The sequence below is a fragment of the Accipiter gentilis genome, chromosome 30 (genome assembly GCF_929443795.1).
Source record: "Accipiter gentilis chromosome 30, bAccGen1.1, whole genome shotgun sequence".
Classification (NCBI taxonomy): Eukaryota; Metazoa; Chordata; class Aves; order Accipitriformes; family Accipitridae; genus Astur; species Astur gentilis.
In genome coordinates this window covers 17,860,567-18,004,745 of record NC_064909.1, presented here as the reverse complement: position 1 = coordinate 18,004,745, position 144,179 = coordinate 17,860,567, and the positions used below count along the sequence as shown (strand labels likewise).

Sequence of the window (144,179 nt, the reverse complement as noted above, 5' to 3'; positions counted from 1 at the left end):
TTCTTTATCCTAGATACGCTTTTTTTTTTTTTTGGATGTCAATCTCTTATTCCCCACAGTGCAAGCTCTTCGATCCAGCAATGCATATGTTACAGTAACTGAAATCTTCTGACCTCTGAAAGTCCCACTTGTGAAATATAATATCATGAACTTGCGATGATATTTTCATTATTTGGATAAAAATCCCACTGGTCCAGTAAGATTTCTGCCTCAGTAAGAACCAAAGAAGTGCCCATTAGCTCCCACCAGCACATAGTATATCTGAAGGAGGAGTAAAGGCACGGTCAGTGTCTGTACTAATGCTGTAACTTCTCATAAGCACACCACCTCCAGGGTCACAGCTGGGCTCATCTCTCCTCCTCCTTCTAGCCCAGAATAAGAAAGGAATGCATCAGTGGGAAAACAGGAAAAAAACTAAAGGGAAAGGAGAGGAAGGAAACAGGATTGATCAGATGGGAGGCAACTTCACGGATCACATCTTTGTGGCAAAACTGAGCCTTCCCAAGATTAGCAGCCGGTGCCCACTGCTAGTCACACCTGCACTTGCCTGTGTGTTGCTCAGGCTTCCATGGCTTGTTGTGGTTTTAGGTAGCAAAGACACTTTAGAAACTTCTCGATGCATTCTGGAAGGAGGGCTTTAGCCAGCAGAAGGCTTGATTGTGAGAGGCACTCAATAAAGTGTGCTCACTGCAAAGTAGTTAGGTTAGTAGATTGATATTAAAGGCTGGTTTGGGTGAAACATAGTCGTGCCTGGTGGATGAAGAGCGCTGCTTATTGACATTGTTTATGTCTAAACAGGGGTTGATGGGGCTAGGTCATATTAGAAAGTCTGTATTGCTTGGCACCTTAGCGGACATGAAAAAAGTAGATTCCTGGAACAGTCAACTCCTCCATTTTCTGTTGCCCATAACCTACCAAGACTTGCTGAATTGGTAAGTTTGAGACTGAACCTCAAAGTTTCCAGAGCCACTGAAGCCTCTCTAATTTCACCACAGCAACTGCACCAAAAGAATATCAGACTTTTAGTAAACCAGTGCTTACCCTCTATTACTAAAATATTCTCTGAAGTGGATAATTCAGGAGACAGCTGCACTGCTTGATATAAAAGCAGCAATGTAAGTGTCTCTTGAATGATGTTCTTGCATTTTTAGTAATAAAGAAACTGGCCTAGGAGAGAGGATGGAAAAGAGGGAATGCTGCTGAAGTTTATATGCAGACATCTAAGTTTCATTAGCACCATCAATTTCAGACAAAGCTTGTCAAATATCCTGAAAATTCACCAACTCTGTGAGCAGCTTCACTGAAACCCAAACTGTAGATGCAGTTTTGATTTGAGCTTTTTTCATTCATGCACGCTTCAGACAGATTAAAACTCACCCATGTCAAACAAACATGAACAGACTATGACAACAAAATCTTGCACCTTTCAGAAATAAAGCCAGGTTTCTTTCAGCTGTACTTTGAACATCTCTGTATAAATGCAGAAGACTGTTGAAAACATCATAACAAACCTGGCATGCAAAGACAGCTTTTAACGCCCTAGACATTGTTTTTGAAAGGTCTTCATCTCAAGTTATATGGCTTAAGGAGGCAAATGTAATGATATATCGATAGAAGATATGGAAAAAAAGTTTTAAAAAAGCTTTTGTTAATGCTCTGTGTAGCGTGCGTATCTGTGGTACTTGTTTGCTCTTAGATGTTAAGACAACTGTGTAGTTAAATCACTCAATGGGTCAAGTCATTGGTGAAAGCTATTCCTCTAGGAGAAAAGTGCATGTATTGGTTTGCTCAGTTCAAGAGACCAGACAACCAAACAAGAAAAGGGTACAGAGAGCCTGTCCCGAAGTGTGATGAGTGAAGGCTAACAAGGAGGAGCAGACTGGAATGCGGAGAGTGAGCTGAGTTTGTGTTTGTGTATATTAGGATACCTAACGGATTATAATAGCCGGTAAATGTAACGTAAATGTGGATTCGTTGGGGTTTTATGATGTACTTTTTCCTTTAACTCTTTGTAACACAGAATAACACCGATCTTTCTGAAAGCTAATGAGTGTCCAGCTTTCCCCCATTGTTGCCCCTAAGAGAGAACACGAAGGCAAGTACTTGTGCTAAGGTTAGCTCCTTGGGGGCAATCACAGCAAATCACCGTGGCCTTGGAAGCCCAAAATTATAGTCCTGGGGCGAAAGGAGAGATGTGATCCTGGCAAGAGAGGGGTGGGTTTATACCTGGAGGCACTAATAGGAGGGAGGCAAAGATTTTAACCATAAATTATGGGACTGAGGTTTTCTTTTAAAACCATAGTGAGCTGCAGTTTTACTCTGAAATCAAAGATTATGAAACGAGGTCTATAATAATAATTAGTTTGACCCAAAGCATGGTAATTTATGCAAAGTGAACATAAAATTTAGACATTGAATCACACCTACAATTCAGTAGGAGAGAATGTTTCATTAAGTCAGGGTAACTCCATGCAAAAGTTGATAGGGCCCAAAAATATTCCTCTTGAAGAATGTATCTCATTCTTTTCAATGGCACAACAGCACACATTTATCGAAGAACAAAAGTTGGTCTCAGAGGTGGCACATCTTCATCTGATACTTCATCCTCCAGAGGTAGATCTCTACATATAATTAACACTTCTCTGGTGTATAAATCATAGCAACACAAGTGTAGGGTGAAGCATTTAGTTTCTTGCAGCTAATCTTATTATCACTCTCGCGGAGCATCTAAGCAATGTAAAAAGCAAGGAGACGACATTGCCTGTGGTGAAGTGTTTTACTGCAGATGGACTTCACAGCCCCTGGACTCACGTTGTCAGAAACAAAGCGGCACAAAATTACCGTAACTTCTTCGCTTCTGCAACTCGGGATGAACTGACTAAAACAACTCTCACTAGTTTGGTGAGCCTAGTTCCTATATAAATAGGCCTCTCAGCTGAATGTTTCACATTTTGGTGCCTGATTCATGGAGTGTGATCCTTCATTGAAAGCTGTGTACAGATCAGAACAAGCATCATCAAATCAGCAGATGACATTTACAGTTTAAATTCAAACATGTCACATTCAGATTATCTTTGATTTTGAGATTTTTTTTTTTAATCATGTGATCACCTGCCACTTTAAATACTGTTATCAGCTAAGGACTACTATAAAAATCCTCTTATTCTTTCTTCAGCATCCTTGTTTTGAATCAGCTGCAAGGACACAAAAAAACTGAAGAACAAAACATGAATAGAAATTTAGTGTCCTCAACTAGGGAACACACAGTACAAAACTGAAAGAGAATTTAGAACAGAATAAATATTGGAAGGCAAATTCTTTTCTGCACCTTAATAAAGCTAAAATAGATTAAATATATAGACTGTTTATGAAGTAAATGCAAATATATGTTAAGAAGACTTTTACTTACCTACTGAAAAGCATGTGTTTAAACGAAAGGTGTGTTACGTTGCTTCTACCCCACTTCTGTAAAGCATCTTGTTTTTTACTCGGCCAACTTAGCGCCATCCTGACTTCCATCACTTTTCAACAGATGAGGTTCTGACATGTTACGCATAATTCTATTAATTCCTCAAAGGAATTAGTCTCAAAGTAAAATGCAAAAAACCTAATCAAGAAAAAGTGTGAAAGCAGCCAAATTTATCTAGCCAAAATGTGTCGGCAGAAGGACCCCATCTCATCTGTGACCAGAAACATGGGTGATGCTTTGTTGTTGTATACTTGAATGTAGAAAAAAATGTTACAGTGGAAAAGAACGGCCTGTCCTCAAAACCAAAAGTAATTAGGAAAATTGCAGATTTTGCCCTTGCTCCTGGTAAAGTGCTGCATTTAAGTACCTGAAACACTAAGAAGCGTAAAAAGTTGGGAATTTCAGGACCTCCACTAATGCTATCATTTTATCATTTCTCTGCAGATAGAAAATCATGATTGTCCTCTTAGTGGGACTCAAAGTTTCCATCTGAAAAGAATCAGAATCTGATTCTATTCTCTTCTGGTTGTGGGTTCTGGCTGCCAATCTCTTATAAAAATGCTTTGCCTAATTTGAGGTTTCAGTACAAGGCTCTTGCCAACTAGTCTGGTCTAATTAGCCTTTTCTAAAAGCCTAATCAAAACAAGGCAGGTGGCTTTTTGTGTGTTGAACTGGTTGATTTAAAGCCTTGTAAAGAGGGTACAGTCATCTTCAACCAACTCTACTATATGGTAAAATTGTACATTTTCCTCAGTGAAAGCAAAACTTTTCAGTAGATGTCCAAGCTAACAGCTCTCTCTTCAGACCATCTTTGGCTGGAGTGCATTTGTCTTGGGGCATGGGCTGATGTGATATAGCCAATATGTCTCACATAACTCACTGACAAGTCCTAGAGAGTACAAGTCACTATTGTTTTTAACAAGAAGACAGCTGGATGAGATGAGTCGCAAGGACACTTCACTTCATCTTTCAATCTCCAGGTAGAGCTACAAGATACTCCATTACCATTAGGATTTTATGGAGGTAGCCAAGATGCACTTGTGTTGGAGAGAGCAAGCTGCCTCTTCTGCAGTGAAAGCCCAAGCATCGCTGTGCCTGTCTGCTAGGGGAGGAATGCATACAACTTAGTTTTGCCATTCCGTTTTGCCATTCTGCACTTGTTCTGCTAAATGGGGAGACAAAGTCAAAGTCTCAATTTTGTATCTTCCTTATTCTAAGGGGGTGACCCCAACCCAGCGAGCACTGCAAGTCTCTTTGCGTGAGGGGACTTGCCAGACCCTGAGGAAGGAGAACTGCAAGAGTCTGACCTTCCTTTGCACACCGAGACCGGGCTCCCTCACCCAGTCTTAGCTTACCTGGTGTTAGTTCCTCAGCTTACAAGTTTGTCACCTTGGGAGGATTTCTGTGTCCATCTCTGCCCACTGATAGCAAGTCGAAACTCAGCTGACAGACACCCAGGGAAGCTATGTCTGATAGATTGGTAGCAACTCAATAAACTGCCAAGTATGTTTGCCTGTCCACAGAAGCAAGACAGAGTCGTTTAAATGGCTAAAGACCTCTGTCTGGAGATGATGTTCTTTCTCTTCAAGAGCATCTGACTCTCTCTGAGAACAAGCTGAGTTTAACAATAGAGAAGAGTTGCCCACGGATGCAAGTTCGTTTGTGTTTCTTCTGTTTCTCAGCTATGTCACTGAATTTCCTTGCAGGGCTGGCACACTACTCGTGCTCCGTGGATGCTTGAATGCCCTCTGAAATGCCTACAACAATTGTTTTTCAGTTCCTCAGCCCAACCTTTCCCGATGCTTCCTCAGCTCCTTCCTGTGCTGGCATGTTTGGAAAGATCTTCCAGGCCAGACCGCGTACTAGCTGGTTCAGCCACCACATCTAGCAAGCCTCCTAATTCTAGCTGCTTCCACTTGCTGGACCCTCCTGTGAGCCAGAGCTCTCCTGGAGATATAGCAAACCGGCAGGTTTTCTCTTCTCTTGGCCAGCAACCTTCTCTCTCTTTACTTGCTGAAAGTCAGTACTGATGATACCCTACAGGGAGGGATTGGTTTGCACCTTGAGTGTAGTGATGTGTGCTGTGGCTTTTGTATGTCAGGGAATTTGGGAGACAATTTCCACCAATGTTGCAACGTTTAATTCACATATGGATAGAAGCCGATGATACGTTGTCAACAAGAGGTCCTTCCCAAGAGCCAGTTAGCACTGATCAGAAATGCAAATCTGATGCTTCAAAGCAAAGACCAAGAAAGGATAGATCTTTTTGCCTGGTTTTGTGACAAATTGTGTATGTCCACCATGTGAACTGAATTTTGCTCTACCAACGCACATCATCATACTCTTCTCTGGTGAGAGGTACATGCCTTTAACCAAACTGAGTGTTGGCTCAGGGGTCTGAAAATCAAGGCACCCTGATTCTATGACCAAAGATTTCTGCCCAGTAATACTACATCAAGCCAGTATTTTTTTTCAGGAGTTTTGGCTTTTCCTGCTGAGGTCTCTGTTGAGTGGTACAGGAAGGACATGTACTATTTCTGCTGCTGCTGCCAAGTAAAACACTGAATAAATGTCAAAATATTTGCATCCTAAATAAGCTGCCCATTCTTATTTTTTCCTGTAGGGCATAATCATCTTTATTCCAGACAGGTTCTCTCACTCCATCAAGATCAACCTGGCCTACTTTATATGTAAACTTTGGTTTGCCTAGCTAGATGCTAATATCTTTTTATTTTAAAACCAAATTGGAAAACCTGTGAACATCTAGGTAGAGTGAATGTTGCAGTGTCTGATTCTCATCTTCTCCTCTCTTGTATGCTTACTTGATCCTGTACAGAGAAGGCTTGAGTTTTGCTAGTCTGATCTGAGAGCATTTACAGCTACAGGGGCAAATGATCACAGCAGTTACAGGCAAAACAAGCTGTGTTTTTAGCGAGAAATTGCTAGTGTGCTTTAATCCCCAAAGAATGTTGCTCCCCCCCCATCCCCCCCGGATATGATCAATCCACCCTCTGTTAATTGTTAAATGCAACCATGTCTGTTATTGTGCTCTGAATCATTTCTTTATTTTCATTATTTTGCTGTTTGTACTAATGCAGATTAATTGGATCCTGTGGAATTGCTCTTGGTCTCTATGCAAATACCTGTCATCTTTATGTCTCAATCAATCTCATTGGAAGGAGTAGCTAAAAAAAGCCAACCACGAAACCATACTTTTTTTTTTTTTTTTTTTTTTTTTTGACAAGCAGATGTTACATTTCAGCTAATGTTCTTTGGTAACTAAATGTTATAAAAATGATCAAAGAGATGGTGAAATATTAAGTAGTTACTTTCAATGCCTCAAGGACAAACCCAATGAAGCTTTAGTGAGCTACTGGAGTGAGTTATGCTACTTGATATGCAGTTTAGCGTTTACCAGTTCCTATTCAATCAGATATCTTTATGAGATTTAGCCTGCAACCCTTAAAAGGATTGCTGGGTCGAAATGAATGCTAGCATGACATCACACAATAATTTTCCTTGGACTCTTTGCCAGATGAGGAGAAATATGAAACAAGACCAGCTGACGAAATAAGCCAAGAGTGGGGATTTAGATTTATGGTAATCAGGTGCAGGTGGGATGTGATGAATTCTGCAATTCTTCAGCATTAGGAGAAGAAAGCAGAAGACTCTTCTTCGAGAGGATGTATATGATGTTTATTTGTGCAAATTGACCTTGTGATCCAAAAGCCATTAATTTGATAGCGCAGGACATGATCGCCACCCTGTGGTTGCTGGTAGAATTAGGCTAATGTAATGTGTTCCCTAATTAAAAAGTAATTAATCCTTCCTGCTGTCTGCAGCAAAGGTTTTTGCATGCGCTTTTTGGGTGCAGCTGGGAGCTCGGAGGGGATGGAATAACGGTTGCTCCCTTGGGAATGGAGGTTGGGAGCTGAGGTTCTAGCGTGACTGGGGAGAGAGGATTTATTTTGGAGATGTTTAGCTTCTAAAAATGAGAGTCTTACCTCTGTGTCTAAGCTATACATTTTACAGGTTCCCTAGTTGTTGGAATTTTACTTGATTTTCACAGGATGATGAAAGACACATCCCAAACGAAAGCCATACTTGAAAAGTCTATTTTTCTGTAATTCTACATTAGAAATTGCCCAAACATTTTTCTTGACATTTCTTATGAAAAAATCAGCATGCTATAAATGCCTAGAGGGGACTATCCACAATATTAGTCATAGTTTAATAAGAAAATAGCCTTACACTTCCTTAGCAGTTTTCTGAGAGAAAGTCCTGCCTCCCAAAAGCAATTTTATGCAGGAGGCTATCTGTATGGAGGCTAATTCAGCTGAGATGTCTTTCTCCTTTCGCAGAGGAAGACTGAGAAGATTAAGCCCCTTACTCTTAAACTATCTTATATATACATCTTCTTATCTGAAAACATCAGCTCAGTTAAACAAAATTATGAGCAACGTAAAATAGAAGATGCCAGTGGGAAGTGTCAGGTGATGTTTTTAATAAGCCTGGCTTCCAATACTACCTGTATTTTTGTGAATGCTTAAGATGCCCACTATTGTAGGCTAGTACAGGCAGGTAGAATGCAGCCAGGTACAGCAGAAGAAACCTTCCGCAGAGCAGCGGTGCTGTAGCCCGCTCCACGGGTAGCTTGAGCTGCACGTGGGACAGTCTGGGGCTGGGGACGGTCTCCAGGTCTCGTAGTCCGAATGTGCGAGAAATATCCGAAGTGCAGACTGTGCCTTCAATCAGGAAGAAGGTTTTGCAGAGCTTAAAGCAAGACCTGGTTGATTCTGCTTGGTTGGTTTTCTGCATCTTTGTGTTGGACGATAAATCTCTTATGTCTCGGTGGAGTTGGAGCTGGTGACTTCTCCGAATACCTCTCTAGTGCCATACTGTTTCTAAGCTGTTCAGAGAGGCAATCCAAGGGTGACCAGCACAAACTTTTCTCACCTGTAGTTTAATTTAATTTAGAACTTAAAGACCTGAGAAGTTAAGTGAATGCATATAACCCACAGCACACTTAACCTTCAGCACAAATTAGCCAGTATGGACTGGCGCCCACCTTACAGTGGGAGCTTATGCTAACATTTTTCTTCTACCAAATGCTTTTCCATCACAGTGAGATCCTGTAAAGGACAGGAATAAATATAACCAGTCACCTCAAAATCAAGATTGGAGGTGAAGAAATATAACAGCAGCGCAGTGTTACCATAGTAACAAAAGCTCTAAAGTGATCTAATCTACTGTTAAATTCCAGCTCAGAGCTGAACAAAATCAACATAACAGAATAAATGTTACATTAAAAAGGGAACGAAGATATTTTGAGAGTGCTATTGTGTTTCTGTCCCAAAATATAGTATAAAAACCAAATTTGAAAAAAAAAAGAGGGAATTTTTAAGTGTTTGAGTTGCACATTTATCCTATTTTTTTTCTAATTTGGACTCTAATTAGTATCTGGTGAGGTTAGCTGTCAGGTGACTTTTTAACATACTGCCTGAGTTTACTCACACAGATGTATTGCTTTTCAGAATATTCCCCTACTGTCGCTCTGGTTGTGCAGATGGAGAATGGTGGCCCGTACGCTCTATGTTCCAGATTTTTCAAGTCATTAAAGCCTCACACTCCTTGCTGTTGCAGGATCTAAATGAGTTGAAATGCTGAACCTCTTCTGAAAATCGGGTTAGACCATGAGGAGCCTCTGAAGGGCCTTGCATCGCTAGGCAGAGCTGTTTTCAGTGCGTGTTTCTCTTCCTGGTGAACATTGATATGTCGATAACTATTTTTATTCTGTTTCAAAAAAGAAGCAAATCGTTAAAATTTCCCATGAAGTTCATTCCCCAAAAAATGTTAGTTTTGAGAAAAATTGAAGTCCTGAAGTATGGAAGTTTCTCACATCACTTCATGACATATCACTCTGAGTATGGACACCATGCATTACCTGGATAGGCAGAAAGTACCAATTTTCTTTCGAGTTTTGTTTTAATATCATTAAGGATGCTGGAGGTTCAGCTACCATTGATTGGTTTGGGGGATTGGAGGTTGGGGTTTTTTATGTTTAGTAGTCTCTGCTTGTGCTATAAGTTTTAGATTTTAAATACCTGCTATTTAAGCATTTCTAAAGTAGATAAGATGAGAAATTCATATTAGTAGCGGAGCTAAGTTCCGTATAATTTTGACGTATGCGTAATATCATAAAAGTAAAAAGAAAATATCTGAGCTAGCCCCAATACATTTGAAATTATTTCCAAAGGAATTTGATAACAGATATTTAAAATTGTTCGATATAAATAAAATGTAGTTTAGTGGCAGAGTTTGACAAAAAAACCCCTCAGTCCCTCTGAATCTAAGCATCTGGCATATATTTCATAACGAGATATGTCTTCATGATCAAAGACACCCCAGAATTTCTCTCTCCTTCATACTGAAGAATAAATTAACTTTGTGTGTGTTTTAAAAGTAGGTCTTTGGCTGTATTTCATCAGCAAGAAACAGGTGAAAATAGAATTTGCAGAGCATGTATTTTGGTTTACCTTAATAGCTTATAAACAGCATATGAACAGCATGCTTTAGAGTTAAGTTTTCTTTTTCCAATGGAAGGAGATGTGTTCTTAGAAAATGACAACTCATTTGCATGCAATTTACACACTGCATTTTTGCAGGAATACATTTGACTTCTTGCACTTTAGTAGTTGCATTTAATTTTCTCAGTGCAGACTGGAAGCGTTAAGATCAGATTTTAAAAGACAGATCCTACATTCTTTGCACATGTAGGCTTAAGAGTGTAATTTGCAAAGAGAGGCCCCTCTTTCTAGCTCTCTTTTGCACACTGTGTAAAATCTAATAATTTTTTCCTGGTATCAAATCACGTATGTGTTTCTTTCTCCTTTATACCATTCTGATCACTGTGGTATCTTCCATAAAGTTCTTGCCTCATTATTGAAAGGTAGGGAAAGCAGAGCTATTTCTGAGGCAATAATCCTTGCTTTTATGGTCTATTCTCCTTCACATTGATTGCTTGAATTTGAAACTCTCATGACATTTTGCAGGCAATAAAAACCAGAGGAAGAATGTGTTTCTTTTTGCCAGTGAATACTTATTAAGCCAGACAGAGCTGCTTACAAACTTGGTGCCGTCACTGTCACCAAATTCAGGTAAATGGGGAAAAAGAGCAATTTCCGTGAAGGGTGGAGCTGGAGCTTTCTTCAGCTGCTTTACATGTATCCTTTGCTTTTTCAGCTCAATTTGTCCTCATTCTGTTTGAGCCTTAGCTGAACTTGAATGGATGAAGTTCTCTGGGGAAGAAAAATTACCATCAAACTAGGCACTAAACCAATATTCTAGATTGCAGTGCAGTTTTCAAAGGGACTGGGATAACTGAAGATTATCTGCTCCCCCCCCCCCCCCATGTACATTAGGGTGTGTTACACTGTAATGGACATTTTTGGGGTCCTGCTGGACCTACGTGGTTTCTTCACGTTAATGTAGTCGAGTAAAGAGTGCAAGATGATATATATTGATACAGAGGAACAGAGTCAAACTTAGGATTCAATTTTCAGGCATATCTCGTCACCAGGGTTAAGAACCTTGTTGCTTGTGGAAGACACCAAAGGATGCAAAAGAATATTTATTCTGTTTCTTTTCATACTTTATATATATATTTTATGGGTAGCTTCAGGTAAATATAGCAACATGCAGAGAAACTTGTAGGTGAGTACCACTTCGATATCTTCTTCTCGTCAAACTTGAATTATGATTTTAGTTACATTTAGAGGTTCCAGTCAGGGTTTCAATCCCTATACTTCTTGCATTGTGCAATCGTAATTTGAAGAGACTGGGCAGCTCATAATATAGTCTTTGATAACTGGGAAAGGAAAGATCTAAGCGAGAGCAAAGTGGTTCAGGCTTATTACAGAGGAATCAGGTGTTTTACAATGCTATGGTAGGATGGGAATGTCAGAAATTTCAGAACCCAAGTCCTCACCAAACTCTGAGTAATTTTGAGTAGATTTCTGTAATCCTGAGAGATGGCCCATTAAAAACTCTAGTTACTAGGGCACCTTTTTCCTCAAGACTGTATCCAGCTGCCCAGAGCATACTCAGCCAAATTCAGACTTAGCATAAGAAGCTGCAACTTCTCAGAAGTATGAAGTCTAAATACAACAGGAAAGCCATCACAACATGGATGAAAGTGGCAAAGTACAGTGTTATATTTTATAGATCCAGAGTATAAAATAAAAGAAATATAAATGTCTCAATAGACAGGAGACAAAACCAAGCAAAGTTAGTAGAAAGAAAATAAAGTTCCAAGACCCAGGACCCAATTACTCTTTTAGTAAGTCCATGTCTGTTCCTTTGGTGTTTCTCATTGCCAACCACTTTGCAGACAAGGAACACAAGAATGTCTCCTATTGGGAGTGATCAGTGGTCCATGTAGCCCTGTGTCTTGTTTCTGATCCTGGCCAGGAGCAGATACGTGTGAAAAGAACATAAAAGCAGAGCAAGTACATGATTATACTTCTTGCAGCACTTCCCAAACTTCTGGTGGTCTGTGGCTATTGACTTACAGATCAAGCCTGCTATTGCAGTCACACCTTTCTGGCTGTTACAGGTCATTCCTTCCATTAATTTCTCTATTGTTTACATGTTGGGGTTGGTTTTTTTAGACCTGTTTATACAGCTGGCTTCCACAACGTCCTTGGCAATGAGTTTTGACATTTTAGTTATAGATTGTGGTCAAAAAGATAAACCTGTTTTCTTTTCCTAGTTTTAAAACTGCTGCCTGATAATATAGAAATTAAGAAGCATCAAATCAAACTGGGCCATAATGAATAACTTGTTCTCTAAACTCCTTTGCAAAGACATTCCTTATTTTTACATGATTCCATCTTATCTTTCCTTGGTTGTTGTTTTCCAAGTTAGTCTGCACACTCTTTCTTTGTATGGGTGCTGTATTGTTCCTTGGATCATTTGGTTGTCTTTATCTGTTTTCTTCTGTTGCCCTACCCTTTTGGAGGTGGGGTGCCTAGAAAGTCATGCACTATTCAAGCTGTGGGAACACCATGGGTTTATAAAGTGGCATAACGGTGGTTTTGCTGTTGTTTTTCATCCTCCTTTAACGATTCTTACCATTCTGTTTTCCTTGCTCACTGCCCTTGAGCCGTGAACTGATGTTTTCAAAGAACTATCCATAATGAATCCCAGATCTTTTCTGAGTGTTGAGAGATAATTTAGAGTACATTAATAAATCTATATATATTTAGACCGTTTTCCCCCAAATGCTATGCTTTAAATTTCATCTGACATTGATTGATTGTCTCATCATTGAGTATTGTGAGATCATTCTGCTACTTGTCACAGTTTTCATTTTTAGTACCCTGAATAATTTTGAATCATGAAGAAACTTTGTCACCTCACTATTCATTCCTTTCTTGAGCTTTAAATATGTTGAAGAGGATTCATATGGACCCACAGTTTAACTTCCCTATGTTATGAAAAATTACTATTTACTCTTATGCTTTACATTCTACCTTCTAGTAAGTCATTTATCCTGTAAAGGACCTTCCTTGTAGTTCCATACCGTTTAATTTTTTTAAGAGCCTTTGGTGAGAAACCTTGTCAAAACCTTATTGGAAATCCAAGTATAGAAGATCAATTGGAACAGCCTCATCCCCATTTATCATCTCTTTCAGAAAGCCTGAATACCCTCATGAGACACGACTTTGTGTCTTGGCTTTTCCATGTTATATTTATTTGTTTGTCTGCTACTTCTTTCTTTATTACAGTTTTTATCAATTCACTTGGTATAAAAAGTCAGATTTGCTGGTCTGAACTTTCCCCAATTTTCCATTAATCCCTTAAAGAAAAAACTCAGAAATCCGTGTGTCTCTACTGAAGCCTGTTTAAGTGAGGAGTACTTTCCATGTGTGATTTCTTTTAGGACTTTTACTGGAATGTTACTACTTACTCTTTTCTGATCTTAAACGTTCCTTGTTTACATTTAGGTTTGAGGCAGTCGCTCTGATTTTTCTCCTGTAAAGAAATGATGTGCTACCTCTCTTAATTATTTCCTAACAAACCCCGACCTGAATGACTTCAGTTCCCTAATAAAGCACAATCCTTTTGACCAATTGTTGCTTCTAGAAACTCTTTAGCAGACACACTACTATTGAAATATTATCTCGAAAAAACATAATCTTTGCTTTTTGTGAATTGATCCTTAAAATCTTTTTTTTGCCTGTCCATATTATGATTTTCAGATTTGCCTTCCTAACTTGCCCTTTCTCATTTTCTTCAGCTGAATGTAGCTTCCAGTTCTTGATTTGTTGAGTTTGCTGGAAGCTTGAATGTAGCTTCCAATGTGATTTTTTTATCCTCCTTCCCTTCTTTCACAAGAAAAAATGAAATAGTTAACAATATTGACATATGAATTATCTCCGCAAGGCACTCGAATCAATCCCGTGCTGAGGGATTTCACCTCTCCCACCACTCTCTGGAGACTTGATGAAACGTGAGGATAAATGAAGACACAGCAGCGTGGGCTTTGGTATGTTGCTAATGCGTTGCTGGCTGAAGTCAGTGCTGCTGTATCTTCGGTGCTAGCACTACTGGAGATGGGTAGGTTGAAGCTTGGTAGCTTTGCTGCCTCCTCTCCTGCCTGCAGTGCAGGCATTACTCAGGCATTGCCTGCAACAGAGCATTTTGCTACCTCAGGTGGCCTATGTCACCTTAGATGGATGTTAATTTCAAACGCAGACACAGTATTTGTCGTTCACTTTGTGTGCCTGTACGTGGTTTCTACCAAACATCCGTGTATGTTCTGAAATCAGTATGCCATGAAAGCAGCCCTGGGAAGGCACACGTTATTAATGTGCCTCATCTGCGTTGCTATTAATATGCCCAGTGCTGCTACTGACATCAGTAAAGCATCTTGTGAAGAAAATGCCTCTTTAAAAGGAGACTCTGCACGCTGGTTCACCGTCTTGGAAATAATGAGAGGGAAAGCTGTAGGTACATGCCGTCTGACTGTACAGATGGCTTGTTCTTCAGTCTTGAGAAGGGGAGCCTTTACGAATATCTTGGTCAGAGCGTGCAAGGGTAATGACAGGTGGTTGAAGGGAGGAAGGGTAACGTTTCCATAGCAAAAGGTTTTGTTGGCAGGAAGCGGATTTAAGTTTGGACCTACAGTCAGTTTATGAAAAAAACCAACAAAAAAACCCCTCCTCCCCAAACCAGATTTCATCAGGAAAATATTTACGAGTAGGCCACGTATTGGGCTTCTCTACATGGGATACTCTCTGTTCATGTATTTAAGGTTTGCTTCGTCTATTGTAAGAGCTAGCAACTGCTTTTTAGATAGGATATCCTAGTGAATGTCATAACATCTTTCTGATGAGGTACCCTGCTGCCTGCCAAGTCAGTCCAAACCTGGGCCTCCCAGCATTTAAACTTCAGGTTTAAACTTCAGTTGCATATACTAAATACAGGGACTGTGTCTGCATAGCTAAATGTGCCTCAGGGTCAGTAAACACAGGAGCTGCTAAGTTCATGAAGAAATATATAGGATGTTATTCATGCAAACTAAACTTTGTGGAAAAAGCCTTTCCATGAAGACATCTAGTTTCAGAATCTTGCAATGTTGAACAAGGTATTTAGGCCACAATTTTGTAAAACTTGTAAGAGCATGCAGTCTGACTGAATTAGGACTTTCTGCTAATGAAATCATACGTAACTGCCATGATGCTAATAAGTGTAGCATTTCAGTTTTCAAGATCTTTTTTCTGTGAAAATACTCAATATTTAATGACTGTGAATTTGGAGTTTTCCAAAGCTTTTCAGGGGTTTAACTTGTACTTTGTCCAACACGAATATTAATTGCTTTTAAAAGCAATGGTTAAATGATCCTGACTAAATAAGTACGGTTTCTGTAGTCTTGGTTTTGCATTGGCATTGATATCTTTCCATTTTATAGTCATGATATTTGTTAGGCTATGTACCAGTCTTTATCAGTTCTTCCTATTCGCTTCAGTTTCACTTTTACATGTGAAAGACTATTAGGGTTGGGAGAAATCTCTAACAGGTTATTGAATCTCCTTTTAACTGTAATAAAAGTAATTTACCTACTGTAGACCATCTCTAATTCATGGATATGCCAGTCTAGGTTATTACTAGGGTATTATTAATATGCATGATACCTTATCCCTAATGTTGTGTGTTGCTGTCATTATTTCACTGTAACTTTTCATTAATTTGATTACAAAGTGGGTATGGGTGCTTACACGACTGGTCTTACATTTTCTCCTGAACAAGCGGGGTGTAATTTAATATTTTCTGTAGTGTTTTAAACACTTTTTTTTTTTTTTTTTTTGGCTACATCAGCCACTTCTAATCTAGTCTTTGGACTGGAACACTGATTTTTGTTTGCTGTTGACTTTGAAGATAACTTTTATTATTTATAAGCTACTGTATCCGACTTGCACCTTCAAAATTTGGTCTACCTATTTGCAAAATGCATTCATTTCTCATAGTTTTAAGATTTGTAGGCCAAACTTTGAGTATGGAGTAAAGGGGGGAAGGGAATTATTCTTACTTTTAATATTCTTTTCAAATGTCTTTCTTTTAAACTCCAGTTCTGTAGGTCTTTTACATATTTATATACAATAATCAAATATGGTTTTGAAATGTAAAAGATTCTTGCAAAACTTTGAAAGTATTTCCTTTTACATTAAAGTATCTGGGACAGCCACCACTTGTGTTTTAGTCAGCCAGGGTCGTTCTCAGGTCTGAAAGGCAGAACAGCGATACTCTTGTCTCGCTACATCTAAAGTGGCTCTCTGTCCATGTGCCAGTAGATCAGTAGAAGAATATCAATGTTGAGATCTGTGATGTAAATGTCAGAGAAAAATTTGCACGAAAAGCTAGTACAAAAGCTACTGAAGCTCTAGAAAGTTGCCATCAATTTGTATTAATAACCTACCTTTGTGGGTAATTAAGCTGTTAACCTGTCAGCTTAATATGAAACATTTTTAGCAATTTGCATCTTGTCCCTTGTCCATAAAAAATATAACACAAATAATGATTTAAAGGCTTTTCTTAAGACTATACCACCACAATGTTTTCTAGTACTGTACTCTTTTCCATAAAGTTAACAGGCACTTTTATGAATCTGGAGTTCTCCACAATTAATTATAATACAAATAAGTGTAGGATTCACCTCCATTCAGGGAGAGAAAATCAGACAGCTTATGCTTACACATGTTCCTCTATTGGGAATATAGAGCAGGTTGGTTGCACTTCTTTTTTTTAAAATAAGCCCAAATTTCTGTTTAACACTGAATTCAAGGGTTGCTCATAGCATTCACATACCACAGAACAAGCACTGTGTGTTTCACCCAGCTGTAAATCCTAGCGCTGGACTGAAAAGCAGCCCATGGGAACGTAGCCCTGGCTGGCAGTGCCTCTTTGGGCTGACAGTTCCTCTTCTCGGAGGGAAGGAACGAGCAACTTCCAGTGTTTCTCCTCTGGTTGTAAACTGTGGGGTTAGTTAGTATGCTGCAGCTGTGCAGATTTTCATTTCTGATAAAACTTAGCCTGAGAGGTATTTGTTGATGATTGTCAACAATCAAATGAATTATAGATGATGTTGGTAAACAAAATGCCGCCTTGATGAATGATGAGTTGGCTATACTATGACATGACTGCTAAGTCATTCAAAGTACTGATTAAACCCATTACAGTAAAATAATCACCATCCATTACCTTTAATGTCGTGAACTGACAACCTAGTTAAGGCAGCTGATGGTGTCAGCAAAATGATTTGTTGATCCTCGTGTCCAATGACAATAAATCACTTCGATAAATCAATGAACAGTAGCAATAAAACAATATATTTTCATTTTTCTTGACATTCAATTACAGAGTGTGTATATGGACTTATTCTTAAACATTCAGTGATATGGCAGGATTCAGCATCCACCAGCAACTAATACATACAGTTGTTGAGATCTTGTTTTGTCCAATCATGTTTTTCCCGTAGTTTTATTTTCTGCTGCATCTGCTGTTGCGATACATCACTTGTCTTACAGAGCCAGATTCATTCTCAGTTATAAAAGGTAGAATTTTTATCTTCTTTTTGACTACGTCTGAAGAAGTTTCTTCTTCTAAATAAGTTTCTATAGGTGTTGTATTTTTTCAAAACTTCAGGGGTAGTGGTAGCATTCCTGGTTGTTCTCCTTGCTATTAATGCCTCTAGGCTAATAAAGTCTATAATTTGGCTTGCAGGTCAAAGAAAAAGTCAACTTAAGCATTTGATGAATCAGAACTGAGTTCAGGCTCCTGGGCTGCTCACGAATAAGTGATCAATGACACTGCTAAAACCCAACTCAGCTGGCAGCCATCGTCTTCTCACTGTTCTGCCATCATCGACGCTGTGCTGAACACCAGTCCTGGCAGGCAAAAACAAAGTGTTTTGGGAGCATCGGATTTTATTTTAGAAGTATACATCTGTATCTACCTATTTCTATCTCTTGTCATAGATATGTTCACGTGTGTGCTAAACAAATTTTGGGCATGCATCGAAGTACCAATCCCTGAAAGTCAATTATACACTTGGAAATTGTGAAAGGCAAGACGCCTCCAAAAGACTTGAAATTATCATGTATTTTTAATTGACAAGGCCAAAATCCTCTTTTTTTTTTTTTTTTTTTTTTTTTTTTTTTCTTCTTTTTGGCTAAAGAAAAGGTTTAGAGCACTGGATTCTTTCCTCTCCCACACCCATCCACACACACTCCACAAGACTCTTAAAATACCCTGAGGAATTCATGGGTCATAATTTTTTAACATAGTTCAGGTAACATATTACCCAGGTGGGTATTAAGAAGACAGAGCTGGAAAACCAGATGGCTGTGGATCCTCTGTACCGAACCTTCTTACCATTCATGTGCCCCAAGTCTCTACTTGGTTGGACTTGATTTGTTTGTGTCACGCTTGCGTTGTAGGAAGTTTGCTGTCAGCAGGACCAGGTCTTTTCCACATACATGCAAAGAGAAGAAGAGGGACCTGTGGTGGTTTTTCCCAGTATAGTCCCAGAGGTTAAAAGGAAGACCTCTGGCTGAGGAAGCAGGTAACACATATATCTACGCTGACTAATGCTTAGCAGTACAGCTTAAGTTACTTCAACATACAGGTCCTTGCCTTTAACTGCTGTGTTAAGCAGAATAGGAAGTTCTAAAGATATACGTCAACTGTTACGTTGCTAATCTTTCTTTCGCTGATAGAAGTTTGAAAATCATGGCCAGTGTGTGCTTTTCTGCACCACTAATCTGGAGAGGTCACCCAGCTGGGCACATGGGGTTGTAGGGGTTCCCAGTGTCAGCTCCTGTGCAGTACACCAAGGCTCCCCCGAAAATAAGATTCAGTTTTGATTTGCTTCTGGACCCAGCTCAGTCCAAGGTAGTGATTTAACATGGGATCCGTTTCCTTGAGCACTTGCCTGCTGAAGACGGAAAGATCGTCGTGGAGACGAAACTTTTTCGATGTGGCTGGTATCGCTTGGCATATGAAAGATTTTCTCATTTCTTTCTAAAAATGGATCTGTCACTAGAGAATGATTGGTCTCACTGGACATATGGGCAGTTAGAACTAGAAAAGCTGAATGTCACTAAGGGATGGTAGAAATGAAATGCTTGACTACAAATTCTTTTTTATGTCATATTTAGATTAGAATATAGAAAATGCAAGCGGTCAATATGAGTTATGTAGCAGACACCAGAATGTGTCGAGAAATGCTCCTTTTTTTGCTGAAAGTGAACTATGATAGAGACCCTGCACTGACTTTGCAGGAGGCATAAACTGTTGATACTTATTCCAAAAGCTATATCTGGAGCAAAAGCTTCTGAAATGATGACTTTCGGAACATTGGGGGATATTTGTTGTGTAAGGGTTATTAAGAGATCGTTTGAGATAAAAATCTTCAATTTGGTTCTGGAAAACCTCAGCAATTGCTCAGAAAACAGGCAGTAAAGCAAACTACTGTCCGGTATCGAATCATCTGCCTGTGAGATCCGTACAAGCAGTTAAAGTTTGCAAAAGGTAGAATTCAGATCTTTTGCGAAAAAGTTGAGTGTTCTCGGAGTTTGGATTCAAAGCAAGGGATTATTTGTGTTATCATCAGTGAGAACAGGTTTCTTTCCTATAACACCTGTTCATTTAGCTGATTATATCGCCGCCCTCCAAACTCTGCACGCGTCTGTACGTTCAACCTCATGGCCTTTTCCAGGAACTTCTGGGCACACTGGTGCCTCGCCTTGCAAAGCAGAGCGTGTGCCTTTTATCACCGGGCATGCTCTCACCTAGAAATTTGCATCTTTGGGCCCTGTTTTGGCCGGTTCATACTTCTTCTGAGTTTATCGAGGCAGCTTCAAGAGGGTCGGAACGGGGACGGGAGCATGGCCTGGAGACTGAGCCTCCTTCCCTGCCGGCATCGTGCATCAGTTGATGCTCCCTCCTTGTGTCATGCTGCTCTCGCTCCTGCTTTTAAAGGAGAGAAGGGACCAGCCCTCTCTTCCGTTGCCTTAAACTTGGACCAAAACCTGCGGGAGAGCAGGCTCAGTTGTTCCCTCATCCCAGCCTTACCTGAAATGCAATCCCGATGGCCTCTGGCAAGGTAGTTCATTTTCAAGTCAATTCTGCAAGTGTTGAGGTGAGCACAGCGCTTCAGAGTCCTCACCAGAGACTGACAAATGTCATTCGGTTTCCTCTGCTCCGGAGCAAAGTTAAGATGGAATTTAATTTTAATCTGAATCGGTCTGGCCATCTCTAAGTTTGGCTAGGCTGTGTGGTTCTTCAGTCGGTAGAGACACAGACTGTCTAATAGACAGTCTGCCTGTGGGGAACAAGAGAATCTCTAGAGCATTTTTCAGGATATGCTGTTCCATACCTTGCTCAAACTGCACAGAATAATAAGAAAATGGGTGATGCATGGTAGATAAACTTTAAAAATAACATTCAGCTGATAATTCTTTATAGGCTCCTAACTCTGCCTGAGGGATTGTGTATTGCTTTTTTTAAAAGTGAAGCAATCACTTTTTGCACTTTCAATAGCTAAATTATGGGATCGTACTATAATAGTACTTAGGTACTGTACCGTTGGAAAGCATTCATCACTATGTGCTGTGTGTGTCTGTGAACACCTACTTGAAAGAATTGCTTGAATGAGGCAAAGAGGCAAGTTGCTAGGAAATTTGCTTTCCTACTCTTCATTCTAAAACTTCTAGAGATCACACTTCAATATTCCTGTTATCATCGCCTTAAGATAAACAAGAATATGACACAACTTATTGATTTAAAATGTGTGGTTTACATAGGTGTTAACATTTTAAATAGTTTTAAAGTTGTCTGTCAAAATTAGTTTCTTTCAGTATATATGAGGAGACCCCATTACATGATAGTCCGTAGTCCTCCCTGACTCAGGAAAGGATGAATATATTAACCTTTTTAAAATGTCATCTATAAAATCCGTGCAGTGAAATAGTTAAGTACATAAACTCCATCCCAATCAATATTTATTTCTTGGTACAACTGGCTCTGCAGCATATCTTTGCCATCTCTATAAACATTTCTACAGCAACCTGTTTCCTTTCAAAGCTGCTGTAGAATTTTTGAAGGTGTCCTAATTTGTTAATAGCACAAATATTGGAAGTCAACCCCAAAGTCTGCTTCCCAAAGTCCTTCTAGCCTGGCTTATGGCTGCAGGAAACAAAAAATGAAAGACTGAGACTGCACAGTTCCTGTCATCCAGCTTGAAAACTGTAACACACACTGGCGATACCTGCAATGCATCATTCAATATTGCTGCATGTGGCTCAGAGAAAACCAGGCAGATTTGGCTCATTGTGGCAAGTACAATTAGAAGGCATGCTCTAAAATGGGGGGGGGGGGGGGGGGGGGGGGGGGGGGGGGGGGAGAAAAAAACAAAAGCACCATCAGCAGGTGGATAGAGGATTTTTTTTTAAAGGGGGGGAGGCAGTGGACAGCATCTGACATTTAGCTAGAATTAGGTTTTTGGTCACATTTTACCTCCTCGAGGGCCACTGCCACCATGAGCGCAGCAGTGCGCGGAGTGACTTGTGACACAGCAGACAGTCAGCAGCGCCTCGGGGCTTGGGCCAGCAGGGATGCTGCCTACTGAAGCATCCTCTGCTCCTCGGAGAAAGCACGTCTCCACGGACTAGGACGAAGATCTGCGTAAGGGCAGTGAGGGGAGAAGAAGCTGGGAGAGGAAGAGTACAAGCACATCCAATTTTTATGACTCACACAAGCACTTTTCTTTTGTCTTTGACGCCTGCCCTAGAGGACACGCAGCACATTGCTAAATAACATCTTCTCACAAAGTCTAAAGCAATGCTTACACTGACTAGGTTATTTATTATTACACTTTGGTTGTTGTTATTATTAACCAAATTATTACTAGGTTATTCTTACACTGACTAGCCCTTCTAGACCTGTTGTTTGTGAATAGAGAAGGACTTGCAGGTGATGTGATGGTTGGAGGCTGTCTTGGGCGTAACGATCACAAAATGATAAGACTTTTCGATTCTCAGATAAGTACAGAGATCACTTAGCTGAACTGCTACCCTGGACTTCTGGAGGGCAGACTTTGGTCTGTGTAGGAGCCTGGTTGACAGAGTCCCTTGGAAAGCAGTTCTGAAGGGCAAAGGAGTCCAGGAGGCCACGAGGCTCTGCTTACAACCTGCAGTTACAGAAAGCATTTCACCCGGCGTTAATTTGCCGAAAGAACCAGACTGACAACTATTTTGTTGTCCCCAGGAAGGGAACTGATTTCTCATCCGATAAAAGGTTGTGATCGGTAGAAGGCTCTGTCAATATAAAGAAATGCATCAGTATATTATCTGTCTTTGCATTAACCAGAAAACAAAAATACTTGTTTTCTTCTTTTTTTTCTGACATCTGATTTTTCAGTGTGGTTTTTTCCTAAATAGTCAGCATGAATTACAGTATTTGTGTTATTATGTCATTCCTTGCATAGCCTTGTCCTGTTGAAACATTTACAAGTCTTATAAAACACAGGGGCCCTCATGCCAAATGTTTATTTATACAGGGAGCCACATTATCTGTCTCAATTCATCCAGGTTATGTTTTCTTTTTCCTCGTGGCCATTTTGTCACACCACTCCAACAGCAGGGAGTAGCAAACAGTCAAAACAAAAGGCTCACAGATCAACCACAATTCCTCTTCTAATATATCTTTTTCTAAGGTACCTGCCAACTATTTGCAAACACAGTGAAGGACAAGCAGGCTTGATTAGGAAAACTAGTCATGTCCAGACTGTGACATGCTGTGGTTGTGGGTTGGGAAATGCAATGCAGATGTGGCCCAGATGTCCAACAGGTTGGTTTGATGACAAAAACCTTTAGCGCTTTTTTTTAATGATCATGAGTTGCATTAGCGCAAAGGAAAGTTGATTGTAACCCCTTCGTTCCATCCGACCCTGTTCCCATTTCTGTAATAAGAGAAGTTTTCAGATAAACAATTAAATGCGTTCATGGCAGGAAAGAAGCATAATGGTTGAGGAAAGTCAAAGAGTTTGATTTTTTTGTTTTAATTGATAACATGGATTATTCTTTCCCTACTTTCCTCTAATTGTTAACGAGACATATTCAGCTCCAGGGAACAGCACGAGAGTAAATGGATTTGTCAATGACATCCTTAGTACTCATGACTCGGGAGAAGTCCATGCATTTCCATGCAGAACACCTCCACGGGTAATAGAATATAATTTGTTTTCACATATATTTGTTTCACATTGTTGTTTCATACTTATTTGAATTCTGCATTGTGCTAATGCTCAGTTATTGGGGGTTGCTATGTTCAGCTAGGAAGGATAGCTCTTGGGAACCGAATTTTAAAGATGTTTCTGTTGTAACTACTAGAAACAAGTTACTGCATGGTAATGAGAACCGCATGTTACACCATGAGGAGGAGTTCAAAGTTAGTGCAGAGTTAAAAGCAGATTTCTGCAAGACTCTCGGCTTCACGTTTCTCTGAAATCTCTCCTGTCACACAAAAGAGATGGCGTGATACCCACCCAGCACCGCTTCATTGCGATGATGTAATGATTAAGTACAGGAGTCTGCGATTTGGTAAACTTGTTAAAACAAATCTGTAGTGTGCAAACATAAAATGTGATGTAAAGCCGAAGTAAAAAGGATTTTAATTCAAACACATATATTCACAAAGAAAACTCGTGAGTATTCTGATTGAAGGTGCTTATCTGGCTACCTCGAAAGACACCTGCAAGTTTATGAACTATCCCAATAGCGAAACCAGAATGGGCTGAATACTTAAGAAATTGCAAAGATGCTGTAGCAAACTGGTATCATTATTTATGCTTGTACTAAGCATAAATATGGTTATGGTTTATGGTTTCACACACTGTCTTTATTGTTATTTTTAGGTTTTGCGTCCTCTTTAACCTAAGTAAATCAGTGAAGTACTTTCACCATCCTTCTATGCCTCCATACAAGGACCCATGTGCATTTGTGATTTAATTAATGGTTCCCTTATTATTAATCATTCTGTGAAAGACCTGAAGTTTATTTGTTTCTAATGCATGTGGTCCCTGTGGTTATTAATCAACTAAGAAATGAATCTGAAAATAACTTTATAAAATGAAAAGAACAAAAAATTTCTGCAATTATAATGTAAAAGTGAGGCAGTCAAAAAGCCAATAAATGCTAGAAGACGCTTTATTATGAATTGTCAATAAAGATAACAATAAAACTTCTAAATCTCTGGAATCCTACTAAGATTACATCCTCTTCCATTATAAAAGGGATTTAGTACCAGTGAAAGATACGGTGCAAAATGATGCCGCCCTCATGCAAGATGGATATGCAGTATCAGCAGTGAGCACTCCCACACTATTTAGGTGTCAAATGGTCTGTAGGCTTGTAAAACTAAACGGGTTGTTTGTGAAGAAATCTGTTTGTAAAGGTGCCGCAATTGTAGTAAGTCAGCCTAGGAACTGGCTCTGATGCCTTTCCTGGTGCCACCAGGAAACTCTTCTGCAGCAAAAAGCTCTAAGATTCTCTTTACTGTGCTATACCTTTTTTCCCCATAGAAATCTTTGTAAATTTGGGGGGAGTTGTTCCCTGCCTAGTCCTTCTGCAGTGTCTTGTTGGCCCTCTGGATTCACGTCCTTTCGTAGTAATTCCTATACCCAAGCTAAATTTCTCCCATGTTTTCCTGCCACTGGTGACATTCACTTAAATATTCGGCCAAGGGAGACTAGCGACCTAAAGTCTCCACTGCTGCCCAGAGTCCATAGCTGCCTCATATAGACCGGTCCCATTGTAGTTTACCTTTTGCCACTGTTTCGAGCACCTATTTGGACCAGACCTGAGCTCTGCGCACAGTGTCTCCCAGTCGTTGACACCTCTGTAGCAAGCTGCTTGCTTTATACAATACTTCTGTAAGCTAATGTAAACTCTAAACAAGATCGTATTTTATTTTGTGCAGTGCTCAGCCACAGCCTGCTCCTGCCAGCTGGCCTCAGAAGACTTATTTTCCATCACCTGCAGTTGGTCACACTTGCCCAGTCTAAGATTGCTGCTTATCATTGTTGTTTTAATGATACTGCATCTGGCACCACAATCTAGCTGGAATCAAAGCAGTCATTCATTTAATAGTATAGCCGCAAATACGGCGGCTGAATGATAGGTGACTGACTTTGGCTGTGCATACGCTTTGAGAGTCCTTGCTTTTACTGAAATTGCGCTGCAGACATCATCCTCTGAACTAAAGCCCTCTACATCCTTGGTCTGCTTATGCACTGCTCGCTCCTTTCTTCCCGAAATAGCTGCGGCATTGGGGATTACAGATGGCTCCATTTCACATCCTCCTTGCACCTCTCCCTCTCTCATTCTCCATGGTTGTCTTTAGCTTAAACCTATTTCTTTGTGTGGGGATTGGTTTTTGTGTTGGTTTTTTCCCCCCCAAACTGTGGTTTTGCTGTTTTCTCTAATCACTTGGGTGGCCCAAGTAGGGTGGCAGTATTTGGAGGCATCTCTCTGGAGGGAAAGCTTTGCTCTCTCAGCAAACCCTCCTGTAGCTGGGGTCCTAGGTTGCTAGGGAGTCATCTCCAAAACCACAGGTAAATGAGAAAGTTTTGATTTCTGCAGTTTAAAATTCTTGCTACTTATTTTCGTGTAAGTACGTGGTAGGTCTCTTCTGGCTTAATTTGTTTGGGATCACAATGCTTATTCAACACTTCCATTGGGCGTCTGGTGTTTCAGTTATTGTTTCTGGCAACGGTGTTTACCTTACTTTTCCTTTTTTCTTCCCAATGCGATGGCTAGACCTCCCCGCCCCACCCCCTGCCTTTCAGTTCTTTCTCTTTCAGCAGCCATCACTAGTTCAGTATACAGACTTTGTTTTCCCTGAATGTATGTTTGTGCCAGATTCTTTGTTAGAAATTCAGTATGGCCAATGGTCTGAGTCACTCTATGCTAATCACCTTCTCTGCCTTGCTGTGTATCTCACTAGACTGCCTCCGCCACATTTCGCATACCACATGTTGGCTCATAAAACAAGAGGGGTTTCATGCTGGTAAATCTAAGTCGCTCTTTATTTAGCAGCTTACTTCAGAGGTGCTGCAAATGCAGCATAGACTCCACCTACGATATATAGGTTGATGTCATGGTTCTTCCCTCACATTCTTTCTTCCTCCTTTTTGCATTTTGTGCGCTTCAGGTCTTAACAGGGAGAATATCTCTAGGGCAGAGACGGTAGCTGAAGCTCTATTTTCCATGAGTATTTAGTACTTTTGCAAACAGCATGCTTACTCTTTCTAGGAAAGGCTGTTCACTCTGCTCCCGGACAACAGTCTGAGTCTATGCCAGACAGACAGTCATCCTGATGAATATCCCACCAGTGCAAGTGTGCTCCTAGAGTTGTATGACTGTTATGTATCATTTTTCTCTTCTGGGAAAATGTTCCCTTTCTCTTCCCACCCACTGAAGAAACCCCCACCACCACCTTTCTAAGAGGAATAGGATTTAAAAATCTGTTCGGTGAGAGGGAGACTGGATGCTGGACTGGGATGTAGGAAGCCTGAGTTCAGTCTTTAGAGCTGCTGCAGAACTTCAGTGACCTAGTCCAAGACATGGACACCCACTTCTTACTTGGTCTCCTCCATAAGGTGATTCCTCGACATCATTGTCTGCTTTACCTATTGTACCTAGTTTGGATTAGGTGGTGGCATTCTTTGGCAGCTAGAGTAAAGTCTCAATGCTGGCACCTCCAGCTTTGTATAAAATGTGCCCAGACTGAAAAAAAGTCAGCCCAGACTGAGGAGGGAACATGTTTTTTGGATGGGGTTGGAGCTTGATTGAACTCAGGGGACTGAGCTTGCCCCATGGAGACATTTTGCTGCGCACACAGGTTGTGTAAAAAAATGACTGCTCGTTTGACCTTGTTTCTTTTGTGCACATCAGTACTGCTCTCCACAGCTTCAGAGGTGAATGCCGAAAGTCTAAAACAGTATTTTTAAAATGCACTTTTGATATACCGGAGAATGTAACAAAGCTTGTTAGATCCACAAACCCAAAAATGTTCAAAGAACTTTGACTTTTTGAACTTGTAAGCCACAAGTTTCAAGGAAGCAGATAACACACAACTATAATATTTATGTTATGTATGCAATGCAATACTCATTGATCTCAGGGCCTCAGTAAATGAGTGCCACACAAACAAAAAAATGGGTTTTGCACTAATCCTGTAAATGAGAAGTACTTTTCTCCCCATTTTAAGGCATGGAAGTTAAGATGCACACGGTATGGGAGTTATGCAGAAGGTCTGTGACAGATTTATTATTCTGCATCTTACTCAGAAACCTAAGCCAAACAGGAGGGAAAGGGAGAAACAAAAACACAGTATGATGGTGTGAGCACTGTTAAAAGAAACCAAATATTTAAGAATTTTAACTTTTTTTTTTTTACTAAATGGTGAATTTGGTTATACCACACATAAGGGGTTTTTTTCATTGCAGTTGTAGAGTTTATGTATATCTTAAAATGAGAACTTTAAAGACAGTCAACAAAAATGGCAGCGTTCATGTTGACTTTTTAACTATAGTTATATATATTGTGTTCAGTTAAGTTGTCTGTGTTTAGTTATTTGCAACTTTTTTTTTGATTGCCTGGAGAATTCTCATATCTTATTCAACCTTTTACTCTGTTTTTTTTGGTTTTGACTATTAAAAAAAACTTTTGAAAAAACTGCAATCACAGAAATAGATGTAATATAGCAATCTACAAAAATATAAGTTGTTGTGACAAAGTAGCGCAAACTGTCAGACCTGGAAACAGGTCTGACAAAAAACAGGGGGGTGGGTGTAGCCGTATGTAGAGAGCTGCTTGGGATTCATCATCTTCAACAATTCAAATCATTATTCCTCATTGTGGATAATCAACGGGGGGAAAAATTAAATATGCGGTTTTATTTAACAGAAATGTTTTGAAGACATATAGAATTCTTTGTGAATAATTCATGCTCTTTAAGATCAGAAGCATTGAAACAAAAAAAAAGGTGGGGAATTCTACTGGGACATGCCAGTTTAGAAACAAAGCAGCACTCTTGCCACATGTAAAAGCAGCTGAAACAGGATGGCTGTAACATCAGGAAAAAAAAATTCTTTGCTAAAAAGTCTGTAGCAATATAGATGATCTCTTCTTCAGAAAGTAAATTATTCATTTTGTCCTTGATCAATTCCAGTTAACACGTATTTGTGGCTCACAACTGTTTCTCTAGAACATGAAAGTGACTCACGGAGGAAAAGAAAAGTCAGGCTTGGGGAAAAGACCATCAAGAAAACTCTGCCACATTGTAGCCTTCTCCATCTTATGCCCCTAACAGGCATCTCTGATTAAACAACCCTTTCAATGACTTTGGCACTAACAAGTTATTTAAATTTTCCTTGCCTCTCTCAGTACATTGCTCTACTTATTTTTCTACCAGATTAGACACAAAATTGAAATGAAAAGGGAAAAGAAATATAGGAATATGCTTTCAATTTGGGGCATTTGAACAGCAGCGGGTGTAGTGTGGACTGTAGGGTGAAGCCTGGGAGGGATGGGTGACAGTTCTGTCACCTCATGCAAACTTCCATACGCTCCCTTCTGTAAGCCCGTACCAGCAGAGTAATGTAGGCATTAATTAATTTTTTTTTGCTTTATCTGAAGATAGAGTCCTTAGTCTTGCGGTCCAAACTGAAGTCAGTGGGAACCTGCTGGTGCTTAAAAGTCAATTCTTCTTGTTTGAAGAACCATGACTTGGTGGCACCCGCAAATTGCCCCCCAGCTGCTTACTGCAGGGTATGCCGAGAAGCTTGTCAGTACTGGGGAAGCCCCATCAATGGACAGCCTTTCAGCTTTCTTCTGTTTGTCACGTCCTAGCAATACTTTCTGTTCTCCTCATTAGAGGAAATGCATGAAGCAAAGCGTTCTCCGGAATTGATGTCCCTGTCTGTTTTTCACGGTGATTTGGTGACTGCTGGATCACTTGTAGATCCCTTTCATCCAACATTTTTAACTTCTCTGAAAACTTGATGCATTCGGCATCTAGAAGCTGAAATACTTCTGTAAATGGTCCTATATACAGGCAGAGTCCTTCCTCCCATGTGTGCGTTGGCTATTAGCATATCTCCTCTTGTTCTTAGGGACGAACACCTTTGAACACCCAGGACAGGACACCTTTGGCTACATAGGTGACTCATAGACACGGGGTAGAATCATGATGTTACACCCTAATGCCTGGACGTTTTTGCTACCTAGTTTATAAAATGACACTTGGCTGAGAAGCCAAACGGAACAGAAATGTGTCATTCTTTTAAAATACTGCTTTACCACCTGTTTGTTACTTTTTTCCAAACATAGATAAATAAAACTATAGTTTGGTGGTGAAGTTGATCCAAATCAAACTGTCTGAACACTAAGCCATTTCTGGAACCACCGCAGCGTGCCCTGCACCACTTCTTTTCCATTTTCTGTGCATACAGAGAAGGTCAAGCAGTGAATTAGCAGACAGCTTTGATGGTGCCAAAGACAACAACCTGCTTCAATACATTATCAAATAATAGACTATAAATTATGTAAGCACCGAAATGCCAAGCAGCAAACAGCATTTCCACTGCTAAATAGAATCACCGAATTCATTAGAAACTGCTAACCCTGATGATGTATTTATTTTGAGGAGTCGGAACATTAACTCTTTGCCACCATCCTTCCTTTTCTTTCTGCCTCTCTATCAAACGTGGTCCTTTTTTGATCACATTCCCCTATTATGTGATTCTCCATCAAGCCCTGCCTCCAACATGCAGAAACTGTGTTTTGATTCCTGTTCAGACCAAGTCCGTAAACTGACAGATGTCTAAGGAAGCTCTGGAGGGGCAACCACATAGGAGCAAAATGTTGACTATGCAAAGCTCAGGAGTAAAATGCCCCAGAATGGAGCTGGCAACATGGAGCTCTGATCCTTTTTGTGCTGCTTAACTCCAGACTTTCCCTAAGCAGATGACGGAGAGGTGACAAAGGCAGAGGCTGTGCATGCATCAGTGTATTACCTCCTGACACAGAGATCCTGCAGCCTCTGGGAGGTGGGAACCCCAGCTGGCCAGGGCTTTGAGCATCTCTGGTAATGAGAAGGACTCAAAGGAGTTGGAAACAAAACAAATTGAAGATGTAAAAGGAAGATTTTGTTATAAATTAAACTATGGGTTTGGGGGTTTTTTTAAACAGAGAAACATCAAAGTAAATACGGTAGACAGAAATGTATAAAGTTTTATACATAGTTCTTCCATACTATATGCCCTTACAAATCGATCTGTATTTCTAGGCTTGGTTTCTGTTACTTTATAAATGGCAGCAAACTCCCCCCAGCCTCTTCTGTTTCCTGGGGGTCTTTCTGTCCCCTCCGGAGGTGGACTGGTTGCTTCCCATCTCCTGCTGCAAGCCTCCAGCCCTGGGCTCTGCTGCTGCTCTGCTGCTGCCGCCTTACCCTGCGTGGTCGCAGCCTTCGCTCCTGGAGCACACCCAGATCTTCCTCAGGGAAGACATCATCTCCCCTCCCTTCAAAAGCCTCTTCAAGTCCTGTCTCCTTACAAGATCATAAAACATTACTGAAAACAACAAGACAGATGCTTACCAAGCAACCTATTGCGTGGTCTGCACCAGCTTTTTTGCCAATATCTCCCATCAGCAGTGATATAGTTGTGGTATCTGGCATGCTTTAATGAAAGCGAGCCAGGTTGTGGTAGTGGGCACTACAGTCCTAGGAAAAATAAGTGTAATCTTACACAAAACGATTTATTGCAGTACTTTCAGGAGGATGTACAGCTGCACTCAATTGGAACTTCTCATTCCCAAGGGCAAGTTTTGAGCACCTTGGTTTCAGGGAATGAAACCACCTTGTTAGTAAAAGCTTAATGTATCCAAGTCAAGGGACTCTTCTAGAAGTTGAAACATCCTAAGAAAGGGTAGGATTTTATATGCAAACTTGTTTTCACAGAGTTTCCCAGAGCCTGAGGACAGATAGCGTTCTGCTAATACAGTCGTTAGACACACAAGGGCAAGGAGTGCCACGTATGCAAAATGCTGTCATCATCTATTGACAAAATGTCTCACAGACTCAATGGACTAAGTAAAAATTAGGCTAAAACAAAACCAAAAAAACCCAGGGTAAATATTACTGTACAAAAAATCCATAGCCTAGCACAGTAGTTGGTCCCTGTTTAGGCTTCGCAAATGGCATGGACATTAGGTACATAGCAGGACTCAGAGGCAATTGCAGAGCTCTATAGGGAAATGTAGTAGTTCATATACTGTTTCTATACAGACTGCTATCAGTGCATTATTTTGCAGAACCACTAAAATTCACTGAATGATTATCAAAGGATAAAAAGCATAAAGTTGAAGTACATCAGAAGTTCCAAATCGAGGCATTTGCCTCTGAACATTTTACTTGCTAAGCTTTTTTCTTTCAGGGAACTCTGCAGTTCCAAAAAACATCTCTCTCCTTTTCATGACTACATATAGCTTTTAGGACAAACTAGTTCTGCCAAAAAAAAAGCTTGCCTTTTTTTTTTTCTTTTTTTTTTTCTGCATTTTATCTCAATATTTCACTGAACAGAGAAATTTTGTTAAAGCCTTCGAAGCAAAGACAATTTGCAAATTAATTCCTCTACCAGTCTGAAAAAAGAAACCATCAAATGAGTATGCCATGTCCTATGGCACTGTGTTTCTGTGAGAGAACCTAGGGCAGGGGACACATATAATGATGTGTTTCATAGCTGAAGTTTGCTCTGATGATTTCTATGCTCGTGATAATTTTTAGTAATATTGCTTAAGGCAGGGCTGTAGTTGTTCCACGTCTTGGTTCAGGTGGTCTTGCTTCCTTCTTCTGCAAGCAAACTTGAAGCGAATGATCAGAGAAACATCTTTTTTCCCTTGTTTACTCCATGCACCAAGAGACCAGATGTGGTCTTTCAGTTACAGGTGCTCAGAAGTAGATCAGCTTAACAAAGGAGAAAGAAAAAGATATTACTTTGATGCATTTCTTCAAAATAGGGGAAGCCATCCCTTGCCAGTGGAAGCCCCTAAACAAGGAATATTCTCAAGTGTCCAAGTTTAAGCATGAGTTGTCATTTTGGTATGCATGAAACAATTCAAATGCACAAAATTAGACATGTACTTGGCAAGCAATGATTTCATCTCTTAGTAATGAACCACTGTCCTTACATGAATCTGGAGGCAGTAGGGATATATGACTCAAGAGCTAAGTACTAGAAAGTTTCTCCCATTTCTAGAATTATCAGTACCAGCTTATTTCAGTGCTATAACTTCTATACAAGACAGTGAGCATGTCAGGGAGAAAACTTAAGAGATCAGCGTAAAGAAGTATTCCAATTATTGTAGTAGAAGGTCCTCAGCTATTGTAGAAAGGTAATTCTCTTTAAGTCAGGATTGGCCAGTGTAGGGTCTCACATGCCTAAAACTGGTGACAATGTTCACACCAAGGATCCTCTATTCTGCCTTCAGGAGTGGTCATAAATGGACACCTAAAGAAAAGGAAGAGCAGGCAAACTTATGTGATAACTTTCCCTAATATTCTCTCAGCCCCCAACTTCATACAGCTCTGGGGATTTCCTAAGTTTCTTGTTGCTTGTTTATTTAGCAACCCTAAATCCTCTCTCTTCCAGGTAATCATCCAATCTTTCCTTGAATCAGTGTCCACTCTTGCACCCACAATATGCTTTAAGAAGGAATCACACAGGTCTGTTATCTGTTGTGTTAAAAATCAACCTGGCTTTGTGCGATGCCCCTTAGTTCTTGAAATGAAAGAAATGGTGAAAAAATTGATTCTCGTCCACCACTTCCATGCCGCTCCTTATTTTGTAGACTTGTACCAAATTCTTCTAAATCAGCTCTTTTTTCCAGCCTCTTCACTTTGACCTCTGTGTCCTAGCTAGTTTCTTGTCCAGGTCAGAATTGTCGTGTTTTTCCCACAGCTCTTCAGCTTCCTTAGGAGCCTTCGGTGAAGGGTTTTGTCAAAAGCCTTTTGGAAATACAAATAGACTATATCAACTAGATCCCCCTTTTCTGCATGGATCTGTGAGGCAGGATTTCCCTTTGCAGTTCCTCACAACTCTGGCATTTTTCCATGCTCTGTAGCTGCATCCTTTGTTACAGCTTCTGCTAATTTCCCCAGTGTTGCCATCATGATTACAGGACTGCGACTCCCCAGGTCTCCCTGGGACCCTTTCTTATGGATTGACATGACACCCATTCTTTAGATTGGAGGACATTTTAAGTGGTTAATATGCTTATATATTGCCATTAGTAACTCAACTACCTGATTTTAAAGTTCTCTTAGACCTCCTGCGTGACTGCTATTTGGTTTTTGCAATAAGTTACTGCACGTCTGGAGCTGAGGTTAACCAGTGCAATTGTATTATCTGCCCTCACTGCCTCTCTGATTCCTCCCAGCACAGAGCAGTCAATGTCACCGGCCTTGTAGGGCAGTCAGTACGAGATGCTTCCTAAGGGATATCCTTATCGCTAGAGGGTCCGTGGAAGTGGCCCAGTGTGATCATTTCCCCCTCTGCCTGTTCTAATGATGTTCTGGGAGCTAATCATCCTCTACTAGCCTCTCCCCATCCTCTTCATGGGAAGAAGCACTTAAAAATAAATGGAAGAAAAGTTGAATGCTGGACCTTTGCATAGTTGGTTCCCTTTGAAGGCGGCATTTGGCTTCAGAATTAGGTTGAGCTGAGAAGCCAAATACAGTCGAGACTGTGGCATCTATTGTTTCAAGCTTTTTGCAGAATGGGGTGGATTCAGAGTTTTATATCTGAGAAATGCTTGATTTTTTTATTTTTTTTTTTTTAATGAATCTGGTGCTCTAATCTCATCGTGGGATCTGAAGACTAAGCAGGAGCAAACAGTATTTACTCCTCTGCCTTGTCCTGCTGCCAGAAATGTGCCACGTTGCCCTCTGACAGATCAGATGGAGACAAAGAAGAAGAAAAGGGAGGAAACAGAAGCTATTTACAGATGCAAGGTTTAACTTTGGTGCTGTCACCTTCATACATGGCAGAAATGTCACCTTCTCCTACACATGTTGGAGACTGCTCCTGACAACAGCTGTGGTCTGTCAGTGACAAAAGCCAGAGTTTGTAGTAGGATGTGGAAGTGTGAATATTGGCCATGATCAGCCTTGGGAACTTTTTCCTGCTGGAGCTGGCATACTTTCTGCCCAGAAGCTGGATGACTTTCTGGTGCTCTGTCAGCTGATGTTACCTTTAGATTTGGCCAAGTATCCTATCTGAGGGGTACATTTGGGCTGGGTTTCTCTTTCCCCCAAAACTTTATAGACCTTTATAGTGGCTCATGTGCCTTGATTGTTATTCGTCTGTTTTTTCTTTAGGCATAGATGCGTCTGCTGTTGGGCCAGTATGGCTGGGTGGCATAACAACCAAGCAGAGGCTAAAGATTTTAACTTCTTAAAGTGGATTTTTTTCCCCAGAGAGCCTTTTTTAGTCATTTTTCTTCCTCATTCAAAATTCAGTCCTCTTCCCACAGTTCAGTGTCAGTGCTAGCATTTGGTAAAATCACTCTTATAATGAATTTGAATTGAGATATATTAAGGTGACCAGTGGCTTAATGGCTCGACTGTAACTACTCCTTGAATCGGCTCCTGGGTAATAAGCGAGGTAAGAATAGCTGCTCATCTTGTGTGCTGCACTACCTGAGGTTCCTGTAGGTGCTCGTTATTACGTGCTACTTCATACACTGTTTGGCCAGATAATGCCTTGCAATTAGGCCTTAAGAGCAAACGATGGAAAGCTCTCCATAAAAGCTGATTATATTAGAGCCGAGCAGCACATCCGTACCACCCTTCTCTGAGATTTGTTGCCTTTTTGATGTCTCGCTGTTGCTGCTCTGATCCAGAGGCAAGCTGTTTATCCAAACTGCTGCAGGCCAAATCTTCAGCAGTGGTGCTCTGGAATAGCTGCACTGAAGTCAAGGGAAATATGGCCTGGCTCCTTCTCGCTTATATTCCTTCATATTCTATAATGTTAGTTGTATCTTACTGGAACTCTTCTGTTTCTTTTAAAGTCACATTCATCTTCAGCTGGTATAAATAGCGCGTCAACATTAACTCAATGGATCGTTGTTGGAATCGGGTTTGCTCCATGTTTTTTGCATAGACGGTGAAATGTTTATAGGGGCTGTGGGAGACGGCACAAAAATAGAAAACCTTGAGAGTTTGGTGGATGTCATACAGTTTGGGAATAAATCTTCACTGACCCTTATGGTTCCATGGCCATGCGTGGAAGGGATGGACAGCTTAAATTGGTCCCAACGGTAGTCCCATATCCTGAGTAGACAGAAACTGCTTTGCTCATGCAGAGTAGCAAATAGGCATAACCGGCTCCTGAGGACAGCACTGCAAGCCCAAGTTTAACAGATTATGCTGGGGTGGGGAATCTATAAGGAAATTTTCAGCCTTCCTGCATTCCGTAAGAGGGCATCCACGTGCGGCCAGGAGCCTTCCTTCCGCTTCCCAAAGCTGCTGTGGTTTGGGAGGGTGCAAAGCAATTTTCTTTTGCAACAGTAATCTCCCTGAGGCTGGCAACGCGGTGCTCTCTCTCCAAGGACACACCACAGGTTATTTTGCAAGCAAAAGCAAGGTCACTTTACCCACATACCAGGCCAATCGGGAGTACGATCGGTTAGTACCGAGTGTGAACTAATGAGTCCTAATAAGATTTCTCCTCAGTTTGGAGCGTGTGCAGAACAGGCTTGTAAAATACCACATAGATACTTTTAAGTACAAAACCTCACTTGTGAGCCCTTTGGTCTCCAGGCATTTTGAATTTCATCTGGGCTAGCAATAATTAGGCAAGGTGTGGTCTTCATCACTTGGTTTGGCAGCGTTTAATAGATTGTGCTTCGCCTTTGCGGTCCATCTTAAAAACAGCAGAGAAAGGTGATCATGAAAGGTAAAATAATCTTGCAGCCTTCCACAGGCAGTTTGGGGTTGGGTTGCTGTGCCTAAATTATTGTCAGCTGAGTCCAAAAGGTACTTGTTTTTCTCCATCTCAGACATAAGTAACACAATAGGATGTGTTGTTTGATAAATTATATCATGCTAAATAAAACATGTCACGTGGATAAGGTCAAAAGGATAAGGAAAATTGTAGTAGAGGTAAGAAAAATGAAATATGTTGGTGGAGTACGGCCTTTCTTTCTGCTTTGAGTTTACAGCATTCAATAAATTTAAATCTTTTCTGGATGTCTAACGCTTTTCTCCTCTAACCCGTCAGTGAAGCATATACCAGCATTGTCACAAGGGTGGCAGGAGCCAGAAGAGCCTTTGTGAGTGGAAGACATGTAGCCTGTCAGGGTGTGCAGGTGGGCAGACTATCACAAATCTATTAGCGCTTTTTTTTCCTACACAGGTCAGGATATTCCAGTACACTGGCCAGGTTTCTATTTGGGTAGCTCTACATCTGTTGGGATTTCAACTGTGGCTTGTAAAATTTGTTTGAATACTTTGAATAGCAAGTAAGCCCTATAGAAGTGTCAGGTGTGATGGAGTTTTAGGGGCAATGGGAAGCTGAGGTATCAATTGGGATGCGAGGGGGAACCTCAGTGCATCCCTCTCCTTCACCAGCCTTCCCCCGATGGATGCTAGCGAGTTCCCCAGGGTGCAGGCAGCAGCATTGCTTCTCCATTGCCACGTCGCAGCTGGATGTGTCCAGATGCCAAAATTGGCTGCGGGTGGGCTGGAGGGAGGTCAGGAGTCCTACGTGTGCGCAGACCTGGGATCCGCCTCCGGGGATCTCGGCTCTGCACCTTGCTGGATCCCCCCACCACCACACTGTGGAGGCACCGTTAGTTTCCCCGACGCTTAACCAGCATCATCTGTAAAATGATGCTAAAGGTCTTTCTGTGCTGTAGAAGTGGGGACAAAAATGGGCTTTAGAATTGTGAGGCGCTTTGATAACATGGTAATGAGGACTATGAAGTACCTGAGAGAGATGGAGAAGCTTCTTTTTCATCATCTGCAGAATTTCATTAGTCTACCTGCCATTTCTTTCTTTGCCTTAAGAGCAATGGCAGGACCTTATTCCCCTCCTTTTGCAAAGAGCTATGACTGACCTGCTCCCTGCGCCCCAAGAGCACCTGCAGGCAGATCGAGAATCGGAGGCTCTTCTCTGTCACTTTCCATGCAATAACCTGCTTCCTGGCAGAAAAAGTGTCAAAAGAAAACTATTCCAAGGAGGAATATATCACTGGACAGTCTTATAGCACCAATTCAAGCTTGCTGAAGCAGCTGGAAACTGCTCCTCTCTTATTTTGCCAGGACTCCAGTTGCATAAAGACTTAGGCATGCCCAGCTTTCCTTTCAATGCTCATTTGCTTACATTTAAGCGCATGTGTCATTTTTCATTATTTTATACGCTAAGGGGCAGATTCTGAATTTTTTAGTCATGTTTGGCAGAACCTTGTTCCATAAATAATCTTATTAACTTCAGTGGATATATTTGTGGAAAATGGTACTGTGCAGCAGCAGCTGAGGAGTCCCAGCGGGAAGAGCAGGGAAGAGTGGAAGAGGAAAATGGCTGCCAGACATAGGATCAATATTTAGGTTTTAATGTAGCTCCACATCAGTCACTGAATGCAGTAAAATATTTTTTTTTTTATTTGCTGTGAAAGCTTCAGCAAGAGTAGGAAAAACCTTGGATGCCCTTCTAGGGATGCTTTAAAACAAAGGTGCAATATTAATTCTCACTGTATAGTGTTAAAAAAAGACTTGGTGACTCTTTGGCTCCTAATTATCACCTCAGGCAGCTTATTTAGCCTACCTGTCATGAAGGTAAGAAGCATACAACACGCTGTAACTCTTGCAAAATAATCGAGTCACTTTTTTAGCTTTCCTCTATCAATATTAATAACGTACACTAATTGCACAATGCTTTCTTTTTTTTTCCCTCCTTTTTCTTCAATCTGCTACAGGGATTAGTTAGTCATTTGCATCTTCTTTAGAGGCCTTAACAAATGTTAATTTGTCATTCTTACCTCTCCTTTTTTTTTTTTTTTTTTTTTTTTTTTTTTATTAAGTGTCAGAATGAAATGAATTTCCCGGAAGGATATTTAGTGTCTTTCATGTATCAATCAGGGCTGAGCTCTTCCTTTTCTCATGCAGAGTTGGTTTCTCCTAAGCTGTACGAGGTCAAGAAAAGAGAAGATATAGTTTTATGCATTGCAGAGTGCCTTGAAAATAAAGACATAAGAAGTAGAAAGTTAAGTGACCTATGGTATGCTGTAAAGATATTTCCATTTCAGACCTCTTTAATGTATTTCAATGCCTGAAATGCTCATCCAGTCTGAACGAATTTTGGCAAACTTAGTTGCTCTGGCCAAACAACAGGTTGCTAGCACTGTCTGCGGGCAGCTTGTAAGTACTAGAGGAGTTAAGCAAGTTTTCTTTTTACAGATATCTCTGTACTTCAATCCTTGAAATTCCTCATGCATGCTCTGTCAGGCTGCTCTCTTTCTTTAATAGGAGACGATAATTACGTGACGTGTTGTGGAGGCATCATTAGGGCAAAGTTTCTTTAATTCATTTTATTTCATAATAAATTGTACTTGAAAGTACTATGGCCTCTTGAATTTCAGTGATTAAGAGGTTTAGGTTTGCTGCTAAACTGCATAGCTTCCTGTATGGCAGGCTCATGCACTTGGAAATGGTGGACATGAAGAGTTGCCTATTTTTTCATGCTGATGAACATTTCTCCTTTATTTATGGATTAAAGGCTAATAGCTGAGTAGTATATTGTAACCATGCTCAAAAGCAACCGACAGTGTAGACTTGAAGAAAGGCATGAATAGTCAGTCTCTATTTTAAACATCCTAGGGAGATTTTTTTTCTGAGCCATAAGTAGAATCACGAAAGAATTCAGGTAGAAAAGGGACCTGGGGAGGTCTCTGGTCCCACCTCCTGCCCAAAGTGAGGTCAGCTGTGAGGTCAGACTGGGTTGCTCAGCGGCTTATTCATTCTGGTCTTTTAAACTTCCATGGAATGAGACAGCACAACCTCTCTAGCAACTTGTGCCACTGCTTGACTGATCTCAAGATGAAAAACTTTCTCCTTGTAGCCAATCTGAATGTCTCTTGTTTCAACGCATGCCTGTTGCCTCTTGTTCTCCCACCCCACACCTCTGCAGTAAGCCTGGGTCCACCTCTTGATCGCCTCCTCGTGGGCGCTGGGCACTGCTGTTAGGTCTCCATCCCTTCCCCAGGCTGAACAAGCCCTGGTCTCGCAGCGTCAGCTCACGGGGCAGGAGCTTCTGCCCTGACTATCTTGGTGGCCTTCCCTGAACTCCCCCCAGTTACATGATGTCACTCTTCTACTGGGTGTCCCAGACTGGATGCAGTCCCGTTGATGTGGTCTAACAAGTGCTCAGTAAAGGGGAATAATCACTTCCCTCAATCTACTGGCAGAGCTGCTGCCCAGCCAAGCAGTGCCCAGCCTGTATCGCTGCAGTGGGCTCGTCCTCCTCAGGTTTGGGGCTTTGCATTTGTCCCTGTTGGATTTCATGAGGTTCTACTGGTGCCGGCGTGAACGATGTATGGTTATTGTTGTCTGTAGGCTGGTCTACTTGACGCTGCAGTCAGGCAAGGTTTCTCTTGCCTCACATCTCTGGTCTTCAGATACACTTTGCTGGCTGGGAAAGGCGTCGGGGAAGAATATATGATGCAAAGTGCAATTCTAGGCAGGCTTCGGTGTCTCTTGTGCATCGTTTTGGTCTAGTCAAACCCACTCATGGACAGTGCAAAGAAAAAGTACTTGTATAACTGTGCTTCTACAGACATGTGATAGAAACCTAGCAGATGGGCTGCGTCTTTTATTATCGACTGGGGATGAACAGACCCAAACCTGGGGAGCAGTACTAGATGGGGTGGCAAAGACTATTCTCTGACTTCAGTGTTGTCTCTTGCATATGTCTCCAGTAGTCCAAAAATACATGAGGTGCTCATATCCTCAGATTGCCTCTGAAAAATTATATAGATGAAGGGCTGGGTGGGAGCTTGTCAGTCATCAAACCCACAAAAGTATTGGGGCAGAGTGAAATAAAATAAGTCATAATTCCCCTGCTCCCCCAGATCGTAACACATGCTCACTGCTGAGAAGTGTCAGCAAAAATGTTAGAAGTGTCTGAGGCCCCTCCGCACTGGGCAGTGTCCTTCCCTAGTCAAACAGAGAGGCAGGGCCATTTACATCAGATGCTAATTAGGTTTTAAGGAGCGGGGGATGGATAACAGGAGGGATGCAAGAGACGCGGTGCGGTCGGTTATTGCTGCATTAAGCGCAATGCCATGTGGCGTGCTGCTCTGCGGTCTGCAGAGGTGCTGTTTAATAAGGGAACTAATCACGGCCGAGTTTTGAAGTCAAAAGCCAGACAGTCAGAGGAAATCTGCGTGAGCATAATTCCATACAGTTTCTAATCCTTTCCTTATACTAGCGTGTTTTCTCGAGTGAATGCGCTCCCTCTGGTGGCTAATTTACTATCTCCACTTTTTTTTAGGGTTAAGGTTGCATGCGAGCAGCTGGCTAAAAGAACTGAAAGAGCAATAAGCTACTGCTTTTATTAGGCTAGTTTAATGTTTTATGTTCTTAACACTGAGGGCACAGATAAAGTCTCCCCATTCAAATGTATTTAAAAAATAATCCCCATTCATGAAAAAAGATGATGCTAAAAAACCCCAACCTGTTCACAAAGACTATTTCTGGAAAGAAGCCTAAAACATCATATTTTTATCAGGTAAATGGTCTGTTGGCCTCAGTGATCTGCTGTTTTAAAACCCAAGCTGGTCATTCATAAAAGGTAAATCAGTGATGTGTCAAACTCCCTTTTATTAATTTCCTCTTAGGTGTCTGTCTCTGATGTCTCACGTTGCAAGCTTTGGATAGAAAACACCTTTTTCTGATCAGAGCATGGTAGTCAGGGCAATAGATGCTATGGCTGCCTGTAAACCCGTAAGGAGAACTTATGTGCTGGAAAACATCAAAAGAGTGAGAAATCTCCACTCTTTGAAGGACAAACTTCATTTAGGTGTGGTTTGTACGTCATCTGTTCATACAGGCGATTTATTTGCCTACACGCTTTTATAGAATGCTTAATGGTTAAGCAAAGCCAGTGTTACAGTGGCATTCGGTAATGAAACACTATTCTGAGGCTGGGAAACATCAGCAGAAAGCGTATTTACTTAATTAGGTGTCATGTTGTGTTTCAAAAGAGAGAAACACAAGCAGAAACTGCTGCAAACTTGCTTGCCTGTAGGTTGATACACTTCAACACCCAGAAAGCTTCCTGCCTTATGGAAAAGAGCTGTTCCCGCACCTCTGACAGCTGGATTTAGATGCTGAGCTGACCACGTCTGCACCGTGGTGGAAGGACTTAGAGTCGTTTCAGTCTATTTGGAGCAAGTTTAGCGAGGGCAGGAGGGAGAGAGCTGGGGTGGCTTATTTTTGCTTCCCGCTGTCTCCTCATCAACCCGGGAGACAGCACCACATCAAAACAGGCACCACTGCATGGTCAGAGGGTGGGATCTGCAAAACCCCTTGGTTCCTCTGGCTCAGTGCTTGCAGAATTAGACCGATGCTAATTTTAGAGGCCAATGCTGACGTCAGAGGCCGGTCCTATCAACCAGACTCCTTTACTACTGTCTTAAAAAAAGATCCCTTGGTGACCATATAACCTTGAATTAATTGTCTGTCCCAGAAGCCATCTAATTTCATAATCTATATCATCATCATTGAGTTTCTGTCATAATTCACTTAATTGCATGTCTGTTGCTACAGTGCTTCAATTTGGGGAAATTTCTGTTTCCTTACTCAGGAAAACAGTTTACACTCTCAAGACCAATTTGCCAGCTGGAGCATTGTTCTTCTGCAAATGAATGCAAAGATAAGGCTCTTATAAATATCTGAAAGCACCATCATTTCTGCATTTATACTTTCAACAGTATGTATCTGAATGACAGCGCACTGCAGTCAGCCATCTCCACAAGATAGGTCCTTGTTCTTAGCAGATGATTCTCTGAAGGTGGCAGAGTGTGTACCTGGGGCCAGTCTGTGGAGGCATGAGTTTGTCCCCTGCATTGCTTTGAGCAAGGTACCGAGGAAAAAGTATGAAACCCTGTGATGGCACAAAGATGTGGGGTGTATTTATGACTAGCTTTAAGTAGCTGTCCCGGATCCCCTGCAACGGGTCCTTTGGGTTTTCAGGCATGGCTGTAGCTCCAACCTAGTGCTCAGGAGGGACTCGTGAGTTCAAGCTCCCCAGAAAGAGACCAGGAGGTATCTGTCTTGGCATTTTTTTCCTTCACGTGGATTTTCTTCCTGAGAGAAGGCAATTGTGCTCCTTGAACTGGTAGAGAGAGGATCACCAGCTGATTAATCCATCCAGGGGACGGTCGCGATGCAGCCGTCTGTCATTTGACAGTCATGAACAGAAATCAAGACAGAGATGTCCAGTTCAAAAAATTAATAGACATCAGAGTCTATTCTTCAAGACCTTGGATCATATGTATAAAACAACTTGGAAATCCTTCTGAATCTTCATTTATCCTCAGATAGTTTTAGCGTGGTCCTGAATTAACGCTTGCTCTCATATGAATGAAATGTAAGTTCCATTTTGCATACTAGTATGATTTTATTGAATTTAATGATAACTGGATATTTCCCTCAAAGTCTTGTCACCATGGTATTTCAAGAGAATCTTGGGGTTTGGGGTTTTTTAAACTATTTAATAATCATCAGCTCACTCTTAACTGTTGTAAATGAAAGTGGAGCAATGTGTACTATACTCATAAAATGGCCTCCAGAACAAAACAGGCAGGAGCCAACGTCCCTCCAATTTTTCTTCATTATGCTCACTGGATTTGCTGCTGGACCTGACTTGATGTTTTAAAATGTCTGTGTTTTACTAGTCATGTTAAAATAAAGCACACTTGCTCTAGTTTTGAAAGTCACTAATAATTGGAAAGATCTCTTGTAGCCCTAGTGATATTTTTTCATCTCCTGACTTTTGCATATAGAATTCTTACTATTATCTGAAACAAATTTTGTGGTTTGATATATGAAACCCAAAGTTAATCAAATTGCAATGTCTTCCTATCTGTGCAAATTATTTTGACATTCAGAGAATGTTACCGCTTTTTAAACTATGTCATAAATATTATTATCCATTTCATCAGTATAACACGACCATTTATATTGATGTATTTCAGGATGAAGAGATATGGCTTACATTCATTTGTAACCAAATTCTCTTGTGCCCTATATATTTCTCAAGCTTCACCTTTTGGGTTTGGTTTTTTTTTGGGGGGTGGCAGGTCAGCCTACTTTCAATCTACAGCTGTAGAAACTAGAGACATGCTACTGAAAAGACAAAACCAGAAAACTGTCTTCCCAGCATTTGTTTAAATCCTGAAGTGTCCACTTAGTCTAACTTGCAGTGGGCTACAGTAATCTTTTACTAAATGGGAATTTGTTTGACTGTAGGATGGACTTCTGCAGTTTTCATCTGTACTCATTTCAGAAGATCTTGTAGGTCTAAGATCTTTCAGAGGAAAGGAGATACAGATAGATTAGATAGACAGAGACATATATAGATATATGAGGAAAAAGTCACTACTGTTTTAGAATTTTTTTTTTTCCTGGCAGTCACTGTCATTCTCATGAAACTGATTCAGACAACTTAGCAAAATGGACTCTGTTTTACACATACAGCTAAATGAGCACTCTTACGATTCATTACAAGCCTACTGCTGTTAGGAAGAGGTTGTCACTGGGTTTTTTACCCTTTTTGTGTAAATATCACTGTTCTCATCTTGAGTGGGCTTAAATGAGTGGGGAAAAAGTAACAACTATTTGATATATCTGCTAAAATTAGGGTAACACTTAGGGTAACTTAAAGGATTAGTTAAATTAATTTTAAATTGTAACTAGCTCCCTTCAGAAGCATCTACAGTTTGAGGGTTATTTTAAAGGTGAGAATGGTGGAATCTTTCGGCCAGTACACTTCAGAGAAAAGATGCTGTCTTGTGTCTCACTACATTTGCTTATGCTTTTTGATTATGGGAGAAGAAAAAAAAATATTAAAAAAAACAACAACAAACAAACAAAAAAACCCACACAAAAACCAGAAAAACAACCTAACAGCTAACTTGTAACAAGATTAAAATCCTTCCGAGCAATGTGAAGGATTGAATGTGAGTCAGGTTCAGCAGAATTACCCATGGCAATCCAGCTTCAGCACTCACTTAAAATGCACGTGATTTAAAAGCTCTGTGTGTCTGAAACAGCTACTTACAGTTTAAAAGAAAAGCAAACAAACAAAAAAACCTCAAAAACCAACAAAACCCCCCACCTATGTATCTTAAAATTCTCATTTTGGCTGTCTTGTAGCCAAAACCTGTTACCAGATGATATCCTGGTGTAGGATGACTCAGTGACAGGAAAGTGTTCACAAGTACCTTCCTCAAGCATTAATATTTGTAAGAAGAAAAATATTTTAGCTCAGTCAAAAAGCAAATAAAACACATAAGAACTCAAAGACTGGATTCAGCATCCAGGCCTTATGATGATATTCTTGAAGCTGTTTTCTCCTTGTTGTGTCACAAATAGTCATTCTGTATATTTCTGGGTTTGGTTTTTTTTCCAGATGATGAAATTAGTTTACCGGTCCACAGGGACTATTGGGATTGTGGCATTTTCTCCCGTTTAGGTTCCTATAAAGGTGCCAAGGAAAAGAGGAGATGAATCAGCAAGTGCACAAAGACTAATCATAGTTGAAAATAAAGACATGTTATTTAGCTCTGGCCTTAGGACTGTATAGCTTTTAACCTATCAAATAGAGTCCATACCCTACAAAAAAATAACACATTTATTTTGCCTAGGAGCAACACAAAAGCAGGGGCTCTTGGATCCATGAAGGGGAGCATAAATAGTGCCTCTCCTTCAGGGACAAAAGTGCCTGGGCTGTAAAAGGTAAAAGTGTTTTGTTGTCCCTTGGTCTTACCAAACAAGACATGCAAACCAGCGCAGCTGAGAAGGAAGGACTTTTTCCCAGCGCAGGTACCCAGTGCATTAAAAGCACCCTGCTTAGTTCAGCTGGGGCCCATGATTTCAACACCACTTTAAACATAAAATACTTTTGTCACGGTAAGTCAGCATTGCTCGTCTCCATCCCTACTCTAGGGCCATAAAGGGTCTGAGGCCATGAACCGAAACTTGCTGAGAAGTCATCCCTCAAGAGCCACGTGGCTCGTCCCAGCTTTTGGGGCGGATCCTCCCTTCAGGGAGTTGGCCTGGGAGGTCCCTGCATTCCTGCCTTTGAGATGAAGGAGACGGGCACAGATGGGAAGGCAGAGATGTCTCCGCTCCTCACCTGTTTGCTGGTTTTCCTGGTGGGCTGCTCAGGATGCCAGCACCATGCCTGCCGCTGCATGGGCAGGGTCTTCATCTGTCAGGAGAGCAAAGTGGTCCAGGTTCCCCGGGACATCCCCGCCAACGCCACCGAACTGTGAGTAAGGAGAGGGAACGGTTGCGAGCAGCAGCCTTGCTGCTGGGTCTCAAAAAAAACCCAAACTCCTGCTTGGCAAGCCAAGGGTCGGGTTTGTAGGGAGTCGCTCGGGAGACTTACGCCAGCTGTTTGGAAAGCACAGCCCTTCCTCCGACACTTGCTTAATTACATCTTGAAGCTCCTCTCCGTTACGCTGATTGTGCTCGTTTTAAGATCTCTGTTAAGAAAAGATATGGTACGTCATAATGCAAAGCGCAGACTAAATTTTAAACAAGCTTCCTTGGTGCTATGACAGTAATTTGAAGCATAAAGTCTAAGCCTTCTTTACAGCTTGCTTTAGCATTGCCGAAACGTGTAGTGCAACTTGTCTGCCCCAAACAACTTGATGGTGAGCGTTTGTGTCTGTACTGAGGGAGCTTTCCAAAGGTTTGTGCTTGTTTGCCAAGAAGCAACTTAATGTTTTCTTTTTGAAATCACAAAGGCATTACAGAAAAGACTCTGATAAACGTTCAGAGAGTGATCCTCCTCTATCAGAGGAGAAGCACAACTGCAGTTGGAGAGAGTGAACAACGTAAAGATACCGTACTGCGTTAATCGAGGAAGGGTTTTATCTATTTTAAAGCTTCTTTTTGTTTTCCATAAAGTAGCGTGAGCAATACTGTATGACAGCTGTTTTCTGTCAGTAGCACAGGCGAGCAAAAAAGCTTACGCAATGGCAAGTATGTAAATGTGCAAGCGATTGTTTTCATTTTAATATTTTTAAAGCAAATTATATCACCCCTTGCCTACACCAACAGCCGTCTGACATCCTTATGACCTAAAGCAAAACCAAAAGGAGTAGCCCTGGATAAACCCTTAAATTAATGAGTGGCAAGTTTGGAGGGAGGATACAGTGAAGAATGATATGTCACTAGTTGGAAAAATATGCCCCTATCTTGATTTTACACACCACAATATATCCGTGGTTACTGTCCCACAGTTTTCCTAGGGCAGAAGTTCTGTTTCGTTCAGAAGGAAGAGTTGTTATGCTCACTGAATAACTAGACCGTGGTGAAAACTTGAGAAAAATGTCTGAATTAACCACAGAAGGTCAGTAAAAGTTTAAATCATTCTCGCAACTAGAGGGAAAAATAATCCATCTGTGATTCAGGTCATCTAAATCCTGAGTGAACTGTGCTCCAGGCATATACTGCTAATTTTGTTTAATTTTGCTTTGATTGTTTCTTTAGATTACACAGTTAAGGTCTGCCTTCTAGGGATTAAGCAAAAGCATTTTATAATTATTTCCGCAAAGAAGTAGAGTTTTATATCACCAAAAAGCACCTGTTAGTAAAATGGGATTTGTTCACAGAAGATCCTTGTTAACTTCTCAAGGGTTTGTTGAGGATGGTAATTTGCGGGTTCCTCAGCACGAGAGTGTATTCTCTGAAACAGGCAAACTGCAACATTGGTGCGACTGAAAACAGCAAACAAATCCTTTCTTCTGGCAGCGCTGTGCAAATGTTGGAGTTAGAATCTCTTGGCTCTCTTCTTGCTTATACCTACTTTTGATTCCTCCAGGAGGTAATTCTGGTCCCGTTCAATTGTATAGCCCTGGGACTAATTTCAGCATGGCTTAAACATTTGTCCATGAAAACCATTTAGAGTTGCTTTGAATATACCAAATGTTACCGTTACGAAAGCCAGATACATTAGCTGAAGAGCATTAAGATAAACCTTAGATTTTTCCTTCAAGGTCAAAGGGGGGCTCTAGAAAGGTGCCTTCCTATGCATCTCTCCACTGAGTGCTCAGTGGGGTGATTCAGGTGACTGAAATAGAATTTACTGCTTGAGGTGCTGTTGCAAATGCACTCTTGGTAACAGAAAAAGCTTGCTTTATGTTTCTTCAAAAAGCCTCAATGAGTCAAAAGGGTTCTAAAATCTGTGTAGCAACTTGAGTGTAGATGGCTATGGTGTCTAAGGACCCCGTATAGGATGCAAGAAGAGACTTCTTGCTAAGTACAGCTCCTGCAAGGTACTTTTTTCACTTAAGAGCTCATTCTGGGAGTGCTGGATGCGGTCTAATTTTGTTTGATGTAAGGGAGGGGGGTTTCTTCAGTACACTTAGAGCTCTTCACCTTCTCTTATGTGGTCTTAATAGCTTTCCTAAGTGATCCTAGAGCCCTTCCCTAGTGCTTTTTAGATCACAGAATCATAGAATAGTTTGGGTTAGAAGGGACATCAAAGATCATCTAGTTCCAACCCCCCTGCCATGGGCAGGGACACCTTCCACTAGACCAGGTTGCTCCAAGCCCCATCCAGCCTGGCCTTGAACACTGCCAGGGATGGGGCAGCCACAGCCTCTCTGGGCAACCTGTTCCACCCTCACGGTAAAGAATTTCTTCTTAATATCTAATCTAAATCTACCTTCTCTCAGTTTAAAACCGTTACACCTTGTCCTGTGTTGAATAACATGCCCATGAAAGCTTGGGAGAGAGAACAGGAGCCTGATAAGCCTCAAGCACTTCTCCTGTTGCTGTGTGTTTCTGTTCCACTACGGCTGTTTCTTAAGACATAGCATGTGGCAGCCAGCTCTGTTACTTGGTAAGAAAGCTCAGAATAAAGGTTAAAAAAAAAATTGCCCTTGACAACCATTATCTCTGCTCTTCGCCATGTCTGATTTTTTTTTTTTTTTTTTTTTTGTGGGTTGGCCACTGTCACATGCTGCCGTGATGGGTTTCTTTGTGGTTGGTTTCCCGACAGTGAGAGCTTACACTCCACAGTGAAGGTGAGCTCTGCGGGCATGGTGCGAGAGCCGGGATTTTGCTCCTGGTTGGACTAGCGTCTGCTTTAGCAAGGGTGTTTTAAAGGGGAAGTCTGGCAGCCTCTTACAGTGAGGAATTTTAGTTTGTACTTACCATGCAGAAACAGAGCGGGGATCAGAAACCAAGGGTTTTCATTACTTTTCTTGTTGCCACATCTGCTTTTTCTCTTACAGGCCAAAATCTCATGAGAGGGTAGTTACAGCTTGGTTCGTACGTTGCTTCTTGAAGATTTGCAAACACTCTGCAGCTGGCATGCTCTGAGTGTTTGCAGGGGAGACTGTGGTTATTAACTGTTTTGCTTTGTAATCTTTGCCTGGAAGAGGAGTTGGATAGAAGAATTTTTGGCATTTTTTTATTAGATATCAAAACACCTGTGAGAAATGTAGACAGCTCTGAATTACAACTCTGGAGGTAATCTGTGAGAAACCAGAGGCCAAAAGTTCAGATGGGAAACATAAGTTCATCTGTGTCAAACTTTTAACTATTAATTGCCTCGCAGAGTGAGAGAGGGGGAGCAACTCAGTAGGCACCCGAGGCAGTTTAGTCCTTGAAGATTTAAAGCAGTATTAAAATTCAGTGTCAAGCCTTGTAATCCATCGTTAGTATTCCCTAAGACTTCATTTAGCTGTTACAGGTCTTGCTTTGAGAAAGTAATGCAAACAAAAATAACTTGTTCTCAGAATAGAAGAGATCCTTCTTAAGATTTAGCAAACTACTTTAAGCAGAAACATATGAATATCAACTGGGAATACAACTTGAAGTGCTAGGAAAAGCTCACTTATTCTCTAACAGCACCCTTCCTTGCTTTTGGGTTTCTCGTCTCAGCAGTGCTTGAAATCACTCTTAGGTATCCCAGGGAAATAGAGAGCTTTAGCCCAGCAGCTTGGTGCAACCATTTGAGCAGTAGACTATACCTCTGATTTGACAAAGTAAAGCAACAGTACAAGGCAGCTTAAAAAGGGGGGGTAAAAAGGCTGCTTGGTCCAATTCTGCTTGCAATCCTGCAGAGTTCTGTGAGAGAAATGTTAATATCAATGTTTTACCTGCATCCTGAAACTGATACTGTGATAAAAAGGTACCAGGAAATCAAATTTGGTCGTGCTGTGTTTGTTATAAAGAGAAACCGCCTCCAACTCTGTTACTTTCCTAATTTTCTCCTGCTCCTAAACTTTACTCCCTTGATGTATAGACCTTCTTAGCTGGCAGACGAGTGCAGCAGCCGTCAGCAGCACGTAGGTGTTGACCAGTTGGTCCCTTCTGCCTGACTTTCTATACCATGGAGATGATATAAGAAACATCTCTCGAGAATGGAAGTTTCTCAAAGAATGCTTGCAAACTTAGATAGGTGACTCAGCTGATTAAAAGGAATTGTTTAACATGTTAGCACGCCGGAGGCTTCAGTGGGAGAGTGGTGCCAGTTTTAGAAAGAAGCGACTGAGACGACTGAAATAATTGACGACAGAGATGGTCCATCCTTTGGCACCCATCTGTTAAAGTGCTACCTAAGAGGAAACTGCAGGTAAAATAAATAAGGCCTAGGGCTTTTTCATGTGTTGTTTGTATTTTAAAAAACATTCTCTGGCTTCACTAGCCAGTTCAGACGTTGTCAGTGCAGTTTAGAAGTATGTTATATAGAGTGTTTTCTTCCAAGCATCTGCAAACTATAAACAGTGGGATTTTTTACCTGCTCTCTGCATAGGTGATTTTGTACAAGTTCCTAAAGGATATTTATTTCAGACTATCAAGTCAAGGCTGAGTAGATGTCTGACCACTAAAATGGTGGCTGCCTTGAAACAGCAAGTTCTGTGTTACGTACTGAGTCAGATGTGTTTCCCTGCGACAGAAGCTGCAAATGATGTGAACAGTAGCTGCAACGCTGTTATAGACAGCTGTAATTAGGATCTTTTTTTTAATTATTTTTTTCACACTTAAAGTTGAAATTACATTGAAACCTGCAAACAATTACAGTTCTTGCTTAGGTATTTATACTGGTGGACTGACCTTAACCTAAGAAAGACAGGGTGTGGAGGGGATAAAGTAAGCTAACAAAATGAAGACCCATGAAGCTTTCAAGTCCCTGTGTTATGATGGTTAATCATATAGTTAATCAGTAAACCCACATATTATCAGAAGGGGATGAGAATATTTTCACAGCAGAGCATATTGAGAAAGTTATGTGCTATTGAAAGCTTTTTTTTTTTTTTTTTTTTTTTCTCTTTTTTTTTAATTTAAACCTGCTTTGCTTCTGTTAGGGTAGAAAAAAGTCTGCAGTTAGTGCTACATTCTTCTCTTCCTGCATTTATCATCAGTTCATACTTTGAAGCAGAAAGCTATAGAGGTTGCTGTACGATCACTGGCTGTATATCGGTGGAGTGGTCCAACATGTATGCTGGATTCTGTATTTGACATTTTCATTGGGAGGATAAAAAGAAATAGGCAGAGCATAAGAGAGAAAAAAGAACAGGAAGAAAGTGACACTAAAGGATAATAAACTCTGCGGGGCAGATCCTCAGCTAGTATAGATTACCAAGAATATATCTCTATAGAAACATCCAGTTTCCAAAGCTTCCAGAGCTTTTCAACACGAGGAGGTATGCTGCGCACAATAGGAGTTGTTTTGCAGCGCAGTACTCTCTGCTGGCTTACTCGTGATACTATGGCAGTAAATACATAGACATGACTTTCACCTGACTGCAGCTCCATGCCCCTATGAGAGACGTATGATCGAGTCTGAAGATGTATAGATGTGTGCGTATCTATCTAACGTATCTTTGAAATGACAGTGCTTTTACTTAAAATTTAATGACAAATATACGACTTCTTCAATCACTAAGCTTTTTGCAGGGAAACACAGTGAAAGCCAAGGCTTGATTTTGTTCGCATGCAGCATTGCGAGGGTACCAAGGTCTACGCCAGCTGATGCGCTTCGCTGGGGTCAGCCACAGAGATTGTCCCCACGGACAACTTGTGGCTTTTCTGGCAGCCTCTGTCTCGCACACAGACAAAACCAGAGGGGCCGTGTCCCATCCCCGCACCTCTGATACCAGGCAGAATGGATCCCTGGGGCCGGTCAGCTCCGCATCCTGAAATAAAGCCTCCCTGATAGACATTTTTGGTATATTCTGCTTCAGTTCCTCCAAAGAATCAAAACTTGCCTATTGAATGAGATTATCATCAATGTTTTTCTAAAGTGTTTGGAAGATTAAACTAGTCATTTGTAGGTGTTACATTTTCTTGTCTCGAATATGGTGTCTTCATCTTGGGTGTCTCCCCATTCAAATCTTGTTTCATATAATTATAACCTAGGAGAGTTTGACAGTAATGTTATTCATGAGATGCGAGCTGGTAAATACCAAGGTTTAGCACAGAGGCACAGCAAGAGAGAAAAGCCCTAGTAAGATCAGAAATAAGTAGTTTTAAACTAAAATGTGCTTAAAATGAAGAAGTTGGTAAGCCTAGAGGATGTTACAAAGTAGGATAGTGGTCTGTCTTTCACTTCTCCAACAAGAACGCGAATCACAAAACAGATTTGAGGAATCACGCATTCACTGGTGTCATGCAGCAGTTAATTTCCTTTGCTCTGAATGGTGTGCCACGCTAAACTCTTCAACAGTATGGATGATTTCCTAGCTTCATTTACTCCCCTTAGTACAGCTTCTCACAACTCATCAGTTTTCACTGCACAGAATTAAAATGCTGTATTTTAGACTTCATTGTCTCCTCTTTTCTAATATTAAAATGTATTAACTTCATCTCTCATCCCACCCAGGGAGGCCAAGGCGCTTTAGCACAGCGAACCCTATTGATACTCAAGGGTGACTGTCGTTAGCCGGGAAAGCAGAGCGTAGTCAGAGCTCTAGGGAAAAGTTTTGAAGGGTGCTTTTATGAGTTTGAAAGACATTAAAGTGCTTATGTGTTTCTGTCTCAGCTTTGCTGAGTTGCCCTCCCATCCCTTACGTAGGGAGCTCAACGTATTTACACAGAGGGGGATGCAGAAAGGTGTACGTATGCCCATGCCCTCGTGCTCTGACCCAGCAGGGTACAAGCTGCTGTACTGTAAGAGCCGCCAAGCCGCGATGGCTCATCTGTTATCTCTGTATCTGCATTTGTCCATGCAATATGCTTTCAGCTCCTCACTCAGGTTTATAAATGACAGCTTGGGAATTTGAGTTAATCGTTTTCTGGATCTGGCCCTTAGCAAAGTCATATCAGCATTGCAGTCCTGAAGAATAAAGCTTATTATCTCCCTCAAAACCCAGGCCATGCCTCTTGAAATTAAAAAAATATATATATAAATAAATAAAAATTGAAAACAGCTTCTCAAATACTTGATCTTCCCAGCAGCATTTCTGAGGTGTAACGGAGAAGAGATCTCCAATGGAAGGTGTCTTTAAAAGCTTGAAATTCAATTCCTCTGGAATAGTATCGCACACCAAATGTGTCGCCTGATAAGGCAGCAGGAGAAAGTCTGTTGTGCAGCTCGAGGGTTTCCTTTGCAGATGCCAAGGGGGTCACTGAAAATACTGGGTATGTGGAGAGCTTAACGAGGGTGAAAGAAAAGAGTGGAATTTTGAGGAATGCCACAAGAACCGAGAGAACACTTGCACAGAAGAGAGATGCCAAGTGAATATACATCCCAAAGGGGATAGCTGCTCTAACTGCCAGCAGTGTGTATGCAGGAGGGGGTCCTGCAAAGCCAAACCGAATTATCTACCAAAAAGAATTAAACAAACTCGTTAGACACCCGACTGAGGAGCAAAAGAAATCCATGCAAAGTTCAACATGCCTCACTCCTCTAACTTGATGGCATTTTAGTTAGTTCTGCTTTAACTTTCCTGAGTGTCCTTGCGCAGGCAAGCTAAAAGATAATTGGGGTAGGTTCACAGCTAATTTAAATTGTCATAGCTTCATTAACTTCAGTGGAAAGAACGAAGTTCATTTTCACTGTCTGGCGATGGGGACCTCTGTCAGCCATGTGTTGTTCATTTTGGCAGCAGCTGATTGGTAATTACTCTGTGTGTGTGTGTGTGTGTGCGGTAAACAAGATGCTTTGGGCACAAAAGACAGGCATTATTTTTCATAGCAGTCTATTAGTTTTACACAGCGAGGGGCAAGCACTTTGGTAGGAAAAGTCACTTTTCTTTGTTTAAGACCTTGACCTTTTCAGACAAAACCTGTAAATTATTTCACACTCTTTGCCTGTAGTTTGATTGGACTGCTCTTATTAGCAGTGAAATTTAAGTCATTAAAATGAAGCTTATTTCAAATTATAGGTCAGAGTCAAGCCTGGATTTCATATAAGAGTATAGAAAATGATTTCTTCTAATTGTCTTGCGTACACTGTAATAAGGAGCCCAATTTCTGCCTTTACTCAGGTAAAAGCAGAAATTTGCTTCCTTGATTTTGGGGGTCCAGGGTCAGAAAAGCTTGTGATTTGTTTGCTTTTGCTTAATGTTTTCCTCCAAGTATCCTTAGGTGTTTCAGGAGCTCAGCCTGGAAGGAATGGATGCCTTACCTTATCAAGCCACTCAGACGCATTTGCTCCTGGTTAGCTAGAGGAGAATTTACAGACTGCTATTACACGCAGAGGGAGCTATGTTTCTGAATGAAATGAAAACAGCCTTCAACCCAACTCAGATGAACCAGTCTTTGTTTTTCATAAGCATATTGAGCTTTCTGAGCCTCTGTCTTTGCCTGGACTAGCTAAATAATGTTATATCCTTGACTGTAACATATTCAGAACTTGCTATAGACCAAGCAGCCTCAATTTTAAACACATGCCCTCTGGGTGAACTGCGGACTGAAGCTTTCACCTCTGTCTGCTCTCTTATCTACTCAGGAATGCGGTTACTAGTCAGCATTTTGACGTATTTGCCTGGAAATCCTGGTTTGTGAACGCCTGTGGAGCATTGCTCTGGTAACAGTTCCACTGACATAGAGTTTCCCCATAAGGCACATGAGGCTGTACTTTCTGATATGAATCCTTGTCCAAATACAGTCAGTTAATTGGAATTAATTTGTAAATATTTGTTTGTAAGAAATCTGTGAATCTTCAGTGGTTTTCAAAAAACACTACATGCATAAATATGCAGTGGGGAAAACTTCCAAGTTTTCAATGTTTGATTCATCTTTTGTTGAGAGTGGAGCAAGGAGGGAATATACTTTCAGATGCTGGTCAGTAGATTTTTGTTTAAGTTGAAAGAGTAGTGTGCAATTAAGAGCTGGATTGACTGTGTGAAGACCGGGAGACAAGGTGGTGCTTGTTTTCTCAGGAGAGTTTCTGGTGTCCTGTATTTGTATTCTGAACATAAAACTGTGGGATGCAGTGGGATACTCCCAAAGCAACTCCCCCTCCCCCTTACCCCAAAAGCAGATCTCACCCAAAGAAGTACAGGGAATAGCGTGCATGTGCACAGGGTATCTGTGTGTTTAACCTCTTCCTCTATCGGTTTGACTCTGGGCAAAGAAGACGAGAAAACAGTAGCACGTATATGTAGCTGTAACTGATGAAATGGCCACGGCTCAGGTGGGAGAGAGCAGCAATGGAAGGAGGGTGTATTGGATCTGTCTGTCCCTTTTTCCCACCACCAGGAGCACGGGATGGAAAGAAGTGATACGTATTTATTTGGAGTTGGTCGTCTTCACTGGAAAGGGTTGTCACATGGGCAGGCTAAGGATTATAATGGTTTTCTTTTACACACCTTCTGAAAGCCTTTTAACGGCTTCATATTCTGTGCTGTGCCTCGTGCTTAGAAACGATCCCTGGTGTAACACTCTTGCCCACCCTTGGCTTTGAGAGGTTTAGGTTTCAGCGCTAACTTCAGGGTAAGCTTGCATTTCTTTTTTCACTTCTACCATCACGCGATCTACATATATTAGGCTATCGCCTTCAGTAGCCCGATAAGCATTTTCGAGGAAGGAGCCTTTATCGAAGGGCACCCTATTCAACGGGAAGCACTCGTGTCTGTGAGAGCCACGGGTATGTGCGGAGGTAAGAAAGCAAACCTGTCTCCAGCAGTGGAAGCACTGCCCCTGCTACTTTCTCTGGCGTCTCCAGTCTGTCCACAGCTGCAGAAAAGGAGCACGGATCAGCCAAATCCATTTTTTCCTTCTTGTTAACTACTGGGAAGTGATCAATTCTGAAGAGGCTTTCCTCAGAGTCCAGTCTCCCAACAGGAATATTTAGAGACAGACAGGAATTTCTGAACAAGTAAGGTGTAAGAAAAGGAGCTATAAACCCCGCTGCTATGAGAGGACAGCAGGTTGATGCTGAAAACCCTGCCTTGTCCCCAAAGTTTTCTTTGGCCAACAGAGCTGGTGCTACGGAAATTTTTGCTTTTCTTTTCTTGGCAAGGGGAGAGTCATAAAAGAAGTACAGACTCTGTCAGAATATGACAGCAAAACAAGAAATGCCCCAGCAGAATAACAACTCTCTCTAGGTGGAATTACTGGTTTGGGGAAATACTCACTGTATCCGATCCCAGGAGCTGTAATTTCCTATCTGCAGTATATTGTTGCCATGGCAGATGAAGCCCAGACCTCATTCTTCAGTCCTTTGAAATCGGCGTTAGTGGCCCCTGTGAGGGAATACCCTACAAGAAAATCTAGGGTTTGATTCTGCAGGCATTCGTACACATCCTAATTGCTTGCCCAAGCAGTTCTGCTGCCTTCCAGTGGGACGAATCGCAGGTGTGAAACTACCCATCTGTACGTATTTGCAGATTCAGGACTTTGTGCTATTGCGGTAGACAGGAAACCACTCCAGGGAAAAATAAAACGGGTGTTGAAAGCACAAATGAAATAGGAAACCAACTGTTTAAATTTATTTTAAATTATTAGGGGAGATTTTAATTGTTTTAATAGGCCATATGGAAATGATGAGATTTTTCTTAGGGCTCACAAAGTTTTCTATAAATATTAACAGATTTCACAACATTCCTGCTAAGTATGTAAACATAATTTTATCCATTACAGAAACAGCAAAGCTATAGCTTGTAAAGGACAAGCAATTTCCCAAGACTACAGGGTAACAAATCAGTGGTTTAGCTGGGACTATAGCCCCTTCAGGACCTTATTCACCAGCCTGTACTCCTATGGCAATATATTTCCTTGTTCAAATTAAAAAAAAAAAAAAAAAAAAAAAAAAAATTACTCCTTGCACATTCATATTCCTTTCTAATAACTATTTCTCATCACAGGAAGGGTTTATGCTCAGCGGCATGAAATGCATGCCTGCTGCTTTGAGTCTCCTATATAAGGCAGTACAAAGTCATAGCTCTACTATTTTTTAACGTTCAAGTGATGCGTATACAGTTTCAGGGGGTTTTCCCTCAAATATATTTTTACTGACATGGTACCTCTGCACCATCACCTTTTCCGCTTTCTTCATTTCTGTATTTTTCTTGTATCAGTTTCTGTCGCTGTATTAGAAGAGCAGCATTTCACAGTAGTCTTACAGTCAGTAATTTAAAGAGAGCTGAGGTGGAGATTTTTGTCAGCATTTCAGTTATGGCTAACTGTTGGCTCTGTTATGGTCAGGAGGGCTGCAAATGGAGCACTAATTGGCAGGTTTTCACCTCTCTATGGGTTTAACTGCTATCTGTATATGTCTCCTTAGCTAGAGCCCTTCACGAATACATGAATGATGCATCTACAGGATTTTATATATATATATATATACACACAGTATTCATGTAGCAAACAATATTACTTTGGCTTCCTTCATTTCCGTACATATTATTGTCATGTTGTATCGGTGCGGCTGAGCGTACTACATGGACCTACACCCCAGAAATTGGGTTGTTTTTTGAGCACTTTACCCTAGAAGTTGGAGCACATCCATGCAGGGCTTTAGAGGAGCACTGCGTGGGCTGGACACGGAGGTGTGAGTCTCCACGATGTGCCCGTCGAGGAGGGCTTGCCCTTGGACGTACCGATGCCCTGCTCTGATGGGGACAGCCTCGTAGCTTCAGGGCTGTGGACCACGAGCAGCATCCAGGGCTTTGCCATTTTGTTTGTCTGTCAGAGGCACGAATGCTGTCTGGAAGAAACTCTCCAGCGGCGCTAGAAAACAGAGAGAGTGGCTCTTTGTTCAAGGCTTTGAAAGAATTTTTTATTTTTTTTTTCCCCCCCTCTACGTCAGGCTGCCAAGAGGTGGCCTTGGTTCTAGGTGTGGATTCATCTCTTTAGTGTCCTCCAGGCTGAATGCATGTAGTGGTGGTTATCAGCTAAAATAGGGAATGAGGCAGGGGGTGCTTCAGGAGTTCCTGCTTGTGTCTCCTTGAAGATTTTCTGCATTCCACAGAAAGCTTGTTAACCTCTGATTTGAAGGGCTAGCAGGCTGCTATTTTTATTAGCAGTGCCTGACTTGCCAGCTAGAGTACATCTTTACAGTGTTCATCGTATAAGAGCGTATACGTTTCTGTAAAACACCTTACACAAGTATGCTACTTTTATGGACAAAAGCTTTGGGCTTCAGCCTACGTTGCATAGAAATACTCAGGGTTTTGTTAGTCTGAACTCAACTGATTCAGGTTGGCTCTCGAGCCTAGAAGCTCACAAGTCCCAGAAGCCTTAATCTTCAATATGAGGTCAACTGCTCTTCTTAAGATGCTCCAAAGAAGGAAAAAGGTGCACCTAGACTATATTGAGGTCTAAATTTCACCCTTACGATCAAGTATAGCATCAGTGTAGGAGTTTCCATGGCGTTGAATTCCTGCAGTTGGAAAGTCCTTTTCCAACATCAGTATCTGTATTTCAGCAGCTGCTGTAACAGAACCCAGTGACCATGCTTCCACTGCTAGCCAGCCTAACAGCATGCTTCCAAATTATGCTTAGCTTGCACGGTCATCTGAATGTTGTTCTCTCTTGTTGATCTTACTGAAGAGGTGATGGCAGAAAACTTTCCGGAAAAAAAATGGTGTCAAACTGATCACTAACCATTCCCTGCTATCTCAATGCTGAAATAGCGATACTCACCGATAGATAAAGGGATAATCAGCTGCAACATCTGTGTGTTACAGAGGATTACCCTTGAGTGAAGGAGGTAGGAAAATCAAAAAAGCATACACAAAGGCAGACAATATGTTGGTTGTGGCTTTCTATACTTTCATTACATGGTGTTTGCTCTTCTGTAACTCAATATAGGGGCCCTAAATATTGTTTTGGTGAACGACAATAACAGTAGCACTTACACAAACTGCAACTTTTGTCAAAAGCAGCATAAAATAATCTTTTAAACACCGTAGTCTTATAAACAAAGCCTTAGGAAATAATCATCCTTTACAACTGTCAAATTCAGAGCAAACGTGCATTTTCTCATTGCCAAAAGCGTGCCATAATCTAAGAAAGTGAGAGAGAATGACCACTATCATTCCTACTCTTTGAACAATCTATTTGCAAGAATAGATATGGATGTTACATTAAAAAAAAAAAAAAAAGTGGTTGGCTAGTGAGATGAAATAATCAAAAGGGCTGAAATAACAAGCCCTTCATCCAACCCAACAGATCAAGGGGTATAAATTAGTGGCGCATTTTCTCGACAAAGTAATGAACTACAAAATTCATGCATTCTCTCTTTTTCGCAAGGCCAACTCATCTTTAAAACTTAAGAGACCTTTTACTATGCAAAACAGAGAGAGAAAAAAAAAAAAAAAAAAAAGGAGATCCTGCAAGGAAGCTGCAATTAGAGTAATGTAAAGTAATGATGCAGACCTTTGAAATAAATCTGAGGGAAAACTTAATGATTCTGGAAGGTATGTGTGAAACTTTGCAGTAACATTTCAGGTTCAGTGGTTATGCTGACTGTCATTTTTGCTGGCCCTAAAGCAAAACCAAACAAGGTTAATCAAGCCTCTTGCAGCGAATTCTATCAGCTAGATAAGACGTGCAGCACTTAACGTACAGTACGTTGGCTGATTTTGGATGTCGCCAGAGAAGAATGTGAGGCCAATTCATTTTTTTGTTACAAACTCTGATCAGGATGATACCATCTCCACATACAGAGATTATCATTGCATCGCTGATTAGTTAACCTCTGTTCCCATTATTCAGGCTTATGCATGTAATGAAAGGTCTATCCAATACATGTTGAAAAATCAGTGGAAGACTTCTTATTGATTTCCATTAGATAGTGCCGTAATATTGGCCCTGGTCTTTTATTGCATTGCTTTAGCACTTGGTCATCAGTACTGAAGTGTCAGCTAACAAAAGCCAAGGAGCCGTGGCAACGTTTTTCTAATATGACTCATGAATAGATGTGATATAAAATGAGAGCATTAGACAAAGCCAAGTTCTTACACAATTTATACCCCTTTAATTATCTTCTGTCACAGCAAGTTATCATTGTTTTTAATTAAGCAAATGTCGTTAGACTGGCAAGATGTGCCGCTTCATGCTTTACCCCTGCTGGAAATGTTTATTTCTGTTTTGAAATTTTAATACGAAATATCAGGGAGGTGGAAGGAGAGCAGAGGTTTCAAGCACCCTGACATCCAGTACTGTATATTATGTTTCCCTAACCCTCTCTTCAAGGTGAGCAGTCAAGATAAGCCAATGATCTGCAGCCCATCTAATTTGTTTTTCCATCATTTTCTTAAGTTGTCTTACGTGCAATAATCATTACAGTGTAAGTGACACTGCTGGGAAAATCAATTCCTACTCTCCGAATAGAAAATAACTTACACTACACTTGAATCATAATTGGTATTTTGTTTATTTTGTCGTACTTGCATTTAACCACTGACTACTTTGGCCAAGAAAGTTCTATGTCTTCTGGCAAAGGCGCCGCTTGCTATAAAACATTATAAACTCTACTTCCGATTGAAATGTAATAAAAACCGCTTATGGATCTAGGCTGAATTTTCTGTCAGGTGTTCGATATTATGTCCTTGAAGATTAAAAAGTGTCTGAATATTTATTAGCAAGATGGAAGGCTATTCCAAATAGGCTTTGAACCATGCTCATTACTGGAGCATGTGAATGACTTTCAGTAGTACATCTGTCATATATTCTATTATTATAAGATTATTACTCCCCTTTTGCTGTTTATCTGTAATTCAACCACAACAATGAAAAAGACTCTTATGTGCTATATGTGGGCACAAAGCCCATGTAACTGATGCCAGCTTTTCAACCTGAGGATGAATGGGAGTCAGCAGAGGTTATCAGCACCGTGCATTGTTCTCCCACCTCTAGGGTGTCATGTGGTGTGCCAAAAACCTCTTTGGTTATGCTGTATTTGATGAAATAAATTCAGGGCTGGTAGTTTGTATTTGGCTTAGTTTCAATAAGAAAGTTACACTGGAAGGGGGGGGGGGGAAAGGCTTTTTAAAGTGCTCTGGTTTCCTGTGCGGCACTTGCGCTCCAGAGCTGGTGCTTGGAGTGTTTGGGATAAAACCCCCATGATACGAAGGGGACCTTGTGGTGGCGTCCTGGCGATGAATAGTATAAACTGTCCACATCCACACCCTGGGCTGGCGACCCGGGGTCCCGCTGCAACGTGGGAAGCTGTTTGGAGCTGCAATATGCTTTATTGGAGGAGGCGGCCACTATTAATCAAAAGCAGCTTATCTGAAGTAGGGTCATGCCCCTATTACCCTGAGTAAGGAGGCAGCCGGGATTCTCCATTTTTCCCTACCCTTGTAGGCGGTGTGTCGTGTAGCAGGAGCGTCCGCGTGTTGTACCCTGACGTTGTCACAAGGGATCTGGAGACCAGTTCTTGCGGTGAGCAGCGCCGGCGCAGAGCTGCGTGCCCAGGTGAAGGCACCTCGTGCGGAGCGGGGACCCCGCTGCTGGCACCTTCTTGCTTGGCCCCTCGAGCAAAGTCCCTCTGGGAAAAATAAAACAAAACAAAACAAACAAACACAAAGAGGAAAACAAGGTGCCTGTGTGCAAATGCTCCCTCTGGTTGCCAAGAACCTGACCCTCGCTCCCCACTGGTGGATAATCCTTGGCTGACTGTTTGGGGGAGAGAGAACTCCTGAACGCTCTCCGACACCCCTTCCTAACCTCATATGTGGAAAGGTACTTTTCCAGTGATTTGACCAAGAATCTCTTCACCTGAGCATTACATCTCATATAGAATGCAGGATACTTTGTGCTTGCTTGGCTATTTAGTTCTGTCCTCCCTGTAAATTCCTGCGTTTATCTTCAGGACAAAGGATTTATTTCATGATTTATTTATTAATTTATTTTTTTTAAAATTTTTTTTTTTTTTTCTTCTGGGGAAAGGAAAAAGAAAAGGAGGCTGTGTTTGTGTTTGGATAACCAGGAGCATTTTCGGGCTCTGTATCCAACTCTGTCCAGCTGTTCTGGGAGAGATACTGAAAATCTGCAAGTGGATTCTTGTGCCACCTTATCTCATTCAGACAAGAGAAGACACCCCTTGGCTTATAACGATAAGCTACAGCCCTGATCGATTTGATCTGTGCTTTTGTCCTTCTTCATAATTTGAGCTATTGATTCTATTTATTAAAACTAATTTAAAAAACACAAGCCCTGAGTGCTCTGCTGTTCCAGATCAGGCTGCTCCGGGCAGTCTGATCTGAAGCTAATCCATTCACTGCTGATTTATTTTCACTCTGTTTTCAAGCAGAGTTCTGTTCTGTGTTTCATTTTTTTTTTTTTGTCCTCTGTTTCTCTCTGAGAAAAAAGACATTTAATTTCACACCTCCAGTGAGAGCAGGGGGGTATAGATTCCTTTTTTCTGACATATGAAGTGAGCTCAGTAAAGTTTACCTGGCTCACATTCATGCAGGTTTTGCTCAGATGGTGGCCCACTGTGTATTGTTCTCTGTTGTCTTAAATCAAAATACTACCTTTATGCTAGAAAGGAAATCTCAGTACTTGCCTAAATGCACTCATCTTGCCATACTGGAGTTAACAGGACTCACCGTGTTCCTGAATTAAGGGCCAGCGGAGGAAATCCCTTCCCTACTTCTTCCCGGGAAGCACAGATTTGTCTGACGGCTGGGGGATAGTTCTCTAAAAATAAATATCTTTATTCAGACTTAGAGAAATCAAATGAAGGCCTTGCTATTAAAAAAAAAAAATAATAATATTTTTTTTTAAAAAAAAAAGCCTTAAGGAGCTAAGTACCTTTTAGCACCAAGCTGGGTTTGAGTCTCTGGCCAAGGATCAGCATTTAGTGACTTGGTGGTATTTACTTACTGGTGGTGTGTTTTGGTGGCGGTACTATTGTAGCCTTCTTTCCCTTAGTTTAACACAATTGCTTAAACCTTCAGCCTTCAAATTCTTCATCTGGTTAAAAGCTCTCTGGGTGTTCTGCTTGTGCAGGGACTGCATATTGTCTCTACTGCATCTCTTCATGTTTGCTGCTGTAACATATTCTTTTCGCAGTAAAAAACCTCATAGTCTGTTCCTAATTTATCCTGAGGTCTGCTTGGTCATCCTCATAGTCTAAAGCCTGTGATTTCTTCTGCAATATGTCATAACTATCAGCTGGAATCAATCAGACAAAACATAAGCCTAGATATCGTCGTGAAGGAAACAGGCATAGGGTAATAGCCTCCAAAGCCTTTGTCTGCTTTTAAAAACCTTATGCTTTACTTCAGAATCAATATGGACATAGAAGGATGGAGTCAGTACTACCGAATACTTCTTTGCAGGCTAGAAATGCCTTTTGTAGGAAGATATCTTTGTTTTGACTTGAGAGTCATAGGTATTGATTGGATACTTGCTACAACCAACCTTTAAGCAATCATGCAACTGTTCAGATATTGGTAGGAAAACGAAGCCCCTCAGCTTGTTTATGCCGTGATCTTGCCCTAAAGCTTCACAGACATGTTGTATAGCCCAGCAAAGATCTTCTGCGAGTGGTCAGCAGCTCAAATTTGGCCCATCAGCACCAACCAAGGGCATGCTAGATCCTCTTTCCACAGCCTCCTGCTTTGCCTCCAGGCAGGAGTATAGCCCCGTAGAGGCAGATGCCGATCAGTTTTTCCTCTGTAGGAAGGCAGCCCCTCCTTTGCCTGCTCTCTCCCAGCAATATAAGCCATGGCTATGGTAAGGCCGATCAAGCATCCTGCGTACAAGAGGGATTCTTAAGAGCTGCTAAAGGTAGAGTAAGAATAGGGCAGGCATTTAAGATGTATTACCGCAGTACTCCTCCAGCCTCCAACTAATTCCAGATCAGGGGGTTGCCTGAAATTCTCACTGTTTGTTTAGTAACCCTTTTTTATCTCTCCTCAGATTATTTGTACGTTCTACCTGTGAGCCCACATCAGCTTCTTGCACCCAGGCAAGCTGCGTGAAAGAGCTCTGGCAGTCCATGTGCACTGCGAGAAGAGCCGGGTCCTCTTGTTTGCTTTGAAACCCGCTGCTTCTGGCCTCACCTCTTAAGTTGTTGTAATGGACGAGCTGATAAAGCATCAGTCCTCATCCACCCTCGCTGGGATATTTTGCAGACCTCTAGCAATGCTTTAAGTTTTCCATGCTGAAAAGTCCCAGCCAAATTGTTTTTTTTTTCCTCTTAGGGAAGCCATATCATGTCTTCTATTGCCCTCTTCTGTACCTTTCCCCATACTCATATACCCTTTTTGAGATGAAAGGGATCAGAACTGCACCCTCTATTCAAAGACTACATCAACCACTTGGTTTTTTACTGTAGGGAAGGGGGAGGAAGGTTTTAGAAGAAGAGTGGAGCAAACAAGTAACACAAAACATTTCAGCATTTAGAGTATTACAAGCCCTGAGTCTGCTTTATAGTCCACCCCCCCCAAAGTGGGGGTGAGGAGGACAGTAAGGGACAACCTGAGATTTTGCAGTGACAGTGCATTTCCCCTGATTTTACAAAGATTATCAAAATTACCTAGCAAAAGAACTTGGGGAGAACTGAAACATTCTTTTAATATTTTTATTATTAAAGAAGGCTGAAGCGCTCTTGTCGCATTTATTTTTGGAAATGTCTTGTAGAGCTAATTCTGTGCAATGAAATAGAAGTCTGAATGTGGCACTGAAAACATTACTCCTGGTTCAGTTTTCCCCTTTATTCTTCTGGCAAAGGGAGGGAGACTAATCCTTGAATTGTTTTAACCTAAGGAGCAACCACTTCTGCAATGTACAAAAACTTGCACTAGCCATGAATATTGACAAATACTTCAGTGCTTCAATCTAGACATAGAGCACCTGTTTCAAAGAGTGCCAAAATAGGTGGTGTTTGCTTGTGCTGATGTGGGTATGTCTCCCCATTTTGGTAAAGCCATCCCAGGCTGGCTGCAGTGCAGGTTGTTTGCTGCTCTGATGTGTGTCTCGGCAGAGAGATGTGTACCTCTCCAGCTTTGCCTGCCTCAGGGACGCCTTGAAGAGAGTGATATTTTGGTAGTTGACCCTCTTCATATATTTGGCTTTCATGCATTTATCCATTTCTTCTTGAGTGCCTACCATCCACAGTGTCCCGTATCAAGGAGTTGCATCGTTGAACTACATGTAGTGTGAAGACTGAACTTCTGCTTTGCAAATCTTCACCCAGCTCTTATCTTACTGCCCTGGTCATCATACATGCTTGTCACCTCGTCCTCACTCCTCTTCCACGTCACTTATGACTATGGTGTGCAGGCCCCGTGCAGGTCTCCGTGGGATGCCATTCATGACCTTCCTTCACTCAGATGAGTGTTACATCTGTCCTTGTTTCTTCCAGTCAGGTTTTATCTAATTTTACGCAAGAAGATGCCTATCACAATCATTTAGAGAGCTGATGACACAGTCGATTCAAGGCAGCTGCTGGAAGGGTGCGTAGGAAGGGGACAGAAGTCTAGATTTCATCCACTGTGGTTAGATGTTGCAAAGGATATATTTCCCCAGGCATAACCGCTCAGCTCGCTCTTGGAGATTTTCCATAACCTGCGGCTGTGCCATGAGCGGGTCAAGTTTCTCCCGTCTCTATGTCACTGTTCTGTCACCCTTTTTTAGAGGACCATATATGTTTATTATTTTTAAGTGCTCCATAGAGGGTTCATGTTCGAGAAGCACTCTGAAGGTGAAAACACTAAGCCCATCTTTATTCTGAAAGTAAGCTGGTGTTTCAGTTGCCAGTGTGGTCAAGCTGGCATCTTTCTGAAACCATAATACTCACTTTCAAATGCATTAAAGATCCATACTTGACACCAGTGCAAGCTTTGCCCTGTGTGTTAGTGGGAAGAGATCTGTCAATCTTAAAGGAAATAGAACAGATAGTATTTTTAAAGCTACTGGTACACTGGCTGCCGTGCTGTATTCCGGAATATTATTTTAACATGTGAAAGTAAATCCATGGTTAGTGGAAGGTAGATAAACTCAGCATTTGCAGTGGCAAGCTAATTCTCACTAAAGTAACAGGAAAACATAATTATTTAATTTTTTTAAGTAAAAGGAGAAGTAATAAGGATTCCTTGTTTTGTTGTTCCCTTTCTATCAAATTGGTGATGTCTATGGGGAAGAGATCTCAATAACAGAGAAAGACTGTGAGGGAAGAGAGATGCTCTCAGGAGAGTGCAGGAAGAAATTGAAAGAGTCCATCCACCTGCAATTCATATCCCCGTGAATGTTTCCCTCAGCAATCACCAACAGATGAGCTGAGAAAAGTTCTTGGCATGGAAACTGTGCGGCTAGGAAGAGCACCAGTGACACGGGAATGAGCGGTGAGCAATGGCAGTAAATGGGAATGTTTATAGGACTTGAACAAAACGTGCAAAGTGCGTTACAGCGCAAGGACTGCGAGCTCTCTTATGCACGCAGGAGCCTGTCACTCACGTTAATCTCGTGGGTGCTCCCATTCTCAGTGTTCTCTGTGGTTCATCCTCTTGCAGAGGCAGCAGCAATTCCAGGAGCCAGCTTCTGTCCCCCTGGAAATAGTCAGGGGAGACATTCAGATTAGAGGAAGGCACAACCAGAGGGGATGAACAGGAGGGTTTGCTGCTTTGCATGGTGCTAGAGTAACAAAAGGTGGGGATTTTTCATGTTTGTCACTTTTAGTGTTATTTCAAAATGCATTTAAAATTTAAATGTGCACTTCAGCACGTAAAAAGAAGATAATGCTCCACTCGCCACAGTGGGGGAGAAGTGGGAGCATATGGCCTAGGCCCAGCATATTTCTGTATTTCAGTATAGTTAGGACAGCATAAATCTAGGTGGTGTCCTCAGAACAGCGGAGCACATGCCGTTTGCATCCAGGACCCCTTCTTCAGGAGATGCTGTTTTTCCAAAGACTGCCAGTTGTGTTAGCTGTGTTTGGCACTCGCGCTGCTCTTTGGAAAATACAGCACGTATTAGATAGTAGAGAGAATATTTACTTTTACAAAGCTCATACTCAGATCCAGCGGAAAAAAGAGTACGATCAAGTCTCCAAGTCCTATTTCTTAAGTGGTTTCTGACTGCTCTGGCGTCAAGAAGTATCAGATATCTCATTACACCTTCAAACAAGCCTTTGGATATATCCAAATTAATCCAAATATTTGGTGGGGACCCTGTTACTTATTAGGCTGTGTGTGCTAATTAAGGAATGTAACAGCGAGTATCCTTCTTTCTTTCTATTTTATTAATACTCTGTGATATTTCAGCTGTGTCCCATGAAGCAATGTAGGTATAGCACCTATGAGGATATGGATGAGAAAGCAGGTAAAAAGCACACTAGCTCTTTCTAATGAATTCCTCAAGCAAGATAAAGTGACAGAGGTAAGTTATTTGGTGTTTTGCTAAACAGTGATGGTTCAGCAAGACATTTAGCAGAAAAGCTTTCTCTTTCTCTTTTACCTTCGCTAAGGCGTCCAACCCAGAACTTAAGGAATTTTGTCCCTGGACAATCTGTCTCAGTCAATAAAAATAGCATCATGTATGGAGGGCCTGACAACACAGAAGGTCACGAGGTCTCAGAGGTAGAAACACTACACACAAAGAACACTTGTCACCTTTTTGCTACGACCTCAGCCGATGAACAAACCACTGTTCTCTCCCTGCTGTGGATTAAGATCTTTTCTGACACATTATTGGGACAGGAAAAGAGTTGAAGTGACTGGCTGTGTGTGAGCAGGATGGCTATTCTTGCTCTGAATCAAAAGAGGGGAAGAAAGTTTTGAAGACGATACCTAAAAAGCCCCCTATTTGGTTGGACTGTGGACATTTTCCATAACCCTATTTGCCTTGACAAGTTGCCCACAGGAAAGAACACAGAGTACAGTGCTCTTTGTGCAAGAACAAAATACCCAGTGCTTGTACAATGCTCCTTTTGTTAGGAAATTATGCAGAGATATTAATATAAATAGATGCAACACTGAGAATGTGCTCAGAGTGAATGAATTTTAATGGCTCCTCACCATAAAGATGGTTGCAGATATCAAGGTCAGATTTTAAGGAAGTTGCACATTTATCACAAGCTGTACATTTCTCAAAGGCCCATCTGAGTAAGCTGCGAGGAACGAGGATGTGCTCTTCTAAAAGCAATGTAATGTCTTACAGGATAATCGATACTAGTAAAAGTATAGCTATTTGTAAAAATAAAGCAATGGCTATTTTCTGGCTCTCTGTAAGCAAGACGGGATAACTTCATTCGCTTGTGTTATTTATCCTACACAAAACACTTTTCACAGCATGCCCTTGACATTAATAGAAGCAATTTTAACTGTGCTTTCAAGCTTACTGCTGGCCTTTATTGTGGGTAACCCATTCCCAGCAGTTAAACTCTGCCTGGGTGCAAACATGGTAACTGTGGTTCTGCTCATAGGCCTAAAGAGGACTTGTTTGTTGTTGTAATTTGTGCTCGGTAGCAAACCTTTTTTTCTCTGTGTGTACATACTGTAGAGGAATCCAGAGCTCCAGCTCTGCTTTGCTTTGCTCAAGCTCCCAGCAAGCTTAAAGAAAAGAGGAGATCCTTCCTGCTAAGACGGCATTGCCTTGCTGTCTGCTTTATCTGCCGCAAGGGTGCTGGATGCAAAGTTTGCCCTTTGATTTGCAGCCGCCCGGATCCGCTGAAGGGACCAACGTCCTTGTGTCAGAGGTTGCTCTGCAGTAAGTCTGCTCGGGGCAGATGTCATTTGTCTTTGTTAGATATCTTGTGCGTTACTGCTACTTGCACCTAAATCTTCAACAATATTGTTTGTCAGGCGCTTTGCAAAATGACACGCACAGGCAACTGGTCTGAGTGGTCGTAACTCTGTCCCTCTCCAGCTTTATCTCAGCGTAAAGCAACCCAGCCTAAGTACGGTGAAATAATTGCACTAAGCATAGACCATTAAACATCTCAGATCGAGTAAAAGTCCTGGGGTTGCATCTCTTTTTCTGATTGGGAATTTTGCAATGGTCTCTTTTTTTTTTTTTTTTCCTCCTTTTTTTTTTTTTTTAATCCCCCATCTCCAGATTCATCCCACCCTATTCAAGCAGAGGTATTTAAAAGCATCTTGGAGTTTTATTTTTAACTGCCTGCACGTGTGACCTCGGAATGAAGCTATCTGCAGCGTCGGGGGGGATGTACAGTGTTACTGCGGACAGTGTATGCTTTGTGCAGAAATGAAAAGGGTATCAGTGCTGAGACTAAACATACCACGGGTTTGGAAAACTAAGGCGGGGGGGAGGGAGAGTAAGTTTTACAAGCATGTTGCTTGACCATTTTTGCCGCCTTTTAGATGCTTTTTTTCTTTTTTTTTCCCTCACACCAATTTTCTGTCCTTCCTTATCGCTCTTTATCAGCTGTTAGCTGCTGAAGGGCATTGTGTGCAACTTATGAGCTGACCTAAGCAAGGTCCCGGGGGTAAAACAAATCCCACAGCAACTTTGCTGTGTGCTTGTGTGAGCAGCATCGCGGCTCTGCTGGGGAAACGGGCATTTCGTTATCCGTGTTATGGTATTGCGGGCACTCTACAAGTGAAATGCCAACAGGACGTCAGCTGTCTGATCTTAAAATGTTTCCCTTCAGCTTTTTGTGGCTGGGTGGCATTATCACGCCGAGCAACTATTCACTAAATTTAGAATAGGAATGCCATCAGTACTATTCATTATCCTTTTAATCTAATTCAAAAAAGAAAAGGAAATTGATTTTTAAGGGAGGCCACTGCTAAAGATTAAGGAGCGATTTTTCACAAGCTACTGCACATATTGCCTTTTAGATTCAGACCTGCAAAGCAGACAGGCATCGCTAATAACTTTATCATCACAGTTCTAATTGTATTTACTTTGTCTGTACATTGCTTTGTTTAATAGCACACAAAGCAAAGTATTTTCTTTCTCAGAGATGCCCCTGACATCACTCCCAGACCTGCAGAGATTCCCAAGTAGCACACCCGAAAGGAGGACGTGCACCCTCCCAGATTTATCCTGCGTTTTTCAGTCAGTTAGAAGACTGGTTTTCCCTTGTATTGCTGAGCATGACGTTACACGGTACGGAATATCTCCCTCGTTAATTCAGGTCACCTGCCCGTTCGTGTCCCCCCCCCAGACTATAGCCCACCTCCCGAGCAGCAAAGTGAGAAACAGAGGTGGCCTTGATGCTGTGCAAACACTGCTCAGCAAAAGCTAGAAGGTTCGTGTGTTATCAGTATGGTTTGGGTCAAAAATCTAAACCACAGCACCCTATGAGATGCCATGAAGAAAATTAACTCTCTCCTAGCCAGGGCCAGCACAGCCTGCAACTCAGGAAGGGATCTTTGGTTTCCGTCTTCTACATAAAAAGTGTATTGCCTAAGTTTTCCTTGGAATACTCACCTTTACCTGCCTTTATTATCCCATAAAAGGAATAAACCAGCTGCACGGCCGAGATAGCTTGTCCTTTCACAAGCATTTGAAGGGGATGAGCAGCTGATTTAGGTGCATTAGGTAAATGCAGTGATTAGATGCTTCAAGCCAGATTGTGCATATTAGCGAGGGATTACAGCCTCTTTCTTGTAAATCAATTTACATGTGTGTAAAGTAGGGGCTCTCAGACTCTCAAATGCTTGGATCATGTCTCAGTTGAAAAAAATGAATTGCAGAGTTCTTCCTCCGTTATCCAAGCGTGTCTGTGCCATCAGAGTCCCCTTTTTGAACTGAATCCATGAATGGTTATTATTGGAAAAAATATTCTTCTTGGCTTTGGTTTTCCCTTAAGACAATGGGGTAGCTCTCTGAAAAGAGGAGCCAGTAAGATGGTGGGAGCGGTGTTTTGTCACTGCCAGTGCCATTCCTCATGATCCTGTCAGCCTTACGAAGTCGCAACCTCAGCACCTCCTAGAGCTGAGGCAACTAATATAAATCTTTCTCTGTTTTTAAATTAAAGCCTCATGAGTGTTGAAAATAGCTTTGCAGCATGATATGAATGCGCTCTAAAGACTTTAAAACCAGAAAGCAAATAAACCTGATCTTTTTGCGTTTAGCTTGATGGTTTTTGAAGCCTGATGTTTTAGCATCCGATTTATGAGTTTTGGACTCCTCTCTGCCTGCTGGTAGGAAGGGGAAACCATAGCTATGTCTGAAAGCAGCTACAAACTCCTTAATAGGTTGCAGAGCTCTTCCACCTAGGCAGCTGATTAGGAAAAATACTGTCATGTCCATGTATATCTGCATATGCCCCTTCCTAGTGAGGTGTTTACTAGAACCAGTCCCTAGTCGTAGTGAAGTCGTATGGCAATGTGAACCTATTTCAGTGAGCTGGGGGCTCAGCAACCTTCCTCATAAATTTAAATTAAAACACATTTAGCTCAAAGGAATCTCATGATTCATTCCAGTGAGAATTAGGACAAATGTTTAGGGCCAAAATGACACAGCTCAATTGATTTACACCATCTGGGACACAGTCTGCAGTATCTATTATAGCAAGAGAAGCAAAATAGTCCTTCACTGTTGCATTGACTAATCAAGCAAAACCAGAAAAAAAGAGGGTACAGGATTTTGTTGATTTTTGCATTTAATCAGAGCACACTAAATAGGTCATGGCATCGTTTTGTCTTTTCCTGATGTAAAGCAAAGACTCATCTGTTGCTTGTGCTGGAACCTCCAGCACGTCTCCAAAGCTAGACACAAAACCAAAGAAACAACCCCAAAAAATCACAGAGAGTAAATTAAATTTCACTGTAAATCTTTGTTTGACAAAATACATATTGCTGCAGAGGATTAGAAGGTGATAACATCAGTCTATTAGCTCAGAGATTAAAGTAAAATGTTCTTCAAAATCCTATCACATTTACTTCTTTGGAACCAAATTTGGTGATTTAGCATTACAGTCACCGAATCTTTTTGGCTTTTTATTTTATTTTCCTTTGGTCCTTAAATTATAAAGTTTATAGTATCTGCTTGATATAGTTCATTTTAACATCATGAATTTGCAATTTACATGAGCCAGGGAAGATAATTCTACAATGCACAGACTTTCTGATTAACTGTGTGTGACTTAAATAGATCTGAGAAATGAGTTTTAAAAAGTGTTTTGAAAGACCTAAATTCAACCATGCTTTATGAAGCAGAAATTATTTTTTTTTAACTAAGTCTAATTTCTGATAATCAGTGCAATCCTTTGTTGTGAAAGGTTATTGCTGGGGAGGGGGGTGGGGGGAATGTGCTAAGGAAGGGGGCTGGGAAGAGTGGGCACCAGTGCAGTGTGGGAGTAAGTTCTGGTGGAGAATTTACGAATTTACGCCAAAGAGCATCTTCATAGTTGTTCAAGAAAAAGCTTGTCGGCCCAGGGTCTGAGAACTCATTTGATGAATATGCAAAATACATCACTGTGCACATAAATGGCTAACCTTACAAACCCACTGTATTTACATTGATTTGCTTAGTGTGCACACTTCATGTGTTTCCTATGCACTTTTTTTCAAGAGACATTTAGCAGAAATGACCCCTCTGGGTCCACTTTTTTTTAACTTGTAATTTACCAAGTCTTTTTAATCACCCATACATTGGGCACCAGATACTTGAATAACGATATCCAGTCCTCCATCCCTTCGTGATGAGGTCGGTCTGATTTCTGTCACTGGATTCATGTGGGGCTAGATGGAAGAATATTAATTTTTCTGGAGGTATTTTTTTCCCTTTCTGTCTTATGTCCTGTCTGTCTGAACTGCGTCAGCTGCAGAAGACTATTTTAGGAAAAGCTCAGTCAATCTCTTCATAACTGGAAATGTTAGAGGGTTATTCAGGAACATTTTACCAGTACCTGCTAATTTCTGCTGTTTGCATCGTGTCCTCTCTAGGCTTTGAGATTAAGTTGGCATTATGATATTTCTCTTATACTAGACACAGCCATACAGAAACGAGATGTATTTGGGTTGTTTGCTTTTCATGGTGATATAAAGCGGTGTAAGTCACCTGTGTCAGTGGCTTCACATTAACTGAGACCCGACTGTTTTAAATAATGAGGTTTAGACATCCCTGTATAAATAAACAAATCAGTAGGAGGTAGTTCTGCCCTAGTCCTGACAGATCTAGCCTTAACTAGCAACAGGTTTTTAGTAGTTTTGTAATACAAGAATTTACTTACACCCATTCATGAGACAAACTAAAATGATATCATAAAGTGGCATATAAAACACTTAAAAATGAAACATGGAAAAACCTGTGGGACTTGTGCATGTTCAGTCCAGAGAAATACAGTCTGACTGTAAGCTTATCTGTTCTTCCAGATGTAAAAGGACATTACTGCTTAACAGACAACACTCTCACTGGTAAGGAAAACAGAAGTAGGTAAAAAAATATCAAGCAATATTATATATTTAAGTAAGTACTTCTATTGTAATTCATAGCACACATATATATATAAAAATACGTAAAGTATAAGTGTGATTATACAACTGCAGCAGACAGCTTCAGTTCCTATCAATAAACTCCCAAGAATCACTTTCAACAGATCTATTTAAATCAGAATTTAGAAACCTCTCCTGGATATCAAGGCGTGTATAGAAGCAATGGGCCAACAGGCCAGACTTAAACCTAGCTTATACTTCTGTATGTAGGGAATAACAGGAGTTAATATTGCCGTTCTTCTATTTCCAGCCATGTGTACTGCCTTCTTATGGTGCGGGATAACCATGTTACCACTTGGGGCTTGTTTCCTTTGCTGGGCTTGTTTCCGCTCTCTCATTTGTTAAGTTTCTGCTGGCTCCAACACTGGAGTCCTTGCTAGGACTTCTGGGACCTCCTGTAGCCCAAATAACATTAGCATCACTGAACTTTGGACTTAAAAGAGTGTCATTATCTTTTTTTAATTTGTCTCGGGGAAATCAAGTCCAACTGTAATGCCTCTGGAGAGGATGGTGGGGTTAAGTTGCCCCTTGTCCACTTTGGTGGCCCAGGAGCCTAGCCCTGGTTGCACGATGCTTGAGCCTAGGCAGGGAGAGGTCCCTTGGCCGCTGACCATCCTCCTGGGGCATGAAATACAGGAGTTTACACCACTCGGGGTGAGGGCAGACTTGGTGCCAGGCCTCCCATTCCCTGCGTCTGTGCTTCGGCTGCCAGGGCTGTGTCGAGAGACCACGATGCCTTCCTCCCTCCCGGCAAAGCCTGCTGCAAGCCAGGGGGGTCCCTGCGTGTGTTGAGGCTGGTGCTACACCTGCAGCTCCGACGCAGAGCTAAAAGCTCCGGGAGATGAGATTTAGTGTTTCCTGGGGGCTCACTCTGCGTACAGATTTTTGGATCACCCAACTTTCAGCCTACCCTTTCTCACGCCTGATGGCGGCCACCTGGCTCTGGGTTTTCAATTCCACACCGGGCACTGAGTATTTAGGCTTTTCAGTGCTTTCCTTGCTGGTGCCTAAGTGTTAACATAATTTTTTTAGGACCAAATACTGCATCTCTCCAATAAGCACATGGGTTTTTAAAGGATGCTTTTGTTTACATGTCTTGACACGAAATATGCTTGAATGAAGGTGGGCTGTATTCATTTCTTTGACCCTAAAATAATGCCAGCAACAAAACCAAGGAAATGCTTTTCAATTATTTTCTCCATGTACCTCGGAAAGAATTGGTACTGAACAGCCAGTATCTCAAGTTAAGTACAGATTGATTCTTGGAGCCTAATTGGTGAGATTTATTGACAATACAGCATTTGGCTAGTTATAATAGACTCCTATTCATTATACAGTTGATAATTCAACAGGTAGCTGACTCTAATTTTCGGTGTTCGTTATACCATTAAGGCTGACTTTATTAGCCTACTCAGAGATGTTTAAAGACAATTAACCTTAATTTTTTAAAGTGGAATGTGAGACTTTGGCTATTAAACTTCAATTCCACTTAAACTGCTCCAGGGCATTAGACACGTGGCTCCTGAATTCTGGCACCTTATTAACACAGGATAGCAGGGTATTCAACAAAGAAACTCAAGGTTTGATTTTTTACTTCTGTGCACTTGTGGCTTTCCTCATACAGGTAACCTTATCTATGAATGAGGTTCCCTTCTTTTAATTAGTTTCAGGATCAGGCTGTAAATTGTTGTTGTGGTGAAGCATGGCGTAGGCCAGTGTTTAATTAAAAAATTGCAAACGTCCTGATGATCTGCGCCTGCAGAGAGAGGATTCATTTTCGAACGTTGCCATAAAAAAAATTATACGTGGCTTTTCAGACAGAGCCTGCTTTCTAGGTCTCCAACATTAGGCATGCGCTTCTATAAAGGAGACTTTAGGAAAGGTTTCAAAGTAGATCAAAGTTAAAGAGTTTCCTGATGGTTCAGCTTTGTAGCACTAAGCCTGCTGGGTGTTCTGCAAGGATCCATTGTACGTAGCTGCACTCTGAAAGCACAGCCGTAGCTTTGCATGCATTACACTGGCCGTGTTTTCAGTAGGTCTTTACAAATTGCCTAATCCAGGTTAGGCCTTTTCTCGAAGCTCTTTAATCCTTCTAACATTTGCATAATGATCTCATACTGTAATTCTTGTGTGACAGTGTGTTGGAGCTCTTTCTGACTTACATTAATGATAGTACAAGAATAATGGAATACCAAATTGACTTCATCATCTTTCGGGACTGAGAATACCATAAATTTCACTGTTTAAAAATGTGGGGGGCCAAGTTCTCTCCTGGTGTAATCACAGTGACATCTTTAGAGCTAGGTGAGGTGTGCGTTGACTTTGTCCCACTTAAGTAAATATTAACTCATATTTAGGAATCTAAATGAGGGAGTAGATTCTACTAAAGACTTACAATTAAAAAATAGGAATCTTTCACAGTGGTATTCTATCCGAATAATACTTTTTTCCCTAAGACTTTGATTAAAACATGATAATCTCCCATGAAAATTCTAAACTAATCAGCTGAAATAAAAAATAGATGAGGATTGCATGAATACTTTATGTGAATGGTAAGAAAGTAAGTCTCTAGTTTGGAGGTACTGTGTTAAAAATTGCAGGACTACTCTGCAGGTAATACCAAGCTGAGTTCCCATTTCTGTCCTCCTGCAGAGGTTACAAAAAGGCAGCACAGACGCGAGCTGAAAGGCAATCTCAAGCAGCCATGCAAAACCAGTTCTGAGATGATAAAAATGAGGGATAGTCCAGGAGGTATGCTCACTGAAAAGAAGACATCCATAGTAATTCAGAAAACAATTCATTTCCATTTCCATGGGAAAATAGACTAAGAAACTGAATCACGGGGTGATATTCACATATGTAACACAGATGATTTTTTTTTTTTTAAAGAGAAATACCATTTTTTAACAACTGTTGCTCAATGTAACCAATATTATCTGATGTCTTGCTTATTTATCTGCTTGGTGTTTAAGACGTGGGAGTTTGAATATGACTTTTATTCTCAGCAGAAAATCTCTACAAAATCTCTGTGGGCTTTCTCGTGTCTCAGCTATGCTTTCTTGACCTGGCATCTAGTCATAAGCATATCATGTGAAGCATGTATCTTGATGAGCAGGTCATGTAAATATATGCAATTGTTTGGGCTCACTACCTATGAATGGTTAAATGCATGAAAGAAAACAACTACCCAGATAACACCTTATTTCTCCAAGGAGTAGTAGAAACCCTACCTTTCATTTGCCGAGTGCCCATCAGAAGTTTTGTAGTCCTCTTTGTTTATTGTGATAAAAGGAGATGAGCCCAGGTTAACAAAAAGGTTCGTATGATATTTTAAATATGTTTTTCTTCGTAAAGCGTATTCTGTGAGCTTCAAAAACTGATTAAAATGTTGTCTTGGTGCACGTGTGATCAAGCTGTACATTCCAAAGGCCCAGTTTTGTGGCACATCATGAACTAATTAGAAGAGAGACTGCGAGAAGCAATAAAGGATATTAAAGTTGCACTGATGGGAGATAGTACCTGACTCCTTAAATTATCTGTGCAGCAGGTTAAGGCTTATCTTGCATGAGCATGCACGTACCACCTTACAACCTTGTGTAAGGCCTCTCCTGTGCTGGCAAGGCTACCAAAGCAGTCCTGTGTTGTGAATAGTGAATGATCACCCCATTTTCTCTATTTTCAGGAGATTTGTGCTCACCAAGTTGAGAGTCATTCCAAAAGGAGCTTTCACAGGACTCGGTGACCTGGAGAAAATGTATGTATTATGTCAATATTTACTAGGAAACAACTATTTTGCTCCAAACGGCAGTTTCTGGTTGCAACTCCTTTTATGGCCTCTGAGCAAGCCCTATCTCTGAGTTTCGGCTACTTTCATCTTTCTGTTTAAAAAAAATAGAAACTTTTTTTTTTTAACACCACGTTCCAAAACATTGTTGTCATAAATACATTTTTATATCAGCAAGTGGGCAGTCCTCGGTCAAAGGGTTGGTTGAGAATGGAGTGTCATCACATTTAATGAATACAGTGCTATAGCAGAAAATCATGGGCAACTGATTATTTGGGGAATTTTGGAATGAAACAGTGGAAAGATCGGGGAGGAAAGCACTCCTGTTCATAACAGGTCAGCCAATTCTCTTCTCACTAATGCATAAATAGGATTGTTTTGTGTGTGTTTTCAGAGTCAGCTGGCAGGATGTGTGAGAGAAGTTTCTTACGGGCGATAGATCCAAAAATCTTAGCATATAGAGGGTGCAAGCACCTAATCTCTGTGAATTTTAGTGATAAGCCTGGAGATACAATTATGAGCACCTTTGACGAACGGATGTATCATATTTTCATTAGTATACTGTTGTGGATGTATTTGCAGCCCTCCACCACTAGAAGGAAAAATTCTTAGTAATATATTTCCTACCATTCTTTAGCAACAGAAAATCTATGGATTAACTGGTGCTAGCACCAGAAATGATAAATGATACTGTCCAACCTGAACTATTTTGGGGCATATACCATTTTTCTGAATTATTTCATATATGAGCAAATCATAGCATTTTGTGTAGAAACACACCCAGCGCTTGCCCCCTGACAGGAGAGGGTCGCAAACGGGAGAGGAGTCTGAGTGGGAGTGGGGAAATGCACTTTAAAGTCAGTGCCTTTTTCAGTGCTGTGTGTGTAATGGCAAAACTAAAAAGGAATAGATTGCTGACATTTCTCTGCATCATTTCTAACCTTTTCCCTTGTACTCTTGCATAAGTAAGGGATTTAGCAAGCAGGTGAACACACCAGAAGGTATGGCAAGGGACAGGGAAAAGAATTTGAACCTAGGGAACGGTGGATGGATGGATGGATGGATGAAGAACAAGCAGTGAACGTGCAAGAAGGATTGAAGAGCTGCTGGCCAGTAGCAAGTGGTAAAGCTCACATGGCACCTGGCCTTTTCTGAAGCGTGAGATCCATTTCAGGGCATCACTGTAGGTTCAGGAGTCTTCTACTGGCACGTGGTACACACTAAAAAAACCTCTGGCTGCTGCACCCCACTCATGGATGCAGACCCTCATAAGCCCATCAAGCACCACTGTAAATAGTCCTTTTTCTTGAGAAAAGAAAAAGAAAGTCTTATTTTTTGTGGCCGGGAGTTACCAGTTACCAAAAAAACTGGATTCCTATTCCAGTTAGGAATAAGATCAGCTTTGGGTTGACAGTCCTGCGGTGTTCCTGTTAGCCTAGTCCTTATGGAAAATCATTGAGCTCCCTGGACTATGAAGTGCATTGTAAACTGCTTCCGTTACCTTTAATTACTCAGAAACCATATGTCGGATATGTGTGAAGGTAGCTATCGCATTGACTAGGATGTCTCTAAGTGGTGATTTATTGTTAACCAAGAAAATTATATATGGAAATGAGCTCAATTTGAAAATATATCTATGTACTAGTAGTACATAGAGGAGAAATGGGGACAGACAGTTTATAGCAAAACATCCTTGAGCATAAAAGTGTGATAAATATGTAAATGAGACCAATCAACATCAACAAAGATGCGGTATTTGCAGATGATATGGCAAACAGATAAAATTTGAAATAGCTCACAAATCCTAAACCTAGCCCATAAAACATTCATCAGAAATATTCATGATAATGTAGGGACAAAAAAGTGTATAATCAAATGATAGATTTGCATATAAAAACATAGCCTTTGTATGAAAGCCTTTTTACTCTTGCAAGATCATGCACAGAGAGGAAGATTAAAGCAAACTGTAGTCTATTTAAGGAAAACAGCTATTAATAATGTGATACCTCCATATGGTAAAATGTGGATAGCCTGATGTATACAAATGAGATACTTCAATGTAGTAGATGTATGTGCTCACCTAGAACTAAATAGACTAAAAATTAAGAGAGTGACAGTATTTCCTGAGTGTGTTATTGAAGAAAAGCAGTATCTCATACAGTCCAACATACCTGTACACATGATTTTTATCAATATTAGATCACTTCTAACTGTGTTTCTGAGACTGGGGGAGGTTTTAAAGCCCAGAAGTTGCAGGGAATGGTGGTCTTTGGAATCATCCATTGGGGATGAGCTGGTTGAATACAAGTTAAATCAGAGATGAGTCCTCCGTGAGAATCCTACCCCTGTTGTATTTACGTTCAAAGTGAATGAAGGCTTTTGAATACAATGACCAAAAATTTCTGGTTTTCAAAGAAAAATCTTTCAATAATATTTTTCAGTGTTCCTGCTTTCTATATGCATTTTAGTTTCTTCCTAAACACCTAAACAGCTGAGAGATTTGAACAGATGTATTTTGCCACAAATGTCAAACACTTCCAGATACTTCAAGTCAGGCTTCAGTCACAGTACCCAGGAAAGATGTTGTTTGTTTTCCAGTGCGACTGTCCAAGAACTTTTCAGAATGGACACTAGTGACCGTGACTCATAATGCAAAAAAGTAGTGTGACGTGGAAATGTTGGCATGGAACACCTTATCTGCCCTCCCTTGGAAGCTCCAGTTTTAGTTACCAAGTCAAAATCTTTTGGTTTTCATCCAATTTTTTTTTTTTTTTTTTTTTTTGGCAAAACACAAACTGGAATTTTATTTGGAAAAATTGTTACTGGAATACTTTTGCCATTTTTAAGTTTTTTGAAAGAATGAGAGCCTATTTGAACTATTCCTAGCTTGTCGTTTCCTTCTCGCCCATCTAAATTCTTTCAGTTACTGAAAAACCATGAAATGCCCATTCTGCAGACTGTCATACAGAGAAACAACTTTTCCCAAGCATGTTCTAGGAGAAAGAGCTTCTTTTCTTCTTAGATAAGATGTTTAAAGTTATGAAATAAATTGACAGACTCTAATTATCTGAGATTTCTCTTACTAAAGGTGCAACTTAAATTTTCTTACAGAAAACTACTTCAGAAACCCACAGATCTGAGGAACAGCCTAACCAGCTTATTGCTAGCAGCTCACCAACTTCTGCACAGCTCTGGCTTCGTGTTAATTTAGCAAATAGGTGGCCGGGGAAGCAAATTAGTTATTCTTGATACATGTTTAATCTGATCCTAAGTCTTAGCCAACTGAAACGTGGCAGCTCATCTGGACTCCTGCTTAACCAACCTGTTTACACTCCCAGAACTAATTAACCCTCTGGTTACTAAATTAAAAAGCAGCCCCATGCAGGCACATACCTGGCAAAATCAATTCAACATGCTCTGCAGCTGCTATGTCATCTTCAGCCTGCACTGCAAGTGCTTAATTTGGAGGAGAGACAGTCTGAAGCAATATCGAAGCCTCCCTTTTTCTCTTGCTAAGTTTCCTCCTGTTACTACAAGGTAGCAAAGTAGATTTGTGCATGTTGGTCTAATGAGGCCTGATTCAGGCACCGTATTTATAAGAAGTTTGGTCTGATTGCCTTACCCTATGCAAGACAAATAGGCTTCACATTTGTATCTTGAGGCACAATGCCCTTGAAAATTCATCATCAGTTATTTATTCTTTTGAAGGTTTGAGCTAAAACATAATGCCTTGCTTCATCATTCCCTCTCAAATCTAACCTGTGTGCGGCTCAAGGAAATTCAGCCATGTGGATGAAGTACTTCTTGAACGAGAAGATGTCACAGAGAAAAATCTTCTTTATTGGCCCTGCTTTGTAGTTTGGAGTAATGAGAGAAGGGGATTTCTTTAACAGATTTTGGCAAAGGGACATTTTAAGAACATGAACCGTGCTATGGTTAAGAGGGCTTGCAGAGCCAAATCCTTGATGAGCTCTGAAAACTCTGGAAACTGTTAAAAATTTGAGAGTTGAGGGAATCTGCCAGAGTTGACAGTCCTGGAAACTGATGTCTTCTGTCTATGGAAGATAGCAGGAATATATACACCAGCTACCTACAGCTTCCTCATGAATTTGTAGAGAAAATAGCTCCGAATCATGTATTTATTTAACCACTCAGTGCATTCAAGCTTTTATGTGGGGTTTTTTTCTGGGACTGTTGATCAGGCGATGGTTCCTATGAACAAATGTTGCTGGCCTGTGACCTAGGTACATGGGCACCAGCCTATTCCACACACAACAACTAACCTGATGTATGATGCTACAATCTCTCCTGTTTGCCCCTGTATGTTAAAAGGCAGGTCACACTTCCCTTTGACTTAATTACATCAGACTGAGTTACCTTTAATGTTTTATTTAAACTGAGACGAGATACTTGAGGACAGCAGAGGCCATTCGATAGAGTATTTTGAGGCATGTGCTAAAGTATGTTGCTGAATCAAGGCCGATCTCTCTTCTTGCGAGTGGGGAAGGAGAAAAGTTCTTAGATAGACTGTAAAAGTCTCATCAGGAGAACTTGTCACAGTGGGAAGTCTTCATTTTATTTAGCAAGTTTTAACAACTTGGCAAATTGGTGGATTCACTATCCAGACCTTCTTCAGCAATAACCATCAAAGCTGCCTGGGCTAGCAAATGGCTAAGGGATGTCCATCATCCCACGTGCTCCTGAAATCAGTTTAATTCAGCCCCAGCATGTGATTCTGTAACACTTGGCAGCATATGGCCCAGAAAGATGGAAAAGGAAGGCGGGGAGGTAGCAATCGCATGATCACCTAAGGATGAGCAGTCTGTGTCTTCTGCTACCAAGAAGGCTGGTCAGTATTCTGCAGCTTCCCCAATTTTTCTTGCGCAATGTATCGTGTGCTGCCTCATTTGGTATCACAGCAAAAGGCTGTGATTAAATAAGATCATTAAAGCTATTTTGAGAAAATGGTTAGGATTCAGTGTAACCAAGACATTTGGAAATTGGTTCTAGGCAGGAGTTCCTTTCTGTCTTTTGTTGCATCATTTGGATAAATCTGCTATTTATGTTTTTGCAAGAAGCAAAATATGGATTTGGAGGATTTGCTGTGATATATAAGTTAAATAGTGCATGTTTACAAAAATATTTATTTACATCCCTACGGTGAAAGGAAGACACGGTGCATTCTACGTATCAAAATACGTGCTGAATCAGGCAATGATCATGCTTTGGTAATAAATACTCCAGGGTATATTCTCAAGGTGCAACTCCATGGATATTAAATTCTAATTTACGTTATAGGAAGTTATGTGTAACATTCTGCATCTTAAGGGCAGGGCATGAAAATAAGTATGCTACTTAATGCATTTAAATGAGTCTAAATATGCATTTTCTCTCAGGGAACAGAGGACTAGAGTTCAAAAACATCAAGGTGAGTAACCAGTAGAAGCAAAGAAATTCAAAGTTCAGGCTGACATCCCAAAGAATAAATATCTTAATGGGGCCACTGTTACGATACGGGGCTTTCCCCTCCATCCGCCTGGTCTAATCCTGCACAAGTCAGCAGGCACCAAAGGCTGCCCAGCCACCACAGGCTGGTGGTCAGGCACTGAGCAATCCCTGGAGGCGTCCTAGCTCCTGGGGCTAGACTAGCACGTCCCAGCTGCCCCCATCCCAGCTGACTGTCCATGTTTGATGGTGATCCACGGTTTTGAACCGGCTCTTTTCTATACTGGAGGGGTTGCTTGCACTTCAGGTTCAGCAGCAAAATCGCGTCAGAAAGCTTATCCTCTGCTACACGCGCTGTACGCGTTCCTTAGCCCAACAGCATCCATGGTGTCAGTCTTCATTTGCCCATCGCTACGCTCTGCCCGTTGAGACGGGTTCCTACAAATGGGACTGGAAAGGCGAGCAGCTCCGCGAGCTTCTCCCCGGGGTTCCGCAACACGTCGTCGGTGGAGGGCCAGGGCAGAACTGTGCCTTCTGCCGCTGTCTCTGGGTACGGCCGCGAGCGGAGCGGCTTGGGTGCGTTTTCTTCTCGAAGGAGGGCTATTGCTTCCGAGGACCCTTCTGCAGCCTTTGCAAATATCACCCCTCGGATAGCAAACTTGAGTGTTTCGTATGAATACGTGGGGAGCCTGGTGTGCTCTTAATTCCGTTGATTTCCTGGAAGTAGAAGCTATGCCTTGTGTTCCAAACATAAGAAGTAACGAACAAAGACTAGGTGGTTTTATTATAATCTGTAAACCTTTTGCTGCATCATCACCTGGCATTCTGCTTCTCCCTGCCAAAGCTTACCTGTGGAAGAGATCTTACACTCGCAGTTATTGTTGCCATCCCTTGCACAATTACAAAACAGTGAAGCAGAATTTTATTATCCATGTCAGTAACTCACTGCTGATGTCAAAGAGCAGAGATTTTAATTACAGCTTTGTTATATTTCTGTAAATGCATAACCTGATCTCAATCTTTTCCTAATGCTTGGGAGGAACAAAATTACAAATAAAGTAAAAGCCCTTAACAGAAGAAGCTAGGAAATGTAAAATCAATTCATAGTGTCCGTATCAACATTTGCTAACTTTTCTGTTTAAAAAGTCCCGGAAAATCATGCTAATATTTGCATATTTTAATTGAAACATGTTAGAGTACCAGAAAGAAAGTATTCCATAATTCTTTCTGTGTGGTTTGGTATCTTGATGCTTGCTTTCTTTGATAAAAGAGATTTAGAAAGGGAAGAAAAAAAGAAAATACATTTTGTCATTATTTCCTTTTGTTAAGCAAGAAAGAATTTTGTGGCAATGAACTGTTAGCAGCATCTTTTTTTGCTAACTATATCGGTATGAAGCCAGTATTAAAGACTGAAGTATTTAATGGAAGAATCATCTTGGACATAATTTCTGGTCCCTGTTTTACAGCTGTCTAGACACAGAGGCAGGTAAAGCAAGAAAACAGAAATCCACTTGCCTGAATGTACGCTAAATGCTTTAATGCCTCTCCCCAGCGACATACTGTTCAGATTACCTGAATTTATAAAGACAAAATGTGGGCAAATGCTTGTGTGAGTTCCCATTCTCCTTTAGGAGGAAACTTTGATCCAATGTTCTTCTGCCTTCCTCTATGCAAACAAATCAGATAAAATTAAGTGCAGGCTAAATTAAGATAGCTCTTTTGCATATCTAAATGTGCGTCTGAAGTAGCCTCATTCATTCAAAATGAGATTTGAGGGTGAAATGCACAGTTCTTAAAGAAAATTCTCAGCCCAGTGGTCAAAAAAACCTCTCCAAATGAAAATGTTAGAAATTAAGATTTTTTTCCTCAATTATTAAGATTATTTCTCCTGCTCTTACACTGTTTTCTGGGCCTCCCCTCCAAGCTCTAGAGCAAGATACTGGGCCAGATGGACTGCAGGTTTGGCATTCTGTGGCTGTTCGTACAGAGCTACTAGCTTTTTCTGAATCATTCCATTTGGTAAGGCAGCCTCACTCTAGGTCCTTGCATCAGGGGCACGAAGCTGATTATTGCAACTGATAAATGTAGCAAGGAGCCTCAGAATTGATAGTCATCCCATGGTGCAGAACTAATACTATAATATTTCTTCTTTTGTCCTGCAGGATATGCTTTATGCATACTGAAGAGGCTGATATGTCCGCTTACTGGCCAACTTTCTGAGATTCATCTCAGGTGCTTTGGGGTGGATTTTTTTGTTTCAAGAGGGGCCAGAACTGGTGTTGTACAATGTAAGATGGCTGCTGGCAGAGTCAAATTTTTTTCCTAAAATTGTGTCTCTTCTTCAGTTTCCACCTCTTCCTTCCAGGAGCTTCACTCTATTTTGAAGTAAAGAAAGTTTCAAATTGTATTTTATTTTGAGATTCTTGTACTTTCAAAGTAGAATCAGTGATAGTCTAAGTGACTTTGTAAATATAAAAACATATTTGCAAAGAAACATAAAATAATTTTTAAGCTGGCTGAGTGATACTTTTATTAAACTTACATATGTATACCAGAAAAGGAAATGAGAACTCAGAATTATCATAGAATCACAGAATGGCTTGGGTTGGAAGGGATCTTAAAGATCATCATACATAAAAATCAAGAAACATTTTTTTAAAGAGTGGTAAGAGGATTATTATAAAAGGGCTTCTTTCTACCAAAAAGAAAAAAAAAATTCTACATTGTTGTGTGAAATTGAATAACAAAGCAATTCTGAGAGAAAACACAGGCATTCAGAACAGAATTACAGTGGTTGCACCTCACTTGGCTGTTCAGCTGAAACACGTAGCACCTCCATCTCCTTCGCGTGACAGACAGGTCGGGAGTCCGTGGCTCCTGCTGCACCATGGTGCTGTGCTGGTGCAAGTCCGTGGGAATTTGGGTGACGGCATATCCCGAGAGCCATCGTAATGCCATCTCCTTCCAGATATATCTAGTTTCTGGGTTTGCTTTAAAAAGTGCTGCTATTTAAAAAAAATAATAATAATAAAAAAAATAGTATGGATTAGAAAGGAAAGTTCTTTTTACAGGAGAAAATAGATTTTTATAGGATTTTTTTCTATTAACCTTGTGTGTGTATGTAACTGTACCAGTGAGTGGGTGCAAAAGGTGTGACCTACTTGAAATTGTGCCTGATTTGCTCTAAATGGGATTTTCTTCAATATGTATTGTTGCCGCTACTAAATATTGTTTGATAGAAAGAGGAAGGCTGGCCCAGATTGGAAATGGTAATTTGATTTCAGAAACACCTTCTCATATTAATTTTATCTAGCTTTTCTGTTTATTTTAGAAATAGTGTTACTGGAATTGGCATGTTGCAATGAAGGATTATTTTCCATTGCTATACAAATGCTGATAGAAACCTCAGCATTTATGGAAAACAAATGTTGAGATGAAGTCAAGACACTTATTTTCTAAGCAGGACATGTTGATTCTCTGACAACATTATACTGCACGGCATTTATTTCTATTATGCCAAATGATTGATGGGGATTTAATCATTAGTTTGATGGCTGCTTTGCTCAGTGGAGAGGCAGCTGAGCATTTTATCGTTATTAGTGAGCTGCATTTTGATTTTTCTATCAAAGACACTGCTGGCCCCAATTCACCCCAGGTGTAAAACCAGAGATTTGTTGTGCCTATTGTTTGGTTTGTGACCAAGCCAAGAACAATTTGCTCGCAAAATACTGTGAATATTTGTTTTAATTTCTTGAGCCAGAACCTGTTCTTGATGAAGACTCCCATATATGTGCTTGATTCTTTAAAAATAAGTAAGAGTGGTGTACCTTTTGTGAGTAAAACACTTATCGCATGGTAGAATATATATGTACATATATACTTGCATACATGTGTGTGTATATATATACATAGAGTAGTCTGGAAAATATTTAAATTGATAGGATTTAGAATGGTAGACAGTTACTAAGCCAGAAAATATTTTGAATGCTTGGGGAGCCAACACCACAGATGGAAATTACAAATGATTGTGAGAGAAACGCAGAATGCTGAAAAACTATTGGGGTCTGTGCATTTTCCAGTGCAGTCAGCAGAGGATTAGGAGCTGAGGACAGGGACAGGCTGGTGGCTTTCCCAGTTCAGAACCTCATCCCTGAGAGCTGCTGATGCCAATTGCTGAAGGAGGATGTTCAAGAGAAAGTTTCTGGAATAATTATGGAATAGCTTGTCCAGATGGAGAATAGATTTTGCCCATCTTATAGGGTGCTTTCTGCTCTGAGGAGGAGAAATGCACCTAATAAATAATGAGCTGCTCAGTGCAAAGTCCTGCAATGGTCTCTCTATGTTGTCTTTGTGCTGTGAAGTTTCTCTACTAAAACAAGGAATAATGCGGAATTTCACATGGGGACTGAATTAAACTAGTCTTTGTTTTTTGAAAGCATCATTTACTTCTGTCTTTCTTGTCTGCTCAAGAGCACAAAGATTTACATCTCTATCTGGAAATGTTTATCCTTTCTAGTGTAATTATGAAGTGAAGGTGCTCATTAGACATGTCTAATCCTTTTGTGAATCTTTTATTTTGAATGAGATTTTATGATATGTTTTTCAGCTTTATTTTCCACATTTTTAAGACTTCTTGTGCTGGATTTTTAAGATTTTGCCTTTTCCCATCTGTGCTGTTAGAAGGGGCAAGCACGATATGGGGAAAAACACTTGCTTATTTATTACTTCTGTTCCCAATTAGCTAATGCTCTTTAGGAAAACAGGCAGCGGCAGAGCTCCCCGCGGGAAAGGGGGTTGGGTCCCTTTGCGAGCTAATGGGCATGTTTGGAGGGCAGCAGCTTTGAGATACTACAAGTGGCACGAGGTTTTCAAGCCAGAGATGGATACGTGCCGCCCAAAGACTGCACGGAGGAGCAGGGAGCAGCCCTGGGGGTGATGAACAGAGTTTTGCAAGAGGTCTGGGCAGAGCCTACTGGCACCTAGAATAAACCACTGGAGAACTCCAAACCTTCTCCAAAGGCACTGGATGTCAGGGTAGAGGGGGATATAACCTCTTCTCAGTTCTCTTCCAATATCCTTTGAGGTTCTTCTGCTCTAAAGTTAATTACCTTAGTTTATATTTTAATAAAAACTGCCTTTTTTGAGCTTAAACCCCTTTCGTTCTTCTTCGGGGCATTTTGTGCAGAGGAAGGTCAAGACGTACTGCCTCAAAGCTCATGGCTTGAAGGGCCATCGTACGGCACTACCCAGACTGTCTTGTCATTACATTTTCCTCATGTGCCATCTCTCGGCTCCTCTGTTCCCTGAGCCCTTCCCTCTGTTTGGGGACCCAGCCCTGCGAGCCGGGATGAGCTGAGGCTGAAGGCACAACCACAGCGGAAAAGTAAGCTCCGGAGGGGAATAGAGAGCGCCAAGCGGCAGCACATTTTTACAGAGGCAAGTAAACGGATGACAGTTCAACTGCGGCAGCCGCGTGCCTTTGCATAATTGACAACCCATGCTGTTTATTTAAAAATAAGCTTGGTTTTGCCTGTGTTTCTTGGTAGCAGACTTAAACATGCTAACAAGTAAAGTGGCTTTTCATGAGCTTTCATCTGTCAGTACCAAGGAGCCTGTTTTGTGTTCCCGGGACCCAGAGTACCTCTGAATAGCACATTATGTTTTCATCCTACTGTGCTGCCAGGCACTGTGCTTTCAAGGGTAAGAGATAACATGTTAACAACTGAAACAGGCTGTAAAAGTGAGGGGGAAATTGTGTCAGCGATGGGCAATCACTCAGGTCACTAGAGGGAGGGCTTCCTAATGGGATCTCAGCTAAGCGCTGCACAGGCTTAAATCCCAGGGAGCATCTTGCTGTGAACTGGCCAGTCTCACCTTATTCCAGATTTCAGGGATCCTTCCCACACAGAGAGATTGATTTCAGATGTAGCTACATTGATAAAAATCCGTGACATATTTATTCTTGATTTTGGTGGTATGCAGTCCCAGCAATGTGACAGTAAGGCATCTTTTTATCTGCAGATCGAAGGATGCTTCTGTTCTCCATATTTTGTGAATTTGCTGGCAGGTTAAAAGCTTTCTGCAGTCTGCTAAGTGGCAAAGCTCTCACTTGCCACGACTTCTTTTGTTCATAGGAGAGCAAGTAATAGCAGAACAGTGACCATCCTTTTGGGAAGATGGCCCAGGAGCCCGCTCCTCCTCCTCTTGCTGTTACTGACTCTCAGTAGCCTTTTTAAAAATCTATAGAGCTTACTCCAGCGCTGACCTTGTCTAATCGTATTGATTGTTAGTAACTGAAGGCTAATTAGGAAGCAAGTTGCTATGGTAATTCTTGAGTCATACATATAAAGAGAAAATACTGCTAAAACCACTAGTGCATGGTGACTATTAGCATAGTTAAACAAATTAAAAAATATAATTCATTCAGATTTATTCTGGAATTCAACTCAAGATACAATACACAACAAGGAAGTTTTTCCCTTGCTACCACATTTTCTTCTTTCATAGTCATTTTGTTCTTTTATTTGTCTTTTGAGTGAGTTATTCATAATTTTAGGACTAAATCACAAAGTAGACTTTGGGTTGTTCTCCACCCCCTCCCCACCCCATGCCGTAGCCCACAAAAAACACATCACAACAAGCTTCGTGTGGTAGGAGAATGACTCAGGCAGAGGGTAATAGGACTTGGAACCCCCCAAATTTCTAGGTCACTTGTTCATATCCAGTCCGCATGCGTGTGATGAATGGTTTGTTTCCCCATGGGTAGGTTGCTTGCACACCATGAGATGGTGATCTCAGCCTGTGCCCTCAGGAGATGGTGATTCATTGCAAGCTAAGGCCGCTGCAGCTGGTTTTCAGCAGCAGTCTCTTTTGGCCAGACTTTGAAATGACTCTGCAGCAGAGCTGGGGTGTCAGTGGGTGACCACGCTCCACCGTGGGCACTGTGGGAAGGTTGGATTGCGTTGGTTGTGCTGTGCCTTATCTGTGGATAAACGGAAGATTTTGCCAGTCACGTCTAATAGAGTCTTTTCACCTTATTTTTGACTAAATGTGACCCAAAGGAAAATCAAGGGCATTCTTCCCTGTTTAATGGGGGTCTTCCTTCTTCTCCTTTGGCACCTTACTAACTAGTCAGGTCACGCACAAATCTTAGCTCTCCTAACGAGTCTCCATCTGCACGTCCTTAAGGAGGAGGAGGAGGATATGAGAGCATGCATCCTGTTGCTACCCTTCTGGACAGTTTGAATGATGAGGCAAAATGTATCTAGGAGAGTCACAGGACTGGACGGGAGACAGGAGTGTACTGACTTCAGGTCGTACCCAAGTGACTACGAGTTTTTCTGCTCCTCTCAGTCTTCAGTGGATGAATGTCCTTAAATTGACTTTAGCAGCACATAAAGAAAAAAGTGAGTAGAAATGCAGCCACCGTATAGCATGAATCTCTTTTAAGAGGTCTCATACATAAATGGAGTATTCTTTCTATGGCTTCCTGGGACTTGTATGCTCGCACAGTTGCATTCATTTAACTGAAAATAAGATATAAATTTGATTACTAAAAAGTATGTGCCACATAAAAGAAAAAAAAAGCCAAACCCAAAAGATAGAAGTACATTTAAATTGATTGGGATCAACTAAATCGGAGTAAAATTACTCTACAAATGAAAATGAAACATCTTGTTTGGGGCTTTGTGTGGTCTTCGAGTTAAATAGGTGCCACTGTAGAGACAAGTCCTGAGCCTGCCATTTTGAAGTACCCACTTCATGCTACCACTAACTTAGCCCCCTAGGGAAAAAAAAATAATAAAAAAATTAAAAGCCCTTGTACTTAGCTTCTGCCTAATCTGTCCTCACCAAAGGCTCCCAGCCAGGTGTGGGGCACAAGGCATTCGCCTGGGGAATCTCTTAACCAGAGCCATCGGGCAGAGCCATCCTCAGACTAATAGACAGAATATAATGAAACCCTATTACCTTTGTGTAGAAGAATGAGGTGTGTGCTGGTACTGCTGGTTGCTTTCTGTTTGCTGCACCTTTCTGCATGTAAGAAAAATGCACTCCTGTCCAGGGATCCAGTCCAAATCCCTAGGGATTTGGGTAACTTCAAGACAGAACATCTTTCAGAGGGAGCTCTGATCATGTTCCTTAATCTGTTATATTTGTTTCTTCATTTTCCTCTTAAAATAATCCAAAAATACATATTTTGTTTTCAGTCTGATGGAAAAAACAATATAGCAGTTGCGTTTTAGTTTTTAATTCGGTATTTAACATACACAAAACATTCCTTTAAATCCGAGAACTAAATTGCTCTCACGGGATTGCCTTCAAGTTTGTGTACTTCTGTGTCCTTTCGTGTTTTGAGCTGTGTGCTTCCTAGAGACAATGCTTATTTAAAATTACAGGAAAATATGCGCTCCTCTAAGATGTAGAATGTTAATGTAAATGCAGATCAAATATATTAAAACCAATGGATTTCCATGCCTTCTGCTGCAGTCTGAAATCTCCTTCAGTCTCAACTAAAGCAATGATAGTAATCAGAAATGATGGATTTAATTTAATTTTTTTTTTATTTTTTTAAGTGTATTTCATCAACATGACTTTTCCAAATGGTAATTTTTGTGGTTTGGGATCTCTTCAGGATTTTTTTTTTCCCGTCCTCATCAGTAGTATTTTTTCAAAGTGTTTTACTGGAAACAAAAAAGGTTTTGCCAGGCTTATGTGCTGTGAAAACACTGTAAATTCCAGTTTGTTTACACTGATACAGGAAACCAGACAGAAAAATATCATAAGTATATGCAATGCAGTACAGCAAAGGAATAGACACAGCAACTTCTAAGGAAAACATCTTTTTTTTTTTTTTTATTCAAACCACGTTTCTTGTTCAGCCTCCTTCTTTAAGCACTGTGGCTGGGGAGAAAAATTCCTCCTATTTTTCCCTTGATGAAGAAGAACCACTTCAGATAAGGGTGTTTGCATCACTCTAGCTCCAACTTCTATGTCCCCAGTTAGATATGACCCAGGATAATGGGGAGGAGAAGGGCTCCCAGGGAGATCAAAGTGCTCTTACATAGCAGAAACAGGTTGTTCCCCAGTGGCCAGGAATTGCCTTTGGGTTCTCAAGGGTTTTGCTTCATTTGGACAAGGGTTTTGCCTACGGAGACTCCTCCGAGGGCATCGGTACTGAGGGCTCCCCATCAAAGGTCTGAGTCTAGTCTGACGACTTTATTGTTAGAGCACTACGACAGCAGAAAACCTTTGTTTGTCTGCATTTCTACAAGCCTGAGTTACACAGCATAGTTGTGGCAGAGACCCTTCGCGGCGTACATCAGCAGCTTCCCTGTAAATGGGGTTAGATGGGCAGAAAGGCTGCTGCTGGAGGATTTGGGTGAGTAAACATCATCCTATGGCCATGGGTCCGTTATTTTTATTGCTTTTATTGGAATATTGTGTGTATATACGCACAAACATAGAAACATATTAATATATTGAATTTTGGCCTAAGTTTTATGATGCGTTCCCTTCCCCCTATTAAGACTTTCTTATCTTTGTGCAGTCTTGCAGTGTTTGCTGAGGAAGAGGGTTATTTATGTCTGGGAAATTCAGGTGGAAGCATGTGATTTTCCAACATTTCATAGTGAAAGCTCTTCAGTTATTTTTCAGATAAGACGCTAGATGTATGAATCGTGGTCCTCTGCTGCCGTCGGCGACTTGGCAAAAGGGTTAGGGGTTGTATGCAATTCCCAAGTTTGTATAGTATGTCATCTCTGCGTTCTCTGATATAGAACCTGCAGATTTGGGCTTAATCATAATTTTTTCTGCTTATGATAGTGCAGTATCACAATCAGGTAAATAACCCTCATTGCACACTTGTTTTGTAAAGCTTTTGACTTAGTAGCTTCTTGCTGGTGCTTGTGTTTTCTCTGGCAGTTTGTTACAAGGCAGAGGTTTGGATTTAACTTTGGAAGCATAAAAGAATATCTTTTTCCCAGGTAGGTTATATCTGAGGTCCCCAGTCGTGTAAATATTTATACAGTAGGGTCTTGGCTGAGCCTGGAGCCAAAACTCAGGGATAAGACTGGGTAGGGTCAAGGCCTCAGTTAGACACAAACCACAAAAATAGTAAGTAGTTTTTATGGAAGGGAAGAATGAATGCAAATAGAAAAGAAGACGGAAGGAAAACTCTGTGCCGGAGAAAGGTATTTCACAGGGAGACTGTAACATTCAATAAGAGAAACCTAAATCCCTTCAGGAGGACATTTGAAAGATGTAGTGGATAATGTTAGCAGCTGTAAGATAATGTCTGTATTCGTAATTGTGTTTAACATTAAGCAATGCTAATATTTTTCTCATGATGGGTCAAGTCATGGAGATTTATTTTCACTGAAGTGGGTGTAACATACTGCATGATTTGCTCTGGTGAATACTCAGAGTCCTCTCATAAGCCAGGGAAGATTTTTAATGCCAGAACTGAGGAGTAAGAAGGAATTTTTTACAATTTTCCCTCCTAGCCAAAAAGTTTAATTGTGCATATCTGAGGCACTTGCTATTCTGGATCTTCCCTTTCCTGTAATGCATTGGAGTTAGTAGTGAACTGTCCTCCAGAGGCCTCTTGTGCCTGTGTGCTTCCTTAAAGCATTTCAGAACTGTCTGCTGAAGTGTCTGGGAACATCTGTTTCAAGACGGTCTGTCTGGAAAAGCTGTCACTAGACTTTGGGTCCTGGAAGCCACATGTTCCCCCAGTCCAAGACTGTCTGCCTATTGATTTTCCCCAGCAATGATTTTCCCCTTTTCCTCATTCAGCCACTCTTCTGAGTGATTACCCCAAGTGTAATCTCCTCATCTGCCCAGGTCATCTTAATAAAACTATCCATCATTAACTGGCTATCAAAGCCAAGAGAGAAGTAATAAAAGATAAGTGGCAATAAATGCTGCTAGCCCATTTCCACGGAAGGAGTTACGATGTGGGCACGCGGCTTGTGTCAGCATCTCTGAACGAGGAGGTCCATTCCGCAGTCTCAAGATTGTGTGGAGCCCATCGTCCCTGACAAATGCCATTGCCAGGGTGGGTGTCTATTTTAGAGGTGTTTTTTCTGCCTTCCCTACAGGCGGCCCCAGCAGCTCGAGGGCACCGAATTATAAACCCCATCCCTCTGGGCTGCCTGCGTGAGGCCAGCGTTTCTGCAGAAAACTGCCGTTCTCTCCAAAGACCCAGTCCTTGCTTGTTCGACTTTACAAAGCTTCACGCATTTCCAGCTTTGCTGGCAATAAACTAAAACCAGTCTAATACATCCCCTTAGTGCTAGAGTATGAGGAGATATCTATCCCCCCAAACTGTACTGATTATAAAATCAATTCTTATTATGATGTGGCTTCTGCTGTTGGATCCGGTCGTTATCAGTTCCAATTCTGCAGACTAATCGCACGCTTTTTCAGATTAGAGAGACCAATTTAAAACTCTTACATGGACAATTAATTTGATGCAACCAAACTCTCAACAGACTTTCATCTGGATTGCTGGCATGGTGCTAAAGCACCAATAGAAATAAAATCCCCTTTGCCTCCGTCTGCTGTGTGGAAATTTGCATTTTATTTTTCCCAATGCCTGCGTTGATTTATTTGAGAATATGGTGTCATGCCCTTTGGAGAAGGCAGGAAGACACAGTGTTGGTGCCTCCTGATAGTCTCCTTCAAAGATTTACGTATACACTATTTTGCTCTAAGTGTGAAATCACTATTAATACTCAGTTGGTTAAATGGGTATCCCACTTACTTAGGTCAGTACAGCGTGTATGTATATCCTCAGCAAAGTAAAGAGATTATGAGAAGAGTCAGTGCTTGAATTTATTTTTGAAATGTCAATAACTGCTAAGATATATTAGCCTGTAACTCCCTGGTGTTCAATATATCATGGTAGGGAGACAAGTTTTTCATGTTCACAAGGAAAGTGGCAGGAGCAAGTGTCAACTATTTTTAAAAGGTCAAAAGTCTCTAATACTTTTAAGAAAAATATCTTTTCTTCTGTAACCTGTTTAAATCAACGCAGTAGCATTTTGCTGTCACTTTAGAGGGAAGTTTTCAAAAGGAGATTTCAGACTGCCTTGGTTTTGATCAGACTGAAAGAAATAAGAGCTCCTCCATCTACGACATAGAGACAGAGGTACCTAAGTGTTTAATTTTTCAGTTCAAACACATCGCAGGCTGTTCCCGGGGGTGCTCCCCCAGGGAATGCTGGGCAGGTTTGCCTGTGTGACACCACACTACTGCTAATTCCTTCTTGAGCTTGACATAAATTGTGGCATCAGTCAAACTACCGAGTAAAAATGACCTGGCAAATTGCTCTAAAGAGTATTTATATTTAAAGAAAGAGAGGGAAAGAGAAAAATTTTGGGCCTTTTTTTTTTTCCTTCCCTTTTGCCTTAATTCAATGCGAAGCTATTGATTTGTTGCACTGCAGAGAGACCAGTGAGGCCACCTGCTCTGGGAACCAGTACCTCATACCTCCAGGATCACTGCTAATTGCAGGTACCCGTAGAGTGAAAAATATTGTTCACAGGAATCCGCAAGATATTTATGCCACAAAAAACTGCCACAAAGGCTGAGGATAAAAGGCCAAAAGGCCCAATTATGATGTTTCACAGGAAATATAAGCTGAACAGAGCAAGTGTATAGCCCTCGTGCGTACCTGCTCTGGAAGGGAATTTAAGGAAAGCTGCAGGGAGTGGGTCGCACCCAGCACTAGAGGGGAGGGCAGCAGGGAAACCCCCCTTCACCCCACGTGCCACGTCTGTGGGCACGCCGCACCACCAAACGCGTGCCCGAGAAACCGCGACACACAGGGCGGCCCCCTCTGCCAGTCTGCCACAGGGAGATGAAACGCAGAAATCCGTAAATCCCACGTTTACTGCGGTCGTCGTCCAGCCAAGCTCACCAGCTGGGCACCGGTTACCCTGTGTCATTCCTGGTGCTGGTATTGCAAGGTCTTTGTGCTCCAGAGCGGACGTCCCTGGGCACCGTGTGAGGGACTGATGCTGTGATCCGCCTTTAAGAGGGTCTGCTGCCATGCCTATGCTTTGCTCTTCTTTTGACGCAAGTTTCCGCTTACTCATCTCTGCTAAACTTCTATATCTGTATATATACACACATACATACACACTCATTTGGTTTAAATAGGCACATTTCCTAGCAGGGCAAAAATGACCCTATCCCTGGCTGTGTGCTCCGCTCTCGTCCTGAAAGGAATTCTTATCATAAAAGACATATAAATGTCCGGTCTTTTATTCTTTCATTATTTTGAAATACGAGACCACTTGGCTGCAAGACCGTTAGTTTGCGAGTTTAACACAGTCTTGCTTTTGCTGGAAGACTCTGATTAGTCTAAGAGACTTTTTCTTTAGAGGACTACAAAGAAACTGCCACGAACTATAAATTCCTTGCTAATAGAATTGTTTAAAAGGCCGTTTCGATGTATCTTGATTTTTATGGGTCGCGCTTTGAGTGCAGCTGGTTTGAAGAGGAATCCTTCCTATGCTTCACGCTGGGCTCTGTCACAGATGTCACGAGGATGGACCCCCAGCCCTGCCTAAGGGCAGCTTTGCAGGCAGGTTAAATTCGGCTAAGACCGTACTGCCAGGAGGCAGCACCTTCCTCCTCCTCTTCGTTTTCCACCTCTCTCCCTACTGTCACTGGCTCCGGCTATTGCCCGTGGAAACGCTACGCTGCAGTCAGTTGCTTGTGAATCGGTAATAACGATTGCAGTTTGCTGCGTTAGTAGCAAATTAGAGGAAATCCTTTAGTCGTGTGATGTTGCCACACCTTAAAATCTTACATTCTCTTTGGAGAAAAATTTAAAAAATTATCCTTTGTGCCTTTGTAAAACATTTTTGCTGAATAGTTTTTCCTCTTTTAGGCTGTGCTTGAGTAAACAATTCATGCTTTTGAGGACCACTGTTGATTTCAATAGAGCTGTGCATGCAGTGGAAATTAAGCCTAGGCAGATGCCTAAGCACTTTGCAGCCACTGGGTGGTTTGGAGTTTCGGAGGTTTGGGGTTTTTTAAGAAATTGCCCCTGATTGTTTTGCATACCATCTATTCAAAGGCTTGCATGCATCAGAAATGATGCTCAAATTGCCGTCTGGATCTCCTGCAATAGCTAGCAGTAGAGCTAATAGTATCATTCATTACAAACAAACAACGTAATAACAGTCCTATCTTCTCTCATGATGACATATAATAAGATATGCATTATGAGCAATCATCTGTTTGTGTGTATTTATATTGTAAGACAAATCCCTTGCACAAATACTAGCCAGCAATCCCCTTTTTCTGTTTGTAGCTGCTGCTGCAGGTATTATTTGCTTTCCTCCTCAGAGGATCTGAGTCTGCTGAGTTGGCTGTTTGATGTGAGCAGCAGTGGTTTGTACTTTTAATGCCAGAGATACCTGTTTTCAAGATAGTGTTCTTTGGGTTTTCCATGAGCAGGGTGTGCTTTTTTTTTTTGCCAGGTACGAATAAATTGTTCAAGCAAATCATGCACCCAAAACCCAGACTAGTGTTGCCTGTTGTTCACGGTGTGTGACTGATCTCCTAAACAGAATGGGTTTTTTTCGTTTATCCTTCTTACCTGAATGACAGCCTTGACAGGTATATGGGCACCCCAAAAGGACAAGAATAGCAACGGCCTTCTGTCAGAAAACAGCCCTTTAGTGCTGTAAACCGGGATTCATCTGTGAAGAACGAAGATGACTAAGGTCATCACCAACAGGGTTTCCTGGAGAGAGCGTAGCAGGGGATGCACAATTCATTGCAGGGGACGGGGGGGGGGGTCTTGTCCTTTTCCCTCACCCCCCGCAATCCCCTGAACACAAAGGACGAAGCCCAATGCCAGAAGAGTTACTGCCTTCTGCCACTGGCGAGTTTCCCTTTTGTTCCCTCTACTTGAGAGGCTCGTAGCCACAACGGCTGCAGCAGTTTTCTTGAGCTGGAAGACAGCAAAAATAATTTTAAATAGACATATTTTCTTCACCTGTTAAAAAAAAAATTACTGTCACCTTTGTACATGTCAATGGGAATATTAGAATGAAAGCCAAGTCATTCCCCAAATCTCTGAAACACCCCCTTCATATGAGTGTTATTTAATTCTTTTTAAAACTTAATCTTTAAAAAACTTAATCTTTTAAAAACAGTTTAGAGATTCCTATCTTCCTACCTCTCTCTCTTTCATTCCTTCCTTAACCATGCATTCTCCAAGCCTTCCAAAGTGTCGTGGCCTGCTCGTGCCCTGCTTTAATCAGATCTGTATCTTCCATTTCTTGAACTGAAACAAAGCCCATAACCCATCCCACCCTTAGGAAGCCAAAACACTCTCCTGATGCAGAAACATTCAATTTTAAGCATTCCATTAAAAGAGGTATATCGTCCAAGTTGTTCATAAGTTAGATAGCAGATTGGATCATAAAAAATTATTAGCCTCCACAGCCCTATCTGTCGGGTGAGGTCACTACTGTATTGTGGTTTCTTAATAAACTTTTTTTTGCCTGTAGAAGGCCAACAAATCTGCAACATTTTTCCCTGAGCTGTTTAGTGGCATGAAATCTCTTCTGGCTAAATGGATTTGTTGGTATTAAATGTTCTGCTTTTTCTGTGAATTTTTTTTTCTAGACAACTCATTTTTAGATTGTGGGGAATGGCAAATATACTGCTGACCGCCCAAAAAGAGCCCGAGCAATACCAAACTGAATTTTAAAAGTCTGAGACGTCTCCCGTGTTGTTAAATCTTTTAGACTGTAGTTAAGCAAGTGAAATGTACTGTCATATAAATACAACATAGTAGGTGATTTCTTCTACCATATATCTTACAATGCATTATTTTTACAGAAAACAGGAAGATAATAAATAGTCTTTGAAACGTCCCTTGCAATGGCTGTGTACCTTGCACGGTGTGAAGGAATCCCAGTCTCAGCTGAAGCATTTTGTTGCTGCTGAAACCTAAATAATGAAGAGGAACGTGTTCACATATGAGCTGGTGATTCAGCCCTGCTAAACAAACTGAGTTCTTACTGCATCCTACCAAGCACCTATTGTCAGTCCTCATGTACTTTTATTTTCTTGTTCTCCAGTCAGTATAGAGCTCCCAGAGAAGAGGACAACTGGGTTTCTTCTATAAAAGCCTTGAGGAAACAGGAGGGAGAGCTTCTTATTAAAATAAAAAAATACCAAAGCACTGAGGCATTTTTTAAAGCAGAAAAGGTCAGATGAGCAACTTATCTTCTTTCGCAAGGCTTCTGTTTGTCTTAAATGGGCCGGTAATTTGTCAGGTATGGTTCAGTTGTTAGCCAGAAGGAAGTGGAATACTTTTTATATTACTTGTAATAATTTTTATGATTATTTTTGTGATTCTCTACCTATCATTACAATCTATTGTTTTACCTCAGGCCTGTTCGAGTCTATTTGCAACGAAAAATTTTCAGAAGAATAAGATATCCAGGAACAAGTGCCATCCAGTTTGCAATCTGACCATTTATCCAAGGTTTCATTCCAAAGATGTGCACAGTTACCTTGCTATTAAAATCCAATAAGCTATCACACTATTACTGAATTAAACCTGTATCACAAATTGTACTTCCTACAGCTGACCTCAGCCTGGGAAATAGCATTTTTGCACCATTTCCAAAAATGGCAGTGGGGAGTCTTTTGGCATAGCTCAACTTTCCTGGTCACTGCCAGCATAAGGGATGTAATCAGGACAGGTTGCACTGCAGTAATTACCCCTTGATTCACCAGAACTCCTGAGCTCTAAATTACACCAGAGCCTGAGCCATCTCTTTGCCATCCTGCAGATTAAGGAAGGGAAAAAAAAAAAATATTCTGGACCAGAAGGAGATGCAGTCTGGTGTGTTGATAACAGAAAACTGGCCATTTTTATTCTGCAGTTCTGTGGCTGGAAGTAGACATTAATTGTATACAGAAAAGAACAAACAGGGTTTTCTCCAAGATATGGAAGATTTCTTCATGTCTGTGGTCTCCAGATCCTGCTAATAAGTATGTGTCTGCTGATAGCTTAATTTTAATCTCTGTAATTTACGTCAGGTCAAGACAGCATCGTGTTCTGCTGCTGAAGTCGTGCCATATTTCTTAGGAACTTTTTAGCTGTCTTCTCTATATCAGTTGCTTTTCACCCCCTCTTTTCTTCACCGAGTTAAAAGCTTCCATTAAATCTCTATCAGTAATTGGTGATGTCAGAGATCCAATAGCCAATGGTGGATGGGCCCTGCCTTCTGACATCCAGGGAATGGTGACAGCAGGAGGCACAAGACTGCCGTTACAGATACAAACTTCAGCCTCAGAAGATGTCTGTTCCTTCCTGACGTAGTTTGGCTTGGCGGCAGCTCATTGGTGGGGTCTGTTTTCTTATCCGATATCCACCTTATTTTTAAAACTTATCGGTAATCTAGGAAGAAGTTTGTTGTGAATTTTTCACTTGTCCATTCTTTGCTTCACCATGGCTTGAAATATCTTGACTTTCAAATTATTTTTCAGCGAGATCTCACAGAATGATGCCTTGGAGGTCATAGAAGCAAATGTGTTTTCCAGCCTTCCCAAACTACATGAAATGTAAGTAATGAGCAATCTAAATTCAAAGGAGACAATTATAGAGATTCATTATAGGCAAGTATCAAAGGTGTTGCAGTTTGGTTCAGGTAAGCTCTGAAGAATTCATAGCGATAAAGGAACATTTGAAATCTCCCTTTGTCTTTTCGATCTTCTTATCTAACTGTCCCTTTCTTTCCCTGGTCAGCCTGAAACTTATCCTCAAACCATTGCTGATATCAAAAGGTAGTGGGGTGTGCCGGTCTGTGGTAGGCTGCTCTTTGAAATTGTGCAGATCTTCTGCTGTCAAAAAGAAAAACTCAGCGTATAGTACCACTACATCACGAGGCAACCACAGATATTTTAAGATCAATACATTGATATATTCCCTCTGATGTTTCATTGTCTCTTTGCAGAAGAATTGAGAAGGCCAACAACCTTGTGTACATTGATCAAGATGCCTTCCAACACCTTCCGAGCCTCAGATATTTGTAAGATCTTTTGCTCTTTGCAAGTACTATAGTCGTTTTGAATGATACGGATGTGTTTCTGTCCAACCTGTGCTGAGCACTTTGGTAATAAGACAGTATAATGCCCTCTCTCCCCCTGCTTGTTGCACATTGTCAATCCACGTTTTCATCCCCAGGCCTGCACACAGTCCTCAGAAAAGCTGAAGATAATATCCTCCACGGAGTATTCACACACATAAGATCCTTGAGCCTTTCTAAGCAACAGGTTGAAACTGAGTGACGAGAAAAGGAGCTGGGCCTTTTTTCTGTCTATAAAAACAACTTCAGTTGAAATTCTTCCCGAGAGCTTTGGGACAAAATCTCTCTCATCTGTCTTTGCTATGGCTCTGCCTTCTGTTATACTTCATACACATGGTATTAAGCATTCAAATTCTCTTGTCTGTAGCAATGGCAGGGCTATAGCAATGGTTTTCAGTAACGCTTGATGTGAGATGATTAAAACCTTAGAATACAAACATATTGGTGTATGGTATAACTTTATTTCATTAGCCAGCCTCATCAAGAATGCTGCTTGCACAACTGTGGTTGCCGCATCTGCTCCCATGGGATTGCCATCAAAATTCAGTGATAATTGAATCCATCCTTAAAATAAACTGTTACCCAAAAATATTTTCACAGCTTTTAGCGTGTGACCTTACCATGACTAATAATCTCTCCTCTGCATAAAACCCCAATGATGTCCAATGAACTCTGTTTAACAGTAATTGTTTTTAATGGCCATAGCTTAATAAGCTCCCACGGTGTTCTTCGCTGAACAATAGCATACAGACCCAGCAGGATATTGGCTTAACTTTTGTATGTCCATCCACCTGAGCACGTATACCTAACCTTGTTTTCCTTACTTACACAAGAAGCCTGATCATGATTTCTACATTTGAGTATATACGAGTAAGTGCTTAATTGTCTGGTTAGATATTTCTTCAAGATGGGATGAAATCAGCTAAGTGGTCTAATAAGCATAGCTCCCAGGAAGCTAATGAATGTTTAAGGTCTCTGAAAATCACAAGCATCTGACAGGTTCTGAGCTCAAAAATGCCAAGAGGCATTGGTTAGAATTTGAACTTTAAGACTGGAGGTTTAAGGTTTGGACTTTAAGAGATAAGGTGTACTTAGCACTACACAAACCATTATAGTTTAAACCCTCATTGAACTGGAATATGTGGTTAGAGTTGCCATAGGATTGTCATTCTCCCCAGTATTTTTACCAATACCTGCTTTATAAAATTCACCAGGCAACTTGATAAACTTCTTTATCTCCATAACTGAAACACAGATTTTTCTCTTGGCAGTATGGAAACTAAGCTTTAAATTTGCATGGTCATGAGAAGAAATCATATGCCTTTTTCCTTTCTTTTCAAGCCTGGGTGCTTCGGTAGTGACGGCTGTCTTTGAGTAATTCTGGCCACCTATGAATGAAAACACAGTATTTGTATATCCCATGTAGAATCCCCAGAACAAGGTGCTATGGGTAGTACAGTTGTCAGGTGTACAGATGGTTAGAAAGAATGGGAGCACATTTATCTCGTACAAAATTGACGAACAACAAGAAGAAATGTGAACACAGTAACGAGCACACTAATTTCAGTGATTTTTTAAATGAGGGACACACAAACTATGGGTCATGAGGAAAAGGTAAATCCCCACTTTAAATATCTGAAGTAGTGGGATTTTTTCTCTTGACTTTAGTGGGTGCTCCCTCTTTTGAACATTTGTCATTCCATGCTCCCATACACATTGGCTCAAACATTCAGACACGCTACCTGTATAAAAATTCAGCTGCAGCAGCTCTACTATGACCTACAGAAGGAACAGGTTAAAAATACAGAGGATTGCTTGTCTAACTGACCATTCCCCACTCCTCTTTACCTACTTCTACACACTGGCTGAAATCAGAGGAAAGTATATTTTGTGTACTTTTTAAGGTACTGTCTCTTGTGGGCACACAGGACTGGAAGAGATTCCCCAGACTACTGTATCCCATTTCTTACTGACTCCACATCATGTACCCCATTAATTAAGGGCTTTATTGACATTTTTGATGCTCTCCACTGTTCCCTGCTGTCTCTTTTTTTTCCAGGGGAGGCTTTTCCAGAAACTCAATGATTTTCACTAGCTGTGGAACATTCATATGCTTTTATGTCTGTCAGCTTGGGTACAAATAAATTTCCCACTCACCCCCCTGCCTTTGTCTTCTGCATCATCGTTACTAGTATGGCGAAAACAAAAAGGAGAAAAAAATGCTAAAAAGAATGCAGTGCTAAAAAAAAAATGCAATGCTGAAATACTCTAAACCTTGTAGAAAAATGCAACCTTAACTTTCTCACCAGTCTTTTAGAAGCAGTGAAGAGAATTGTTAATTGGTCTTCTTGGATATATGCCAAAGAGACAGACTGCTTCAAAATGGTAACTTATTGACCTTTTCATGGGTACAAGATTATTTATCTGGCTCTCATTAGGGAGAGCTGTGGCATTGTCTGTTTAATAATGTAGTGATGGCTTTTCAAACCTATTTTATTTCCAAAATTAGTTCTCATGTGTAATCTGTGTCCTTTGCTGCTTTTTTTACAGTGGATGTGTCGACATCCTGTATTAAGCAATCTCAGCTTAAAATAGAAAGATTTAAATGTAACCCTCCTTTCAGATCAATTTTGAGGGCATACAGCTGGATTGCTGGAGAGGAGGGGAAATCTAGGTCGCAAAAGCATGCATTTTATCTGCAAAATAGTTTGCATTGTGGAGAGCAGAGCCCAACTCCAAAGTCTTTTATCTGCTTGTACCTGCCTAATTTTATTTCGTGGAGGACCTGACACGCACGTACCTGGCATGCTTCCTAAACCCAAACCTCTATTTGCTGCAGATGCAGCGAAGTCCACAGGATCACTGACCCTTTGCATGGAGTTGGCTCTTCAATAAAAAGAAGCGATGCTCCACTCCTTCCTTTTGCATGGCAGCCTCACGGTTAAAGACTTTGCCCCAGAAGTGGGTGTTGTGGATTATAGGCTTGGTTTAGCCTGCAAGGCTGGGACACATGAGCCAGAGGCATCTCTTGCTGGAGTCAGGCTCACATGCAGTATAAAGTAACCAGCATGATTAAGGGACACAAAAATAACGCTTCCTGAGTGATGTTGTATTTATCTCTGCCTACCTTGAGTTTGCAATTTAGTAAATACCCACAATAAGCTGATAAGGTAAACTGCGTCCCCAGTTTTGTCAGAGTAGCTCCTACCAATCTGGTGTAAAGAAGAGCAGGCGTGTTGCTATATCTAGATATAAGCAGCCAGAATCTTCCAGGAATTAGTTTCTGAAAGATGATTTTTTTTTTTTTTTTTCCTCTACTGATCATGGTGCTATGTTTTCTTAAGTGCTGACTCCAGTAAGCCTTTTCAGAAAGACAATTAATGCTTTGGAAAGCAGCCATCAGCCGTCTGAAAAACAGGTTCTTACTGAGCTGTTTATGCATGGTAAGGGGGGACTCAGTTGTAACACAGATTAAAGAGGACACTTGTTTAAAGTGAGGCTACTTAGGATGTATACGTTATATGGTAAATATATTGACAAAACTGTCCTGCAGGAAAGATATTCAGTAAATTGGATTATCTACATCCTAACAAGATTATCCACTTAAAGGCCTCTGGAGATTTGCTGGTTGAATAAAAAGAGAGGGAAGATCTAGGCTGCAGTCTAGCTAAACATTTTTTTAGTTCTTTTTCTGCAATTAATTAAAAGAACATCCTCTCCTGCTCCCAATCACCATTCTGTGCCTCTGTGCAATCAGTGCTTTGTGCCACCTGTAGATTTACTTCAATATATAATGATTTGTCAAAGATGCTTTCTTCTTAATCTCATGCTGTTCAGTTGACACCAGTACAAATTGAGCCCTGAACACTCTGGGATTACTGGAAAGCTCAGGGCTGTGGCATCACCAAAGGCTTTGAACACATTTTTTCTCACGTGTATGGTGAAAGACCTACTAACCAATGTGGCATTTTGGTATGTTGGGAGTAAGTTGCCATTGGGAGCAGTGTTTGAATAGCATATGTAAGAGTACCATCATCTTTCATTACTTCAACACGAGGATTGAGATTTCCTTGGGAAAGAAACTACCGTAGAAAAGAAAGCTTCTCATGTCTTCTCCTCTGTCCTGCAATAACCACACACTAATTGGCAACAGTTTGCTTCTTCATTTACCTACTAAAGGAAATGCATGCCATAATACGTATATAACAAGTGGCTCTTAAAAACAATTGCTTGGATTTTTAGCATATGACTCAGTTAAAATTAAAGGCAGCTTTCAACTAAAACTCTGTGCATCTCCCGTAATTTAGAGAGTGTTCTTTAAAATACTGTTAGAGGGGAGTTACACATTCTTCTTCTATTGCTTCTAATTTTTTTGGCTAACTCCTTTTACAAAGTGGAAGTGGAGAAGTACTTTAAATAATAAGGGCCTTGTGAAATCCACCTGCTTCATTAATCATGCTTCCTATTTAACCATATGTAATGCTTTTTCAAAGGTATTTTTTTAGAGCTTTCTTGGTCACATGTGACAGCTGTTATTTTTAAGCTAATGCAATGTCAGGCCACTCTGACTCCTGAGATGGAACCCTCATGACATTTCAGCAACTTTCCTAAATTAGCTTCTTGAATATTCACTATACTTCTTTAATTTTTTCCTGCGTATAATGCATTGCTTTTTGTTATGAGACAGATAACAATTTGGCTTTTCAATATCTGAGGATATCCAGATACCACCGCAGGGAGCTCAGAGCAGTACTTATGCAAGTGAATGACTATTTTATGGACTTACGTGTCACCCTGAGTGCCCAAATGTAGGATTTGGTTGTCACACGGAGGTGTTCAGTTTCAGTTCACACTATGAAACCTGAAAGGTTGCAACTCTCCTGAAATAATCTGGGTTCATAACAAACGTCAAATGAATACTGTTACTTTTTTGCAGTCTCAACCAGTGCTTTTCATCACCACTCGTTTCCAGATTCAGGAATGAATCTGGAAAAAAAGAAAAATTACATTCAGTAATTAAAGAATATTGTTCTGTTTAAGTGCCAGGATAAAAAATACCTTCTATATAATACTAAGACACTCCCTGAGGCGCCAGTATTCTCAGTGAAAGGTTACTTTCTCTATCATCTCATGTATTAAAAATACAAAGATATAACTAAACATTTAAGAACCCAAATTTTCTCTTTGTTAGGTAGAATCAAAATGAGACATTTTGGTGACTGGGAAAAACTCCCAGCCTGTCAAAGCCCAACCTCATCCAGGTCTTCCTCCCTCCTTCCAGCCATCAGCAGCCACCAGCCATCTCCTGCTGCATGGCAATATCATGTTTGTCCTGCCCTTGCTACTGCTCTGGGTAACAACATTTGCTTAAATTAGATGTGGGGCAGCTCTGTGGATACCTGTGACCATGTTTCCTAGCTGGCTGTAGGCACGGGGTTGTCCTTCACAGTCAGTATTTCTGGGATGGTGTTTCATGGACAGGAACTGCAACGCAGAGGCCAGAGATGCTCAACGTGGTGGGAGGGTGGAGGTGGTTAAATATGGAAGCTAAGGCCCATTTCCAGTCACACAAACTGCTGAAATGTTTCCATGTGTTCAGCTCCTCCCTATTGGAAGTGCTGGGGAATAAAGCGTCCTAATTCTCTCTACTTTCATGAAGTAATGTTATTTCCAGTGAAATTAATGTATTCTCTGTTGAGTAGAAGGTTAAAATTGTGGTGAGTTGATACTTTTGTCTTAAAAGAGCTACTATGAAAATAATTATCTGTCAGTGCAGTTGATTTCTTAGAATATGGTTGGGAAATTAATACCGACAGTTTTCTGAGATCATCAGGAGGGACCGTGTAACTACCCAAGGTAGGGTTTCTCCCTTGAGTTTAGTGGGGCAGAATTCAGCTCGTGCTTTAGAGAATAACCTTTTTACGTTACAATCTCAAATTTCAGAAAAGCAAACACCCTGTTTGTGGCTAAACTATGCCTTTTGTGGCTACCATTTCAAGCTCAGTGTTCTTTCTTCCTTGTTAAATATTGCTACGTGCCCAGAGCAGAGCAAATAATCTTCATCTGTGCTCTCCTCCTTAGGTTAATATCAAACACTGGCCTTCGGTTTTTACCTGCTCTCCATAAGGTGCACTCTTTCCAGAAAGTTTTACTGTAAGTTTTAATGTCTGCTTTTCACTTTTTAAAAGCTCTCTTTGAATGTTCTCCTGTTCCAACAAAACCTTTCAAGACGTGATTCCCCTCGTGTTCGCTTATTAACTTCATGGTAGTGTTTTGGGTTGTAATTTTGTAGGCATTGATGATAATGTGGCCCTAAAAGTCTCAGTTCTCTCTAGATCTTCCTTCTACAAAGCGTTATAACTTGCGCTTTTACAGACGGCTCTTCTTTTAACTGTGCTATGATTGTGTGCCTGGATGGCCCAGAGGACTGATAACAGCCTTTTACTCCCTTTCACCAGTTGAAATCCAAACCAGGCTGGTGGCAGGGGAAATTTCTTGCCACCTGGTGACAGTTCTCTGGCCTCCATGGGGAGAGTTGCTGATCTCAGAGCTGTTTTCTGTGGAGAGGCGGTCACATCACAGAGAAAAAAAAAATTTAAAAAACCCAGAGAAATATCTCTACCATGCTCTTTTTTTCACTGGAATTAAAACTGTCCAGAGAATGAAAAATGTTTTTCTATGGAAAATTCCAGTGCCTAATGGGGGAAAAAATATTTGTGTAAAATTTTGTGTGTGTCATGGTTTAACCCCAGCTGGCAACTAAGCACCACGCTGCTGCGCGCTTGCTCCTCTCCACCCAGTGGGATGGGGGAGAGAATGGAAAAAAAAGTAAAACTTGTGGGTTGAGATAAAGACAGTTTAATAGGACAGAAAAGGAAGAAAATAATGGTTAATAATAATAAATAGTAATAATAAAGAATTGAAATACACAAAATAACTGATGCTCAATGCAATTGCTCACCACTCACAACTGATGCCCAGTTAGTTCCTGAGCAGTGATCCCTCCCAGGCCAACTCCCTCCAGTTTATATACTGGGTGTGATGTCACATGGTATGGAATACCCCTTTGGCCAGTTTGGGTCAGCTGTCCCGGCTGTGTCCCCTCCCAACTTCTTGTGCCCCTCCAGCCTTCTTGCTGGCTGGGCATGAGAAGCTGAAAAATCCTTTACTTTAGACAAAACACTACTGAGCAACAACTGAAACCATCAGTGTGTTATCAACATTCTGCTCATACTAAATCCAAAACACAACACTATACCAGCTACTAGAAAGAAAATTAACTCTATCCCAGCTGAAACCAGGACAGTGTGAAAGCAAGCTTTTTGTTTTCTGTAAAAGCACCTTTTTTTTCTGTAAAAAAAATGCATATCACAAAAAGCTTGATTTTTTTTTCACTGAAAAAGACCATAACATGAATTTTTCAATCAGTTCTTAGTATAATTGAAAGCAGAAAACCCAGGAAATGAGCAACTATTTCTTCTCTTCCTTTGGACAAGATATACTGTTAATGCACAGGCAAAGTTCTGCATGTTCAAATTTTTGATTAGAAGATTTCAAGCTGCCGAAACATTGATCCTGCAATTCTCTTAGTAGTGGCCATTAATATAAATAAAAATGCATAGAAAACGTAGAGGGAGATGCCTGAATATAGTATAAGATATATATAAGATATATAAGATATGTATAAGATACATATAAGATACAAAATAAATTTCTGTAATACACTTGACATACGTTAACTCTGAGAACTGCACTTCAGGGCTCCCTGAACCCATCAAGCAAATGCAACGGATGCAGAGCTACAGAGCGTTCCTCCCGTATAGCTTTATGTTTATCATCGATCTTAACTAGACTTGAATTATTGTGTCCTGCTGAGCAAGAGTTAATTTTTTTCCAAGGTGAAACTCCTCACTTTCCTGTGAGAATAAGTAGGCCTTGATACTGCTTGAGTCCCAAACTAGACCTTGGTTCAAACCCTGGCCCCACTGAGGTCAGTAAGGAAATTCCCGTTGGCTTCAGTTGTGCCAATGTTTAAGTCCAAAGGTAGGTCTTGATGGGTCACCGATGTTTATAAAGGGCTCGTGCAGGTCCTTAGCAGAGGGATACACTTCACTTGTGTGGGTGCTGCGCTCCCTCCCTATTCCTACCTCTACTGACCTCAGTTTGCAGAATGAGGCCTCTGTGTAAGCGTCACTTAATGCAGAGTTGCGGTCGTACTCAACTGTCAGCATGAGATAATTTTGGAAGCGCGCTTAATTTCAAGCTTTGCAGATAATTAATTTCATTCCCTGCTTTCCAACAGAAACAGCATGAAAACAACCATATACCCAGCCTAAATTATGAGTAATACTATTTAACTACTTTGCATTCTATTTTGAGCAAGCAACAGAATGTATATCTGCCATTCCTTCTTCCGTATGAGTCGAAACTGCTGAAAGACTGAAATGCCTACTTGTCAGTTCAACAAACTGCATTGACAGGGGTCCCACGTCTTAAGTTCTTAAGCACATACAAAGCTTATAAGCAACCCTGTTGACATCAGCAGGGGAATGACTCGTGGGCTGGTAGGTACCCTGCTGAATCAGGCCAAAAAGGCTAATGGCTTTTCCTTCTCCTGGTTGGGAGGCTGCGAGAAGGGGTGGCCTCGCAGCCCCTCAGCTTGCAGTTTCTGGGTAGTACGTTTGCTGGAGGAACTATTTCATCTGCCTCAGAGTTATGAGACCTGAGCTTTTATGCATTTTAATGACTTCAGCCTATTTGGGAGGAAAGTATGGGGGTGTTGGAAATATTTTGCTCCAGCCTTTTTTACGTTTATGCTCTGCAGACAAAATGTCTTAATAACTTAAGTCGTTACCCTCTGCTTCTAATATTTCCTCACATTGAACATAAGGAAAAATACCATGTTTGAAGTAGCGTATCGTATTGAAAGGCTCACAGAGGTACAAAAAGATGTAGCTTCTATTGTATTTTATTTTTCAGAGATATTCAAGACAATATCAATATACGTACCATTGAAAGAAATTCGTTCACGGGCCTGAGTTCTGAAAGTGTGATTCTGTGAGTAAAACATAGCACATTTATTATTCTCCTTGTTAGTTCATTTCTTTTCCAGAATAAGGTCAAGGGAACTAGGGGATGGGCACTATTTCATACGCTTCCAAATTCAATTTGAGGTTTTGGATTTCTCCCCTACCCCTGAAATCTCTGTATTCTGTTTCCCTGCCATGAAAAATGAATGCTTTTGTGGTTTTTTTTGTTGTATTCTAGTCCTGCTCTTTACTTTAGAGGCACAGCACAGAGCAAATTTAGTAATTACTGATGCCAAAGTTAAACATACTCCACCTACAACAACAGCTCTATGTGACACAAATTGTGTTCAAAAGGATGGCGTGACTCATAAATATTTACATTCAGACAAATCATTCAAAGATGTTTATTACTCGGGCAAAATACATGTAGATGTTGTGGAAATGCGGTATATTTGTACACAATGTTAATGCATTGATACAGGCCGGTTCACAATGCAGTTCAAGCTGCACGGTTAGATGACTCTACATTTGACTTGAAGAGTCATGTATTTTAATGAACTACTTGGCTTCCTTGATCCTTTCTGTTGGTATATCAAAACGTACTGTTTGCTTGCTAACAAGCTGCCTGCCTTTCACCTAGCCAGTGGCCAGACTGGAAAAATTTCCCACTGTGTGTGCAGTTTACGTTGCATACTGAAGCAGACAAGCAAGATCTGATTGACTGATTGGGCTCACGTTGATTTTGGTGGGAGCAAGGTCAGACCATCAATATTTGAAGAGAGGCCAGTAACAAGTCACTTAGCTGTTATCTCTCCTTTTTCCCCATCAGTTATGCACAACCTGTATCTACAAGTTCCCTGAAGTTTTAAACACACATACAGGTTTCTCAAATATATATTCAAGTAATGATACCCCAAATGCACTGGTTTATCTTTTCTCCTGTGATGATAATATTTGCTGCTCAGGTGGGACTTTGCATTTTCAGAGCACTGCGCAACAAGTACTGTATTGGTTTCCATAATACCACTAAGGAGTGAGATAAAAATCCCAGATTTTTACTGTGATTTGACCTCTCTGCGCCACTTGAGCCGCATGAAATTGGCTTCCCCTCTCTCCCCAGGACGTCTCGTCGCTTATATGATTACTGCCAGGGTATCGAAGGATAGTCCTCCCTGAGGACTTAAGGCTGGTGGCTTGCAAGCAAAATTGGCCTGGGCGGTGATCGTGTCCTCTTCCAGCTGCTTTGCCTTGCCTCCCAAAACAGCCCCATGGCCACGGGCTTCCCCGTGCCCACCGGTGTGTGCAGGAGCAGCAAGAGCTGTGCAAGTCCTGACTCCGCTGCAGTTCTCCCTCGGGACAGAGGTCCTGCGTGTGCTCTTTGAGAGCCCTTGATGAGGCTTTCCTTGTGCTGTGATGATCTTACTTCATTTTGGACCCTAATCTGCTGGTTTTCTATACAAAACTGAAGTCCCTATGCAATGCGATAGAACGTTACTGTTATAGCAACATCATTTTGTGAAGCCAGGCATGTCAAGATGGCATTAAAAACACCCAGGGCCCACTGAACCCCCACATTCTGGGGAGACACAACTTTAGCAGGTTTAGCTGTGGCAAGCTTCAAGCCAGTAATTTGGAATGCATCTGATCTTACACCATGCATGGGATCCTCACAGACCGGAACTGTGGATACATTTGGTAAAAAAGTGCTAGAAATTTATGGAAGAAACTCACCTTGCTTCCAGGTCTGCGCACCACTTAGAGCCTAAGATAGAGCTTTTCTGCCCTGAAATAGGGTGTAAATAGTACCCCAGGGGCAGTGGCCTCCTGCACCGGCTGAATTTTAAAGTGTGTTTTAAAATACCCCTATAGCCCTGAAATGCTGAGTAAAAACCCATATGTTCAAGCTCTGGATCTCTGCCTCCATTGTCACTTGTTGCTAACGTAAGAGTTAGTGGAGTCAATAAGCATGCTGGTTGAAGTGAGGGAAGAATTTGTCTCAGTGGAAACTTGTCCATATGTAGTAAAATGAGGTCTTGGGATTTAGGTAATTTATTTTTTTTTCTCTTTTTACTACTTGAATGCAATTAGCCAGGTGACAGGAGTGATACACATCCAGTCCACGCTGTATGGCAACAGTGACTCTGATTTTACGACCTTAGTATCTCATTGCGTTAGCATCATGTTCGGTGAGACAATGCAGTAAGTGCTAATACTGTGATTAAAAGCATCTATATCAGCCTGGCAGCTACGAATGGATAAGATCAATGTAACATAATAAATGTTTTACATGCTATAAGCAGGGACACTTCTCTCCTCTGTGCCTGCTCACTCATGTCTAATAGCGCTTGCAAGTGAAGGGGACGGTGACAGTTCTCCTGATCCGACCTGACAGACATTATAGACACGGAGCTGTGTACATCTGCCTGTCACGGTCAAAAGGGTAATCCTTTCAGCCAGACCCATAACTGATTTTCATGCTGACCTTAGCTCACCACCTCAGACCTTAGATAAGAGGGTCACTTGCATGCTCAGCTTTCAGTGCGAATTAGAAACCAAACGTCCAGGTTTGCTGACAGTTTAATTAAATCAGGCCATTTTTGCCATCAATCAGACCTGTCATTGCCTGTTGGAGAGGGCGTGAGTTGCAAAGTGACGTTTAAAGCAAGATGAAGGATTGCACCCTAAAGATGATAAATATAACTGACCCAAATGTAAATTTTTAGGACCGTGAAGGGAAGAGAGGGAAGGACGTTAAACGTTAATTAGTTAATGCACTACAGTAAAAACTTGGCGGAAAGCCCCAGGAGCTTTGATTCCCAGGTTCACTACCTGTGTCTCCTTTCGGGGGAGGGAACCCGGGGAGGTGGGACTGGGGCAGCAGACCGGACAGGGAACATAATCTGTCGAGACAGAAGATGTAGGAGGAATCCAGCTGCTTCCCGGGCGGTTTGGCACCACCGCCAACCCCCCCGGTGACGGTCAGCCTCCCTCCTCCGCCTGCCCCACAGAGGACGTAGGAGCACTGCAGACGGTGGTCTTTTTTCCTAAAAACTGGTGAAGGTTAAGCCGTGGCCCAGCGTTTTAAAAGCGTCTTGAAAAAAGTAAAACTAAGTGACACTGACAGCACCAGCAGGAAAGATCCTGGTGTCACCCCTCCTGGCATTAGCCGGGAACAGCCCCACTGACTCCGCTGAAGCCTTGAGCAGCGCCAGCATCTTCATCAGCTCTGCCCTTGCCTCAGAAACTTGCTTTATCTATCGTCTCTGACGGTAACGCTATCTGCCCTATTCATGTCTGCACTTTCCAAAGCCTTCCTCCAACTATTGGGATCTCACCAGCTACTTTCACTGTTTGAATATCCATTTAATAATTTTATTTGTTTGAGATCCCTTTGCACTGATTTGAATTACCATACATTTCAGTTATGAAGCATGAATAAGAATACAACCTTTTTTTTTTTTTTTTCCCCTCTGTTGCAGATGGCTGAATAAAAATGGGATTCGGGAAATTGAGAACCATGCGTTTAATGGAACCTACCTGGATGAGCTGTAACTATTTCCGCTGTTTACTATTCTGAAAAGCAATCATTAGAAGGTAGTAGCTGCTGCAAGCTATTTTTTTAATCTCAGATTGTTTTAGCTTAAATATTGTTGTGTTTTTCAGAAATCTAAGTGATAATCACAACCTAGAAAAATTACCAAATGAGGTCTTCCAAGGAGCCAATGGGCCCGTTGTTTTGTAAGTAATACTCAGATATTATTTTTCTCATTATTAACTCCCTAGAAAAGAACAGAGAACAACATAGGAATGCCAGTCTGGATTTCAACATCTCACAAATCTTGGAGTTCAAAACTGGAAGTGTAGTTCTGAATATAAAAAAGAACCTGGGAGCCATAACTGAATTTTCAGTCTAGATACATGTTTTCGCTTTGTCCTTAAGTTTTTGGGAGTGTTTGGATCCAGGGATTTAGATCCAGATTCCTCTCCACAGTTGATTAAGCTGTGTAAGAAAGTAGTTTTGCTTTGTTTTTTTTCCAGAGAAAAATGCTGTTAGCTTTCTGTTTGAGCAAAATCGAGAATAGGTGAGTGAGTCCTCAGTGCTTAAATCTGAATTGCTTACCACTGAAAATGTGCCCCCGCACTTCTGAAGATAAAATCCCTGCCCTACAGGGATATGGATTGTCCCATCCCCTGTAGAGATAGGTATGAGATACAGCTCACACAGTTACAGCAGGATGTCTTTGGTGGGCGATAAGCTGGAAAGCGAGATCCCAGCAGTAGACAGTTCAGCAGTAGGATGCTCATGGATCTCAGTCACCACTACCTCGAGCCACGGTTTGCCATGGGATCTGAAAATGCCTGTGAGCGTGCACAACTGCTCGCACTTCTGAGCACAAGCCATAACACATAAGAGCTGCAACAGAGGCATGGGAGTCTTTTTTTTTTTTTTTTTTTTTTTTGTCTCACCAATTCATCAGAGCCTTTCTGTCTTCCCATCTATGCTGGATGTCTGGAGACAACTAGGAGTCACCCAGAAAGGGTGAAAAGGGGTCACTGGAGCTGTTGGAAGATTTTACACAGAGGTCAGAATGGTTAGAAATCTAAAAAGAGGGAGAAAAATGTCTGGTTAATCTTGAGTTCGGATCAGAGCTCTTCTGAAGGCCTTTTTTCCACGTTGTGGTGGTCAGTGCACTTATGATATAAAGAGCTATCGTGTGGGCTACTGCATTCTGCTCCACTGCCATCACTCCCTCAAAGCGTCCTCCTTCTTTGGAAAAGGCTGTCAGTGGAGCATCTTTTCAGCAGTAATATCACAGCCGTCTCTTTGGAAAAGCATTGTTTTCTGTAGCAAAAAGTAAATGCATTTTCTCTGCAAGTTGTAGTTGATACAATCATATTCTGGAGGTTTATCAAATTGATTTGGCTGTAGTTCAGATTCATTTGATAGTTCAATTTCTAACACCAAGTTATTTGTGTAAGAAGTTTTCTGTTCCATTACCAATACATCCACTATTCTATGGATGGGAAATTACCTTTTTACCCCGACTGAGATCATGGAAGAAGAGCCTTCTTACTCATCTGTCACTGTAGTGTACACCAGGAATGCGTTTTCACTTGTGGAAATGATTGATCCATAATCATATCTTTGCTGGGACAAATAGTGTTGTTGCAATCAAATCTGTGTTGCAGACTGTGATGTTTTATTAGAATGAATGTCAGGATGCTTTAACTCTTGATGTCCCTGAACCAGTGTTCTACAATCAATTAATACCAACTTCTATTTTATAATTCATCATATTAAAATAATGTGAAAGAAACACAAATAGTTATGTCAGAAAGCACCAATTCTCAGCCCTTTTACAGGCTACACAGTTTCATGAATCAATTCTTCTCTCAGGCTTACAGCTCTTAACTGAATTAGAATATCTCTTTTGGAAAGATATCAAGTTTTGAGTTAAAGGATTTCAGCACTGACAGTAGGCAAGTAAATCAAATGGCTAATTACTCCCACACCTATACATATTCCTTCTATACAGAAATACACTGTATTTCCAACTTGGACTTTCATAGCTTCAATTTTCAGCCTTGTTGTTCCATTTAACCATTTTCTGGTGCTCCCAAAGCTGTAGTGGCTTACACCAACTTTTACTGAAGTCCTTAGGAGTTCTCTGGCTAAATCCTGACTCAGATGTGGTCCATCCTATCCTTGCAATTTGTCTTCAGTGGGAAAATCACATACAGGGGCCACAGGAGAGCTCCAGTAGATCCCCAGCTCGACAGCTGGGTCCCTGAAGCACAGCCAGAGATCAGCTTAGATACAAGCATGGAAAAAAATGTTCTCACCGATCAGTCTACACCTCTCTGATCCCTGCTCCACCAGCCGTTTCTTGCTATTTCTGTATGTGCCTTTCAAACCTCATCAGCTGGTCAGTGTTTTTGCTAATCCAACAGAGACTCCCAGTGGGAAAGGGAAGTGATTGGAAGAGAAGTCAGATTGATTTTGCTCTTCCTGCACTGGCTGCTGTCAAAATTGATGACTTGCAGCCAAATAGTAATAATACAAGAACACGTATTGCAGTCACCGATGCTTTCTGCTTTGATTTCCTACTGCCACTTTATTGTCTTGTTCATCATGGTTATTTAATTTATCAAGCCTCTAACTAGAGATCTACATCCCAAAGAATCTCTGCACTGAGGCCTGTGTGTGGTGACTCGGTGGAGTAAGTTACTAAAACACACGCACAATGTCTGTGTTTACTTGTCAGTGGTGTATTGATAACTATCTGTAACAGACACACCAACAAACCCCGCAGGAATACGCAAAGCACTTTCCCTAACTCTCTTCTGTTTATGTACGATAATGAGCACAAAAAGAAAAAAATTTAAAAGAAGAAGAAACTATTTTCATGGAAAAATATTTAATATTTATGAAATTATTTAGAGATGCCCAGAGATCTGGTAACATTTTAGCTATTTTTAAGTCTAGCTGATATTCATATTTACTTGTTTTTTCCACCCAGTGTAATAACGGTTTGGACTCGGTAAAGGTTTTTAGCTAACAAGCCCCAGAAAACATTTTCTATGCTCTTGTTCAGAATTATGAGCCCTTGTGAAGTTTCACAGGCTCTTAATGATGCCATGAGTGCTGCTGTCTGTGGATTTAGGCAGAAAACTGCTGTTTAGCTGTTGAGTCATGAGCACATACTCTAGGTGACAGTTTTCATTAGGCAGCATACTAAGGGCAATAGTCTGTCCACGAAACAATCGAGGTTGCTCGTTGCAACCTAATTACCTCTTCGAGTGTCTAAGTCAGAAATCGATAGCCTAAAATTTCTCGTCAGCTGCTGCTTTTAGCTCCTGCGAGAAAAGGGTCAGGCCCCGAAGGACCTCAGGACCACAGCGTGGCTCCTCTCACCCTGACCTGCAGAAATTTCTGACTCTACTGGTCTGCCTTGCCCTCCCAGTAGCAGTCATGGCCCCAGGTCAGGGTAGCGGACTGGGGTCTGCGTTTGCACCGTTCACGGTCCGGTTGCTGACGGTGGTACATTCCTTCAGAACCTGGATGAAAAGCCTCAGCTGGGGCGCACAGCGTGGACACAAAGAGCATCTTTACCGATTTTACTAACTGCTTTCTTAGCTGCCTATGAATTTGTTAGGCTTGGCCACCCTAAGCTGAAGACCGTGAGTTCAAACAGCCAGTTCCTGGTATTAATTTTGTTTCTTAGAATGGAAAACAGAGGTGCAAATGTGCTTATGGTACATAGCAGCTGTCTAAACTTTATTACATGCTGCTAAAACCTGGTCTCACCCTCACGTGGCATCACTCTGCTGCATTAATACGATAATAAAAACAATTTGTGCATGTTGGGTAGTAGAGATCAAATAACATGTTGTCCTGACATCATACTGTTATGGATGAATTGGAAACTGTACCTTGGAGGGGGCATGGAGAAAATGACGAACATTGTCGGTCCAATTCCTTGATTAGGGAAAATTCCTTTCTTTTGTCAGAGAATAAAGAGCAGAGCAGCCTCAGGCAGCACTGCATCCTGGATCAGTCTCAATCCATAAGAGCCCAGGGGCTAAGGCAGGACGGGGTAATTTTGTGCACTTCATTTTTACTGTTGCTCTTAAGAGAGAAGAGTGGGCTCTCCTGCTGTCAGGAGCTGAGGGACACAGTTTGTGCCCTAATGAAGAAAATGGGAGGACATTTTGCCCGAGCTGTTACACGCTAGTGCCATGGGGATGTGTTCCCCAGTGTCGCTTAGCCTGGAGATGGAGCACCCTTGGTCCTCCTTCCCTTTCCCCACCTGCATGGCACAAGTCAAGATTTAGTGTTTGCACAATGTATTTCCTTTAAAAGCCCCGCTAATGCTTTCTTTAATACATGTATAGCTGCTGCTTCCATCTTCGCCTTCGATAGCCTGTCCCACACAGTTAATTGCCTTCCACACAAATACATCTCTCCTAACCTCCTGTAATCTTGCCCCTTTCTTCGCTTCAGTCTGTGCTCTCTTTGGTTTCTAAACCTCTGGAAATGTTTTGTTAGTTTCGTTCCTCACAGTTTGAAACACATCACCGCTGTCTGTCTTTAATCTCTTTTTCTTCCTAATGAGTACAAAACCTGGTATCCCCAACCTTTCCTCACATCTGTACCCTCATGTGAGTTTCTCTCTTTGCATTTATTCCCTTTTCCGCAGTAGCCTTCCCATGATGTGATGTTCATGTAGCAAACTTCTGTTACGAGTTCAACAGCCTTTTTTATCCTGTAACAGTATTCTGGGATGATTGTCGCATTTATTGGGTATTTACTAAAGCCAGTATCGTATGGCACTAATGGTTTATGTCCCTGTTAATGCTTACCCAGAGGGTTATGGGACTTTTTTTCTTTTTTTCTCAGACTGAGCTAACATCACTTGATTTTTGTTTGCAATGGATATTAGCTCAGGTTTCCTGGAGGAACACCTAATTCATCCCTGGATCCTCTTTTCAGTGTAGATTTCCAGCTGATCTCTTTTCAGACACTACTCTGAGAATGAATAGGACAGTCTAAAACACATATCGAGCAGAAGTAAACACTGTCGAGCAGAAGTAAATTTGCTTTTTACTGATATTTCCATATGTTTTCTTAAAGGGATATTTCAAGGACAAGAATCAGCTTCCTGCCAAGTCATGGATTAGAACTCATTAAGAAGCTAAGAGCAAGGTCTACATACAATTTAAAAAAGCTTCCTGATTTAAGCAAATTTAGGTCTTTGATTGAGGCAAATTTCACCTACCCTAGCCATTGCTGTGCATTTACAAACTGGAAAAGACAAAAGTAAGTGATTTCATTTGTTTTACTTTTTGCTGCTTCTCAGCAGTTCATAGTGAATTAAATAAACTTCCTCAAAATCTGGATAGAAAAGGTGTCTCCAGTGCAGGTAAGTAAATGGATAGAAAGAAATAAATACACAATACATACAGGTTTGTGCATGCTATACAATGCCCTGCCTCTCTATTACAGGGGAGTAATAAATTTTGATAGCTGTGTTAGCATCAGCGTTTTCCCCAGCTGCGGCTCTAGCCCCCACGTGTCAGGTCCATCTTCCACTGGGACCTGCTGTCCTGGATGAGCCTGGAGCCACGCTGAAGACATTCAATGGGAAAAGTTTGATAACTTTTCGGGAAGTAGCTGGAGGGAAAGATGTGTTTGCAGAGAAGTGGGTCAATACTTGGCCATCGATTCAGGAAGGTAATGGGACTGCTGAGTGATCTTAAATTCTTGTCTCGGAAAGCTACACTGATGTTGGAACACTGTCCAACCAAGCACCACAGATACGTTGTCTCGCAAGTCTACATACACAACATTTTTGGACATGATTTCTGAAATGGTTAAACTACAGCAGACCCCTCTCACCCAAATCAACAGAGGGGAGGTGGGAGGGGGTGTCTTTTTAGACTCCCAAAGTAATTTTCAATGCTTGTTTTAATTTTCCATTGGCAAGTTGCAGCAAGACTTCAGGTATCAATGACTCTCATTAGAGTATTTTCAGATGCTCAGATAGACTTTAAATGTACACGTTAACTAATGAACCTCCTGAATTTGTGCCACTGGAAAACATGAGGAACTGGTACCTACAGAAACCCCTGCTATTGTTGGAAGTTTTTCCTTTACTGGATGTCCTCAAAGGCTTAGAACTTGCCGTGGCAGAAAAAAAAATAATTATAGATCGTTGTTATAATTCAAGACATTGTCTTCAGAAGTTGCCTAAAACTTCAAAGAAAAGTAAAACCATGCTGAGTAAGCATAAACTAGTAGTAGCTTCTATTTTAATACTTATAATTGTATTTTTTTTACTTTAAGCATTGTATTGTTACCAGGCAATGAAAGATAACTGATCTTGCTTTTGCCAATAGCTAATAAATATCACCTACATGTGTTTGCAAAACTGTGTGTATAAGGAGCGCAAGTCTGGTGGTAGAGACTGCAGTGATAAGGGAAGTATCTGACAGAATCCGTCCGCTGTTGCCCATTTTTGATCCAAAATGCTAGACTTCTCATTAGGATGGTTTATCAGCAGGAGACATCTTCACATACTTCTGCAGGCTTATGCAGCCAGAGTGCTTGGTAGCTTGCTAAGTAGAAATGTGTCAGATCCTTCCAGCACTGGTGGCAAAGTGGTATTTGCCAATGAGTCCAGTGGAAGCGTGTTTAGTCCTGAATCTGCAAAGGGACCTTGATATCACTATGATCCATATTTTTGAATCTTGGTTGCTTGGGCCAAATGAGGACCCAAATCCCAGAATCCACACCTTAAATTAGGCAACTGGACTTTTCAAAAACAAAGTAAGAGTTACTATTGAAGAAAAGCTACAGGAGGAAATGACCCTGACCTCGTGGTGAGCTCTCAGTATCTAGTCCCTCTCACTTGGGCTTTAAATAACTTCGCCCCAGGGAATTGAAGCCAACAGCACTCACTTCTCCCCTTAGTATAGCCCCACTTTTGGAAGACTCTGCCCTGGCAGGTAAGAAGCCAAGGAGGACAGAGACAACCTTTCCCACAGCCTGGACAAGTGTAATTTTGCAAAGAAATGCCAACAAACTGTGAAGAGCTCGTGTAACCCAAATGCGGATGGCCAGCGAGCTGGGCTGGAGCATCACATGGCGGTGGGGCTGCTTCTGGAGCAAGACTGGTCACAACTTCACAGTCCCCTATAGTATCAGGTGTCATGCAATGGTAAGCAGTAGTATGAAAGTTGGAGACGCTCTTCTTTATGATACATGACTACTTCAGTGAATGTGCATGTATCACCCTGGTCAAAAGAACAAAGTTGAATGTATTTATATATTTCTTTAATAGTTACCAGATGTATCTTTTACAAAATATTAAGCATAAATGCAAAATTATTAGAACCAATTATTTAGATCAACCCTTCCTGTTAACTGCTTTAAAACATAATTAAAAATGGTAATTTCTTTCACACAGTCATGTGTCTTGTACTGGAATTGGTGGGAGACTGATATCCTCTCTCCAGCTTAAAGTGAGAAAATGGATGAGGTTTTTTTCACCTTGAATACTGAAGGTATTACCATACACTTCAGCAGAGATTAGTCACACATACAGTAGCTACACCCGCTTTCATTTCAAAGCAGTTTTCCTGACAGCTGGCACAAGCTGCGTGTGCACTGAAGTCTGCTCAGGTTGTTTAAGAGTTATTAATAGTTTGCAGTGCTTGATTACACAACATGTATTATTTCTCTGGGGAGAGCTGTGCTCGGTTCAGTGCAGCGGGCATTACTGGTAGTGGTGAGAACTGCGATGTGACCCGACTGGCCACGCACCTTCACAGGAGACGGTCGTTTTCCCATGGCTGTTTGGGTCTCAGAATATCTCCAGGTAGTCCAGAGAGGATAAAAAGGATGCCCCGTCACCCCCAGAGGTGCATTTCTAAGGATCATGGCAGCATTTGGTGTTCACGTGGGAAGGAATTAAGACAGGGATGCGTGGCCCCTTTCTGGCCGCCCCATTTATGTAAGATTTTCCCTCTTTGAGACTTTTGCAGCACTCGAGAACCTTAGATAAAATAATTTGCCATAGTGGATCATGCTCGATCACCTCTCCCAAACCTGACTGCACCAGCGAACAGGCTCTGTTGTGATAACAAAAAGCTTAAACCTGTTACAGCAGCAGTGCTTTCTAAATTTCGGAGGATGTCGCATCAAGCACAGCTCCGCCAGACAGAGACACAAATTAAAACGCAGGCAATTTTGCCTTTTTTTTTTTTTGCCATTCCAAGAAGGATTATATGATAAATATTAATCTGTAGATTTATCGTACTGGAATATTGTGATGCAGGCCTAACAGAAGGTAAATCACTTTCTTAGGAAAAGCCCAGTGCAAGTATGTTGAACTCCCCTCACGTTTTTCTGTGACTGGAAAATAATATCCTTGGAGTACGGATAGGGCAGAGGCTGGATGTTAAAATCCTCAACTTGACGTAGACTATAATGAACTTCAGCAAGTTTTTGGCTTTCTTTGACATAAAGATCCCCTTCTGCCTAAAAGAATGACATTGATATGACTCTGTCCTTACACTTGATCATTATTCTTTGGAGGAGCTGTCACTTGAAATCCTACTTGAAAAAGCATGGCAGCGTCAGGAGTTGTGTTTGGGCCTCGTCTCATGAGAACATAATATCGGTTGCTCACAACTCACTTGATGTCACTTTTCAATGAGGATGATTGGTTTGAGACAGGGCTTAACGCAGAACCTAGGTCGGGACTGTTTATTCTGCCAAGCGTGTTTCTCGGCACACAAGATCCTGCTGTCACCGGATCCAGACAGAGTGCATAAAATAACCACTTGTACAAAGGTAGTAAATTTTGTCTATTTTTGTTGGAGCGCTCTGCCAGTTTTAATGTTATTCTTTAAGTTGTTCTTTCTCTAGCTTGTTTTTCAGAGGGTTTACGTTGGCAAAGCCATGTTAAACAGTAACAGAGTGTTACAAATAGACTGAATAAATGACCTGTGTTATGATACCTACCATCTCAAAAGGAAGCAAGGACCCATCCCTTGCCAAAAACTGGTTTAGCACCTTGTTGCTCGGAATGCACTGTACAGCCCAAAAGGCAAATATCCCAGGGCAAAGAACCGGTAAGCAGGCAGTACCAGAGGATGGCTCTTCTTTCCCTCGGGAGTTTGCAACTGCCCATCTTACCTGCTCACGGTACGGGTAACCAGCCGGGAGACTCCTCGCCACCCATCCTCGGAGCAAACAGAGCAGCTAACACCGCGGGACCTTGGTTTTATTTAGGACCGCCGGCTGCAACATAATTCAGGAATGAATAAATTGTAATAATCAGAAATGTTTAGTTAGCCTTACATAGCAGTCTTGTCAGGGGATAGATTTAGCTCCAGGCAGTGCCTCCATAATTTAGGAAAAGGTTTATTTTTAACTCATAGCTGAGAAATGATTGGGTAATAACATTTCCCTCGGTTCATTTACAAAGAAGCACCAACTGAAGTAGCTTTCAGTGCCCTCAAGTGCCTGTTGCACTAAAAACTGAGGGACTTTCTTTCCCGTTATTGCTCCTTGGAAGCATATAATCCCTTTCAGCTAGAGAACTGTTGATATATGGATCAATACGCTGGACCCCTCAGTCATCCTTATGCGAGTAGAACACAGGGGAGCAAAATGTAATGCCTTGTTATTGCTGTTGTGACCTCCATAGTGCATATTTGACCTCACAGAAAATCAGTTTTCTGCCTCAGTTGACAGGCAAGATAAAAAATATTGATAATAGTAAAGGATGTTCAGAACCTCATAGGAAATGTCCCTCACCTTCTGGTACTCGGCCTTCATTAGTTTTCCTTTCTTGCAGACCTTTTAAACTCCATTTCTGGAAAATTTAGTGAGTGCACAAAGTCAAAGGGTAAAATTAGGTTACAAAAAAGAATTCTCCCTTTTAAGCTGCTACCAAGTGTTTTAAAATTTCAACCTAACTTGCCTAGAAAGCTCTTATTTCAACTGTACTGCAAGTCAGGGTGGAAGATAAGCTGGCACCCTATCCTAGAAATTATACACCTAAATTGCTGTCTAGGCTGTAGACGAAAGTGGGCAGAGCTGAGCTGTGTTGGTTTTGCAACACATTTTGCACTGGTTTATTCGCTAATCCACATTAGGTCTGGATCCATTTTATGCAAAACTGTGGATGCAAGTTTCTGGGGCAAAAACTGAAGCAAACTTCAAAGGTGGCCTAGGAGAAGCAATTGTTAAAATCTGACCCTTTACTTCCTGTTGATGTGCCTTGATATTTCTTAGCTTGATGGAGGCTAAGAAATCTTTTTAGATTTGATGATCTTTTTATCATCTCAGCCAAAACATTTGTTTCATCCATTGGTCTAGGCAGGGAGAAGACAGGCATGGAGTTAATACTTTAGGAAATAAAGCCAAACACAAAACTGTCAAAAAATACTAGGTTTACCTTCAAAGTCATTTTTTTCTTGAAACTCTTTTCCTTTATTTACCTTTTATCCTGAAAATTCTCAAAATGTTTAAAAAAGACTTTCTGGCAGAAACAAAAGCAACTACTGTTTCTATAGAAACATTGGTTTGGTGTGGTAGGTTTTGGGTTAGTTCGGTTTGATTTGGTATGGTACAGTTTGGTTTGGTGTGGCTTGGCTTGGCTTCACTTCACTTGGTTTCTAAACCATTTTCTTTGAAAAAGCAGGTTTTAATCAAAATGGTATACCATGTCTTGTGGTTATATCTGTGTTGGTACCTGGCTTCTAGAGATTATCTGGAAGCCTGCATGAACTTATTTATGCTATTTATTTGTGTTAATGGCCAGATACCAATATGATACATGATACTGAAAATGAATGGCACAAACTGGAGTTGTTCTGTGCCCTGAAGGAGTTACAAGACTGAATATGGCACACTGACTGCCAAAACCTTCAGGAAAAAGGGAATTCAAGAGTAATACTAATGGATCTAATGGATACTAATACTAAATCACAGCAGTGTTACTGTGATTATACAGACTCCTTATGGGCACAGCTGAATTGACCCATTCTTCAAAGTTCAGTCTTATGTAGGAATTTATCATCACGTGTTTCCCCCGTGCAAGAATTAGCTTATCAATGACAGGTTATGATGTGAGAAATCTGATTGAAATAAGGGTGGCTTCTTACAGAATGAGCCTGTCCAGGTGGATAATTGTGTCATAAGTGTTAGTAAAGCAAACCTCACGCTTTCCTTTCTGTTACATTTTATGATGTTTCCAAATAATTTTCACTTTCATGTAATATTTTATAAATAGGGATCAGTCAGCCTATTAATTTCAAGCTCTGGGGTAGTCTGTATAATCAGCTAACCAGAAAAACCGAGCTCTTAGTGGAAACTCAATGATCTCCTGTTTGTTGTATGCCTCATGCTGTGTCTCCTAGTTTCCAACTCTACTCTTTTTATGATTTCAGCACCGAATTACATCCGATATGTAGCATATCTCAGGTGAAGCAAGACCTTGATGAGCAGCCTGGCGATAAGATATATAGACGATCTGCAGCTGAAGATTATATTTCCAACTACGGCATAGGATTTGACCCAGCAGAGAACGAATTTGACTATGGTTTATGCAATGAAGTAGTTAATGTAGCATGCTCACCTAAACCCGATGCTTTCAATCCATGTGAAGATATCATGGGATACAACATCCTGAGAGTCCTGATATGGTTTATCAACATTTTAGCTATCACGGGGAACATTGTTGTCCTCGTTATTTTAATAAGCAGTCAATACAAATTCACCGTACCTCGCTTTCTAATGTGCAATCTTGCATTTGCAGACCTCTGCATAGGTATCTATCTGTTGTTTATTGCGTCTGTAGATATCCAGACCAAAAGCCAGTATTACAACTATGCCATAGACTGGCAGACTGGGGCAGGATGCAATGCTGCAGGATTTTTTACAGTGTTTGCAAGTGAGCTCTCAGTCTACACGCTGACTGCGATAACTCTGGAAAGGTGGCACACCATCACCTATGCCATGCAACTGGACCGCAAGGTTCGATTCCGTCACGCTGTGATTATAATGATTTTTGGCTGGGTGTTTGCTTTCACAGTGGCACTTCTTCCCATATTTGGAGTCAGCAGCTACATGAAGGTCAGCATCTGTTTGCCCATGGATATAGAAACACCGTTTTCTCAGGCTTATGTTATATTTCTTTTAGTGTTGAATGTACTTGCATTTGTGATCATATGCGCCTGCTACATCTGCATCTACTTTACTGTGAGAAACCCTAATGTCATCTCTTCAAACAGTGACACCAAGATCGCCAAGCGCATGGCCATACTGATCTTCACGGACTTCCTCTGCATGGCACCAATATCTTTTTTTGCAATATCAGCCTCCCTCAAGGTTCCTCTCATCACAGTGTCCAAATCCAAGATCCTTCTGGTTTTGTTTTACCCCATCAATTCCTGTGCTAACCCTTTCCTCTATGCCATTTTCACCAAGACTTTCCGCAGGGATTTCTTCATTCTGTTGAGCAAGTTTGGTTGCTGCGAAATGCAAGCCCAGATTTACAGAACAGAGACCTCCTCGTCTGCTCATAATTTCCACACGAGAAATGGCCATTGCCCTTCTGCTTCAAAAAACAGTGATGGGACTATTTATTCATTGGTTCCTATGAATCACTTGAACTGAAATGCTTGCATGAATTTGTGTCTGAGGCAGTGTGATAATCACTTTCAACTGTGAATTTGAATAATGACTTCAGCATAGCATGTAAACTTATTTTTTATGGGGAAAAAAAAAAAATTATTTCCACTTTGCTATTTTTGTTCAATGAACAACTGTCAGAGATGACACATCATCTTCATCAGTTCTTGAAGGACAAAGAACAAAACTTCAGTATATGCTAAAGTGTCCTTGTAGAATTGTCTCAAGAAATAAATGGGATTATAAACTGGTATCTCCCACCATACAGGCAGAGATTCTCTTCATTCTAACAAGATGCTAGCTGCTTACTGAGAATCAAGCAGTGGTTATATGCAGTTGAAAGAAAAAAATATGTAGCATTAATTTTTTTTATCTGTGAAGCATGTTATAACAATGACAGATAACTAGTTCTTTTCATTAATCATATCTCCTGCAGTTATAGAAGACAGAAGGCCAACTTACAGTCCTCCTTCAGCATAGACTTACTAAGAATGAGAATATCTTGCGTTGTTTCCATTTCTGTTCACCACAGCAGAGGGGCAGGGGGTATCTCCAGCTACGCTGTTTGCTGTTCCACACTGCATGGACCTGCCTTACTTGGCACAAAGGTGTCACTTTGGGTAGGATACTTGTTGATTTAGACTGGCAGGCTCAGGGAACCAGATTTCATTTGAGTTTGGATCGAGGAGTTTGGTTTGGTTTGGGGGTTGTTTTCAAGGTGAGAAAAAGCAAGAACAAGAGCAGGAGAAACCCTTCATAATAAGGAGGATGTTTTCTCGCGTTGGTCTCACAAAGTTGGGTTGAAATCATTTATGTGTGGCTGGTGCTCTTGGGTATGGCAAGATAGGCCAACAGGCTGCTCCAACACAATACCCGAGGCAGGTTTGCCATTAGGGCAGTATTAGTCCATTGCATTGTCTGGGCTATGTAAGGGCTGGTGGATCCAGATATGGCTTTTGAAAACCCGTACAAAAGTGTTTGTGAAATCCTAAAAGTTCTCTTTCCCTTTCGCTTCTAAAAAAAAAAAAAAAAAAAAATCCTTCATGTGCACATTATCAGATGATGGTCCAGATTGAAAGACCTGAAAGAAACCATATGCTGCATATTTTGAAATAACAAAAAAGACAAAGGTCTTAATCAAGTTTTCCTAATTTTGCAGTTTTTGAATAATGTCTCAAAGAACATACAGACTTTTTACATTATTTGAATACCAAACTTTTGAGGGTTAATCATTCCAAATCGCACCAAAGATTTAGGCTTCGGTAGGGTTTTCTCATGCTGGTTTTGTGTCTATGTGTGGGTATGTGGACATAAAGAAAACACCAGGATAGGAGTCCAGGCTTGATTCCCATCTCACAGACACTTCACAGATTTGCCCCATGAGATTGTAAATCTTTGGAGTCTTTATGGTTAAATGTGATGATCTTTGAATATTTCCTGCCTACAACTCCTAAAATTTCAGTAGCAACTCTTTGATGCTTCTATCCATAATTTCCCCTGTCATCAGCTTCATGTTTCAGCATCTGAACCTGATGCGAATAACTACAGGAGATGATTATTCATTCAGCCCTAGCCACGGAAGGAAGTATCAGCTCCCTGGTACATAAAACAGGGGTGATCAAAGATAGTGTCATTTTGGCAGGGGAAATTTCATTACTTAACACTAGTCACACTCCCTCCAAGATCCAGAAAAAAGAATCAAAGAGCAAAACAGGAGAAACAGTCCATCTCTGGGAAGCTCTTCTGACTACTCAGAGGAATTATTTCTTCACAAATGCTTTATGTCATATACAGTATACCAGTGTGCAGCCATTAAAATCCATCCTGATGGAAGTGTCTGAATGACGATGTTCCAAAATGACAAATATTCTAGTTGCATTGAAGAAAGGCCCCTGAATCCATTCTTGGGCCAAAAATGAGGGGTGTTCTTTGGCAAACAGTCGCCCATTTTTCTTGCTAAATAGGGCAAATCCTTGTCGTGTGTCACATTTTCTTGCCTGGGTCCTGACCATTTGCAGAGGCGATAGGCTGAGACCTGGCAGTCCAAGAAAGCGGAGGCACAGTCTGGAAGCCGGTCTTGTAAATCCTCTCACAGCTACGTCAGGCACGTGAGCTTGGTACAACTCATCTACTTCATGCGAAACCATTGCCCAGACATTTTCAGAGTCAGGACGCAGTTAAATATGCTTTACAAATAAACACCCCTGAAGAGAGACCTTGCAGGGTTGTGTGTTGTAGCCAGTGTCCGACCAGGGGCCAAGGGATGAAGCCATCTAGCCCTTGGCTCTTCCTCCAGAGGAGACAAGGGATGGATGATACTTGAAGACCAAATAGAGCCTGCACAACCGGCACCTTGCCTCGTCCCTAGCAGGAGGACAGCACAGAAATGCTTGAGGCACGTGTCATCCTGCCCACGCTGGTGCACAGGAGCTCCCGTAGCAGTTCAGGCTGTGGCAGCAGCTCCAAAGCTGGGAGGCTGACCCTGTGGTTGCCAAGACAAAGACCTCCTCCTTGTAGTCCTCAGATCTCCTTGGCTTTCACTATTCCTTAGTTTTTAATTTTAAACGTCTTCCAAATTGTGAGGGGCATTATAGGACCTGTATCTTTCCCTTTGTTGGACGTTGGTCCTTTTATAGCAATTTTTTAAAGCAATATTCTTTTTCTTTGAAGAAAGCAATATCAGAAAAAAAAAGCAAGATACATTTTATTCATGCTTGTAATGTAAAAAAAAAAAGCCTGCTGGTGTTTGGTGTGGATTTTCTCAGCACTGAACAACATGTTTATGTGTGTAATCTTTAAACTATTTTACATTTTCCTTTCTGAAATCTATTTTAATAAAACCAATATCAAAACAAAGTACCTTGAGAACAAGTGTATGGCCAGAGATATGCTGACAAAGTATGCAATAAATGTTATTGCTTATCTGGAGAGCTCCATTTATGCGGCACAGCCTCCACAGTCGGGTCACTGTGACCTACGGATGAAACTCAGCTGATGAGAGACTCTGCAAAGAAAACCCTCCTGTAGCCTCCTGGAGAGCTAACGAAGCACAGAAAGGTATGGTTGAAACCTTTTAAACCGATAACTTAGTAGCACTGACCTGTTTTTGGTTTAACCAATCTCTTCTATTAATTCCCATTTCTTATGAAACAAGATATAAACCATTGAGAGAACTTTGGCAGGTGTTTTTCCTCCTTTTTAATATATACAAAAGGCCCTTCTTATGTGATGCACTCTAATTTTCTTTCCCTCTTTTTTATAGCCAGGGCTTGGAGTTCTGCTTTCTTGAGTCTTCTGTTCAGACAAGTAAGTGTGTGTCTGTGTGTGCACACGTGTGTGCACGAGAGACAAGCCACACACAGGTAACAAGGAAACCGAGTCAAAGCCTAGCTCTGGCTAACAGGAAAAAACTTAGAGTTGTTCTACCTTGGAGCCCATCATTGCTAGCTCGCTCCAAAAACCATCTGACAGTTAACAATGTTGTAATACCTTCTGATTTTCCTCCCTACCCTTATGTGGTTGTCGTGGTTCAACCCCAGCCGGCAACTCAGCACCGCGTGGCCGCTCACTCACTCCTCCCCACCCCGATGGGATGGGGACGAAAATAGGAAGAAAAAGGTAAAAACTTGTGGGTTGAGATAAGGATAGTTTAATAAGACAACACAAGGAGAGAAGAAATAATAATTACAATAATACTAATAAAAGAACATATAAAGCAAGTGATGCACAATGCAATTGCTCACCACCAGGAACCCGATGCTCAGCCTGTTCCTGAGCTGCAATCCCTCCTTCCCCCCGGCCAGCTCTCCCAGTCTATATACTGAGCATGACATCATATGGTATTGAATATCCCCTTGGCTAGTTTGGGTCAGCTTCTTGAGAAAATTAACTCTGTCCCAGCTGAACCCAGGACAGTGGCCCTTGCATTTCAGTCTCCACCAAGCCCCAGAAAATGCCCAGTTAAAGAGTTATGACTCTCTTTGCCCTTATGGTGACATAAAGAGACTGTGCTGGCAGTGAGGACACAATAAAAAACTTCTTTGTCTGCCCGATAGAAGCATCATTCCTTCAGGCACGTACCTTGTGCGGAACCTATACCCGACCTCCCCGAGAAACACGTATCTGGTCTTGTGGTGGTAAGTGAGAAATGGGGCCACTTTGGCTTGGCAGTCTAAAGGCTGCAGCACAAAAACTGCCACCACAGGTAAAGGTAATGGGAGCGGCGGGTCAAAAACATCAATAAAAGCAAAAAAGCTCGACTCAGTAGAGAGAATGAGCCATAAGCCATTTTCTTTACAGCATTGCTCTGGGGGTGGCACAGATATGCCAAGAAGGGTTTGCTCATTAGAAGGCAGGTCTATGTTTGAGCTTGTTAAGAATGCAAGATGAGGCTTTGCATCCCATTTAGCAAGTCTTCAAATCATTTGACCACATTTCTTTCCTGTAGATTCCCTCCTAATCATTCCACTGAGGACACAGCAGATAATCTTACAGTTAATTTATGCAGCTTTATTGTTAAGAAGAGTTAATAATGCAAAATGATTTATCCTCAAGGAATAATTTAACCATCCCTCCCCCTCCCTGAATGAAAGAACAGAAAAGAAAGGTGGGTCTGGTTCAAACGGTCAAGTAAGCACATACAAACCTCCTCACAGATGTGCATCTTTAATATGGGCATGTGTAATCTCTCATTGTGTATGCAGATGCAAAGCGCACGTACACAATCTTCTTCAGAGTGAGTTTTTGGTCTAAGCACTTGGTTACAAGCACATATTTGAAAATCTGGGCCTTGTTGCTTTAAAATATTCAAGCACAGGAGTAGGATTTTATAGCTGTCATCTGGATAATTAAAGTCTTCATTAACAGTTGTTCTCAAACCAGTAGGTGACCTTTAATTAGGGATGAAAGTACTCAGGAATGGATTTCAAGCATTAAGGAACTGCAGAGGACCCTTTGCCCTCCACCTCCCCAAGTTCATTGAAAACCTTTTGTAAAGCATTGGTTTTCCAGGAGAAATGATGCTGGGTGAGACAAAAATATGTTTCCAGGTCCAACACATCTGATGAATGCTTCACTTTTAACTTTGTTGCAACTAAAATATTGTATTTTCTTTTTCCTGTCTCATGCAGGCTTTGCCATGTGTTATCTGGATCTTTGTTACCCAAACCTGGACAACTGCACCACGTTGTACCCACACCAAAAAAGAACGGGAAAAATTAGCAAGATCACAATGAGAGCAGTGCACAGATGGGAATGCGCTGTACTTATGAGTGGGTGGAAGATTGCAGGGCAGGATTGAGCAATATGGGCTTTTCTGTTGAGTCATCCGAATATCCAGTGCTAAAATTCTGCAGTAAAGGGGCTATTTTGGCTGAGGTATAGCTCCCAGGGAACAAGCGATAGAAATCTGCATGGGAAAATCCTGTGGAGAAATAAACTTAAAATGAAGTTCAAGTTCACAAGTTTTTATTTCATTGTTAAAGAACTGTGTTAAAGAAAAAAAGCAGAAGATTGATATAAATAGCATGTATATGCTGTCTCTGGAAAAAGAGATAGCAGCTCCCTTAGGGGCCATCCAGGCTCCACACTGCACCATCACCAGTCACCTTTGCGTTGCAATTCTGTGTATTACTGGTGAGCTACAAATGCCTAATTAGCTTTAAATGCTCCCAGTTTCTTCTTCTTTTTCTGCTTTTGCTGTATTGACAGGCATGTGCCCCTTGGACATCTGTACTCTTGCCTCTTCATTGCTTCAGCTTTAGCCCATCTCGGTGCTTTGCATGATGATGGTTTCTGCTGCCTGTGCTTAGAAGTGTCCTGCTTTTTTCGTGTATGAACAGAATCCATGTCCCTTAGAAACATTCCTTCAGAAATCAGCAGTTGGAAGATCAGAAGTCTGCTCATTGCTCTCCGTGTACCAGGATGCACGCTGCCTTCTAGTTTCTATCCCCCATTTTGGTTATTTGTTTGAGTGACTGTTGTGAGGATAACTGGCCCTTTCCCAAGCTTAAAACATTCTGCTTCAAAACAGTCACTGTTTGAGCCAGCCAACTTCAATAAATCAGGGTGAAATGCACAGATCCCTCTCCCTGCCTTCTGCACATTCCCTGGACCTTGTTGGGGAAAAAAAATCTTATTTTTACATAGATGATTCAGAGTTTTCCTTACCCACATTTCCAGCTGCATCTTCACCTTGTCCCACAGATGCCGCGGTGGCATAAGGCATCCCTAAGTGCCCTGGGGGAAGGCTGGGGAAGGAGGAGGGAAGGAAACACAGTCTGGATAAAGTGGGGACATCAAAAGTTAGAAAAACACAACCAAATTAGGGAAGTTTTTAAATGATCCCAACATGCTCCAAGAACTGCCTGAATGCACATCAAGGAAAAGCCCAAAGCCCTACTTTTTGTTTCATTCCTGCACCAAGGTCTGCACTAAGACAAGACTCACTCTACCGTGGGGTCTCTGTGTATGTCTATCACCTGGCATGAGGACGTGCCAGAATACTGAGTTAGCAAGAGCACTGGAAACAGTGGTTTGCTCAATGCTGTACCTGCGGCAAAATACTCTGTTTTTCAGCAGAGCTAACTTTTCTGGACTAGGCAAAAATTGAGTTGAACTAGACTTTTTTCTAGAGGTGGCATATCTATGGCAGTGCATTTTCAACCATGTTAAATTAACCAAGTTGCGGGGGGCGGTCCAGCAACTTCAGCTTCTTCTGCTACCCAACACTACCTCTCTCCTGGACTACTTCTTCCCTCTTCCTTCAATGACCACCGCTGCCCACGCCACCGCTTTCAGTATCAGTTTTCCTTCATCCCGTGGACAGTGGCATCTTTTCGCGTGATTCCGCCACAGTCGCAACTGAAACGCTTTAGTCACTGAAAAAGCTTTCGAGGCGTCGGTATTCTATTTTTTCACATAAAGGTGTTGTTTACCTCATGGTAACACTCTGCCTACAGAATATTTTTCCACGCATTTAACACCATTGTAACGAGTGCTCAGCTTTAGCGCCTGTCCTACAGCTTACCACTAATGAAGGCACCAACTCGGTAGTGCCTTTGGTCTCGGTTTTGCTGTCCCTCGTGTGCCTGTGTTAATCAGGTCATTCTCAGATCTCGGAAGAGACCTCCCATTTTGACTGCCCTGATTGTAGGTGCTAGTCCTGTTTTGATGTTCACTAGTGCCAGCAGATCTGCTTTTGTCCATGAGGAGGGCCATCTGTGAAATCATGTGAAATTGGGGAAGAAACAGGCGACTGTGTTCAGAACAGCCTCGTCGTTGCTCAAAGACCTCAAAGGGCACTTGAAGGGCAGCCAAATCACAACATATGTAATTACAGTTTGCTCTCTCTCCTCGTTGCATTAGGTAAACCTCTGTGCATCACATATAGTATCGTGGGGCAGGATCACCGTTGCTAAGCCATGTCCCAGAACTCAGGGTGTCAGAGCTGCAGTCTGTAAAGCACCATGGGACCTCTTCTGTGAAAAATGCATGTACGCGTTTGTCATCACAAACTAAAAAAGGTCACTAACAGTTAACTAGTTAGGTAATCAGGCAACTAATTATGCAACTAATTAGGTCTGACCTAATTTCTGGAAAATAACCATCCAGGAATCCTATAGTTTCTTTCCTCTTCACGAATAATTCATTAACAAATACATTTATTTTCTTTCTGCACAGGGTCCCAAGTGAATCGTAGCCCAAGTGGCTTCTGGCTACTTCTTTCATAATTAAAGATCCCGTGTTACTTTTTCAAAAGGTGAGAGACAACACCAGTGCTCTGTCTGGCGTCCTCTTGCCTAGCAGACACAGATGGCGATGCCTAAGGCTGTGAGCGAGCTGAGCCTGTTTGCATAAAGCACTCTTCTTTTACTCACGGAGTTATTGCAATATCTCCACACTTTCCTCGTTCTTGCAAAGCTCCGGTTAACAGTTCCATGTAGACAATAGTGAAGAACATAGGCAGAGATCTTTAGAGGGACCTAAGGAATTAGGTAGCCAGGATTCATTGACATTCATGGGGAGACCTCCTTTGAAGACCTGAGGCTTTAGCATCCTTTTAGTCTCAGAAAACTGTTTAGGGGAAGGGGTTATAGTTTTGCATGAGGCAAGACGATCATCTGCCCTATTTTAATTCATACTTGCTTATGCAAAGGCTAGTCCCCAGCGGTGCCCTTCTTACCCTCATGGTTTTCTCCCCCTCCCAAAAGACCACAAGAATAAAAAGGCTTTTGAGGGGTAAGCCTGGAGAAGCACTCACTGCTACCAGAGTGAGGAGAATCACAAATGAGGGAGGGAGGAAGGGATAGAGGGAGGAATGGCATCCAGGAAAACAAGATGCACTTAACAGGAGCTTTTGCCATATGTCAGAAGTAGAATGATTTTCTTAAGGCTGCACCCAGAAACCAGATGGTATTGGGGCAAAATCTTCCACATCCTGTGCTTTTCAGGCAGCAAGGAGGTGGCTGAGGAGAGAGTCCTTGTGAGGCTTTCAAAGGCTTTATCCCTTTTTTAATGTTGGCAAACTCTGAAGAAACAGTGTTGAGGAAGGAGGGAGGGGGAAGACAGGGAGAATTAAGTTCCTCTTACTTAAAATAAGACTATACAAATAATTCTTATGAGGGGAGTGAAAAGATTTGCACTGAGGAGGCTCATAAAAAAACCCAATGTTTAATTTTTCAAAGCTGGGCCTCCTGCAAGCAATACCCTGCACCAAGACTAATGTTCAACCCTGTTCAGAGAACCAGCACAAGGACTGTTTCCGCAATAAATGTCCTTTAAAGTGGGGCTGACATGATGTGTAAGTTTTGTGCTGGCCCTCTGCGCTGCAGCGAATTGCATGTTGAGGAGGGAATGCTTATCTTTCACCTATGAAAAATTGCCCAAGCCTGCCCCATCGCCCCCAGCCACTCCTAACACACATTTGTTTATGTGTCCTTTTGGCTCTGAGGCTCTGCATCATGAAATAGCACCAGAGCAACATGTTATTTAAAAAAAAAAAAGGCATGGTAAAATTCTTCTCTGAAAGATAGGCGACTCCTGCCTGTTACCTGGGTTCCGCACAGTCTTTTTTGAGTTGAAAGTCCTAGAAAGGAGGCAAATAAGTTAGAGGAGCACCTGAGCTCCTGTCTGCTCTAACTGCATGGAAAAAAACAGAGGGAAGAAAGCCTGGGCAAAGGGAAAGTGTGTCAAAGTTGGGTGTCTCAGCTTCCAGACTCTCCAAGCAAACACCCTCCCCTCTGCAGAGGGTGGTCGAAGGGCTGGAAGGCGGCGAGAGGGCAGGAGAGAGTCCACAAAACCTTCTGTCCTCTCAAGAGCCAAGCAGCTGGGCTGGCCATTGCTTCTGGCAGGGATGTATATGTATTCTTACCTAGAAACAAACCAAATGAGCTCCCCTGATGAATTACAGCCTAATTAATTTACACACACACACACAAATAATAATAAAAAAAATCCCGCCTTGTTTCATCACCAAGCACCGCTTTTACCACTGCTGAATGCAAGTCTCACTGCCTCATCACCTCCAGGCTTTATCTCCAACTTTTCCTTCAGTTTTCACTGCACCAATCCATGTCTAACCAAGTCCTCCCTATCACCAGAAAGCCTGTCTGCAATGAGCATCCCATTTGCCACTTTCACGGTCTTCCCATGCCTGCGCAGGATCCCAACATCTCCACTAGCGGCAGACTAAACTCTCTTCCCACCTTGTGTCTGCACGACAACAGGCATGCCGGGACCCCATCTTTCGCTGCTCCCTGGGTGATAATGTCAAAATCAACAATCACGACAGTTTTTGTGGACTGATTCGAGCCTCTTCTTCACTCCTCGGAGTGACAAACACATGTATATGCAAGGCGTGCTTTCCCCAGGCAGTGTGTTAGGCACTGCAAAATGAGAGCAAGCCCTCAGTGCTTTTGCAGAATTGCTTTTGATCATGCGCCGTATCAGAGTAACTTGCAGAGAAAAGCATGTAAAAATAATTGAGCGTATATTGTCCCACCTACTGTGTGGGCGTTAAAGCAAAACAGATAGTGGGGGGCAGACAGCGGGCTGGGGAGTCCCTGCCCTCCTCTCCGTTTCACGCAGGTCCTTCCTTCTAATGCAAAATTTTTTTGTGCAAGTGTGTATGATGAGCAAGGGTGGAGCTGGGGAAATAAACACGTTGTACTTTGCTACTGCATTGCTCTTGCTACCTGTTAAGAGCCAGGACACAAAAATAAGATGGTGCTTGAACACCATTAATGACTCAACGGTGTGATCTGTGGGCTCTGCAGGAGCAAGTTGAGTCTGACAGATACTCAAGAGCTCACCCTGGCTTTCTGGGGAGTGGGAGAGCTAGACCCTCTGCTTCCCCCCGCCCCAAACTTACCTATTCTCTATGTGCAGCATTTTAAAAGCTAAAGCATCCCCTTGTTCAGAGCAGGAGAAAGCACCCAGTCCACCCAGTTACAAGGATCAGGCGGCACTTGCAGTGCCTACGGCTCTGCTGTCGTTACAGCTCCTTCTTGTCATGCCTCCTTTCTTCTTCACCAACCTGCACCACGTTTCTCTTTTGCAAGCCACTTCTGTGTTTTTCTTCGCCACCTCTCAGGGCATACGTGTTGCCTTTCTCTCTTTTTGCTTAAGTGCTTTTCTGTTTCTGCCCTTTCCCTCCCTGTTATGTTTCTTTGAACCCACCTAGATGTTTCACTTCTGATGGGAATATTCTGCACTCCTCAAGCACACAAACAGCTTAGCGGGGAGATTTGAGGGGCTCAAGGCAGGAAGCCTGAGCTTGGTCAAGAGGCTGACGGGTGGGACAATTTTTTTGAGAGATTTCAAAAAAGAAATGGAAGGAGAAGCCTTGGCCAAGCCCAAAAGATTCCTGAGAGCATTTGTGTCCTGATTTGGGGTGGACTTTTGCAACCAAAGACCAAACCCTTCAGAAGAGCTAGGTTTAAGTAGACTGAGATGGACAGGTAGAGATGCTCGCAATTATGAAAACTGATTGTCACATTATTTACAGGACACTGGCTGTCATTTCCCAGTTAATATGAGCAAAAGGAGAGTAAAGAAAGCTGCTGTGCTTTAATAGCCCTGCCAGATAAAAAAGCACTCCTAAGCAGCCTCCGGCCACAAAAATCAGGCTGGGGGGATGCATTCACCCCATGCTCCACAGGCAGCCCAGCCAAGTTCCTAGCACCGAGCAGCAGTTCCAGAAAGCAGAAATGCCAATTGTTGGGCAATTGCTGTGAACGTGCATTTTTTTCCCCCTTTTCACGTTCCCTAGCTCTCTGCACATTTTTTTTTTTCTCTCCACCTGGTAAGCCCTGCAGGCGGAGAGGAAGGCCACAGCATCCGCAGATGGGGACGTGGCCGTGGGCTGTCCCTGCTGCTCGCCGGCTCTTCCCAACTGGTTTTGGTGGGGTCGGAGGACAGGGCAAGCTTGTGCAATGCACCCGCGCTCTCCCTGCACCAGGGTTTTGTGACCACCTGCTATTTTTGTACTTGTGATGCTTTATCACGGTTTCCTAGCCATTCCCTTTAATGGGATTAACACGCAGTTGCACAGAATATCCAGTCTCAACCTATCCATATTAATAATTCAGAAGCTTCTCTTGCCTCTTAAAGTAGAAAGCAGCTGTCCTGGATTTCTACAGCATCCAGTGCTTAGCATATGAATGGGATGGCTTTAGCTACCACTGCTGCTCAATAGCTGTTTCTGTCATATTTTTCAACATTATTTATAACCTGATTGCTCTGCTTTCTAGACTCGACCCATGCATCTGCCAGGAATGGACTTCAGGCTTTCTTCTCAGAGCAGTGAGTATTGCTTTCTCCTTTTTCATGCCTGCAGCCTCACCAAGTTTTTTCTGGACAGCTCGGTTAACCCTTTCTCTTGCCACAACTGAGGGTGAAGAAACTGTTGTCCTCTTCCTCCAAACTTCCTCCCTTAGACCAAAATTATTCCTCCCATAGCTTATTCTGGTTTATCTAGTAGAAGAATGTGAGATTTTAGCATAGTGTAACAAAAATGTGCACATAGTACTAAAGAAAAAAAAAAAAAAAAAAAAAACCAAACAAAAAACCACAGGACTGACTTGTTACTTTCAGTTTAGAGAGCAATAATCTTCACATTGCAACATACACGCTCTAAGTTCGGTCAAGCTTCTCTTGACCTGTGAGCCATTTTGGACAAAAGGTATAAATTTTTCAGCAGAGGCTTAAGGTCCTGACACATTAGAAATTGTTGTGAAGTAAAACCTAGTTAGTTACACAGCTGCTCAGGCCAGAGACGCTTTTCGACCTCTGGTTTATTTTTCCTTTTCGGAAAGTAAAGTAGCATGAACCTTCAGGGAGGTTTTTGTTTACTAACCAGTTCAACTGGAAAAAATACTATGGATTAGCAAATCCCATGCTTTCACACATCAGGAAAATGTGCTTACTATGCCAGAGAACTTCTGACCTTGCAAAGCTTTTAGGTAGAGCATTAAAAAAAAACCAAACAAAAAAACAAAAAAACAAAAAAAAAACCTTTTCCATAGTAACGCCTATGTGTGTGTACTGGCTGCTGTCAGGACACTGCTGGGCACCTCTTGTTCTCCTCCACATCAGTCCTCAGGGATGCCGGCACTCCTGGCACACATGCACCAGCTGGAAGCGCTCACTCACCGCTCTGCTTCCCTAACGTCTTTGATCAGGTTCGGGCCATCGTTTCCCAGAGGAATTTATCGTGATGGCCTTTCACAGCAGTCACTCTCTGCTAGCAAAATAATAAAAATACTAATAAATTCTGGTCTTGCTTTGTGACAATACAATAGGCTTTTATGCTGGCGGCTCGGGCTCAGAGAAGGACATGAAAACCAGGGCTGAGCAGCAGGAGCTGACAGAAGTTTCTGAGTGACTGAAAACTTTTGAATGGTCTCAAAAATCAGACGTTTTGCCTATGGGAATACAGCAGAGCTTGCGGCCGGGAAAGCTGACGTACAAATGACGGACATGCCCCGCGGCAATGTGAGGCTCTTGGGGCAATCCGTGCATAAAGGGCAGAGGTGCACAGTCCCAAAGAGGTGGGTGAGCGGCACCCCGAAGGGCATGTCTAATGTGCTTGGAAACATCGGGGTGCATGGGCAGCTCACCCATGCCCTGCCATATGGAAAACATGCCACTGACGCTAATGAGAGTGTTTCAAGCTGATGAACATCCAGGGAAATTTTGCCTTATCGGTGATGCCCATTACCCAGAGAGATGCTGACATTTCCAGCCCATGTCTTGTGCACCTCAGGCTTGAGAGGTAGTGGAAAGAGGCACCTTCCACCATGATGCAACCCCCTTCGTTATTGGGAAATGTCCAAAATGCCCTTCAGAGGGCACAAACTGCAGGTGACAGCACCTTCCTCCTGCTGCAGCTTCTGGCCAAGGAGAGAGGAATGAGCCGCATGCGACAGGGCCATCGCAGGGAGCCAGGGCCACGATGCTCGGCTCTGTTGCCGTTCACAATATGCTTTTCGGGGGGGGGAGGTTTTGCCTGGCTCGGCCATCGCTCCCAGATGGCAAACGGCGGGCAGAGCAGCCTCCGGCACGGCGCTGCCTCTTGGCTGCTTCCCCCATCCAAGGTCAGTCCTGTGCCAGGGAGTCTCCTCCTCAGCTCCGCTGCGCCTGAAAAATGAGATACTCCGAGACTGACATTGCAACATGCTCCCACACACAGCTGCAGAGTGAGTTATTTAACTGCATAGATATTATTAAAGTACAGACTGTAATGCCTGTTTTCTTTCCGAAGTGGAAAAAGGAACATTACATCATGCCTATACTGAGAAGTAACTCCTTCCTTAAGGACAACAGCAGAAAACTTATCTGCAAGGGTGCTGGCAGGTGGGGATGGGAGAATGCGGCTCCTTCCACCCCAGTGCCTGTAACTTTGTCCATGTTGTTCCTCTGCTCCCTACCCATGGGACATAGCTCGGTCAAGAGAGGATGGGGTGCGCGAGCGAAGTTTTGTGGTGCCTCCACCTCCTCTGCTGCCAGGGCAGCAATCACACCTTCTAGCATAGAAATTTGCACAATTGCCAGGAATTCGGCATGATGGAGACGTCGTGTCCCATCTGCATAAAAGCATCAGGGTGCCCAGCATCTCCAGGAGGTCTGAGGAGAGCAAAGGACTGGGAGCGTCCCCACAGGGCACATTCAAGTTTGACATGGGAGGGTGAGAGGGGACCTCAAGGGATGCTCACGTGGCTGGCCATGACCCACGGCCAGCCCTGTTGGACCATCGGATGGACCTCAGCACAGGCAGGTGATACCGAAGTGATCCCATGTACAAGCACAGTGATCAGCATTTGCTGCTTTCTGCATGTCAACAGCATCTGAAAGGTGCATAGGGGAAAAAAGAAGCCATAACCGGGCTAAGTCAGATCACTGACCGTGACTGGGGCTGTAGTTTCTCCTGTGCTATGTAAAAAATCCCCAGATTTCATTTCTACTGTCCGTGCTGTTGAAGCTGACAGGAGTTAGCATGCATTTAATACCAGGTGAGAAGTTGGAGCCAGTGCTGCGCACAGCGGTGAATCCTTACAGGATTCTGACAGAAGAGAATCGCTCACAGCAAAAAGGCAGACATTTGTCTTGATATATCTTCTGTCACCTACTGCTGCAAATATGTCGTTTTGTTGCTCTTTCCCCTCCTTCTCAAATAAGCATTTCACCTAGAAGGAAAAACAGATTAGTTTATTTATTTCCAGCCCTATAATAGATGCACATTCACTTCTCTCTCTGTGCATTGGTAAAGATTTCCAGTAAACTTTCAAGGGGGTTTGTTATGCGTTTCCAGATTTTTTCATTTATGAGCCAAAAGACTAAGTATATCAATAAAAAGACAATGATGTACACTGGGAAGTCAAGTCTGATATACTGGGACAACAACTCCTGTAGAGGGGCTGGCTCTGTGGCGTTCTCAGTGTCTCTAACAAAATTCTCCACAGCTTAACTTCCTCCTCATGAGGAAGAAGATCTTAGAGTTGCCTTGGGAGGACCAAGGAAATAAATATTTTCCAAATGTCCTTGGACAAAAGTCGATGCCCAGGTTACGAGTTTTACGTACAGGCACTTTAAAAGGGCTGCAGCGGTGGTGCCCACTGAAGATTTACCCTTGACTGATTTAATGATATCAGGCACTGTATGGTGACTTCGCTGAGAAATTGGTATTAAATCTTCTTTAATAAGAAAACAAGTTTATATTTCAAAAAAGTATTAATCAAAGGAATAGCATTTCTGAATTGCTAGCTATACCACCGTTATCTAGTGAAACACCAAGAATTTAAAAGTGTCATATATTAGCCTAGCATGGTCACACTTTATTTATGAATGATAATGATATGAAGAGACGCTTTCTTTGAAAAATTTGAGAAAAGTCTGAAAATTAAACCAGCAGCAGCAAAACCCCCGCAAAATGAAACTTTAAACACCACCATGTTCCCGGAGCTATTCTTGGAAAGGTTGTCATATTTGTGTGAAATCTCAGGGAGGGAATGTATGCAAGCATTCTGCTCAGCATGAACCCCAAACACCCACCACACTGCTAGTTTAAATGTAATAACGTGTTCCAAAAGGGAGATACACTGCAAAGCAAATTACACAACCCTTCGCTGCATTTTGACACCCAGAAGGGAAAGGTGCCAGGGGAATAGTTTTCTTCTGCCAAGCACACCAGATCCACAACAATGAACCACGAGGCTCCAAGAAAAATGTGCTGCCAGATTGCCAGCAGCAGCAAAAATATGACCGCAGAAGGGAGAAGTCAGTCTCTGGGGAAGAAGGGGCTCTCCACGGGCTGGTTGCTCCCATCAGAGTTGTAGCTATCGTCTGCAGAACTGTGAGCAGAGGCTCTGCCCTGCAAAATATTTATTTCTTCTTTAAAGCACTGTTAATTGAGCATACATGTTTGCTGAAGAATGAACTTGTATGTGTGTGTGTGTGTGTGTGTGTGTAATAGGAAAATCTGGATGCAAAATGGAATTACTGCCGTTTGCTCCATTTCCTACAGTGGACTGGAGACTCCTTCCAACGGGAGTGCCTGAATTTTGTTAAATAGTAAGAAAAGGAATATCTGCAATATCAAGTGTGCTTTGTTCATGTGCTCTTAACATATGTGATTTTATTCCTTAATATTTCCTTCCCGTCATTGACCTTGTAAGAGTAATGAAGTCTTGAAAATAAAGGACATCCTACCTCACATCCTCTGTCATTGAAGCTTTCATGATATACATTATTTATCATACCAACATACAGAGTATGACACTAGCAACATGATCAGAGTAGGGGGTTAATCTTAACCCCACAAAGGAACAAAACTATGCAACTCATCGCCTAAATCACAGCGTAAATCAGGACAAGACAATCCAGTTCTCCATTAGGTATGCACATAGTGCTTTCCAGGTTGCTAGACGACTATATTCTTCTCAGGGCTAGCTCAAGGCTACTCAGTTGTTTTGTTGCCTCAAGGATGAGGACAAAAATAACTAATGCAGGCACAAAGCAGTATTGCAGCGAGAGCCACCGAGTTCCACCCAGCACTGTTCCCCCCAGGTAAACTGAGCCCGGTCGATTTTGAAAAAACTTTCTTCTTTATCGTCTGCTTAATTGGAGGGTCACAGGAAAAACTAATTTGTTTTGAAAATATTGCTACACATTACATTATCGCTTTTCTGAAGTGACTGGCCTGTCTTTATTGGAACAGATGCTCTACGGCTTTGAATCTTGTATTAATTAATTGTATCCCTACAATTAATCAGTGTGTCCATTCTTGTAGGCAGGTTGGGGAACTGTAGTTTACAGACCTGGGCAGCCTTCTACATTCAGCTCACTGCGGGTCTAAAAACCGCAAGGAAATAAAGAATCTGGTACATAACAAATTTCTAACAGGGACCGGCATCAAGACTATTTCTACCAACTCCTGCATGTGAGCTCAGACAAATGAAGGCCCAGAATACTTGCCATCTGGCTTTTATTAATGATCTTGAAACAAATCAATGAGATCCTGACACCAGAAATTTGTGCTGCTCTGGAGGCAGCTAAATTATTCTATTTGCAATTTCTGCTGAAGATTTGCAGTCTCTAATAGATCTCAAAGAAAATCCTGCCGGAGCTGGTCAGGAACCAGAATCCAGTTGAGTTTCACATGCCTTTGAGTCTGATGGAAAGTCTTTCTCACTGCTGGGTAGAAGGGAGGTACTGAATTTAATTATTTCAAGCCACAATTATAAAAAGAAAAAAAATTTTGATACATTTGCCTTTGCTTCACAACACAGGAAGAGAGAAAGGAAAAAGAAGAAGGAAAGAAAGAAAACGGCTTAAATCAGAACTGTTGTCAAACTGTGCTAAAAAGGTTCATTAACGTTGTTAACTGAGTCTAAGAGGAATGCTTTAAATGTGTGAATATACTCAGCACATCTGCGTATGAGACCTGGTTGTTTAGGGTGACTGCCCTGTAAGGACAGATACTCACCCGAGCCGGAGTTGCATTAAGCTGCAAACCCTTCTTTCCCAGAGTGTGCACATCTCGTAGTCTCAAGCAGAGATGCTCTGCCAGCTCAGAGGCAAAAGCAGACAGGATTCAAATCTAGGATTCAAAGCTGCACTCCAGTGATGTAGTGTAACCACAGGAGGCTTGTGCTGAATATCGAGGTTATGCAAGGATTTTTCTGCTAAAAGTCATCCCGCTCTCAGTGTATTTTGCTTGTTTTCAGTGTTTCCTTGGATAGCTTGGGAAGGAATGGATATTTCCCCCCCCCCCCCCTTCTCAATTTTGTGATTGATCTGAAAACTTAAAAGCAATTTGTTTCAGGTCAGATAAGAATATTTACACTTTTACCTGAAAAATGATAAACTCTAGAAAATATATATTCTGGATGAAGTAAAAAAAAAAAATTATATTTGACCTAAAAATCAAGTGCTTTGGATATAGTTTTCTGTTATATAATCAGGTCTTATATTTCAAAACAAAATCTGTATTAATTTTAAATCAAAAATAACATCTTGTGGAAATTTTAAAAAATAATATAAACTACCGAAACAAAACCTTTCATTTCAAAAACAGTTAATAAATTCAAACCAAACTTTTAACTGATTTTAGTTCTTCAAAACCATAGTTTTTCAGTAAATTCATTGCCAGGCTTTTTTTTTTTTTTTTCCTCCTTCCTTTGCTCAGTTGGTTACTAATTAACAGCAATGGGAAATTTCTGGTGCCACAAAAAGGAAGAGGTTATGAAAATTGCTGTGATCACTGTTGTAAGCACACAGCACAAGTCACCGATAATTCTAACAATCATCTCAAGAAAAACCACGCTTTAACCCTGTCTTACAGATGGCCAACGTGGGGCACAGCTCCTCGAAACCCCTTGCCGTGGTCATCTAAGGCTTATCATGTCGCGCAGCCCAGGAGGAGCGGAGCTGGAGGGAGG

At 41.5% G+C, this 144,179-nt stretch overlaps 1 protein-coding gene across 2 annotated transcripts; it reads left to right on the top strand.

Moving 5' to 3' along the window:
• The first annotated feature begins 45,466 nt into the window (after positions 1-45,466).
• FSHR (follicle stimulating hormone receptor) lies at positions 45,467-125,747 on the top strand. Of its 2 annotated transcripts, XM_049833672.1 has the most exons (10): positions 45,467-45,647; positions 76,832-76,903; positions 99,908-99,982; positions 100,375-100,449; positions 106,588-106,659; positions 109,486-109,563; positions 113,015-113,083; positions 113,199-113,273; positions 118,171-118,356; positions 124,500-125,747. In XM_049833672.1, exons 1-10 carry the CDS (start codon positions 45,496-45,498, stop codon positions 125,725-125,727), a joined length of 2,082 nt encoding a protein of 693 aa, XP_049689629.1. In that variant the 5' UTR covers positions 45,467-45,495; the 3' UTR covers positions 125,728-125,747. The 2 variants fall into 2 exon arrangements, with proteins under 2 accessions (XP_049689629.1, XP_049689628.1); XM_049833671.1 differs by lacking the exon at positions 109,486-109,563 and having other exon boundaries at positions 45,491-45,647.
• Positions 125,748-144,179: the final 18,432 nt, after the last annotated feature.

Bases quoted from the DNA above. Each gene is read 5' to 3' on its own strand.
- FSHR (XM_049833672.1), top strand. From the start codon at position 45,496: ATGTCTCCGCTCCTCACCTGTTTGCTGGTTTTCCTGGTGGGCTGCTCA. The intron at 45,648-76,831 runs GTGAGTAAGGAG...CTCTATTTTCAG, and splicing joins CCCGCCAACGCCACCGAACT to GAGATTTGTGCTCACCAAGT. The intron at 113,274-118,170 runs GTAAGTAATACT...GTTTTCTTAAAG, and splicing joins GCCAATGGGCCCGTTGTTTT to GGATATTTCAAGGACAAGAA.